We start from the raw sequence: 143,676 nt of genomic DNA on the forward strand, positions 1-143,676 counted from the left end.
CTAAATGATGTTGGGGGGAAACTCACACATAAAATTGTCTTTCATAATAGTAATGATGACTATCTTTTTCCTGAACACACACAATATGTCAAGTAGGGTACTAGATACTTTGCTTGCAAGAATGCTAGGATTCATATTATTAGTTATTAATATCCCTACACGTTAAATAAAGCTATCTCAGAGAGATCGAGCTAACCCAAATGTGTCAGTTTTCTACTGCTGCTGTAACAAACCCAAACGTATTATTTCAGTTTGGGAAGTCAGAATTCCCAAAATGGACCTCACTGGGAGAAAATCAAGGTGGGCAGGGCTGACTTCCTTCCTGAGGGCTCTTAGAGAGAGTGTTTCTCTGCCCCTCCCTTCTTTATAAACCACCAGCATTTTCTGGTTCCACCCCCCCACCTGCAAAGCTAGCCATGGCTTTGACCTTTCTCCCATGATCACTCCTCACTCTCTGACTCTGATCTTCTGCTTCCCTCTTCCAGTTTTAAGGCCCCGTGTGATTATATTGCCCTCCCCCTGAATCCTCCCAGATAATCTCCCAATTTGCTGTTCAGCAAAATTAATTCTATCTGCAATCTCAGTTCCCCTCTGCTATGTAATGTAACATATTCCAATGTTCCAAGGATTAGGACGTGGATTTTTTTTTGTGGGGGGGCATAATTCTATCTACCTCTAGGTTGCATAGCTAGCAAGGGTGCATAGCTAGCTGGATTCAAATATGAGTCTGCCTATAACACTCCCATTCATAACAGCCACATTCTTCAACCCCTCATCTTATTGGTATGCTGTTCTTCCTGCTGCTTGCGTGACTTCTGGAGGTACTTCAAGACCCTTCTCCAAAGAAGACATCCAGATGACCAACAGACACATGAAACGCCGCTCAACATCACTCATCATCAGGGAAATACAAATAAAAATCACAATGAGATACCCCCTCACACCCATCAGAATGGCTAACATTAACAACTCAGGAAACAACAGATGTTGGCGAGGATGTAGAGAAAGGGGAACACTCTTACACTGTTGGTGGGAATGCAGACTGGTGCAGCCACTCTGGAAAACAGTATAGAAATCCCTCGAAAAATTAAAAATAAAACTATCCTACACCCCAGCAATTGCACTACTGGGTATTTATCCAAAGGATACAAAAATGCTGATTCGAAGGGGACACATGCACCCCAATGTTTATAGTAGTGCTATCAACAATAGCAAAACTATGGAAAGAGCCCAAATGTTCATCGACTGACGAATGGATAAAAAAGATATGATATGTGTGTGTGTGTGTGTGTGTGTGTGTGTGTGTGTAGATAGATAGATAGATATACATAGATAGGCAGATAAATAGATAGAGATAAATACACACACACACACACACACACACACACACACACTGGAATACTACTTGGTGATGAAAAAGAATGAAATCTGGCCATTTGCAACAACATGGATCAAACAAGAGGGTATTATGCTAAGCAAGATAAGTCATAGAAAGACAAATATCATATGATTTCACTCATATGTGGAATTTAAGAAACACAACAGGTGAACATAGAGGAAGGGAAGGAAAGAATAAGATGAAGAGAGAAAGGGAGGCAAACTATAAAAGACTCTTAAATACAGAGAAAAAACTGAAGGTTTGTGGAGGGAGGTGGAGGGGGGATGGACTACATGGGTGACAGGCATTGAGGAGGGCACTTGTTGGGATGAGCACTGGGTGTTGTATGTGAGTGATGAATCACTGGGTTCTACTCCTGAAATCAATACTACACTGTATATTAGTTTACTTGAATTTAAATAAACTAATTTTAAAAAGAAAACCTAAATTCGAAGCCTCCTCATTACTCAAAGCTGAGCATGACTTCAATCTCTGCCAAGAAACATTTCCCAAGTAAACTCTCCTAGTGAGCAACAAAATCATAGGGTCAAACCCCATCTTCAGTCTTTCCTTCTGTGGGTTTGTAGAATCTGGAATAAAAAACCAATCCCAACTCTATGTAGCCCACCTCATTTTATACCATCTAGCCATTTGGTTTTAAGTCTTAAAGTGAAAAAGAACAAGAATAATTTTTCTCGGAGAAAGATTTTCACATATACACAGGAAATGACTAATGATGACCTCTTTACCTCCACATCTTCTGTTGACCGCATGGAAGAGATCTGGTTCCTTCAACCACCCTCCCAGACCAGGGACCCGCTCCACCCCCACACTCAGGGCACACTCTCCTGCCATACTACTGTTCAATGATGGGCCCCTTCCAGAGTGGCAATTCCTTGAGAGCGGCCTAATCAGATCCTCACCTAGATACCGCGCTTCTATAAACTCTCTGAGATCAAACTCCCTGTTCTCTGGTATGCCACAGCATCTCTTCAGCTTTAACTGATATTAAGGTCATTAAGGTATTTGTATCATGCTACTACTAAATACTATCACTTTATTGTATGTTGGAAAGTAGTTTATTTGTGGGATTCGGGTGAGCAGACCCAAACAAAAGTGCCTTCCAGCCAATCAAAGTGGATTTCATAGATCCAGGCCCTTCTTCCATCAGGTCTCACCTCCCAGGTTCACACCACCTATAAATGTGAAAATGACTTCGGCATGTCTGTCCATGGCACTGATAAAAAAAATGCTCAGCAGTGTAGAACTGGGGACGGAGTTCTGCAACACAAAGACCAAAAATCTTTGGGTTACTGAGTCAACATTTCCTTTGGACACCATTAGCCACTTAGTAATTCACCTCATTATGCCAGGCTCCACCCCATAATTCTCCAACATGTCCACAAGCAGATCGTAAAAGGCACATCAAATGGCTTGATGAGGAACAGATTATGCACTAAGTCAACCACATTTCCCAGCTAAACTCCCGTGAAAGCAGGAAATGATGTCTGTGGGTCATGGCAGCTATCATCAGAGTACTTATGTTCCCCAGACCCTCCACTGAGCGAAACTCAGTGATAAGAATGGGTTCAAACAAGTCACCTTACCAAAAATTGCAATCATCATTCTTACTTTTGTGAAAATACATAAAATCAAAAAGCAGGGTCATATAACCAGGTGTGACTTCTACACCTTCGCACGTACCCCCGAGTGTCCTCGGTGTCCTGTCAGTGAAACGAACACAGTATCTGTTCTTCCTGTCTCTCTGGGTTGTGATGACTATCAATTTAGCTGAGATCATGAACATGTGCTTCAAAAACCACGGACATGTCCTCCATCACTGTGCCCTTGAGACAATCTTGACATCTGAGCACACCTTTCCTGGCTGCATCTCAATGTCCTCAACCAGCTAAGGAATGCCATACATCTGGGTGCAACCCTCGGGGAAGTTCTAGCTGCAGAATTTCCTTAAAAATGCACCGACTACATACAGTTTGGAGGTTCGGAACAATTGATATAGCCGAAAACATTCATAGTACTAATCCCAGAAGAAAGTTAATCACACTTTGTTTTAACAGAACAAGTTTCACACTTGATGACCCGACTTGTATTTTGGGAAATGGCTCTGGTGCCCTTGGGATGGATCATCCAAAGAAAGGAGTGAGCCAATCTCACTGAAGGGATCCCTCTCCTTCATGTACTACATGACTTCATGTGACCACACCTGCTACTTGGTGCCATGCAATCACCAAAGAAATGGTCAACTCAGACACACACAGCAGCTGGTTGGAGGTGTGTGAAATGTGGTAAAACAAGGACCCCAGGGAAAAGCCAGCACCCTCATCAAGTGTGTGATCTTGACCTGGCCACCCCACATCTCAGAGTTCAGTTGCCTAATCTGTAAGATAGGCTTATGGTCCCTTCTCTCCCTTCATACCTTCTTCATCGTACCTTCTCCTCCATTGTACCTTCTATAGAAAACTATCGTGAAGGGTGAGTGAAATAATTAACATACGTGAAATTGCCAACACCAAAGCCAAGCTAGAGCATAGATCTTCCATGACTCACACAGAAGCAAATGTTTTCTTTGACATAAATCAAGGCTAATTCATACAAGACCAATGTCCACAGATGACTTAGCATTGCCTTTGATCTCAAGCTTAACATTTGTCAGTATGTCAGAGTTTTCCATCATTATATCATGAGCCCCAACAGATCTCCTTGTAGGTATAAGAAAACCTTATATAATGTGTAAGCGCTTCAGAATAAACTTGACAAGTGTTCACAATAACAAAATTATCAAACTTAAGATGAAAAGTAATTTAAAAGTAGAGAGCAGTGGAAGCACTCACGCTGAGTTAAGATAAAATTGCAGAAATGCAAAGTAGCTTCCGGCTTTAATGGTAGTATTTGTAACACCTTTAGACAATGAGGAAAAAATCATGTTCTGTCATAACAAAAGGAGGTATTCACAGAAGATTTAAAATAAAAAACTATATTGAACTACGTAGTTTACAAAGAACATTCCATGTACGTTAGCTCAGTGAACCCCTTTTGCAGTGATGAAACTAAAGCTTAGAGACGCTAAGGGGCTTCCTCGGTGCCAAGGTCCTACCCTACTGTCCACACCCCAGAGCCCGTGTGCCTTCCCTCTAACCCTAGACTCTGAAGTACAGCTATTCGCTTCCGATCTCTACCCACACAGGCTGTAGAGTCAGGGAAGAAGAATCAGACATGGCTAGAGAAAGCCAGGAAGACTCATGCCCTGTGTCCAAATTGAGGCATATCCCAGCAGATGAGGTTATCCAAGGAAAAGCCGTCAGGTGGATTCACAAAGTGGATCAGTTTGCATCCCGAATGGGGGAAGCGGTGCTCCTCGGCCCCCGTAATCCACAGACAGGGGCTGGAGCAGAGGAGTCAATATTCTGTGGTAGTGGAAGGAGCAGTCATCAAGCAGGAATCCAGGCCTCAGCCAGGAGACTGGCGTGACTTCATCTTTGCCAGTTTTGATAGGGGCACTTGTACCCCAATGTTCATAGCAGCACTTTCAACGATAGCCAAATTATGGAAAGAGCCTAAATGTCCATCAACTGACGAATGGATCAAGAAGTTGTGGTTTATATACACAATGGAATAGTACTTGGCAATGAGAAAGAATGAAATATGGCCTTTTGTGGCAACGTGGATGGAACTGGACAGTGTTATGCTAAGTGACATAAGTCATACAGAGAAAGACAGATACCATATGTTTTCACTCATATATGGATCCTGAGAAACTTAACAGAAGACTATGGGGGAGGGGAAGGGGGAAAAAAAAGTTACAGAGAGGGAAGGAGGAAAACCATAAGAGACCCTTAAATACTGGGAATAAACTGAGGGTTGATGGGGGGTGGGAGGGAGGGGAAAGTGGGTGGTGGCATGGAGGAGGGCACCTATGGGGATGAGCACTGGGTGTTGTATGGAAACCAATTTGACAATAAATTTCATATTAAAAAAAAAAGTCCTGGCATTCAAAAAAAAAAAAGGAGACTGGGATAAGAACTGAGCTCTGGACTCAGGGTCAATGACGGCATCCAGCAGGGACTAGGGAGGGGCTCAGTCATACCACTCAGAACATGCTGGGGAAGCGGGAATTGGATCCCAGATAGAAGAATAATTCTGGACCCTGCCAGGTGATGAGCCAAGGATGCTGACGTATCTCCTGCCCTCGTCAGAACTGGCCCAGGAAGGAGGAGAACTGATTCTTCCAAGGGAGGAGGTCTTGCTGAGCAAAGCTAGAAAAGGTCAATTTCAAAAAAGGGGGGGGGGGCAGCTCATTCCACCCAGATCACCCTCTTCATCTCTGCCTTTTGAACACTGTGCTTTATTATTATTAAATTACATGCTCATTTATTGGCAAAGATTCACTGAGTTCCTACAGTGGCCAGGCACTGTGCCAGGTGGTGTTTATTCGATGGTATGTGAAACAGACCTGGACTCTGCCCCCAAGGACAGACACAGGCTGTGACAGCACCCTGGCGCTGAGCAGAGGGAGGGTGGGACCCCAGGGGAGGCGGGTGAGCCACTCACCTTGGTTACAAGATTGAAGGGGGCCCCAAACACCTCAGCAATCCAGTAAATGGCATTTTAATGCAAAATTTTAAAAAATCAAAATAAACCCAACACAACCCATGATGAATAACATATGAAACTATCCAAATAAAAGAGAATCTGATGACAGAAACCTACAGAGAAGAAGCAAAAATCACCCACGCTGCCATCATCGCTTGGGGTACTCCTGTGATGAGTCCTTCCTGCCTGCTTTTAAATGTATAGATTTGAGTGTGGAAGGGGGGAGCACCCGGTTCAGTCGAGTAAGTGAACGACTCTTTGATGTCGGCTCAGGTCGTGATCTCATGGTTCGTGAGTTTGAGCCCGAGTCAGGCTCTTCGCTGATGATGCGGAGCTTGATTGGGATTCTCTGTCTTCCTCTCCCTCTGCCCCTCCTCCGCTCTCTCTTGTGCTGGCTCTCGCTCTCTTTTAAATAAACTTTAAAAAACTTTAATAAAAATATATACACATGCACACATCTCAGTGTACAGTGGGAGTGATGCCCTCCCCTTAGTTTCATCCTTCAGACTTGCATTTCAATCCTTTATGACTCAGAGGTGTTCTCAGGTTCGCATTTTCCTGGTTGGGGTTAAGTGGCAGTTGATGCTTCCAACACAGCATGCCTACTGCGACCCCCACTGTATTTCTTGCGTGTCCTGAGGTCCACCCAGGGAGCCCTACTTGCCCTAGATCTCAGGATCTGGGCCAAAGGAGGCCCCCACACTGTTACTTCCTGGGAGTGTGGGCCATCATGCCATCTTCAAACTTCTATCCCAATGCGGGGTGTGTAAGTTCCACTCACATTATCATTGGCCAAAGCAAGTCACGTGGCCCCACCTACCCTACAGGGGGTGGGGGGGCAGCTCTGTCATGGTCACGACATGATCATCTGCCTCTGTGACTATCACGGCCATCCCTTGACAAAACCAGGTCAGGGAGGCATTCTTGCTCCTTTGGCTACTGTGGAGAGAGATGGTCACTGGACCTGCCATCCCAACAGCAAAGAGAGAAGCTGTTTGGAACAGCGGACAATGCTGAGTAGCCAAAAAATGGCATTTGTCCAGGGAGCAAACCTCATCAGCTACCCAAGGTCCAAATGCCTTTTACTTGGGCGTCTTGAAAGAACACACCTCCCCCCCCCCCCGATTAATCTTTTCCCATTTGTCGTGGGGGGTTTTGGTATTTGCTTTTCTTTCTTTTTTTTTTTTTTTTTTTTTTTTTTGGCATCAGTAGGCTTTCTTTTTTTTTTTTCTAGCACTTTTAGGTTGTGGAAATACCAAGCAGAAAGTACTGAATAGCGTTCCCTTACACCCCCTTTTGAGACACACAGAGCTTCCCTATTCTTAACATCTTGCGTTAATGTGGTACATTTGTGATCATTGGTGAATGGAGTTGGCTGAGGCTCTTAGCCAGGGAGGAGCCTTATCCGCTGTGGCAAGGAGTCTGAGCTCTTGGTGGTCCTGCCTCTGTGGAATGGTGATGATTTTTCCTTAATCACAGTGTGCCTGGTGGTCCAGGGAGGCACAGCAAGGGACCCTGGGGCCTTCATCTGTATTCCCCTCCACCCACTTTGAGCGAATAATTCCTTCACCCTTGAGGAGCCGGATCAATCATGCAGGCACTATAATCCACTCCTTTGCTGGTTAGCTCCGTAGCATGAGGAGCCCTGAATGGCCAAGTAGCAGCATTATTTCCCGCTGAGTGGATGGAAGAAGCTATCCTTTCTAGAGTACTAAAATCTCTGACGCAGAAGATGCCAGCAACATGGCCACCGAAGAGAAAAATGTGATCAGTTTATCAGGGATACTTGTGGAAAATGACACGCTCCTTTCCATCTCATTGTTCTTAGATCCGTATGTGTTAGTTATGAAAGAAGCAGCACTGTATATGGGTCTCAAGCATAGCCTGTAGAACAACATCATAACATCACAAGGCGTTCTTCCCTGGCTGGCTCCCATCTGCATTTTCAGCACACCGTTTATATCAATCGTTAGGATGATCGCATATATTCTGGTTCTCCTCTCCTTCCATCAACCTAGTAGTAAAGTCCTTCTTCCTTCCCTGGAACTTAAGTTTGCCTTGTGCCTCAACGTGACCAATGACATAGGAGTGGCAGTGCTAACTCCCGGCAAGGAATGCGTTGCCTTATCTTTTTTTTTTTCTTACCTTGGTAACTGTGGAAACATTTGTCAGGATGAAGCCTCCACCAGCCAGAGTTCAGGCGGGGCTGGGCCTGAAATGTGAGTAAGAAACAACCCATGGTTGTGTTGGGGTTTGTTTCTTTCTTCACCATAACCAACCTACCCTCACCAACTCACCCTTTCTTCTATAAGCTCACTTGCTTCTGGGCCATGGGGTACATGATAAAACCAATGAAATTCATTCGTTGTAAAGTGATTCCCTTTAGAGACAAGGCAGTGAATAAGGTGTTCAGTAAGTCTGTGGATGGTGGTACTGGTGGAGCACAGGAGAAGCAAAGCCAATTTCGGAGTCAAGGTCTGTCCCAAGGAGGACCCATCACTGTTCCCTCATGGTGCCATGGGCCAATGTTATCAACCTGCCATATGGAGTTGTTGGTTGGCCCCTCACGACGCCATATAGGGAGATAAAGTTTGCATAATTTGCCGGCAAATAAACCACACAACAGCAGCAATGGCCAGGCCAACCCTAATAAAACAGAGTCTCTATCATGGATCCCAATCATAGGCTTTAGCATAAACTCTAGGGCCACGTGGGTGTTTTTAGCCATTGATCATTGGAAGAAAGAAGCTAAAAAAGCTCCCCGATGTGAGTCATCCCATCTGCCTGATGACTGAGAGCACCCCCTACAGTGGGGATCTTTGGGTGGCCTTTCAGGTAAGATGACTATTCTCAGCTTCTGGGCTCGTTTCAAAAGGCCCAGCCTTTTACCCCAAATCTCTTTGCCTCTAATCCTCCAGTCCTGCTCAGTTGGGGCCCTGACTACCGTGTCATGCTCCATTAATCAGTATGGCTCCTCATCGCCCGCCACTTCTTCACCCCTGGTTGCCACGGATGGAGTCGGTGTTGAGGACATGACACCATTTGTTGTGATTTTCCTCCCCGTTAAGGTTACTTCACACCAAGTAGACAAGATGATTGCTCAGAGTTCTGCCTTTAGAAGCTTCTTCCCTTCTGCTTTCCTTCTTCAGGGTACACTGAATAACAAATAGCTTCACACAGCATCAGTCCACTGTCACAAGGCACTGACACAATTTGCAGTTATCTATGTACCTATAGAGATAGATAGATAGATCATGCTCCATTTTTCTTCTCCTCCGTAATAGTCACAGATGTGGGCTAAAGAAGGGGCCACATTGTGAGAGAAGTAAGAGTGTCGCCTACTAGCTCGTGCCAAGTTCCTGTGTCTACAGACTCTGCTTGTACCAGCCCAGATCTTCCACTGATGGATGGAGCCAAAGGTGGACTCACCCGAGTCCGTGGCAGGTTGGCGGGGCAACACCTGGCCCATGACTGGCAACCTACGCGGGATGGCCACCTCGTGTCCCTGGCATGACAGAAGCCATCTCCAAAAGAAGAGCCCTTATGTGCTCAAGGGGATGTAGATGGGTTCCAAAATCCACAGGAACTCCGCTGTGACTCTGTCCAGTCGAGGCTTGTCACTGGCCCCTCACGGAGTCTCAGAGGGGCTTTCTGTGGTGGATCAAAGCAATAGTAGGGGCCTCGCAGCTGGTCCCCGTGTGCTGTTCCAAATGTCTGTCTTATGATAAACTAAAAAGTCTCTAAAGAAAATAAGCTAATAGCAGTAAAAATAAATGTTGAAAGACACAAATCCTGAAGTTTACAAAATTAATTTTCAAAGCAATGAAAAAATAAACAACTGAAAAAGCTTTTAAATTCGGAAAGGCAGAATGAAATAGCATACGCTGAGGGTATGAACAAGGAAGATGCCATTAAAAAGGATTCAGAGATTATAAAAGATAACGTCTTACCATGATTCGAGAGGAATAAAATGAAAATAATTTGAGGATGATGGAAGCGAGATACAAATAATGGAGAGACAGTAACGCGATAACTCAGCAATTCTAATTAAAGGGCTTTTCTAGACAAATATGAGAAGAATCATCCTAATGGTATACACAACCCCTCTAACCCGCAGCTTGGTGAGGAGACCAGGCCATGTTCTCAAGATGGCATTGAATCACATACTTGGCTTCCTGCCATACCCAAGCAAGGAGGTGGAAGCTGGCAACTTTCATAGCTGAGATAAATTCACCATCTGCAGGACTTTGGCACACAACCCCAAACGTCCCCAGAGGTGTCCCACATCCTTCGTTACCTATAGCCAACACGCACACGTGCACCCGTCATTCTGTGCACACACATTAAGCAAGAGGCTCTCAAGAGGCTTCGAGAGACATACGCGCACACTAATCCAAACCCTTGCTCCCAAAGTCTCATGCAGTAAAAAAAGAATAAAAGTCACATGTGAAAATTAATGAAGCTGATGGCTATTTGCACCCCACTGGCCTCCAGTCTTGATGTCCTCCCATGTGCATGGTGTGACTTTACTTTGGTTTCAGGCCAACTTTGAACTAATCAACTTCATGGTGTCCCTTTTTTATGGTTTTACCCAAAATGTATGGGCTCATAGGAGGCAATGCCTTGCACATAGAGCATTTCACTGGAAAAGTGCCCTCCAAACACCTGGTCACCAGATCTCTCTCCTGGCAGCCAGCCACAGGTGCTTCCTTACTGCCACAGGTGAGGCTCACGGAACCAGCATCTGAGTTGGAGAGCTGCATGCAGGAAGCCACTGGAACGTGCTTTGGGGAGCAACACTGTCATCTCCAGGGATGGTCAGAGTTTTGGGGGTGGGGGAGGCTTCAGTGAGGGGAGTGAGAAGACGTGGGCAGATGACGGCAATCAAATGGAATGGAGTGGTTTTCATGAGGTTGTGGGGGGCAGCTCTGGGAGATGGTGATGGGGAGCAGAGAAGGCAAACCCATCCTACTGGCCCTGGTATGGCTGGGATTCAAAGAAAAACCCTTGAAAGAACGGAGGCAGAGAGCATTCCCCTTAGCAGAAAACCAGTTTTAGGGTAAGGCAAGTAAGAGAAAAAAAAAAAAAAAGATTCTGAAAACTTTTTGAGAATACAAGGGGAGTTTGCCATGATACAGGTGATCCAATAGGCACAGTGGAAAGATCTAGAAAAGAGGGAAGAAATAGGGGTTGGAGGCTAATTAGGAGGCGCAGAGAGCGTGTGGGAGGAGTCTCCAGCAGTGATGAATGACCAAACCTCCCACTAACCGAGCTGTCAGCCTCCCACCAAGCAGCCCAGGGCCTCTGCCGCATGGCTCCTGGGCTCTGGTAGAACTTGTAAGCAGCCAAACTCAATACTCCCAGCCTTTGCATGTTTCAGCCAAATAAGGGACTCTTCCAGACCCTGACAAAAGGCGAAGAAATAAACCCTGGGATGTTGTCAAGAAACACAAGACGGAAGTGGTACCAGTGGCCGTTTCTCCCATGCCCCACACCGAGGACAGGAAGAAAGGCACCTGGTCTGGGCATCCTGCCGGGAGCAAGGGCGGGCTGGGCACAGGTGCGGTGTTGCGTCATGGCGCTCCTGTGCTGGGTCCCCTCTTTCTCCACTAGCAGTCATGTAGAGCCACAGTCGGCCCATTGGCTCTGGGGCCCAAGGATGCCCTGAGATGCTAAGAAACCCGAGGCCCCCAATTGGTTGGGGTTTCCCTGGCAACAGAACCTTGGTGAGCTGCCTCTCAATTTCGGTTTGCTATACGCACGGTGATCTCAGGCCACAGCCTGAGATCTAGGAGTCAACCACTCTTAAACGCTTGCCTGCCGGATGTGACAATTGAAACTCACCTTGCTTCTACGATTAACAACGGACCCCAGGGAGTCTGCCCTTTGCCGGGGTTCCTTGAGTAGGACATGGCTTCTGACACCAGGATGTGGGGCTATGGGGCAAGCTGCCAGAGAAAAGCCAGGGGCCTGGGCAGATGCCCAGACAGCATTTGCTACACGGTGTTCTAACCTAGAGACAGAGATGACGTTTATATGCATGGCAACAGGGATGAGGTTTGCAAGGGGGAAAAAAAAACAGTAGGTATGAGCTCATAAAAATTTAAAGCCATGAAAATATCAGGAAAAGGGTGAACACTTTGAAAACGTGCAATATTTGTCAAAGTCCTTCAATGAGTGAAAAAAAAAAATCTTTAAAATAGAACAATAAGCCAAAAGAAAAATAGCACAGATAGCAAAGCAGACTTTCAGACTGTGTTGAATTCAAAAGTCAGGTTGTCCGTTTAGCGGCTATGTGACTCAGGGCAATTACAAAACCTCTCTGAGCCTCCGTCGCCCTGCCTACAAAATGAAAAAGTTGCATTTTTTTTAAATTGTGTTTAATGTTTTTATTTTATTTTTGAGAGACAGAGTGCGAGGGGGGGAGGCGCAGAGAGAGAGGGAGACACAGGAAGCAGGCTCCAGGCTCTGAGCTGACAGCTCAGAGCCTGACGCAGGGCTCGAACCCACGAACCGTGAAGTCATGACCTGAGCTGAAGTCAAACGCTTAACCACCTGAGTCACCCAGGCGCCCCTGAAAAACTTGCATTTTTACTGGAAGAATGCAATGCAATGGGCTCCAGACATGGAGCACAGTCTCTGGCCTGCAAAAGCCATTGTGTCCGTTACTGTTAGACTTTTTGCAACTGTTTAGACTGCATTCTAAATGTTTAAAATTTTTAATTCTCTAATAATTTTAAAATTAAAATTATGCAACATAAATTCTCATATATCGAATGGGCAAAGAGTTCATAAAATCAACATAGCCCTAACGGACAGATGGGACATTTCAAAGCCCATAAGTAGGAGTACAAATTGGTATCACTTTTCTCGTGGGCAATTTGGGGATGCATGCCAAACAACAAGACGGAGAATGGCCCTCTGACCGTATGTTCCATTTCTTACCATATATTCTGCAGGAACAAAAAGAGAGCTGGGTTAAGATCCATGCACAAGGTTACTTGCCACCATGTTATTTATTAACATGAAAAAGTAGAAACAATGTGGGTGTTTCGAAAAGCGAGCTGGTGGGGGCTCCCGTGTGGTTCAGTCCACTGCTTCCGACTGGATTTCAGCCCAGGTCACGATCTCATGGTTCGTGAGATCGAGCCTCACTTTGCTTGGGATCCTCTCTCCCTGCCTCTCCCCCACTCATGCTCGCTCTCTCTCTCTTTCTCTTTCTCTCTCTCAGAATAAATGAACATAAAAAAGGAAAAGCGAGCTGGTATCCTTGTGGGTCATGCACAGGTGTGAAAGATCACAGGTGCGTCAAAAGGAGGCTCCAGGGTCCTGATCGGTAACCAGAAACACCATCGTGATCTGTTTAGTAGGTGACAACTAAATATTCTCTCCCCTTGAGATTCTCTCGTCCGTCACCCTTCGTTTGCAGAATCCACTCCCCTGACTCCTGCTTCCCATCCCCCATTCCCGGTGAACCCTTCCGAAGATTCCACCTCTGGGCCCAGGTCTCTCCTTACCCACCCAGTTCCCCAGCGCCTGGCGCCTGCCTTGCTTCCCTTTGCTCGATCCACAGTCTCTCTGGGCAGCAGCATCTGTGTCCCAGGTTTCCACGGCACAGGGATTCTCCTGAATCTGTCGTCCAACTGACGTCCCTCCTCTGCTTCTCTTGTGTGGCCGATGCTTGCTTAGCGGCTTTCGCACCATAAGAGCCTCAAGACCACGAGTCGTCATTCTCCCGACCGTTCCATAACCCATCATGTGTTCCCCGTCTCGAGGAATGGCTCCACCTCGCATCCCGTTCTGTAACCCGGGCCTGGAAACCACCATCGGCCCCCCGCTGTCCTCACCAGCCCCATCGAAGCAGCCACCCGGCCCTCTCGTTCCGGCCCCGCGTCTCCTCCATCCACCACTCCTTCCTCCCAGGCACGCGGCCCTTATCAGGGTCTTCCAGGCCCTTATCAGGGTCATTTCCAGCCAGACCGTTCATAGCCTCCTTTCCTGCCTCCCTCGACGGAAACCAAACAGTTCATGACGACAGCCGGTGGGGAGTAGACTGTCCTGCTACAATGAAATGTAATCGTGCCGTTTGCCCGCTTAAATTTTTAGTCGATGTCCCTTCACCTGCTCCGTATTAAACACTCTTTTGCGTGACAGGCCGGGCCCTTCAAGACCTACCCTGAGACTCTCAGTCCCGGCTTATCTCCACCGTCTCGAGAAGGTCAGCGATAACAAAGCTCATGTCCCCCTGAACACCGTCCTCCCTCCAAAGCCAAGCATTGCTGGGCGCTCAGGTGCCCACGCTGCGTCCTTTGTGGCCTTGTGGAGCCACCAGCCCTGCTGTCACCTGCCCCTGGGGCCCGGGGCAGACTCAGACGCGCTTCTCCTTAGCTCCTCTCTTCTTCATTGTCACCTCGACTAGAGCAAACCCCACCTGTGTTCACTTGCCGGTGTGTCTACCTCTGAAGGCTACGTGGGGGCAAGAGCCGAGACTTCCCGTTTTCTTATCCCGGCTGCCTTTCACGGCTCACAGGGGCTCTGCAGACAGAACTGCGACTGCCGTGTGCATTATCTGCCGCCCCGACTAGACCGGACACAGAAGGCTCTGTCGTGTCCAAGGCTGTCAACGCCGAGTCCAGCAGAACGACACACGTACGGCACACGGCACGGAGCACAGACACCAGCCGCAACAGGGGCGGGGCAGTGAAACTCACACCTCCCCCCCGCCCCACCCCCCAGCGTGCTCTAGCAGGACTGTCCTAGATCCGAATGGATTTTATAGCTGCCAGCTGTGACCGAAGGAGACCAAACCCAAGGCCAGGTTGAGAAGGGGGACCTGGTCTGTAGCTTTGTTTCCAGAAACTTCTTCCTCCGGGAATTTCATTTATGAAAATGTCTCCGGCATTTGGCTCCCATAGCGGGCGTTTTCTTCTCTCTCCTCAGGGCCCCGAACCCCAGCACATCCAGGACGAGCAGGGGATTCCCTCAGGTACCCTGCTGCGCCTATACGAAAGCAGCGTTGCCGAATGTAATGAATTCTCAGACAACTTTGGCAACCGTCCTAGTCGGGCACAGGGTGAACCCCTCCAGGCCCTGCCATGTGTTCTGTACCTCTGTTGGGGTCACATGCGGTGACCCTAAGGTCGAGGGGACTCCATTTCCAGGCCACGGCTGCAAAATGTTGCACAGTCCGTATACGACAGACCGGACGCAGCAAAACTGAATTTTAACTTAGTGTCTCTGAACCAGAGATTGAAAACTGGTGGCCCAAGGGCCACTCTTGACTAGAGGACATTTATTCAGCAATCGTGTATTAAAGTCATCAAACCTGCGTGCCTGTGAGAGAGACGAGTCCCCCATCTGCCTGTCCTCTGACCTTAGTCATCTGTGACCCTGGTCGGGGTCTGTGACCACGCCTAAACCTGGCACACCCCGTGAGCTCCAGACTCAGGGGCGGAGCCTGAGGGTGGTCTCTGAGATGCGGTCACGGCGGCTGCTGTGGCCTGGTCTTTTCTGCCCACTTGGAAACCCCGTAGTGAGGAAGGGGAGGAATTTGGGGGCCCAGACGCCAAGGAGGCATGACCCCCCTCACTGCCAGGGCACTTACAGACCCGACCGACCTGAGGGGCTCCATGCTGGGGGGGGGCCCCTCTCTGAAAAACAAAAATCAATTTGGGGTGGGGCTTGAGTAACAGCTTCCGCCAAACGAGGGAATTAGGGGCCCAACGAGACCCAGGAGACAGTTCCTATATTTTCGCAGTAGATATAAATGGGCTGCGGCCGCAAAGCCTAGTGAACTACCCCGGGCTATTTTTAGCCCCTCCTCTCTGCCACGCTGGCAGATGTTCTCCTGCTAAAAGGCAGGCGATGGGTTCCATGTGTGCAAACGGGAACGGAGCGGCTGAAATGCTTCCAGACGCTGAGTCCGTTTCCTTAAAAGGCCTGAGAAAGTCACATCGGGTGGCCACAGGGACAGGAGCACGGACCCCGCGCAGAGGACGGATTTCCATCCGAGAGGGCTCTTTGGGCCCAGCAAGGGAGCCCGGGCACGAGCATCCTTCACGTGAAAGTAGGTTTCTATTTTGAAACTCAGATACGGAGGAACAGTTGAGCCGACAGCTACGTTGCATTCTGACAGTCTGAGGAAAGACAATCCTCGTGTGATTCATTTGTGGCAGACACTTTAGAGTCACTCACATAAATCCCCTTCAGACATTTACTTTACAAATCAAAGCTGTTCACCCAGCCAGTTGGTTAGAGCTTGATGCTAAACAGACCCAGTCCTCAGCTCACGCCTTTCCCAGGGCAAAGTCACAGAAGGAAATAGTTTTCAGAATATGTTCCAAGACGAATAGAATAGAATAGAATAGAATAGAATAGAATAGAATAGAATAGACAGAATAGAATTAGGATTAGAATATTTCTTTCTTCTTAAATTTTTATTGATTTATTTTGAGAGAGAGAAAGAGAGAGAGGCAGAGAGAGAGAGAGAGAGAATGCCCCAGGCACACTGCACACTGTCGGGGCGGAGCCTGATGCAGGGCTTGAATTCACCAACCATGAGATCACGATCGGACCCAAGAAACTCTGAAATCGAGAGTCAGGCGTTTAGCCGACTGAGCCACCCAGGCGTCCGAGGATTAGAGTATTTCTAACTTTTTTACCTTATTTCTGAATACAGTGAAATCTGCCTAAGTTTGTGTTTCTGGAAGTGGTTAATCTTTGTTTTTGGTATCCTGAAGTTGTGTCTTATCGTGAGTAGTATTCACTCCCTTGGTGAGGTCGGAAATCCAACAAACCGTTTATTGTGCGTAAGGCCAAGCCCTCTGTTGCCCCACTAGATATAGAAAAACATAGATGGGGAAATGTTTGAAGCCGTTTGTACAGCCCTAGACTCCTGTTCAACCACCATACTGTTTGCCAAAACCTAGCTGTAGGTCACAAGCATTAAACCTGGCCCAGGAGTTAGTGAAGGCTGCCAGGAAACTGAGAGGGTGGGGAGTTAGGTGTGGACTGGAGTGCTGGGCAGGGACCCCCGACATCCGAATCAAGACCTGCAGTGAAAGGTGCCTCGTGGAGGCAGTGGAGCTGACAGTCCCGAGTTCTCCTGGGCCACCGTGATGGAACCACAATAAACTAAATGTCAGTAAGTCCCATTAGCTCAAGTGCTCCTCCTTAACAAAAGCTATAAAGCTTTGTTTCTGCTATTCTGCTCTTCCTTTGGAAAACGTCAAGAGAGTTCATCGAGAAGAATCTACCTTGTACGGTGAAACCTTGGGATTGCAAGTAGCTTATTGTGCAAGTGTTCCGCAGGACAAGCAAACATTTCTAATGCATTTTCACTTGATAAACGAGCGACGTCTTTTGCAATCGAGTAGTATGTGACATCGAACACCACATGATCACAACTGAGCCAATGGTTCTTCTCTCTCTCTCTCTCTCTGTCTCTCTCTCCAAGACTGTAGGTGATCACCTCCCGTGCTCAGATGCTTGGTCTCAGGCCACGGTGTTTGGTGGAAATCAGTGATTTTTCAGAACGTTGGAAGGTGCCCATAACTGGCACGAGTGTATTTTTTGTCATTTCAAAGCATCTATGGACACTCCTTTGCTTTTCCACATGAGAGTAAGTTCAGCGAGGCTTTGCTTCATTCTAGGTCAGGCTTCCGGCAGACACGGACCCTTTTCTCTCCCGCTTTATTTCCAATTACATTAAATACAGTAGGACACGAGTTTATTAATACGGTTCGGTAGTCAACATCAGTTAGTGATAGTGAAAGTCGTCCTACACAACAACCCTCTTCTCTCTTGCCTCCTTCGTGCCAGCCACAAAGGTTTTCAAAGTGTGAGTTAATTTGTGTCTTTCTCTATATTTTGTATTTTCTTTTTTACTTCAGATTATATGACAGTATTGTAATCATTTCTATACGACTATGTTTGGATTGCAAAACAAAGCATCTGAGTCTCTATCATTTCTTATGGGAAAATTCGCTTTGATGTACGAGTGCTTTGGATTACAAGCATGTTGCCAGAACAAATTATGCTCGCAAACCAAGGTTTTACCATACTAGTGGATGAACTATACGAGGTTTCTTAAACGGCACATACCGTCATGAGCCGTGGATGCATACACGCAGACCCGCACCGTGATGGATAGATACAGTAGTGGACACAGTCGACCCACATCCTCCTGAACGCCATCCCACCTATCTTTAGGCTCCTGGGCCTGAAGGGTGAGGGGCTTCTTTGCCAGTCGTCCCGCCAATGACTGGGGATGTCTGCTGGGGGCTGTGGGGAGACCCTCCCTCGCTCCTGAGAAAGCCACAGAAGCGCGGGTCCTGATCTTCCCTGCAATGGTGCCGTGTCCAAATGAGAGCATCTTGGTACCAGGCGGAGGGTGAGCCCAAACTGAAAACAGCACGCAACGAGGACGGAACCTGGACCCTCAGAGGCATCATCCAGCCACCTGACTGGCCAGTCGCGCAGTCCAGGCTCCAGATTTTCTATGCAGCGGAGGCAAAGGCTGTTCCTAGGGCCCAAGCCAATTCGAGACAGGGCTCCAGTTCCCGGCGGCTGAGAACATGTACTGCACACGTCAGCATCCGCACGGGTCTTCTCCAGACCTCCCCGGCCCGGTCTCAGCAGGACTCAGTGCAACAAAAGTCTCCGTGTCCTTGAAACGGTTTGTGTTCGTGCTTCCCATGACCCCCGTGCCTCCTGGGCTTGGCCTGTTTCCTCTGCTCGGCCCGAACTGTCAACGAGCCGAGAGGCCTCTCCTGACTCCCTTTCCCTTCCTTACCTACTTGCAGACCAGGCCATTTATCGGGACTCATGGCTCAAAGGACTTTATGTTCCCAAGCTGCCACATTTATACCCCTCGCCCCAAACGCTCCCTGGAGCTCCATCTGTTTTCCTGACACCACTTCGAAGATCGGTGGGCTTCCTGAATTAAAATGCACATGAGGGGGGTGCCTGGGGGGGGCTCAGTTGGTTGAACGTCCAACTCCTGACTACGGCTCAGGTCATGATCTTGCGGCTCTATGGGACGGAGCTCGGAGTCAGGCTCTGCACTAAGAGTGTGGAGCCTGCTTGGGATTCCCTCTCTCCTTCTTCCTCTCTCTGCCCCTCGCTCACCCTTTATGTGCTCTCTCTCTCTCTCTCTCTCTCAAAATATAAATAAACATTTAAAGGAAGGAATGAAAATAAAATAAAATGAACCTGAGACAATTCTTGAGTCCCCAACCGCACTCCTGAAGATAACCAACACTGATGCTCCCCCTCCCCCTCCGTTTTTCCTCATCTCAGTAAAAGGCATCACCAACCATTTAGCTTCTTTTCCGACCCATGTGTCTAAGTCGTAAGCATGTCGTGTGGATTCTATCCCCCAAATAAGTCCGAACCCGTCCTCTCTTCTCCACTGCCATGGCCAACGCCTGGTTCAAGCCTCCGTTTTCTCTAAACCGGGGCCACGGCTCCTGAGACCCCCGCTCCCGTGTTTGCCTCAGCCAAGCAGCCTCCCTGCCGTTTCTCCCAAGTACCAGAGTCCATGCACCAGACTCAGGAGAGACTTTGGCCCGGCCCTCCTCTCCACCTAGAGTGTTCTTCCAGGTCTTCCCATGGCTGGCTCCCTTTTTGCCTTTTGGGCTTGAGCTGATAAACCAACAGCTAGGAAGGCTTGCCCTAACCCCCCCGGTACCTGCCCAGACCCTCTGGGCCCCCCGTGATGCATCCTTACTTCCACACAGTCTGACTGCTGCAGAGGCAGGGAGCGTGTACCGTCCGTCCTGCGTCTGGAGGCCTCGTGCAGCACCTGGCACATGGTAGCTACTCCACAAAAGTCTGTCCCACTTCAGCTTCTAGGCTGCAAGTGCCAGAAACTCACTCTGGTGAACACACACAGGAAACTGCTTTCTTAGAAGGATATCGAGTAGCTAGCAGCGACAACGGGAAGACTTAGAAAACCAGTTCGTTTCCCCAAACGGACGGGAGCCCCAACAGCCGGAGCCACAGCCAGAATGCAGACCACAAGCGCCATGGCTCTCTCTAGAGCTCCTGCACCGAGGGACACCGGATGGGCCTTCGCCAAGACGTTTGCCGCCTCCAGCCCGGTGGAGTGCCGGGCCCATGTGGGTCCATGGGGAGGGCTCAGAGTATCCACTCAGTCACTGCTCCCACTAGAGTAGCCAGGAATAGAGCATCCCCTCCGTCCTCCCTGACAATCCTCTCTCATCGGCTCGATTTTCTGTCTCCACTGAGCTCCCGTGGGTTCGTGTCCAACCAGGCTGCTAGCCGTTGCTGTTTATGTCACACTCTCCAGCCCACCTGTGAGCTCCCCCGCAGCCACGGTGGACGGGTCCAGGTGTGCCAACAGCGCTCCACCCCACGGGCCCACGTCTCCCTGCTTCTTGGCCTGAGGACTTTCCGTGGCAACAGTGCGGGCCTAGGCAACCCGGAAGTGCTGGGACTTAACGCCCCCACCGTAGCCCCAACCACGAGAGATGAGAGTCGAGACACAGGCGCCCATCTCCCCTCCCTCATCGCACTTCTCCCCGGCTCCTGGCGGCTCCCCAGCAGGATGAAGCCCCAGGTGTCTACGGCCACCCCACCCAGAGGGGGAGCCTGCCCAAAATTAACGCACCTTCTGTTGACTTTTCTCTGTACTTCCTTTCAATTCGCTCAACTGCGCTTCCCACATACTTTCCCGAACCAACTACCTGCAACCCAGCAGTCAGGGTCTGCTCTTAGAGGCACCTGAACAAAGACTGGTGCACAAATGACCACGAGCTTCTTCAACCAGAATTGCTCCCATCAAACACAACTGCTCTAACTGGGGTCTTTCCAAGTAGAAGTATTCTTCCTCCAGTGCATCGACTTCACCGTTTTCTGTTTTTGTTTTTTGTATCGTGCTATTTCTGTTTCTAACATCTCCCGGAAAATTAGCGCCGATCCTGGAACTTCAGCATTCCTGTCGAATTCAAACGTGCTTGGCGAGTTCCATCTACAGATGCCCAAGCCCCTTCCACAAGATGACATTTTGCAACAGCGTGGCCTGAGGGTTTTCACAGACACCTGTGACTTAAGGCAGGAAAAGAGTATCTACTTTCCAGGTTGAGTATTACTTGAAGGTGTTGCCCTTATGCACAGACTGGCCCTTTCTCCCCTGGCTGTTCCCCCGTTACCCGCCCCCCCAAACGTCTCTGGGCTATAACAACTGAACTTTAAAATACCCCTTCTTTGGGGTGCCTGGGTGGCTCAGTCGCTTGAGCGTCCAACTTCGGCTTAGGTCATGATCTCACGGTCTGTGAGTTCGAGCCCCGTGTCGGGCTCTGTGCTGACAGCTCAGAGCCTGGAGCCTGCTTCGGATTCTGTGTCTCGCTCTTTCTGTGCCCCTTCCTAGCTTCCTCTCTCTCTCTCTCTCTCTCTCAAAAATAAATAAAATATTTAATAAATAAATAAATAAATAAAATACCCCTTCTTCGGTATTTCGCTCTCTGGCCTGCCCACGTAGGCCTCCAAGATCAGGAACAATGCAGAAAGACATCTGTGAACTGGCTCCACACTGGGTCTCCGAACCTCTGAAGGACTGTCCAGCTCTAGCGTCGTGATTCCAAACAAGCAGAAAGACACCCCCACCCCCTGAGAACCCAGTGGCGCTAAGAACAGCCCATCAGGTCAGCTCGGGGGAAGGTGGGAGGCCCAGACAGCATTAAAGCTCAGACCGGCAAACTGAAGTTGGAGAAGGAACAGGCCACTGGGCAGCCTGGACCGTGGCCCGGTGGCACCACTCCACCAACAGCCCCCAGCTTCTCTGGAAGCCGCTCCCAGATGGGTGGGCCCGGACGACCTGGCTCCTGAGGAGCAGCCAGGTCCAGCTGGAAGTTCGACAACAAGGAATTGGCAGGGAAATCTGAACTGTTCCCTAAAAATGAATCACCATGGGGGACGAAATTTAAGATTCCTCTTCCGAGTTCATGATAACTGGCTTCCTACAAAAAGACCAGCTTCCATTCACGCTTGTTGTGATTTTTTTTTTTTTAAGTTACATAGAAAGTTGTTGGAGAAGGGTAGTTGAAGGCACTTATATTCACAAATCCAGCCAAGATGACGACACACGGACTGAAACGTGCTAATAGCTGGGTCCAAACAGTTGTCCCAGTGACCTGGCCGCAGAGGCTTGAGCAGGCCATCCTCCCTACTCAGGCCCTAAACTTGAGCTGAACGTCTAGCTTCTCTGAGTCCTTCCCTGAGCAGAGAAGCTCTGGATAATGAGAAAGACATGAGAACAATTATAACACAAAGAAGAGGGCAGGACAGAGAGAGAACCTGTGTCCACGGAAAGTGACAACAGGTCTTGAGTAGGGTGCTGGGTAGGGCTTGCTTTGTGCTGGGAGAAGACAGAGCCACAGCCGAAATCCAACCCCCAGGGAAGCAGTCCAAAGCCCCTGGAGAAGACGGCAAGGGTCCTGCAGGAACCAATAGGTCCTCAGAAACTCTGGAGCGCATCTGGGTCACGACGTCTGGTTCAGATACGGCCTCCACTAGATCGTTAGCTGGGTGAGCTGGACCACTGGGACCCCCCTGCTGCATCATCTATGAAAACCGGAGTGACGACCACACCCAGACAGCACTGCCCGAGGGAGTGTGTGTGAGTCAGTGTGTGCGAAACACCTCGTGCGTTGCCTGACACACAACTGCTCCTGGATGGAGACGTATTGTTATTAATGTCACACGAGCTGCTAGGACGGCCCCAAACCTCAGTGCGTTACCTGTAGAAGTTTAGTCCTTGCTCACAGAATCCGAAACTTGTGTGGCAAGCCACCTCCAGACGGCCGATCTGGCAGTTCTCTGGCGCTACCCCAGAAAGAACCATGTGGACATTCGGATCTGGGGCCCACCAGGGCTCGAGGAAGGACACAGCGTCTGTGACATGGGCTGGCAAAAGGACGGGTCTTGGAAAGAAGTCCACAGCTGTCAGGGGTCAGGGCTCGTGCGGCTCAGACCACACTTTGCTGAACGCAAGCTCAGGACAGATGATCTAACGCAGGAATTTATTTTAGCTCCTTGGTGGGAATAAATGTGAAAAACTGGAACACAGAAATTACATCCATTCTTGCATATTTCATATCAAAAGGTACCCAGAGCCCACACTTCGCCTCCTCGACTGTTTCTCAGTCTTGGCCACTGTTGCCTCTCACTGTCACCTGAGTTTCTGCCATAGCGTCGTCACTGCTGCCACCGTCTCGCTGCTCGGATGTCTCGTCCATGCAAGGCAGCCAGGGGACCCTTTAAAATTCATAGCAGAGCACGCAGGCCCCTTGATGGGGCTGCTGAGTGGCACCTCCTGTGGCACAGAGTATAGGCCAGCGGGCTTATGGGGCCACCGGCGTGCCTTCCAGCCCTCCCCTGCCTTGCCGCAGCCCTGCCACGGTCTTCCCCAGTGGTCCTCCTTCTGCTTGAGAGGAGGACTCTGTGCTCTACGGTCCCCTCTTCCCAGAACCCTCCTCAGTTAGCCACCTGGCCGCCTCCCTCAACATCCCCAAGTGTTCCGTCACAGCGGACTCCCCAGCCAGGCCCCCAGGTCTCCCTGCCGGAATTGGGTGGCCCCCCCCGCCCCAGCAGGGCCAGCTCCCATAGCAGCCTGGCTGGCATTCGCTTCTTGTCCCACTTTCCACTCTTGTCTGTCTCCCGCCATGAGAACGTGAACCCCCAGGGACACACACGATGTGCTCAGTGTCTGTAAGATGAATGAACGTAACCAAGTGTTGGTTGAACAAAACAGAATCATCTAGAAAGGAGATATTTGTGCTAAAATGGGAAATCTGGTGTGGCTGAGCCCATTGAGGACTGCTCGGCTCTATCTTGTAATTCATATGGGGGTGAGAAACAGCTAGAAGATTAGGGTCTGGATGTGAGGGAAGGGACAGCGCAGTAGCTGGCCAGGAAAATTTTGCCGCATTTGCTTATTTAATATATTTTCCCTTTGTTAGAAAGAAACATATATTTGTGTGTGTGCATGTGTATGTGTGTGTGTGTGTGCTATTATTGCATTAAATATACAGATTTGTATCATTTTTTAATATTCTATCATAAATTGCAACTGATTAGCGGCCTGGGCCACTTACCAACATTATGACCTATTTAATGGTTACTTTTCCTTTTCTGTTGTCAGCAAAGCATGATGAATTTCAGCATCCCCCTCTCGTTATGCATTTTGATGGCCTCAAATTCATTTTTGTCATCGCAAATAATGCTGCATGGAATACCCTTGGACAAAATTTGTGTGCACCTGATTGCTTCCTTGGGATAAATTTCCACATGGAAATTTACTGGGAGAAAAGTTGCACACAGGGAAATGTTACACATCGTGAGTATGGGTGGGATGCCATGGGAACATCTGTCAAAACTCAGCAAACAATATGCATAAATGGATGCGTTTTCTTGTATGCAAAGTTGATTTTTTTTTATTTTTTGAAACCTTATTTGTTTTTGAGAGAGAGAGAGAGACAGAGCGCCAGCGGGGGAAAATAGAGAGAGAGGGAGACACAGAATCCGAAGCAGGGCCCAGGCTTTGAGCTGTCAGCACAGAGCCCGACGCGGGACTCGAACTCATGAACCACAAGATCATGGCCTGAGCTGAAGTTGGATGCTTAACCGACTGAGCCACCCAGATGCCCCATAAAGTTGATTTTTTTTTTTTTTTTTTTTTTGGTGGGGGCTAAATAGACGTCCTGGGAACAGCGCAGGAAGCACAATGTCCACCATTCCCCATCTCTTGGGGTTTTGCTTTCCCAGACGAAGTGCCCATGCCGGGGGGGGGGGGGGGGGGCCAGCACCACTGTGGGCACAAAGGGCTATAAGCATCTGGGTGAGGGAAGAGGAGGCGGAGACGTGAGGCAGCTGCTGGAGGTGGGCAGAGGCAGCTTGTTAAAGGGCACTTGTATGGCGTAAGCCATGGAATGTGTGAGAAGCTTCTCTCCAGTGTCTTGGGTTCAAGTCTTCTTTCTAGATGCCCCTAAGGCCGAGAAGGGGGGAGTGCAGTATTCAGCCCGTCGCGAAGGGGGCCAGGGCCCAGAATTCTCTGCTCATTGCGTTCCCACAAGACGGGTATTACCTACCTGCTAGATCCTGCTCTCTCAGACTTGGTCAAGGGCCCAGCTCAAAGCACACTGCCCCCGAGTCACTGCTGAGATAGAACAAGATAGATGGGACAAGGTCATGGTGGCCCTGAGAGGGCAAAGCAGTGCTTGCTTCTTTCACCTTCCACGGGGAAGGGAAGGGACTCACTTCCTAGGGTGGCAGGAAGCCACGCTGCCCAAAGTAGGCCCCCAGTTTCCTCCAGAGAACCAATATGTGCCTCAAGAAGCCAGACTGGGGACCCTGACTCAGAGGGAAGCCGGGGCAGGGCAGGGCAGGGTGGGTTAGCAGGGCAGCAGCAGGGAGCCAGGGCCAGCCTCGCCCCGGGAGCCAGGAGGGCGCTGCAGCACAGAACCCCACAGGCCTGGCTACAAAGACGAATGGGGGAAGAGAATAAGCCACAGGCTTCTCCACCCTGACTCCACGCAGGGCGGTGAATCCAGCCTGTGCGGGGTTCACAGCGAAAGGCTGTGAAGTGTATATTTAAGTCTTGGAGCGCCTCGGGTGGCTCAGTCGGTTAAGCCTCTGACTTCGGCTCAGGTAATTATCTCATGGTTCATGGGTTCGAGCCTCGAGTAGGGCTCTGTGCTGACAGCTTGGAGCCTGGAGCCTGCTTCGGATTCTGTGTCTGCCCCTCCCCACTCATATTCTTTAAGTTTTAAAAAGGATGGGACCCAGCCTTAAGATCCAGTAGCGGTGGTTTCCATAACCAAAAGCGACTAGAAAGTGATAGGATTCAGGGGTGCCTGGGTGGCTCAGTCGGTTGAGCATCCAACTTCAGCTCGGGTCATGATCTCACGGTTCAGTTCGTGAGTTCAAGCCCCGCATCGGGCTCTGTGCTGGCAGCTCAGAGTCTGGAGCCTGCTTCAGATTCTGTGTCTCCCTCTCCCTCTGCTCCTCTCCCCTCTCATGCTCTGTCTCTCTGTCTCTCAAAAATAAATAAAACATTTAAAAAAATGTGTTTTTAAAGGAAGTGATCGGATTCAGCGGAAAGCCCTCACTGGAGGGCTAGATATATCCTGGAGCAAGCAGGTTGGGAACAGGTACAGGAAAGGCTGGTGCTGTGTTATGGGTTCAGTCGTGCACTCTCTACTCCCTTCCCCCCAAAAGATATGCCAGGACTCCAACCCCCAGTGCCTCAGGATATTTGGAAATAGGGTCACGGCAGCCATAATAAGTTAAGGTGAGTCATACCATGGTAGGGTGGGCCCCTAATCCCATCTGACCGGTGTCCTTAGGAGAAGACGGCCTGTGCAGACAGAGGCAGAGACCAGAGCAACACAGCTGCAAGCCAGGAGGTCACCAGAAAGTAGGAAGAAGAAAGGATTTCCTACAGATTTCAGGGGTAGCGTGGCCCTGCCATCTCCTTGATTTGGGACATCCAGCCTCCAGGGCTGTGAGAGAATAAATCTCTGTTGTGTCAGCCGCCCAGTGTGCGGGGGCCCCAGCGAGCGATCACAGACCGTTTCATGGCTTATGTTCCATCCGCTGCACTTGCGATGCCCCCTCTCCCTGGCCCCACTGCAACTATTTCTTTGCTCCGATGGCACGAACTTGACGAATACACGCAGCCCGAGGGGAGGCACATGGGCCTATTTATAGGGAAGGGGGGGGCTCTTCCTCTAAGGTTGGGGACTTTGGGGGCAGCTGTTCCCGAGAAAGTCACAGAATGCACATTTCCCACCCGGGTTGAATATCCATGTGAAGGGAGCTCCTTCGAAGTCCCCTGGGATGGCCTTGTCCTAAAAAGGGGTCCTTAAAGATGGCAGGGGGAGTCAGCATGACCTAGAGGGCAGAGAGGGCCCGTGGGGGGGAGGGTTGGTGTGGTGCATTGCTCGCATGCGAGGAACCCCACGGGGCTTCTGCACAGGACGCGAGTAGAGGTGTCGGGGGATGCCCCGACTCTGAGAGTGTCTGAGGGCTTCCCAAAGCTTCTTGGTTCCCTTGAAGCTGCCCTGGTGTCCATCCGGGCCCTCTCAGTCCCAAAGAAGGCAGGTAAACTCACAGCCCGGATGTCCTGTGAAGTCTTGAGTCCTCCCTCAAATTCCTGCAAATTCCCAACAGAGGTCTCCTCTGCCCACCCCCTTCCTTCTGCTTCTACGTGTCCACCACCCCGATACGGGCACACAGCTCACTTCTTCCACCAGTTTCTAGGCAGATGGGGCCACTCGGAGCATATTTTGAGAATTTAAAGATGTCACCCAAAGACCCGGGTGGAAGTCACAGGGAGTGGCTCGCAGGGAACTTTGCACACTCTCTGACCTCCCGTTCCTCTCCGTGGATTAAGTGACAGGGTCATTCCTGGTCTCACACAAAGCAGCTCGGCCCATGCCCACGGCCCCTGCCATCTGTCAGGAGCACTTGTCAGAGCAGATGTGTTTTGGCAAAGGAATCCAGTGTCTCTCCTAAGTGGGTTTCAGGTGCCCCCGAAATATGTATTTATTTGGGTCTTGTGTCCTTTCTGAAGACGGGAGAAAAAGGTCTTTAAGGGAAAAAAAGCTTAGGTTTTGTCTTTGAGACCAGAAATGAGTCGTCCTGACCAACTGTGTCCCATCTCTCAGTCATTGTGGGGTGAGAGCAAACTGAGACTCCAGAAACAGTCACTTTAAAGAGGTGGCAGGAGGGCACCTGTGTGGCTCAGTCAATTAAGCATCCAACTCTTGGTTTCGGCTCAGGTCATGGTCTCACGGTTTGTGAGTTCTAGCCCCGCATCGGGCTCCATGCTGGCAGTGTGGAGCCTGCTTGGGATGCTCTCTCTCTCTCTCTCTCTCTCTGCCCCTGCCCGCTCACTCTCTCTGCCTCTCTCAGAAACAAATACATAAGTAAACAAACAAACTTAAAATTAAAAAATAAATAAATAAAAAGAACAGGCAGGGAAGGAGGCCATGGCTCTGGGTCTCGCCAGAAGTCAGAACAGAGGATAAATGTCAGCCTGGCTGCAAAAGATCACAGACTCCAGAAAGGGGACCTAAGCAGGGAAGGTGATCCACCGGGTCCCAGAGCACTGCAGTGCCAGTGGGCTGAGCCCCCGGTGTCCCCACACTTGGTGACAGGGCAGTCTTGATGCCCCACTGCAAACACAGGGTGGTGCCCAGGACCACGGGCCTGGGCTGGGCCCCCTTTCCCCGGCCCGGGGTCACTGTGACAGTAAGTGCTACAGAAAACCAGACGGCCAATGACACCAAGCCCACAACACTTTCAATATACTTTATTAAAAAGTTTCTTTGTATAAATTTCCTAAAATCTTTAAAATTAAAATTAAACCCCCTCCCCACCCCCCCACCCTGCATAAAAAAAAAAAAAAAAAACCACACAACATTAGAGGAATGCCAAAAATATTCTCTATTATGACTTTCTTCATTCTTTAATGAAGGCATTGGTCCCACAACAGTGCACCAAGATTCAGGGAATTTGCTTCCTTCTAACTAGGTCGTTTGTTAGAGGCTTTAGGAAAAGAAAATTAGCTTGACATCTAATCTAGGAAATTGGGGGGGAGATTAGAAAGTTGGAATCGTATTTCTTCACCGTACACAGGCTTTCCATCTAAAGTCATGCTCTTTAAGCATGCTCATTAAGTCATGCTCATGAAGCAAGAGGGAAGAAATGAACCAAGCGGAAGTATATAGAGTAGCAGTGAAATCTGGAGTTCCGTTCTAGATCTTACACTTGCCCGACACAGGCACAGCGTGAAACTCCAGCGGGGATCTGAGCTTACAGACATGTCCACATAAACACCAGCAGTGGATAACTATTACACAAGGTTCAAAGTATACGATATAACTGCCTGGAGACAGAGAGCGTTGGGTCCACAGACACATTTAGCACCATATTGATAGGTCATGCGGCAGAACGGTTCGTCCCAAGTTCGAACGTACATCAAAGCGGGAAATGGAACAGTGCAAGGATGTCTACACCCAGAGCTTCTACAGAGACGACTCGGAAATGGCTGCCTCCTTCTTCAAGAGGTATGTGGTGCTGGTCGGCCACGCTTAGGTCCCCATGGCAGCCATGACTCCGGGGTTGACGAGCGCTGAGCATTGATGGAGGGGGCGGGCCGGTGAGGGTGGGAGAGAAGAGGAGGGAAAAAAGCCACATCACTGACCCAAAAGGACACAAAAATGATCCCACGGCTTCTAGTTTTCCTCCCCAGTCTTTCTTCCCCGCTCAGTGCCTTTAACGGCGCCCCTGGCACTCCCTGGCCTGGGATCTGGGTCTGCGTGTGGAATCTGAGCCCATCAGCTGCCTTGCATCACCAGCCAGGCCCCTGGGCACCCTGTACTTTCCCATTCTGGCACCAGCCGGGCACCCGGAGAAGCTGTTTTTTCTGTGTTAGCAGTTGAGTTGCCCAACGTAACGGAGATACTGGGTGGCCCCAGTGTCCACATCAGTATAAAGACGAAGCAAAATTATTTAAAGATGAACAGGAAAGAATAGTCTGGTCTTGTGTTTCTTCGTGGGCAAAAACCCAAGTACACAAGAATGTTTTTAGGAAATAGCAATAATTCAGAAAATTAATTTCACGTGTTCTATTTGAGCATCTTCCGTATCTAAAGATACAACGTACCCCCTTTGTCCTATCCACCATAATCACTGTAATTCTTATATCTTAAAAAAGGTGAATCCTCGGCCCGGACCTCTTGTCTGATTTGCAAAAGCCACAAACGCAAAAAGAACAAGCAATCACTTACCGGGAGCGCAAACCTTTTCACATTCTTTCTGTGAATTAAATCTGTTCTCGTTGCCACCGCAACCTCCGTACCAGAATCTCGCACAGCTTTTGGTGTCCGCGTCGTAGTACCATTTTAGTATGAATTTCCTGCAAGTCCCTTCTTCTTTGGGTAGCTTACATATATCTTTAATAACGGGATGAGAACAGAGCATCATTTAGGACACGCTAAGGACTCTGCTCCCAGCGTGAGGGGCTGAAGGTCTTACCACAAGGCTGGCCAGGCAAACAGGAGAGTTTTGAGAAGGGAAACCTGTCACCCTCCCCACGCCTCCACCTTCTGGCTGTCGGACGCACATGAATCTCACCCACAGCAATAATGCAGTCGCCTCGATGAAAGGACCTCGCCAATTTTACTCGGACCCCAAATGCAAGCCATCGTTACTGGATAATTTCAGATGGAATGAACTGTTTCCCCTTTTCCAATCACGGGCCCATTTACTGTCCAATTCCTTCAATACTAAAGCCCCAGCTAAGAAACTACATCTTAAAACTATGGCACTTTCTACTCCTCGGCCAAATGGCAAGTAAGTTTGGTCAGATTCTAGTTCAAACAGAAGGCTGTATATCTCGCTACGAGACGAGTGGAGGGGAAATAAAAGTCAACGTGGAAAAGAAACATCTTTCTGAGTGTATGTGCACGTATGCCCGTGCGTGCGTGCGTGTGTGTGTGTGTATGTGTGTGTGTGTGTGTGTGTAGCTGGCAGCCTTCGAGAGCAGCCAAATTAAACAAGCAAAGCAAAGTGCGACCACTGCTGTAAAATGCACGATGGCAAAAATGTCACATCGCAAAGCTGTTTTGAAGACACGGAGGCATTCTTTGTCCCGTTAAGGAAGTTTATGTTTTCAATGCCTACTTCTGGTGTGGCCCAGATGCAAAGTAATGGCGACGTCAGAGCCATTGCACAACGCCTGCAAAGAAAAGTTTACAGCCCTTCCACAGGAAAACATCTGTTTACAGAGTCTTCTGGCAAACTCCAGGTCATGCTGGGAAAGAGGAGCATTAATGTCAACCATCTTCTGTAAGTTTGAAAAACGTAATCCTTCCTTCTATAAAACTCCCTGGAGGGGACAGTGCTACATGTTTACGGGAGTAGCCAACACGCCTGAGTCACCGGGCCCTCCCCACGCAGGGCTGACGTCCCCACCCCCGTGGGTTGCTCACAGCGGCAGAGCCGGTGAGCACGTGCAGGTCTGATTGCACCAAGAAGTGAAAGGAAAACCTAAATCTTCAGGTAAAGAACCAAAGCTTGGGTCAACCGTTATGGACCAGACTCAGGTACACAGGATTTAGGCTCAGAACTGGCCCAAAACATTCCCTGGGGACATGGAGGAGGCCATCACCTAGGCACAGACTGGTGGCTCCACAGTCTCTCCTAGTTGCAGACCCTCTCAAGGGCCCAGAAAGCCAGTGGCCCTACCAAGAGCCTTGGAAGACCCAACGAAGCCAGAAGAAAATGACGACAATTACAAAAACAACTTTCTTCCTCCCAAATGTGCCTACCACCAAAGGAAAATGCCTGGCTTTCAAGAAATGTCTTGCGGGGAAGTGAGCAAAGCAAGAGTATTTCAACCACCAAAATTTATCCCTCATTTGCCAGTGGGTTCCCCTTTGAGTGTGAGGCTTGGGCCAAATGGTTGACCCGTCCCCCTTCCTTCTTCCCCTGAGCATCCCCCACACGGCTCACGTCTGTTCCATCTAATTTGTTCCACGTGCCATCAGTCCTGGCCACCTCTGTTTAGCTATTCTGTTCCCGTTCCCCCGTGCTCTTCTGAAGCAGACACGGGAAGTCTCCCCAGACCTGAAGCCACACAGCCCAGGGGCCGCCCTGCAGAAGGACACTCTGTTCCCTGACTGGTTGGCTTCTCCAGCCTCCTAGGGTTTTCATCGGAATGGTTCATCACCAAACTATCACTCCTGCAATTCCACAACCTTTACACCAGTGACAGTCGCTGCTAAGACCCTGTAGCTTTACCAGCATGACATAGGGGCGCTGGCACCGTGGGCACACAGATATTTGGTAGACCAAGAGAAATACATTAATGAGGGCCCTGCCCTGTTGGAAGACAAAAACGTGGGATTCTTCCCTCTTAAAGCATGGAAATGAAAGGTTTTGTCCTAAGAAGCCTTGTAGTTTTCATTCTCATCATCCTGACTTCTGAGACATGCCATGTAGACGGGACTCAGCTGTGTCCGTGCTAAAACAACCATTTTAAAGACACAAAACTAAAAATGTCTTATTGTCCAAAGAGGTGTCGCTTAGATGGACCTCACTGAGCTTTTCCCCAGAACAAGTGTTTGGACACAACAGTTGTCCAGGTTTTCACTCCAAAATGAGTGTGCCCTTTGGGCACAAGCCTGGAAGGAGCCCGGAGTCCCCTCTGATGTGACAGGAAGGTCAGGCTGCATACTCACTAATTTTCTCCTCCTTATGTTGAGAACCCAACAGGAGCCTGAAGGCCAATAGGGAGCGACACTTTCAATAACCTTTCCTGATTCACTTTTGCCGAGAATAACCACGTAATAGGTTCCATCTGAAAAGGCAGACCTGAAGGGTTGTGGATTCAGATCACTCTCTGGTGACACTTGCCGGTGAAATATGAACTGGTCAATGGGCACCAGTGACCATACAAATACAAGAGGAAACTGAGGCAAGGGCATCTGGAAAACCCTGCCAGGGAATCCCACCTGTTCACAGAAGCCACGGGAGCCAACCTAGGAGTCTTAGAACACCAACCACGGGGTGGAAGGTGCCCTAAGAAACATGAAAGACGTGTGCATGTGTACATGTGTGTGTGTGCACATGTGTGCGTGCATGCCCACGCGTTCTATTCATTTGAAAAATTAGGAGGGCTATGCATGGGGTCATTAACAGCGGTCATCAATGCTTCACCTATGGGAGTCGTATTTTCTTAGGTTTTTTTTGTAAGTTCTGGATTCTCCACAATGAATATCTATGATTTTATAATTAGAAAGAGATATTACTCTTTGAAAAACATAAAGGGTTCAACTGAAAATCTTGCCTTTTTTATAGTTTGAGATTTCTAAAATTTTTTTTAATGTTTTATTTATTTTTGAGACAGAGAGAGAGACAGAGCATGAGCAGGGGAGGGGCAGACAGAGAGGGAGACACAGAATCCGAAGCAGGCTCCGGGCTCCGAGCTGTCAGCACAGAGCCCGACGCGGGGCTCAAACCCACGAACCGCGAGATCATGACCTGAGCCGGAGTCAGACACTTAACCGACTGAGCCACCCAGGCGCCCCCAATTTGAGATTTCTATAGTGTCTATGAGTAGCATTTAAAAGTTATCAGCTTTGGGGCACCTGGGTGGCTCAGTCGGTTAAGCATCCAACTCTTGGTTCCAGCTCAGGTCATGATCTCACGGTTCATGAGTTCCAACACTGGTCACCATGTGTTCTAAATCCAAAGTGCTACGCTGTAACAAAATACAGTTCCTTGTAACAAACCCCAGTGAATCTTTTATTCATGGAGGTTAAAAAAAAAAGGCAAGGAAAAGTATCTAACCTTTAATACGAAGAAAGGGGCACATCTTTGTAAATACAAACCGTGTTTCTAATTAACTGGTACTGCGAAAAATAAGAGAAATTAAACTGTACTCACAACTACCTATAAAAACCAGTTTTTTAAACTTAACTTTGCCTCCACTGCCTAGAAAAAAACATCTTTGGAGAGATAATTTATAGTATGCATAGTAATTGATATTTAGATGCAGCTACTGAGTAAGAATACAGTGAATATATTTTTAAAAGTTACTTAATAAAGCGATTCACTGTCTCTCTTTTTTTACCTGCAAAAATATGAGTATCATAAAAATGTTTTACCCCCCCTAGGAAAAATTCCTAAGATGACTTAACTATGGCAGGGGACAGGGGAGGGAGGAGGTTGGGAGACAGGGGAAGCTTTTGTCTCCTGATTCTTCTTTCCCATTTGGAGGTTTAAACATTTTAAAGTAAGTATCTGATCGATTTCCTTCAAAAGAGTTCTCAAAGACTCACAGGCACCACCAAAATCCCTTTTCTCTGCCACATGGTGAAAGGAGACCTAAGTGTTAAAGGTCTAGATTAGGGCACCTGGGTGGCTCAGTCATTTGAGTGTCTGACTTCAGCTCAGGTCATGATCTCTCAGTCTGTGAGTTCGAGCCCCATGTCGGGCTTTGTGCTGACAGCTCAGAGCCCGGAGCCTGGAGCCTGCTTCGGATTCTGTGTCTCCCTCTCTCACTTCCCCTCCCCTGCTCATGCTCTGTCTCTCTCTGTCTCAAAAATAAATAAACATTAAAAAAAAATTAAAGATCTGGATTAAAAGGACTTTCCTAACTCTGAACCCATGACTCAGTCTTAAGCAACAAACACAACAACCCAGTCAGATTCTTGTTTAACGATTATGTTGTTTATATCAACTAAATATTGTTTATATATTCCTGTCCCTTCTGGGCCACACAAAAAAAGAACCAAAAATATCCCCAAGTCTTGCCATGGAATTTACTCTCAGTCATTTTCTCTCAATGAAGCACCGAATTTGTAGGAATTTTACAATCTCTACTCTCTATGAGGGGTAAAGTTACCAGTGACCAGGAAATAACAGACAGATTTCAATTACTTTGAAGTCAGAATTTCATCTTCCCTGACCCAAATCTTTGGGGAAATCCTAGTGAGTTCTTTGCCGCTTCTCTCTGAGCTCGAGCGCCATGCTGGGAACCAAGTCACCATGGAGGTGACCCAGGAAGGGGGCAGAAGGGGGACAGGAGCTGAAAGAACCCCCGTGCAAGGGACAAAGGCTCAACCACGGTGTCTTCATGCAAGACTCAGGAGACGCCTTATGTGCAGAAATCAAAGAGGCAAAGACAGATGTCTTCTCCACATACTTCTCCTTTTGTTAGTTTGAGTTGAAAATTACAACCTTAAAAGCTTTTATAAAATCCTTTTATACAATCTCGAACAAGTTCAAGTTTAATTACCCTATCTACCCTGAATTCCTGAATTCTTTCTATACCTCTTTTCTACATCTCTTTCTCTTCGATATCTCTTTCTAGATCTCTTTTCCCATAAATTTTTATCAAGAGGAGAGAACGTCTTATTTTTCAGCCAACCTTTCCAGTGGGAAGGCTGCAAGAGTTTGAAAAATGCATGGCTGCCTCTAACATAGACCAATTCCTAAACTTGCTTCCAAAAGCAGATTTTTTTAAACCTTTTCCAGTTCTGTATGTAATTCATTTCTTTGCAGTAATTACACACCTATGTGTATGATAGTTTCACAATTCCTGCATTGACTTAGTCACTTTATTTCTAGTGAACTCCCAATGCCACCTGTCAATAGGGGTTGTGGCTGTACTAATGGAGGACAGAAAGAGAGATAGATAGATGGATATAGACATAATACAGTATAGATACAGATATAGATACAGATACAGATATATAAAGGTACAGATATAGATCACTGATATATGTGTGCACAGATACACGGCTACAGGGCAAGTCCACTGATGGCATAAAATATTCTAGCAATAGAGAAGATTCTCTCTAGAAACAACTAAGAGAATCAAGAGGCCTCTCCTCCCGAGGGGCCACAAAGAGATGGGGGTGTGGAGACAGAAATCATCCAATATTATTTACACACAGATGGGATGGGATGCAGTCTCTACAGAAAGGTGGAGACTGGAGGTGAAGAAACAGACATCATCTTCAAAACTTGCAGAGCAAAGAGTAAAATGACAGGATCCTCATGGTGCCCGGGTGGCTCCATCAGTTAAGCGGCCAACACGCGATGTCAAGATCTGACAGTTCACGGTTCATGAGATCGAGCCCCGTGTCGGCCTCCGCCCTGGACACGGAGCCTCCTTAAGACTCTCTCCCTGTTCCTCTGCCCCTCTCCCCAGCTTGTGCACTTTCTTTCTCTCTCTCTCTCAGAAGAAGAAAGAAAGAAAGAAAGAAAGAAAGAAAGAAAGAAAGAAAGAAAGAAAGAAAAAAAGAAAGAAAGAAAGAAAGGAAGAAAAGAAGGAAGGAAGGAAGGAAGGAAGGAAGGAAGGAAGAAAGAAAGGAAAAGAAGAAAGAATCCTCACTAATGGCTCAGAAAGCAATGTGTCGCTGCTTCTGACAATGCCATGAGTATTGAGAAAGCACAGAGCTTTTAAATCCAGAACAAAGGCAGCGTGCCTTGGCAAATGCCTTCTATCAGAGTCCACTGCAGAAATAAACATTGTAAAGAGGAATGCCTTCCTTCTCCGGATGGCGGCCAGCATATCAAAGAATAAGGACTTGTCTTCACAGCGAGGGGGGTCTATAAAACAATACCATAGGTAAATGCCCATGGAATGTTGACTTCGGAGACCGGTGCCAACATCTTCTGAAGAACACTTATATATACGCAAAGCACACCAACTATATCAATAATCAGTTTCTTAAGGGAGAACAGTCTAAGCTCAGGGTCCACTGGACAAGGGCGAAGGTCTGGAAGGATCACGGAATCCCACTGCCCAGGAACAAAAGTACATATCAGCTGATGGTTCCAGAAACAGGTCGAACTCATCACTCACGTAAGGGTACACACACTCGGGCTCAGGCACACGGACAGTGGGATGATAGGTAAGCCAGGGTGTGTGCTTAGGGAATGAGGACCAGAACATCCCTCCCATGGTTCGCTTCCAAACGCATGCCTTTCACGGGTTCTAATCTTGGTTGTTTTGTGTTCTTTTAAGCAGCTGTCATTAGATTAAGTCACTGAGTGGACAAATACCTATGCTTCCAGCTTCATGAACCATAAATCAACTCTAGTCCCAACAGGAGGCTCAGGGGAATCTGATGAACAGACACATGAACTCCTGGCTATAGCCCCAAAGCAACGGCCATCTGGCTTTCTTTTAAGAGTCTGGTGACAGGAAAGGAAAGTCACTATTTACAACTTGGACTACGCAGAATCACACCACATTGGGCCACAAAGAGCCGAGGTGGAACATTCCCATAGAAGCCAGACTTGCCTGAGAATCAGAATCCCAGTGGATGACCCAGAGTCGAGGCTTCGAAGGCTTTGAAATGTCTGGTAGAGGGGCGCCCGGTTGGCTCAGTTGGTTAAGCATCTGACTCTTGGTTTTGGCTCAGGTCATATCTCATGGTTTGTGGGATCAAGCTCCAAGTCTGGCTCTGCACTGACAGTGTGGAGGCTGCTTGGGATTCTCTCTCCCACTCTCTGCCCCTCCCTGGCTCACGCACGTGTTCTCCATCTCTCTCTCTCCCCCTCTCCCTCTCTCTCTCTCAAAATAAATAAACAAAATTTGTTTCAATGTCTGGTAGAATGCTTTCTTAGTGTTGTTAATGGACCCAATACTTGACAACTCACCTGCTTCACCACCAGCCAATGGCTCTGTGCTCACCATCAGATTGATGGTTGAACTAGAAGCTGACCTTGCTTGTGGTGGAGACGGAGGCTGAGCTTTCTCTAGAAAAGAGAAAATACACGCGACTGGTAAGAAACACAGACACGGAAGGGCTTAGGAATTCTCAGCAACTGAGGCAGGCTGCCTTTCTGGGTTACCATCTCATGCAAGGGCGAGCCACCGACACACAGAGACCGGCCAAGTCTCTACAGACACTCCCGAGGTCCACTCATCTCATTGGGCAAATGGAGGGAATCTCTGAACTCTGAACAAATCCTCCCATTTCCCATGTAACCTCTTCCATCCATATGGTTCCGTCCATGAAAATGGAGCCCCAGCATGGAAGGCGTTTTGCACCCACATCTTCACAGATTACATGGTGACTGATGGGAATTCCCTTTCTTCAGGCATAATTCCTTGACCTGAATTACGCTAGCCCAAATAGAAAGGCATGGGGGTGGGGGAGTCCGGGAGAAGGTTCAAAGGGGAGGGGGATGGTGGGATTGTAGCTAACAGAGCCTGGAAACACATGCAAGGGCAGGTCGAGGGCCTCGGTGCCGAGGCCGAGCCAGGGAGACAAGAGGCCACGGAGGGCAGAGCCACAGCCTGGTGCACCGGGGATGGAATGTGATGCCCTCTGCGCCTGGCTGTGCGTGTCCCCTGGTCTTAGGGTGGTAAGAAGCATGGACTCCTAGGTTCCTCTCTGAGAAGCCAGTGACTCTGGGGGGTGTTTTCTGTTCACTGAACTTGCAAACAAACTTTAGAAACATGGTCGTGGTGGGCAGTCAAGGCCCCAGTCCGGGTCCACGAATGTATTTCTTTCTCCCAGAGAAGGGGCTTCACCTTAGGCCAAACGGATCTGGCTTCCCCCATAAAGTATCCCAGGACTCCCACGGCAGGACAACAGTTCACAAGGAACCCATCTTCCGCGGGATTAATTTACGAAACGGGGCACAACCAAAACACCCAGGACAACCTCATCATTTCAGATGCAGTGAATAAGAACCATCCCCTTTATGTCCTGTTTGACAGTCCATGCGGAAATCAGGTACTGGCTGCTCAGGGTGGCTCACGTACTCACTTGTAGTGAAACTTCCTTGGTAGGCGGCTCTGACCTGAGACTTCAAGTAGCAAAGCACCACCACGTGGTACGTGTGCCCAGCGAGCAGGCCCCCGATGGCACGCTCCGTGACCGACAGGTTCTGCCTCAGCACCAGGGACTGATCGTGGGCCGAGGTGACAGTGAGGTCATAAAAGTAAGGACTGGGGGGCTCGGGCCTCTCCCAGTGGATTCTGGCGCTGTTCTCTGTGACGTCCGACACCTGGACCTCCCGGGACGCCTTAACTGGAAAACAGATGGAAGCAGAATGTGGGGATAAAACTTAAAACCCCACGTGACTGTAGCACACAGGCAGCAGAAGAACAGAAGCGATGTATCAGCAGGAAACTGGGTGGGAATTCGGGTGAGCAAGGAGCTAATTTCTTGTTTGAGCTCCTGAGAACTGTTAGTCTCGTAAGCTACCGACATACACGAAACGTGGAATTCATAATCTCATTATTCATCAGCAAGGTGCATCACTATTTCTTTTCTATGGAGAATCTGTGATGTTAAGGAGAAACTTTGAAAACACACAGTCCAGGGGCACCTGGGGGGGGGTTCAGTCGGTTGAGCATCCGACTCTGGCTCAGGGCACGATCTCGAGGTTTGTGACTTCGAGCCCCGCGTCGGGCTCTGTGCTGACAGCTCAGGGCCTGGAGCCTGCTTCGGATTCTGTGTCTCCCTCTCTCTGTCCTTCCTCTGCTCCCACTCACTCTCTCTCTCTCAAAAATAAATGAACATAAAAAAAAAAGAAAAAGAAAACACACAGTCCAGTGTGCTAATCTGAAATGAGACATCCAAAACAGAATGAGCTCCGTAATTTAGAATGTGTTAAATTTAAACTCCAGGGCGTGACAGGAAATTCTTTTAAAGGAATCCCTGCTTTCTCTCTGTTCATCAAATGAAGACAATTTCTACCTTTTCGCAGACACACTCATTCCGCCTTCACCTTTCTATATGGTTTGTGACTCTCTAGTATCTTCTAGCATCAGAGGAAAAAATAAAACAAATTCTGGGTCTCATGAAGCCCACCCACCCTCCTATCTCATTCCATCTGGAAGGTGTCTTCCCCATGGACAGCATTTGTGGGGCAGGGGGGTTGATCATCCAGGCTGGCAACCATCCCAATATTGCCAACATCCCAATATTGGCAATATTCACCAAACATCCCAATATTGCCACAGCGTGCATCTTGGGGCCTCCTTCCCGCGGGAAAACCCGAGATGGGGTTCGGGGCCCGGGGTGGGCAGTGGGGGAAGGAGGCAGCAGAGGGCGGGAGACCCATTTCACCTGCTTTTTGTGAGGAGCTCCCCAGCCTCACAGAGCTAAGAGACAGGCCGCTTCCTAACAGAAGAAAAGCAACGCTTTGACAATCACACGCTCTGACCGGCACCTTCTAAAACGCATCATCGTCTAGATGCATAAATCCCAGCTCAGTGACGGCATTTCAACTGCTTTATAGACAGGCTTCGAAGGACGTGCCCTGAGCACAGGGAATAAGGATGTCACAGCTGGGCAGCCCTCACGGTGCTTTCTTACCCACGGGCTTAGCAGCGTCTGTCTTGCTGGTGGCCAGTTTGGCGGCCTGGGGCTTGGCGGCCTCGGGCTTGGCGGCCGCTGGTTTGGCTGCGGCAGGGGGTCTCACAGCTGCTGGCTTCGCGGCCGCCGGCTTCGCGGCCACCGGCTTCGCGGCCACCGCGGGTTTGACCGTGGCCGTCTTGGTGGCCTCGGGCTTGGCGGCCACGGGTCTCCCAGACGCCGGTCTCGAGGCCGCCGGTTTGGGCGCAGCTGGCTTTGCTGCGACCGGCTTAGAGGCCGGCAGGTTTACTACTGTGACTGGTTTCGTCGTGGTGGTCACCGCTTCCGTGGAGGCCACCGGCTTCGCTGTGGTCACTAGTTTGGATGCGGGACTCGAAGTCACGTTATTTGGAATATTTCTGTTAAGACAAATTAAGTACTGTTTAATATTATTTAATATTATTTGTTAAATATTTTTATAATTATTATTTAATTATAATTTTAACTTTAATATTATTGTTTTAATATTTAATATTTTAATATTATTTAATATTTTAATATTATTTAATATTTTAATATTTAATATTAATATTTTTGTTTAATATTTAATTATTTAATTTATAATGTAATATAAATATATTTATATATTTATATAAATTAGTATAATATTATATAATATATAATTTTATATATTATATTTATATTTATATTTATATATAAATATATATAATATAAATATATTTATATTATATATATTTATATATAATATATATATTATAAATATTATAAATATTATATACTATATATAATATATATTATAAATATTATAAATATTATATACTATATATATACTATAAATATTATAAATATTATAAACATATTATATTATATTTATAAATATATTTTTATTTCTATAATATAAATATATATATTTATATATTATATTTATATTTTTTATATATATAATTTTATATATTATATAATATTACATATTATATGTATGTGTACATATACATAATACATATGTAAATATGTATTATATTATATATTATGTATAACATATAAACATATTATATATAAATGTAATATTATAGAATATATAATATAATAAAATATTGTTTAATATTTAACTATTGTTAAACATTGCATGTCTTTGCCAGCTATCTATGGTTTACAAAAACACAATCCCACGAGCTATGTGAAATTTGCTGCTTTATCAAAATGCACGCAGTAGTTCTGATATTACACATCAGTATTGCTTATATTAAATTCTTTCCTTTTAGAATCGTGCCACAGAAAAGATACTGAAAAGCATATAAAGTAATAGAATCATTAAAAATGAAGCCCACAGGGGTGCCCGGGTGGCTGAGTCAGTTAAGCATCTTGACTCTTGGTTTCAGCTCAGATCGTAATGTCACGGTTGGTGAGTTCAAGCCCCGAGCTGGGCTCTGTGCTGACAGTGGGGAGCCTGCTTGGGATTCTCTCTATTCCTCTCTCTCTCTGCCCCTCCTCTCCCTGCTCTCTCTCTCTCTCTCTCTCTCTCTCTCAAAATAAATTATTCCTTTAAAAAGTGAAGCCTATATTGTACTATACGTACATCTGTCATCTTAATTGTAATTTATACAATAAGGGCAGGAGAACGTAAAGAGACAATAATAAATACTTTAATTATTATTCTTGTTAGCAAAAATACGGTAATAATACTCGAACAACGTCCGAAATGTAAAAATTGACCAACTGAAACTTATACGCCATGAATTAAAAAAAAAAAAAAGTTAACAGCTACTCTCATGATAAGAAAATATCCATTCAACCAAATGCTGTGCTGAGCTCAAAATTTTAAGGTCGGTGTATACTTTCACTCCCAGACCTTATTGCGTGTGTTTGTTTGCATTAATTTTCGCGTGTGTGGTTGTTTTTTTTTTCACCATGTCTTGATCTATTATGAACCTCTAGAAAGAACGGCAATATAAGGAGACACGGATCCACCAACAGCCACACGGATCCACCCTGTGTCTACTTCCGGCCCCGAGATGGGCACTCGTGAATTCCTAGAGCTGTCACGCTCCATGTGTTCGGCAGTATATTTTCCAGTTGGTGTCATAAAACCTCAAATACTATGCTATATTGCCCATTCTGTCTTCCTAAAGATCAGGTTAAGAATGTTTGAGAGGAACCCCAAAGATAATTAAGGTGAGGGAAAGAGAGCCCCTGAACCTGGACAGAGCAGGACACACATCACGACACCAGAAAGGGTCACAGCGCCCTCAGCGGTGATTTTCAGCCCGAGAACGGAGTACCTTTCTCCAGGGACAAGGGCGAGAGATGAAGGACAGAAGGGCTGGTAAAGGGAGGCGGTTCTCTGTCCCCACCCTGGAGGTCGGCCGGGAGTAAGCCACATACTCATTTTTCAAGGATTAAGTCGGGTCTGCATCTCCTCTGGGGGCTACAGGCAGAACCCTCTGCTCCCCGACAAAGCGTGACAGTCTGCGGCATGCCCTCTAGGGGCACAACTTGCTGGCACATCGGCCGGGCTCAGTTCCTGCCACCACGTGGCCATCGCCTAGCCCTCTGTCACACGGCCACCCGGCCCTCCTCTCCACTCCTGGAGTGGGCAACAAAGACGGAGCTGAGCCAGCATCCCTGTGGGTACGAGCCCCCAGCCCCCACCCTCTCATCTGCCTTCCTGGAGGAACACGCACGTCACCTCCCGACGTCACCATCACCTATGTTATCATGACACTAATCGTTTTAGGTCTCGGAGCCCATTTCTTGGTTAATGTATCCAGTCCTTCCATACGAGATCATTTCACACCAGGTGCCGTAGACTGTTTAAACACATGGCCCCAACTCCCCACCCTCTCTGTTCCCATGCCCTTCACAGTGTGATGTGACAGGGCCTCCCATGGAGTGCAGTCCCCCGCTGTTGACTCTAGACCGGCTGGCCCACCGGACGTGCCTTGGCCAACAGACTGCGGCAGAAGTAACCGTTCGCTGGCTCCAGTCTCGGCCCCAAGAGGCCTCACGGCCTCTGCCTTCTCTCACGGAACCCTTCCCATCCACCTGGGAGCCAACTCCCAACACTGCCTCCTGGAGAAGGAGAGGCCGTGTGGAGCCGAGGCGAGCCAACTGGCCGAGACCATCCTGACCGCCGTCCACAGCCGACAGCTGACATGACCACAAACACGTGAGCGAGCCCAGCTGAGCCCAAGCAGAAACTGCTAACCCACAGAACCGCGCGTTAAATAAACAGTGGTTTTAAGCCACTACGTTTCGGGCAGTCTGCTCCGCAGCAAAAGCGAAGGGATACAACAGATTCTCTGCAGGGCGTGCGCCACGTGTCCCTCGGGAAGTCCCAGTCTCTGGATTTCAATGTCCCCGTCATGAAGTTAGACACCGTCTGGAGGACCTCCGCCCTCTGTCTAGCACTGTAGTTTTTAAGACAATCGTGACGATACTTACAACTGTTTGTGACCAAACTTCACAGGATTCTTTGTCAGTTGGTCCCCTTGGAACCAATCGCACTGTTTCCTGATATCCGGGGACAAGTAAAAAGCATTTTCACCTGCAGAGAAAGAGAGGGAAAAAAATATCTTGCAAGTGCGTGTAGATCACATGCAAATTAAAATTCATCTGCTAACGAGTTCAGTGGAGCCCACGGCAGGCAGTCCGTGTGTACTTGTTGAATCCATTCATCCCCCCAGACAAGCTAAGTCCAGTCAATTCAAACAGTAAGCCTACCGGTCCTCGATCCATAAAACATCTCAAGCCACAATCTTTTGTTTGGCAATAGTTGGGTGATGAGGTTGAAGAAAAGATTCACTCAGTGTGAAGGGAAGACAGGACTCAAAGAAAAATCACAGACTTTAACAAGTTGGTCCAAGCTCCTGAACATCAAATTGTCACTGAATTACTTGTAATATTTTCTCAATGCTGCGTTTAATAAAACTTTTGTTCTCAATCTTTGGAAGGCAGTGACAGCGTTCCCAGTGTGAACCTGCTGGCCTACCTTTGCTTCATGTTTTTCCTCTAAGACTCTGGAGGGACAGGCCTTCACAAACCGGAACGCTGTTTTCACAGAGCTCACCTTTCCCTTGAATAATAAACTCTCCACACATGCGTGTTTGTTCCTACTTCTTACAGCTCCCTCACTTATGAGACACTCTCCTCTGCTGACCTGGGGCCATGAACTGCGCTGACCTGGGGCCATGAGCCGCGGCCGGGCCCTGGGGCATCAGGAGAACGATACCCTCCCTCAGGGACCATGCATTCTACTGGGACCACAGATCACACAAATGAATAACCAGCAGGCCTTGGGATAGATACGGTAATTAGCATCCAGACTAACAATGAGAAAGCCTTGGGAGTGGGGAGCATTCGCGGTGAGTAGGGGCAACTAGAGATATGCTTTGAGGATGATTGTGGGTTTGCCGCTAAAGCAGAGGTGGAGAGAGATCCCGGGGAGGAGAGTCCCATCAGCAAAGGCCCAGAAGTTTCCAAGTATGGGGCTAGCGGCTAAGCCCAGATCAATGCAACTCCTTCTAGGAGCTTCCCCATTTATTATGTCATGCATAATAAGTGGGCACTTGATCCGCGGTATACTCGCAGGGTCTATGGCTGGGAGGCGCCCAGGCAAATTTGGTTGAATACAGGAGTCAGCAAGGACAGGATGTCCAGCTGTGGGTTCACTGTCAACCTTGGCTCCTAAAGTGCGTCTGAGACACGACAGGTGTCATACGTATGTGTGTTGAATGAACGAACAAGTCGGCATCAGCGCGCTAGACGTCTCTTCCGCGCCCGCAGCCCCACGTCCCTGATGGCCCGAGGGTATGGGCTGGCAGGAAGACCCTGACCCGGGCCCACGCTGTCCCCTGAAGGACTTACTGCTGACGAAGGACGGCAACAACCTCCCAAAGCGCATCAGCGGCTCCTCGTTGAGCTCGGTCGACTTATCCAACAGTTTGAAGAAGACGTCGCTTGGCTCACTGGCGAAGTTGTACAGCTCCTTGACGTTCACCTTCCTGCCGATGCCCAGAATCACGAAGAAGTAACCCTTGCACTTGGCCTGCAAGATGACCCCCTGGGCCTCTTCCAGCTGCTGCTTGTCGACCTCTCCCGTCAGCATCAGAACCACGACTTTCATGTCCCGTGGGTTGGGTGCGCTTTCGAAGACGTTCTCTATGGTGTACTGGATGGCGCGGCCCAAGTCCCTGGTGCCCTGCAGCTGTGTCATTCTGCTGCTGAGAAAGTCCACCAGCTTCTCCTTGGAGCCGTAGTCCGTCAGGGAGAACTCCACCTTCACGGGGGGCACGCTGGCGTTCCCTGCGGACTCATAGGGCGCGTGCTGCACAACCGCCACCCTGGCAAAGTGCTGGGCGGCCTTGGGGTCTGGGCTCAGGTCCAGCTGTCTGACCAGGTACCCTATGTACTTCCTCATCTCATTGAACTGGAACAGGCTGGTGGCCTCGGAGCTATCTAAGATGAAAGCCATGTCGATGTCCACGTCGCTGCCCGCCGCTCTCCTGTCCCGGAAGGAAGGCCTCCAGCTGCCAAAGCCACAGGACGGGTCAATGTTGCAGATGTCTAGAAAGAAGACAGGCAGCCCGTTTATTCTGTGCCTCCCACTGCAAGACTGTACATTAATCTGTTGGGAGTCTGGGGTAATGAAATCGTCACATAATACAGAAGCCTATTCATAGCTTGTTGCCTTTTTGTGGCCAGATTTCAGTTTTCATCACCTAACACTAAATCAAACAGATCAGTAAGCTAAAATCCTTATTCTGATACTATGGTATTGGCGTTAGAAGGAGGAAGAGGAGGGAGAGGAGGGGGAGGGAGAGGGAGGAGAGGAGATGCTGGAGGGAGAGGGAAACGGGGAAGGGAAAAAAGGGTGGAGGAGGGAGAGGGAGGGGGAAGGGAAGGAAGCGGGGGAGAGGGAAGGGGAAGAAGGATGGGGAGGAGGGGGAGAGGAAGGGAGAAAGAAGAATTAGGGGGGAGGGGAGGGGAGGGGAGGGAAGAAAACTACTTCTTTGCCGCGCTAAAGAAATGTGTTCTAGAAAGGCACAAAGCCAGATCATTGAAATCTGGACTCCAAGGTCAAAATGTAAGCAGAGCCTACTTTCTCCTTTATTTCCTGTCTATCAAAGAGAAGCTCGGTCTGAGGGGTTTCCACTTTAAATATGGAAACTACTTATGTAGGAATTACACTGGCAAACGCAAGGCGTGATGAATCTTCATGCAACTCAGGCCCTTTACATGGATGACAAATATTCGTTCAAACGTCGCCCCGTGGATAGTACAGTACGTCTTATAACACACTGTCCTGCTCGAGAAGCCCTTACCCAGGCAAACGTGACACGTCAGGACGGTCTTCAAGAAGTCGGTGAGGTCTCTCCTAGGGGGCAGGACAAGCGCGTGTCCCACTGCGGTGTTATTGATCTGGTTCAAACAAAAGGAAATGCTTGGTAGGAGTGTCCGTGATAAGTAACCACTTGAAAATGGAGCAGCGGAGTCGAGTCGTGTCCGTAAAATAAGCTTCCCAACAGATCACCCCCTCTTCTCGGGGGTGGTGTTGGTGGGGTTTGGGAGGAGGTGCTGAGCTTAATAGGAAAACACAGGCTTTCTTCTGTGGAGCTGAGCTGAAGTTCAGATCCCTCTCCTGCACTTTCCACTGGGCCCGAAGGAAAATTATTTAACCTCTCCGAGGTCCAATTTCCTGAGCTGAAAATGGGGGTAATATTAAATTCCCCATGTCCAATTACATGATGCGTGGGAAATGGCTGCTATAGCTCTAGGAAATAGTGGGCACTTGAATGGCACAGTTATTCTCGGCCACAATAACAGCCACCGACACACGTTAGCTCCAAACTCTCCCAGAAGGGGATTTAACCACAAGGCAGGTAGTGAAATCGCTTCTAGAAGGTTCAAGAAGCCCTGATCATCACGGTGCCTTGGGACCCCATCACTAAGTATTTATTGCGTGTAAAAGTAAAGTTAACTAATGAATGAATAATTGACTTTTCAAACTTGCTGGGACACTGCTGTTAAGAAACACAAGTGGTTCTGGGTCACTCAGCCCACACGAGGGAAAATGTACATAAATGAGCCCCTTATGAGGGCAGACAGCTGAAAGCCCAAGCTGGATTCCCAGGCCCAGCGTTGTGTGCTCAAACTGGCCTGTGGTTTGGCAGAATAAACCCTGAGGGACGGCACCAATGACCAGACCGTCTTTCGCTGACGTGGGCAGGGGTAAAACCATAGAATACCCAGTCTTGGAGGGAAGACGGCAGGGACCATCCCTCCCCCACTTTGCCTTTCACAGGCGAGAAACCTAAAACACAGAGAGGTTAAGTGACATGACCATATTACTTCGGTGACTTAAAGCTAGAAAGTGGGCAGGCTGGAACAAGGGCTCTTTCCCATCATGCCCACTGCCCACTCGGCCTGAGCAATGTTGCCATCGTTGGCACTGAGTAAATATTAAGTGATGAATTAGCCAATTATGATATACATCATTGTCACAATTAAACCAGCTATTTAAGCAAACGACAAGGGAGCACTTTGCGGCTTCACAGCGAAGGCTGACCATCCTGGCTGAAGAAAGGTTGGAACAGGGGTGCATGGACGTCTGGGGGACCTCCCTAGGGCACTGGCAGCCTCAGGGTCAGCCCTGGGAGACTCTCCTCCAGCAGGTGAGGAAGGACCCAGTGGGAATAAATCACAGGCATGTGGATGTCGCTCTAGAGTCAGAGCCACTCGGCTGTCCCGGAAATATCGCTCAAGTAGCTGCCAATCACAACAGCCTCATCCAGGAGCTTTTGGAAACTATGGTGCATGAATCCATCAAGCAGGCACCAGGTGCCCGAGAACATTCTCAGAGCCCAAGAAGAGCCGAAGGAGATGTCAACCGTGCCCACAGGGTACAGACCTGCAACGCGCTGATAAGCTGCCGGTCCTCCTGGCTCGTGAGGAACAAGGGGGTGATCCCCGCATCCGAAAGCTTTAGCACAGCCTCCCTGAGCTGTGGGGATGCCCTCGTGGGCTTATTGCTGAAGAAAACAGCCACTTTCCTCATCAGGAATCCGTTCCTCACACGCTTAAACGTGTTTCTGGCCACGAAGGACATGGCCGTTTCCAGACTCTGTTGCTTGGACGTCAGAGCCACCTGAAGGTTCTTGATCTTGTCCAAGAGGACCGACTTCTTCTTGGAGTCGGCAAACCGGATCTCCGTGGTCACCTCGTTGTTGTAGGTGACCACGGCCACGCGTGCCCCCCGAGGGCAGTTGCTCTCAGCAATGGTCAGGTCGCCCACGATCCTCAGGAGCACATCCCTCATCCGGCTAAACGTGTCTTGGGTCACCCCCTCCGAGGTGTCTAAGGCAAAGGCCAGTTCCGTCGGGAAGACGGGGCATTCCAGGGGCCCTGTGGGAAGTGGCGGGTTTTCAAAGACAAACTTTACTTACCGGGAAAGGGGTCTTCTTCCCGCAGGAGAAAGTCAAACGGCTGAAGTCAACTTACCATAGCAGCAAGCTAGAAAAGAAACAGAGAGAGGAGTGAAACACAGGTACTACATGAGCATCTCAAACATGAGAGCAGACGTGCGTCACAGACAGCAAAGATCATGTACTTACGACATTTATCTTTGATGCTTTGGACAAGGGCACATTGCTTTAAAAAGAAAGGAAAGAAGCGTGAGGGGGGCGGACAAGAGGCTTACAGCTCAACGACTGGTGATACACACATGCAACTTACATCCATGGAGTCACCTCTGTTGCCCTTGGGACCCTGTGGGACGAGAAGGAGAGGGTGAGAAGCACCACAGATGCGCGGGACCAGCAACGCGACAGAAACACGGCTGAGGGAGCAAAGGTGGGTCTGGGCTGCCCCTGACCATTTTCAGGCTCTCCCTGTAAATCTGACTTTACTGCTCAAGGAACAAAAGAGAGGGGAAACTTTGAGGACAGAAGTGTTTCCCCTGCAAAATAAAAAGCTCCACACCCTGAAAACCTGGAAGGTTGTGACAAATCAAAGGGATCACACATTTGGGCTCGAGTCTAAACATGACTTCTCCTGAGAGTAGAGCTTTCTTTCCACCTGCGATCCTAGTATCTCCTGTTCACAGAAGGGACAGCGACGTGTCACTTAGCTAAGCCTCAGCTCCAGATCTGAAGTGCACTGGCTGCATACCACCCCAGAGGAGGCCCAAGGACAGACCCATGGCTGCTCTCAGGGTCTTATCACAATACACAGCCGCCCTGACGGCCAAGCAATTGTCTCCTGGGCCAGTCAGGTGCGTTTCCACAAGACTGCAGACTGCCTTACGCTAAATGCTTCACTTTCTTAAAGGCAGAAATCACCTGACTTAGCCTTTACCCAAGTCTGACCAGTCTAATCCCTCCACCTTTCCTTATACGAGTGATTGTCCATCATTCTCTGAACCTCATGAAATTTAACGTAGGGAGACAATATAGGGAGAAATTCAAGTAAGGAAACGAAGATATTCATAATGAAGAAATGCAAGGGGCTGCAGAAGGTCGCCCTCTTGGCCCCAGGTGGCCTAGCACTCGTGGGTTTTAAACCATAAATCAGAAGCTGTCTTGTGGATTTTACAGACCACAGGAAATAGTTCGCAAACCGACGTCTGACGTAAATTATACTATTTCTACAAGATGCAACCAAGAGGTATTAGAACTTGCCCTCTCTCTCTCTCTCTCTTTTTTTTTTTTTTTTTTTGTCCTGTACACAAACCTCAAACCTACCCCAGGAAATTATAAAGGCAAATTACAATATACCCTAGACCACAAGGTTCCACAAGAAACTTCTTTGGAACGTTTCTGGTTAGTCTCAAATTCAAAAGCTCTTTTCTCCATTGTGACATCAAAAGAAAAGTGGTTTATAAAAAAAAAAAAAATCAATGACAACAAAAAAGGAGCACGTCTTTTCTGGGAGGGAAGGAGGTTGTAAGAAGTTTACAAAGGGACACATGTAAAGCTTCCAGCCCATGGCTGGACTGGAACTGGGTGGGTGGGTACTTACAGATGGTCCTGGGTAGCCAGGGTCCCCCTTCTGCCCAATTGCCCCTGGAGGTCCTGAATTTCCCTAGAAAAGGCAGAACAAACAGTGAGATGCTTGCCCAAGAACCATTAAGAAGACTATCCATGGAGGGACGCCCGGCGGGCTCAGTCTGAGCCCTCAGTCTGAGACTTCGGCTCAGGTCACGATCTTACAGTTCGTCAGTTCGAGCCCCGCATCGGGCTCTGTGCTGACAGCTCAGAGCCCGGAGCCCGCTTCGGATTCTGTCTCCCTCCTTCTCTGCCCCTCCCCCCCTTCTCTTTCTCTCTCTCTTTCAAAAATAAAATAAACGTCAAAAAATTTTTAAATAAAAATTAAAAAAAAAAGATCCACAGATGTGCAAGAATGCAATAAACGGCAATCAGTGAGACCAGCGCTCGGTGCAGATAACCAATCCAATGTGGTAAAACCACCTGGAAAAGTAAATGATGCAGTTTGTCTCCACTGAGCAAATTAACAGGATCATATGACGATTTTAACTATATTTCAAGCTAAAAATAACCGTTTCCCACATCGAGACCGCGACATGCTAATTCAGGACTCGGTGCAATCTTAAGAGGATGAGTAAACATCCACTGTAGACAGTCATTTGGAGCCAAAAGCAGCTTCAGGAAGAGGACCGTTATGCCTTGGAGGCGGGGAGCGCGGGGTCTGGTGATCCTTGAGATGTGTTAGCAGAAGGGCTTCTGGGGCCTCCCCGTAAGGGCAGCACGGCTGAAGAAGGCAGCGCAGACAACCACAAGGGGTCCTGAGGACACTGGCCTGGGGCCTAGGACTCCTTTTCTTGTACCCCACATGCCACCAGCCAGGTTGCCGGTGAAGAAGGAGAATGTTCACCACACGTGTTCTCATCCCCCACCTGCAGCCAGGTGCGGGCAGACTCACCCTTCGGCCCCTGATGCCTTTGGGTCCTGGTCCTCCATCCGTCCCGGGCTCACCAGGGGCACCCTGCAAAGAGAGCCAGGAAGAGGCACATTAAGTTCTGAAACGGAGGGTCCAGCGGAGGGCCCCCGGGCATCTGGACCACACTCCCCAGGGCAGCCAAATGGCTAACTCTGGTTTACATTCCACTGGGTTACTAGTACGTCCGTGTCCTCCACAGATGCAGCCTTAGTTTACCGCCCCCATGATGACGACGTCATACAGATCAGAGCACGTCAAGTTTACAAAGTGTGTGATTGCCATGTCATTTGATCCAACCCTCGCAAGGCCCAAGGCAAGAACGCTGTCCACTGTCACCTCCAGTTACCGGGTGAGGGAGTATCTCAGAGAGGGCGGGGCCTTCGTAAGCGGCTGACCCCACACTAACACCACGATATTCCGATTTTCAGCCCATGAACATGCCAGACGCAGCCCCCCAAAACGGTGACGTTTCACCACCAGGGGAATATTTATTTACCTTTGGACCAGGGTACCCAGGGAATCCTCTTTCTCCCTGTAAGAGACAAATAAATAACTCAGTTTTGGGTCCTAATTTACATGCATCTAAAAGAAATTATTCTTGAGCAGAAACAAATACATCCACGGAGTCACCAAGACCAAAAAAAAAAAAAAAAAAAAACGCATGATATTCCAACAAAATTTTGAGAAATACTTCTCTAAAGACACAAGACGCCAGAAGCTCAGGAATCCTCAGCAGATACGCACTTTTCTGCCTTTGCGTCCTTCACCGCCAACCCCATCTCTGCCATCATCGCCCTGGGGGTGGAAAGGGAGCATTACTGCAGGCCGCCACGCTGGGCACCCCACAACCACTCTGTCTAGAGCCCGGAGCACAGGGTCGTCGGGTCCCTGAAGGGTTCCCAGATCGAGGAAGTGTTCCTGCTCCCACCCCATCCTCCAGGTGCAAACAAGACAGCCGTCTGCAAGTAAGTGGGCTTAATGGACTCCTTTGGGAAAATGGTGCTGGTGTGCCACCGATAAAAAGAACATCTGACAGCCACCGGGAAAGACAGCACTTGGGTGTGGAGTCAAAGGCCCGCGGAATGTCTGAGACTCTTAGAGCAGAAAGGACTCCCAAAAGTCTCCTTGCCAAAGCGCATCCTTGACTCTTTGATTCTAGCAGGAACGCAGGACTCAGTCTCTCACGCCCTCCTGAGTCTCTTGCGCTCAGACCTTCTCTCCTCTCCCCACTGTGGCTTCCCCCACTCCTTCCAGGTCGTGCCACTGGACTGCCTTCTTTCCAAACACCCCCCTCCCTATGCCCTTCAATCTGTCCCATCACACCCTCGCGGGAGACTTTCAGAACTGCACTCCATTGACTATTTCAAAAGAATGAGAACAATATGTGTGAAATATATACACCGGTAACTCTAAAACAGACGCAGAGCATGCTATTTAGTTAATTTAAAGTTTTAAGCAAACATCAACAGCTAAAGAGCCATTGCCCCCAAATTTATGGACACACCATCAAGAGATTTCCTTCTGGTCTGAACAGATTTTAAAGCCTGATTTTTTCCCCCCTCTGCTTCTGAAACTAAAAGTAACAGAAACGGATCCTTCAAACTTCAGTTTTCTGTAGAGAGGTTACATACACACACAAAAAAATATTTTAAAGTTTGGGATTATAAATCAGATCGACCGGGTTCTCAAAACTTTCTTAAAACATTCTATAGATTTCTTTGCCCTGTACAGAAGTGTGTATTAAAAAAGTATCGTTCGTGAGCAGTCAGATTGTCTTTAGATAATATTTTAAAAAATGAGTTATCAAGGTAATAACTTCTATTCCTAGGATGTCTCATCCAAAGGAAACAGTTTCAATCTGGACTGAGACCTGATCAGATATGATTCCATTTTAACCAAAGGACATTTATTTCTCTGCAGAAAAACTCCATCTAGTCATGGTCACAAACCATTTACAGGACGATAATGAAGGTGGTTCAAGCTTCAGTGAGTCCCCACATTCACTTCCCAGGAAAAACGCAAGAAAAAAATGTCTTTCCCCACTCTTCCCCGATGTAATGAAACTTATTTTGACATTGATTTGCTGTTTATAAGCAGTCAGTCTCACTGCATTCGGTCATATCCCCAAGGACACAAGGGGACAACTATCCAGTTACCTGTTTAGGACCAACCCAATTTGCAACGAGAAAGGCTAGCCCAGAGAAAGGCCCCATCTCCCCTGCCTCGCACCTTCCAGCAAAGGATTGGCCACAGCACATCCTGATCTTACCGTCTCCCCTCGGGGGCCCCGGCTCCCGACTCCTCCCTTTGGTCCCGGCTCTCCAGGCTCGCCCTACACACGAGAAACAAGGCTGAGACAGCTGTGGGGCTGAGACCATTTAAAACATGATTCCAAGCAATTTCTGTTCTACGTGATGCCGGCAGTAAGGTAAAGTCAGTGGGTGTTGACTACAGCAGGGAAACCCCCCACCACCACCAACAGACCGAGAGACAACCGTGGATTCACACGAACACGTTTCCTTTACTGAGAAAAGGCTGCCCTTTGAGGCCAGTTCTGATAAATTGTGTTTTTTCTTAAGGCTTATGGAAAGTCGGTTCTCAGACAGTCTTCGTATGACAAGCTGCTGTTATCCAAAAGAGTCGGGGAGCTGGGCCTCTTGGATTAGCTAAATATGGCCAGCAGAGCTCTGTGCGTGCGGTGCCAGTGTTTAAAGAATGTGTGTTCAATGCAACACTGGGGCTGTGCTAAGTGCCTCCCATCTGCTCTGATGACTCCAAGGAGGCCAAACTCCCGTCACATACACAGGCACGAACAGATCAGGGAATCCACCAGCTGCTGGCAGGTTCCGGCCACAAGAAAGCCCACCCGCTGAGTCCAGCCCGTGAGTTCCCTTCAGGTGGGACAGGACAGGGATCCCACTGGCCAAGCCGGGCTGGCAGCTGGGGGGGCTGGATGCAGACTAAGCAGGTGAGCACACGGACAGATGAGGGGAAGGCCACAGAGGGTATGGCTGGGCCCTGACCTCAGGAAATGAGCTCTACTTTGGTTAAGACAAACCTTTCTTCCCAGGGGACCGACTCTGCCACGTTCTCCAGGAGCACCCGCAGTCCCTCCGCTTCCCTGGAGCAGGGAGAGGAGCATGTCAATGAAATATTCACCCTCCAGCCAGAGGCCCTGCACTCGGCCCCCACCCCGCAGCACTCAGTGCCAAGTGCGGTGCCGGGGACCCAAATGCACATGGACGTGGCTTGTGCAAATCTAACACATCCGTGTGACCGCTCGGGACCAGCTTCCACAAACCAACCCGTGTTGCAGTTAATATCCCGAGTCCCTGACTAGAAGAGAAGAACCCAGATTTTGTGGGACTTTGTTTCCTCTCCCTTTTCACACCTCCACAGTGACACCTGATTATACAGGTGCAGAATCCTGTACACGTATCCCCTGAGGGAGTAAGTAAATAATGAAGAAACATAGCTCTTAAAACGGGGTGCAGCCTCCAGAGCCCAGAAATGACCCACACGAACATGCGAAAACCAGGTGGTAGGAGCTCTTTGTCATTGGTGACTATTAGAAGAGTTTCACCTCACCCCCACTCCACCTTAAACTCTTGACTAATGAGAGCTTAAATAATGTTGAATAAAACCCACAAAAGCTTTGAAAATAGGTATTTATCAGACGGCGAACCAGGAAAGGAATGTCTAAGCCAACAAGGGATCTCACAAAGTTCCTACTTGGTTGCAACACCTTTTTGTCCATTTCTGTAGCAACAAGCCAGCTCTTTGCCCCTTTTCGGTTATTACTGTTTTCTGTAACATATGACAGGGTGGCTCCCTGAACAGCATGTCAGACAGGACGGACACCAAGTGTGCAGTGCTGGGGACCCGGGCCCCACACAGCTAACTCATTTCTGCTCATGGTCACCGAGCCCCGAGATGCATGTCCATGCCTGTGGTCGTTCAAGTTTAAGGAGCAGCTTCAGTGTTGAACCTGAGGGTGGGGAATGCCTTACACCGAATACCGAACCACAAGGCAAACTCCCGGGGCCACATATGAAACAATTTGGCATAAGCCGAGAATTGGGGCAGATTTAGAGTTTACAAAGGTCCAGCCTCAGGCTTTGGAAGTGCAGGATGGCCTCACCACCCAGCCGGCCAGTGTTTGGAAGGAGCAGCACCGGGATTCAGAAGCCCCTGGAGCACCAAGACCAAGGGTCTCTTACTTCCTCAGGCAAACTGGCCAGTCGCCGTGAGGACTGAGGTTGACCCGGGGTCTGTGCTGGCAGGGGGGAGGCGAAGGGAGAAGTCTGTCTACGGTAACACCATCCGCAGGACCTCAGCCTGTGCGGGCCGTGCTCCCGCTTAGCTAAAGACAGGGGTGGGATCAAGCAGACTTACCCGAGGCCCAGAAATGCCTTGTTCACCGATCAGGCCTGGGGGACCCGTGGGACCAGGTGGACCCTGAAGAAGTAAAAGGCCAACGTAAGTGCTGCGTTGAGGTGGCGTTCCATGAGGAACGTCAGGGTGACACCTGCACTTTGCACAGAGCCCAGAGCCTCGCTCCCGCCGGCCAAAAAGACCTCTAGAGACCATGCCTCTGTCTCAGCTGTTAACAGCAGCTCCAACCCGGGACACTAAGGGGGAGGTTAGCTTAAGAAAAATACAAGGAGCCCGGAGGGCTCAGTCGGTTAAGCGTCTGACTCTTGAGTTTAGCTCAGGTCATGCTCTCAGGATTTGTGAGTTTGAGCCCCACATCAGGCCAGAGACAGAAAGGACATCAGTGGTTTCCAGGAGCTGCAGGAGAGGATACGGGAATGACTGCCTAAGGGCTCGGGGGCTCCTCGGGGGATGATGAAAATGTTTTCAAACTATATAGAGCTAATGGTTGTACCACACTGTGAATGTGTTATGTGCCACTGAACTCTTCGGTAGTTAATTCTGGGTTCGATTATATAAAACTGGCTGTCACCTCATTCAAATTGAAAACCATCTGGGGACTCCTGGGGAGCTCGGTCGGTTGAGCATCTGACTCTTGATTTCAGCGCAGGCCACGATCTCACGCTTCGTGAGTTCAAGCCCCGGGTCAGGCTCCGTGCTGACAGCGTGGAGTCTGTTTGGGATTCTGTCTCTCGCCCGCTCCCTCTGCCCCTCCCCTGCTTGTGCTGTCTCTGTCTCTCTCAAAACAAATAAACATTTAAAATTAAACACATGGAACAATTTAAAAACACATACTGGAGCACCTGGGCAAACATCACAAGGCGCACGGCCGCGCTGGGAGTACTGACCTGTCCACCTCGGGTGCCCTGCTCTCCCACGGAGCCCGGCTGGCCCGGGCCGCCCTTGTTGCCCTTGGAAACAAAAGAAGATGAAGGGGGGGGGGGTCAGAGTGGTTGAGGCCAGTGTCAGCTGTGTATTTGACAGTCACGTCTGGACAAGGGGGTAGGGGAACAGCCCCACAGGGGAGTGGAGGCCACCAGGGCAGTGGCCCCAGGATGAGACATTCAGCACGTACAGCCAGTGCCATTCTGCACGCTTATGATGGTTCCCCACACCTGCCTCACCTCTGCTCAGGATGGTTGTGAAATCAGGATTTTTGAATCCAAACCTGCCTTGCACAGCTGGGCAGACGGACACAGTAAGACGCGGAGACCGGCCGACGAGCAGGTCAGTGGGCGCGTCAGGGACGAGGGATGCCCGGACGCCCCCTGCTCCATTCCTCCCCTCAGTCTCTGCCCCTGGTCCCCACAGCCACGCGGTTTCACAAGTCGTTTGGAAGAGGCTAAATGCACGGAGTCGGTACAGAAGGTGGTGGCTGGTGTTTGAGCCCCACGCCTTGAAGGCAGAGGGACAAAGCTTTTGGCTCCCAGGCTGATTGCATTCTTGCCCTTTGAGAGCACGTGGTGAGTCATGGTGTGATGGCAGAAGAAAGGCACCAAATTAGAGACTTACCTTAGCTCCCGCTGGTCCCCTTCGGCCAAAGCCGCCCTGTGGAGGAGTCACACAAACTGAGAGGGAGCCTGGGGACGGAGCCCGGGGCTTTCTGTGACGTGAGTCGCCACGAGCCAGACAATGTGCCTGGCCGGCCCTGAGCAGACTCAAGAGAGACACCCTTCCTCCTGCCCTCCTCTCCGCCAAGTTTTGCTTCCACGCTGCCCTGTTAGCCACCCAAATGGGAGTTTTCAGAGTTACTTCCAACCTGCCAAGCAAAATAATGACTCCTTCTGGCTGCACGATCCCAGCCAATTTCAAAAAAGGATGTAAAAATGGTAATGTCAACCTGTCTGTTTTTCAACCATTTTCCTAACTGCAGGCAGAAGTAATGAAATACGTCAATTATAATGGAAGGGAGTCCCAAACTCTCCAAACGCTCCTGGCCAAATATAACACACACTCAGCTAAGTAAAGCATCGGGAGTGCACATACGTGAACCTAAAAAGCCCAACCGTACTTAGTCTGGGCTCATGACTTGGCAACATCTTCCTCGATGTTCCAGAGGTGACCCTTCGTTCAAATAAATGTGGGCCCATCGCATAAGCAATGCTTTCATTCCGATTCTGTGATGGCTTCCTCTCCATCGGAAAGGTTTGGGACGGGAACGCATGAAGGTCCTGGGTGTATCTTTGTGAGGTGAAGGGTCAGTGTTCTGGACACTGTAAGTCACCAGCTCTGTTATGGGGCTTGGCCCATCTGTGGCGTCAACCAAAGAAAGACATTCTCCACTCCCAACGGGCCAGCCCAGAGACCTTCTGGGGTGACTGTTTTAACATTATTCACGGTGGTGGAAACTTCTTTAATGGAAGGCCTTGGCCTCCTTCTACAAATGACACGTGGACAAGTGGAGAAGGAGACGCGCCAGGCGGCTCCTTCAGAGTAACAATCTGCCTGGCCTCCCCCAAAGGGCACAACTAGGAGGACGACCAGAGGCTAAGTGCTCAGTGATGCAGTGCTCAGGCCAGAGGCAGCCCGCAGAAGCCCCAGTGTGGCTGTGTGAGACGTGAGGTGGCCCGGTGGGAAGGACACGTTTCACCTTGGCCTGAGCCGGGCACAGCGAGGTCCTAAGGGAAGGAACCGGAGGCCCCCGGGCCAGGCCTCACCCTAGCACAAGGGAAGAAGCGGGTGGACAAGAGCCCTTGACTCCATCAAGGGTGAACCGAGGTCTCCACCTCGCGCGCAGAAATAAAACAAACTGCAGGCAGGACCCTATTTTAAGTCACTTCGTGAAAACAAGTTTTGGTTCCATCACACGCTGAGCGGGTGGCTCGTTAGAACAGCGGGGTCTTTCCTCATTGGTCAGTTTGCAGTTCACTCGCAGTAACACTCAGAACTTCTAAGATGGTGTTTTCAAATTTTGTTTTTCTTCTGAATTCTAAAGGCACAATTTTAAAACTTACGCCCCTAGCATATCATGTAATCACGGGTGAGAGTCATCCCTTCCAAAAGCCCCCATCTCAGGGCACAGCCCCCTGAGGGTCCAGCCACTGATGGATCCCTCACCGCGTGGCTGGTGCTGGGGAAACGGCAGAGGTACCATTTTTGGCCGCCCAGACCCAGCCTGCTGCCGCTCTGCTCTCTCAGCTTGTGAGCAGAGCCATCTTGACTGCCCCTGATGCCTTACAAACTTCCAGGCCACTCCTCCCCCGTGCAGGGACCCTCTTCCCCCTCTGGAGCCACGCTCTGTGTTCCCCGGGGCCCTGGGAGCTGCCAAGGGTTTCCCAAGGGTCGTGTACATAGCTTTGGTCTTAGCAGCTCTTCGAGGGGACTCAGAGATTAGGGACGCAACGAGCTCTCCTGCAAAAGACATTCGCGAAATGTCTCGAAAAGGCAACCGCCTGATGCAATTCACTAGAAAACACAATCTGGTGTCGTCGCTTGAATTACAGCCGCACCAACAAACAATGACTAAACCCACAAGCATACAACCCATCAGACTTCTTGCCCCTCACTCCCTCCTGAGTTTGTGCTTCTGTTTGGATTTTTTAAATATTTAGCGGGACAGAGCCTAGCCACATGTTTGAAATCCCCCTCAAAGCCCCCAAGTAAAAAGTTGCTGAGTAACGCTGCCCCAGATCGTGTTGGTGATTCAGGAGGCACTTGCTAGGACTCCCCACAAAGCCCCCTGAGCCCCAAGAGGCACTCACGTCCTTCCCGGTTTCTCCAGGACTTCCAGATACCCCGTCTCTCCCAGGGAGACCCTGACATGGAGAAAAAAATCAGCATAAGACTCTCATCCAACTCTGGCATATTGTGCCAGAGACCACGGGAAAGGGGGTTGCTTGTACACATGGCAGGGGGCGGGGGGATGCTTGGTGGGACCCCTTAGACGGGGGTCATGCCGTCTGCACGAGCCTGAGAAGCGCTTTCCGTAAATACCTAAGGGGCATAAATTCTGCAGAAAAGGAGCCCCTCTGGGTAGCAGCTGGAGACTGCCTTCCCAGGAACACAGTCCACACCCGACCTCGTGTGCCCATAGCCGTGAAGACCACTTCTGTGGCCCCTGTGGCTGGGGGTGAGCCCTCGGCAAAGGGGGTCCGGGGATGCAGAGCACCGTACCATGGGGCCGATGTCTCCGGTTTCTCCTTTGGGCCCTCTCTGCTGACTGTCCCGTCCTGAGTCACCCTGCAGACAACACAGGTCAGGGACATGAGCCACGTGTGCAAGAAAAAGGCACTTCAAATTCACCTTAGGTAAACAGAAGAGTTTGCCACCCTTCTCAACCTATGGCTCTACAAAACCTATAGGCCAACCCCCTCCCGAGCCAGCCTCCCTCCTCCTGGGCCAGCTTCCCTCCTCCCGGGCCAGCCTCCCTCCTCCTGGGCCAGCCTCCCTCCTCCTGGGCCAGCTTCCCTCCTCCCCACCACCCCCCTTCCCCCACCCCTGCCCTGCCAGCCTCCCTTCCTCCTCCCAGGCCAGCCTCCCTCCTCCTGGGCCAGCCTCCCTCTTCCTGGGCCAGCTTCCCTCCTCCCCACCACCCCCCTTCCCCCACCCCTGCCCTGCCAGCCTCCCTTCCTCCTCCCAGGCCAGCCTCCCTCCTCCTGGGCCAGCCTCCCTCCTCCTGGGCCAGCTTCCCTCCTCCCCACCGGGCCAGCTTCCCTCCTCCTGGGCCAGCTTCCCTCCTCCCTACCAGGCCAGCTTCCCTCCTCCCCACCCGGCCAGCCTCCCTCCTCCGGGCCAGAACAAGGCAAGAGAGACGGTGAGGCACTATTCTCCCTGTTGAGGAAGGACCGCTGCCCACTGCCCAGGGCTGAGAGTGGTTTGGGACCCCACGATCAGGCTGTCAGAGTGAGATGGGTGGGCTATGGGGGATGTGGCCAAGGCGTGGCCCCTCAGGGTCCTACATTTTTGTCACCTCTGATACTTTTCTGAGCACCCGACCCCGCTAGATTAAAGCACCTTGAGACCACCTTTGAGGGAAATTCCTGAGGCCTTCGTATGACAGGCCTTGCAAACACTATCTTTGCAGCTAGAGAGCAAACGTGTCTCCAAAACTGTAAGAGGAGGACAAGCCCTGTACATTATCAACACATTCTAAAGCAATTTCAAAACTCTGGTTAAAACCTCTTCCTCCCAACTCACTTCCCAACGACCCCCCCTCCCCAGACTTGGGTCCCAAACTGTCCGTGAGAAAGCTCCCTTACCGGGTCACCTCGAATTCCAACGTCTCCCCTCTCCCCTTTGTCCCCTTTGGGTCCTTTGTCACCCTAAATAAAAAATACCAGCAGAGACAAAAATTAGATAAGGTTTCAAATTTGTATCTCCCGCTTAAAAATCACATTCTTCAGTTTATAAATCTTAAAAAGAAGAGTATCTCCCGTTTACGCGTTTACATGAAGGTAAATTTACTTCCAAATATTTCCAATTTGTTCAGGTAATCCCAAATCTTTACTAGGACCTACTCTGGACCAGGCACCAGGGATTTATTTAAACAGAACACAGTCAGTCCCTGCCCTAGGAGATATACTCTTCAGACTAAAAGATACGATGTAATTGTCACAACGGACAGAGGACACAGGAGACACCACGGAAGCACCCCCAGAGGACATCAGGGAAGGCTGCCTGGAGGAAGCAGTCTTTACATACAAGAATAAAAAAAAATTTTCTTAGGTGAAAAGTTTTTAGTTTTTCCATAGTGGAAACACTATGGAAACATACTTACCCTTCTGCCGGGACTCCCTTTCTCTCCAGGAGAACCGGGCAATCCTTTGTCCCCCTGTCAAAGACAACAAGAAAACGTCACTCCTGGCACAATTTCCACCGTAGACTGAAGCGTGAGTCACAGGGATGCTCGGGACCGGACGCGGTTGGGACTTAAGAGTATGAAATTGCTTACATCTTCGCCATTGAGACCATCCAGTCCGATTTCTCCTAATTCACCCTGCACGGGAACAAGACACATGGTGAGGGGAGAAAGCCATCTGGTAAAGGAAAAATGATCAAAACGGGGAACGCTTTGAATTTCAAAAACGAGGGGCGCCCGGGTGGCTCAGTCGGTTGAGTGTCCGACTTCGGCTCAGGTCATGATCTCACGGTTCGTGGGTTCAAGCCCCGCATCAGGCTCTGTGCTGACAGCTCAGAGCCTGGAGCTTGCTTCGGGTTCTGTGTCTCCCTCTCTCTCTGCTCCTAACCCCTTCGCTCTTGCTTTCTCTCAAAATTAAATAAACATCCCCCCAAAAATTTGAAGATAAATAAATAAATTTCAAAAACGAAAACCAGCGTAGGTACCTTCTCTCCTGGGAATCCGCGAGAGCCCTGGAAGGGAGAGGAAAGGGGAAACATTAGCTCCTCCCTGAAGGCCAAAGAGAAGAGGCTAGAACAGCAGGGGGTGGAGGGGGGGGGCCCACCCCACCTGAACGCCCTGAGTCTGAAATTCAGTGCTGGGGATTCATCTGTCTGCCTTGTGCCCTCTCCATCCCGTGGGGGATCCTGAGGCTAATTTCCCTGGCCCTGAGCAGGTGGCCTTCTTGGCTCCTTGGTCAGGAGGGGTGGGTCCTGAAAGCCAGGGACCTGGCTACAAGACCCCTTTATGACTTTGCCACATGCTGGCCCTTTCCCTTCAGCACCTGCTTTCAAACCTCAGCAAACAGAGGAGAAAGCACATTCAAGTATTCCACACAAGGAATTTTCCAGCACGAGCCACCCTCTTGCTTCCTTCCACCCCGCCTGGACACCACCCTGGCTCCTCTGGGGGGCCCCAGGGGCTGGAGCTGCTGCCCCCCGCCCCCGGCCCGTGTTCTCTGTCCTTGTGACTCCTTCCTGGCTGCTCAAAAGGCCGTAGAAAATGCCTCCTTTATGGGGGGCGGGAGGGAGGGGAGGGTGGGTGATGGGCATCGAGGAGGGCACCTGCCGGGAGGAGCACTGGGTGTTGTATGGAAACCAACTTGACAATAAATTTCATATTTAAAATAATACAAAAAAAAAAATACAAAGAACTATAAAGTAAAAAAGAAAAAGAAAAAGAAAAAAAGAAAACGCTTCCTTCATTCCCAGGCTCCCTTCCCAGCGCAGCCAGTGCCGCTGACCCGCCAGACTGCGCCCTCTCGCCACGATGCGAGGCCACTGGCTGCTGCACACGGACGACACAGAGGCCCCGGGGGCCTTCCTCCCCAAGGAGGCATTTGGGGAAACTGTCTCACTTCTGCACGTGCCACTGAAAGCCTCTGCCTGCGGGGCCCTGGTGCTGCGGTCCCCAGGCTCACGCAGGGCTCAGCACACGGTACCTTTATTCCTCTCTGCCCGGGGCAGCCCTGGAAACCTTGAGTGCCGTTCACGCCGGGAGGACCCCGTTCACCCTGCGGGAGAAACGAAGGCGGTTACGAGGCGGAGCTCCGGGCCACCACGCCTCCTCTGAGTGCGCAGCCCCGGGAGGGTGTGGCTTAGAAAGTGGATTTCGCTGGGCTGGCGGGGATGCTGTTCCATCCCGGTGGGGCCTCCAGCATTCCTGCACCCCCCGGCCCTGGGCCTGGCCTTGAACCTGCAGTTCCTGCCCCTGGAGGGACCAGGGAGGGTCTGCAGCTCAAAAGGGTACCAGGGTGAGCAGGTCACTGGGTCCTGGGTGCGCATGAGTGTCGGGTGCCCACAGAATCCCGGGCCTGACAGTTCCTCTGCATGGTCCCTTGTTCCCGGCTCTCCAGTGGGTCCTGGGGCCAGCCTGACACCCAGCACTGCCAGCTGGGACCCTGTGACTTCACCACTCCCCATGGACCCTGTATCCCCGTCCCAGGGCTGGGCTTCTTTCTAGTGTCTCAAAGCCTCTCGGACCCAGGCACTGCTTCTCAAACCCCCAACCGGACCCTCTGGCTACTGATGACCCAAGTCAGTAAACCTCCCTTAAAGGGCGTGACCCCGACGACCACCCTGGTTGGGTTTCCCGGGCGCCGCTGCCCCGGCTCACTCCCCTCTCTGCTTGGATGTCTGGGTCTGCTGGGTATGCCCCACTCGGTGGCCCCCAGTCTCAGAAGCCATTAAGTCTCTCCCTCTGAAATAAGACCAGCAAAGTGCCTGCACTTCATGTCCACATCTGTCCTGTTGGGGACGTCACACTCTTCTCCCCAGTGTAGAAATCTGAGTGGAGCTGCTAAGGAGGTTAGAAACTGATGTTATCCCAGTAGGAAAGTCATTGGAAATGGAACAGACTATGAGCCCCACAATTCAACCCCAATGAGCGAGGAACAAGGAGGCAATAAAAGCTTAAAGAACAAGCCATCTTGTACTTACGGGTCCGCCCTCGTCACCAGGATAACCTCGGTAGCCATCTTCCCCGGGAATACCCTAGAACAGAGGAAGTTCGTGCTTCAGTTAAACCTCGTAGTTTTCTTTGTTCTCCAAGTATCGCCCTGCCCCCCTTTCTTGGTAGAGCAATGCCACCATGTAACACGGCTTTAGGTGTCCCCTTGAACTGGGGTTTCTTCTTACTGTTACGGCATAATCTATCAGAATCTTTAAGGCTCGTCTCCACCAAGAAATCCTGCCAGTTTCCTGTAACTTAGACACCTACTAAGAATCCTTGCTGACCATCCACAATGAGGATGCCAGTCAGCGATGCCCGCTAATTTTAACATTATTTTTTTAAGTTTACTTACATTTATCTTAAAAGAGAGAGAGAGAGAGAGAGCAGAGGAGGGGCAGAGAGAGAGGGAGATAGAGAATTCCAAGCAGGCTCCACCCTGTCAGTACAGAGCCCGATGCAGGGCTCGATCTCAAGAATCGTGAGATCAGGGGCGCCTGGGTGGCGCAGTCGGTTAAGCGTCCGACTTCAGCCAGGTCACGATCTCGCGGTCCGTGAGTTCGAGCCCCGCGTCAGGCTCTGGGCTGATGGCTCGGAGCCTGGAGCCTGTTTCCGATTCTGTGTCTCCCTCTCTCTCTGACCCTCCCCCGTTCATGCTCTGTCTCTCTCTGTCCCAAAAATAAATAAAAAACGTTGAAAAAAAAAAAAAAAAAAAAAGAATCGTGAGATCAAGAGTCGGACAATTAATCAACCGACTGAGCCAGCCAGGGGCCCCTGATTTTAGCATTATTTTATAAAATGATAAACAGACCCCCTCACCCCAAGGAAAGAGAGAAGGCAGCAGGCATTCAGCACCCCTCAGGCCTCATGTTGCACCCCTTTGGACTCTCCTGAAATCTAGTCCCAGACGTCAGAGAAGGGCAAAGCCACCCTACCTTTGGCCCGATGCTGCCAATGGGCCCGCGGTCTCCCCTTTGCCCGGAGCATTTGCAGGGAACCCCACAGCAAGCTTTCTCAGCAATGTTGTCCTACCAAAAGGAAAAGAAAGTTCAAGTCTGAACAAATACCTAGGAAAAAAAAAAAAAGCATAAATATGCCGTGAAGGTCAAAATCGATGTACGTGGATTTCACGGTGAGAGATGATCTTCTTCCCGCATAGCATTTCCTCCAAGACTGCTCAGCAGTCAGGGTGGCAGAGGGAAGTCACCAACGTAGGAGCATGGACAGCCACCAAAGTAACACAGATCATACTCACGGTGTCACCGCAGGCTCGGCCTTATTTCTAAAAGTTTCCAACATACATATCCAAATTTCAAATGTTAAGCATAACTTACATATTTTTAAAACCCCGAAGAGCAAGACCTAACAAATAAATTGCATACGGCCGGGACAGAATGCGGTTCCACAACGGAGATCCGTACACCCTTCCTCAGGACCATGGTCAGAGCACAGACTGTGGCTCCAGCTGGGAGGAGACCTTGGGAACAGCCGCGGTGTGGGGCCGACACACAAGTGGTCCCCGCCTCTTGGCCACCAGCACCGCCACTCTGGGCCACCCGTGCGGCCACACTCATCAGACACCCTCGACGTTCCCTTCGCATCCTAACCCCTGACCTTATTGGGAAAGCGCATGCCCAACAAACATTTCCATCTGCTAAACTCGTGGTGCTCCAACACTTTTCTCACGGCGAGCTTCCTGGAGTTTTCATTTCCTCCATGGCCCGGATGCGTCAACTAACGCAACCTCCTTCCACCCAATAAAAAAATAAAATCCCAATTCCAGCCCTAGGAAGAATGCAGGAGGGAAGAAGGAACAGTCAGTTTATCCTCCAGCTCACTGCCGCCACCAGAAAGCAATCTCCGAGTTGACCACTCAGCCCCACGTCCCCCAAAAAGCCCACCCACTCCCGGCCCCAGGGCTAGCACCTCCGGCTGAGAGAGGCTGAACCCCAGCATTAGGATGCCTCATGAGGACACCTTTATTTCCTCCAAAGGAAATTAGGAGAGAAGACAAGGGAGGTGCCCCTCTGCCCAGAAACGGTCTTTCTTTTCCTGCATCGTCTTATTTTCACATGTAACGTTTGGATGCTGAGGACAGTTTCCTGTTTGGGGACAGTCACTCTGATGTCTTGCCTTCCCAGCCATCTTATGAACGGAAAGGTTCTCACGAAAGGGAGCAGAGAGGAACCTGTCAGGTAACACCACCAGCATGCCTCGAGACCCATTTTCCAGCTCGCTGCTTTCCCAGCTCTTGGACACCTCCGTGTTCTGGACTCACGCCTGGGATGGCCGCAAGGCAGGTCCCAAGTGAATTAAATAAACCGAATTACCCACCCGAAGGGCCCCTCTGCCATTCACCTCGCAAACAAACAAACAAACAAACAGAAATGCCTTCGTGATCTTAAATGACAGAAGAAATGGGTGTCTTGACCGCTTTGTGTGTAAGAGACACAAAAACTCACGAGCTGCTCTGCCAGTTCATAATCGAGGTCCAGCAGGTTAAGCCTCAGGGGCCTGTTGTACATGAAACCTCGCCCGAACTCCAACTGCATCAGCTGCTCCAAGTTGGCTACACGTTCAAGGCCCACCAGGATCAGAGCTTGGACGCCTGCAGGGGGAGGCACATTCAGCGCGGCTCAGCTGGGCATTCCAGAACCACCATGGCTTTTCCCTCCTAACTTTTTTTTTAAAAGAAAAAACTTCAGGGGTGCCTGGGTGGCTCAGTCGGTGAAGCGTCCAGCTTCGGCTCAGGTCATGATCTCACGGTTCGTGAGTTCAAGCCCCGCGTCGGGCTCTGTGCTGACAACTCAGAGCCTGGAACCTGCTTCGGATTCTGTGTCTCCCTCTCTCTGCCACTCCCCTGCTCATGCTCACTCGCACTCTCGCGCTCTCTCGCTCTCTCTCAAAGGTAAACATTAAAAAACTGCTTTAAAGAAAACTTCAGTATAAAATGTGACCTTTACCTAAAACATGTTGAATCAAACCAGTTAGCTTCTCTGAAGAGTTAAAATACTGGAACTTTGGAATTCTCTAGCAATTGTTCAAGGAATGTCAGTAACTAAACTGATCAGCAGAATACAGGAAGTGACACCATGAAACGCATTCATACGTAGATTCTCCAACTCTGACAAAACTCAGGTGTGCTTGGGGAGAGTTGCCACACCACACCCCCAACACCAGATAGTAGCAATCTCGTCCTCTTGGCTCAGGAAAAGCCAGCTAATAGAGAACACTCTTAGGATAAGTTATGCTTTTTGTGAGCCTCTGGTGTTGGCATTCACTTTGTGATAATCAGTGCGACCAGATTCCAAACCAAATAAACAGATATTACATCTGATAATGGGCATCCTTGTCTGTCTAGTTACCTTAAATCTGGAAGATGTGGTTTCATTGTTTATTTTAGAGCAAAGTGCATTTTCTGCTTTAAGTTCTAATGTTTTCAAGCGGTAATCACAAAGTCATGTTCTTTTGCAAAAGCATCATGCTTTCAAGACGTTCTACCACCCGAATGAGTCTGAGAGCCTGAGGATCCTGGGTCAGGATTTGGTGAGGAAGCCGACTGTGGCACGAGGGGAACCGCCATAGCCCCAGGGAGGTGACAGAGGGCCAGGCTGCGAGGAGGAGTCCCCCGGGTCCCCCAGAGGACTCCAGCAGGGTGGTGTCCCTGCCTCATCCAGGCCAACTTCTCCTGTTTGGAAAGCCCACGACCTACCTTCTTGTCGGAGATCCTCAGACGCCCTTTGTAAATCAGCCAGATCTCCGTCCACCCCATCGGTAAAATGAATGACCACCTAAAAGTAAAAGAGGTGTCAAACCCCAGCCAAAATTACAAAGAAATGACCTCCCGGGGGTCAGAGAGATAGGCCCATTCAAACCCTCCATCCACAGTTGAGGAGACTGGGGCCAACGTTGAGAAACAATCATCCCCACTCATGGTTCTTTAATACCATGCACTAAAGGAGGGATAAACGAAGTGGGTATACGGTGGTGTTTGATTTACCAAAAAAAAAAAAATTACAATAAAAATAAAAACAGTATTCATCTCATTTTCCTATGTATGCGATGTAGCTTCTAGAAATGTGTGTGTGTGTGTGTGTGTGTGTGTGTGTGTGTACGCGCGCGCTACGGGCTGAACCATGTCCCTCCAAAAGTCATATGTCAAAGCCCTAAACTTCAGTCCCTCAGAATATGACTGTATTTGGTGATAGAGCTTTTAAAGCGTCATTAAATTCAGTGAGGCCACTGGGACCATGTGGTCTCTAATCCGATGTGACTGGTCTCCTTCTAAGAGAGACTGGGACACAGACACACACAGAGGGAAGCTCGAATGGAGACAGAAGGAGAAGGTGGCCATCCGCAAGCCAAGGAGAGAGGCCTCCAAAGAAACCAACCCAGCAGAGACTGATCTCAGACTTCCAGCCTCCAGGACTGGGAGAATACATTTCTGTTGTTTAAGCCACCCATTCTGTAGTAATAGGTCTTGTCAGCTCTAGAAGACTACTGCTGTGTGTGTGTGTGTGTGTGTGTGTGTGTGTGTGTGTGCGTATTCACACTATATATGTATGTATCTGTATGTAGGTACACATACACGCAGAGAGAATGAGAGAAGAGACCGTGATGTACTCAACGGGTAGGACAATAATCAAACAGGAATTAATCATAAATTCAGCTCAATCAAGCTTAATTACTGATTTCCAGGATTTTTTTTAGAGCATAAGTAAAACTATTGAAACGGGACAGATATCACATTTTGGACTTTTATGACCAGTTGACGATAAAGCACTTTTACGTTCAGGCACCACTAACCCCATCAAGCATGAAAAGCGCTTCTAGAAGAACACTTGGGGGTAAGGGGCTTCTGGACACGGAGGTGCTCCTCCTGACCAGTACAAGTCCAGAAACTGCACGGGAACCTGGACCAAGGGGGGAGCCCATGCTCACCTTTACGTTGTCTGCTGAGGACTGTCTGAACTTGTTCTGATAGACCTTCAGCGTGTCCGCAGTGAGGACGTAGGGGTGCTGGCTGCGCATGTTCTGGAACTTCTCAAACAGCTCCGGCTGGTACTCGGCAAAGTCAAAGGCCTCCACGGGGCCCGAGGGCGTGTTGGCCACCACCGACACGCGCACAGTGGGCATCTGGCCGCCGGTGCAGCTGATTCTTTGCATCTGGCTGATTCTATTCAAGATGGTGTCCACCTTGGACTCAAGGCCCTTCTGGGTCACAAATACGTTCTGATCTCTTGACCCATCAAACCCCAGAATCACATCCAGATTACAGACTGCAAAAAGGAAAGGAGGCAGTGAGCTCTAAGTCGAGGTGGCCGAGATGGGTCCAATACACAGGCACAGCCCCGGGACGTGGACCGGGCATCACACTCGAGGGCAAAATGAGATCTTCTATGTACGAGCTTTGAGAAGCAATTCAGTCTGCCTCTCTCTCAGGGAACACCAGTGCTGACTCTTAGGAACTGAAAGCACAGGCCATTTTAACGTGTTTGCTTTTCTGGAGTGTTCATCACTTTTGGTCTGCTCTACAGCAGGTGTTTACAACCATCTCAAGATTGTGCTTTAAATGAAATGCACTTGAGAACTCAAATACTCTGAACTCAAATAGTTGATCTAAGGAGCCTATAAACAGAAACAGGGATCAGTAAGTCTGAATAATTTGGGGAATTCAAGAATAGAGGGGGAAAATACATCTTATAAGATCAAGAAAATACAGACTTCCACGCTTACCCTGAAAGATAAGATATCCTTATCGATAACAGGGGCTAAGTGGTTACCAGGATCCAACCCACACAGTTGGATAAGCAGAATGCCTGAAGCAGCCAAAGGCTCAAGGAATCCATAGGCCAGCAGCGGGCATCTAAATATCTAAACTAGGTCCAGGGGCGCCTGGGTGGCTCAGTCGGCTAAGTGTCCGACTTAAGCTCAGGTCATGATGCCGTAGTTCGTGGGTTCAAGCCCCACACTGGTATCCATGCTTATAGTGCAGAGCCTGCTTGGGATTCTCTCTCTCCCTCTCAACAGATGCTCCACATTGGCATGACAGGATGAAAATGTACCTAAAGGGGATTGGTTACCTTTGGAAACATCGGTCACACCCGGACATAAGGTTTCATGCATCGCATCGTGCAGAGTTTCCAAAACTTGCTCGCTCAGCTCAGACAGCTCCTGGACGTTCCCCACACGGAACGCCGTGGCGCTGTTGGACGCAATCTTCCCAATCTCCTCTGAGTCGATGTTCTTCACGCCCACGGCAAACACTTTGACACCTCTCTGGGTGAGAGCCAGGCTGGCTTCCTGGGCATCCTCCACCGACTTCCCGCCCGTGATCACAAATGCTATCTGAGGGACCCTCTGATCCAGGCGGCTGCCCGCCTCCGGCACGAAATGATTCAGCCGCAGGTGCTGGAGGCCCACCTTGGTGTTTGCGTGTCTCCCCCCTTTGTAGACCACTTTGTTGATAGCGTCGATAATCTGCTGCTTGGTGGTAAAGTCCCTCAGGAAGAACTCATCGGTGGGGTCAGAGTTGTACTGGACCAGCCCCACTTGGATGGAGTCGCCCCCCTCATACAGCGTGTCCACAATTTCAGACACGAAACGGAGCACTTCCTGGAAACTGTCCCTCCTGAAATTGATGGAGCCGTCCAACAGGAACACAACGTCTGCTTTCTTTTTCTCTAAAAGCGGTTAAAATGGAAAGGAGAAATTTGGTTTCCATATCCAGAACAAATACACAAAGCGTAAAATAACTGGAAAAAGGCATTCTTATGACTCGTTCACAGCAGACACCTTTGCTTTATTCCATGCCTCTACAGGGCCCAAATTCACAGCCACCATCATGCTAAAAACAAGAAGATAAATGATAAATTATCTGAACAAAAAGCTAGGAGGCAGGAGGACTCAGGGAAACCGAGAACTGAGTCCTGGTTATCCCATGCAAAATGGCATTACGGCAGATTCAACGGTCCATGAACTCAGATGTTTTAGGAAATGCCGCTAAACACGATCCTTCTGGTCAGAAATAAACAATGGTGTCCGACGGGTATTGGGAGAGATATGCTAGGGGCAGAACGAAAAAGGGCTGGGAGAAATAGACTGGAAATAGGAAGTAGACCCTATACACCTTTGGAGGGCTGCCTGCCAGCATGCTAAGAGCTCCATAGAAGCCCGCCAAAAATGAAAGGCATTTGATGGTAATTTCCTAATTATAATCAAACGATGAAGACTGGAGTAAAAGAGGGGTATGGATTGGCCAACCTCAAAGATGCTGTCCTATTCTGAGAGCCAGTGAATCTGTGGTTAGTCCTCAATGCACCTTCATAGAACCTTTCAGCGGGGCCACAACTAGCCTCATAGAAGGCTCACGGAAGAATTAATGACCCTATGCTTTCCGGGTTATGTTTCCTTCTACAGTTTCAACTAAGTCATTTTTCCAGGATTTAGTTTCTAATATTATATGCAGCAACGACCATAACAGAAGAAAACTATTAAAATACATGCTAATTGCATTTTTTTTCAATTAAAAAATAACAGATGTCACACTCTGTAGTTATGTGTCCCAGAGGTCATACCTGGCCGTGAGGGAGACGGTATGTCCACTCCTGGAGGTGCAGGTGTGATCCCGGAAGGTCCAAAAGAGTTCATGATTCTGTCTTCTATGTTGGGGAGGTCTCTGAATTCTCGCACCGTGAAGACCAGTCTGGGGTCATTGGTGATGGTCTGCAGCTCTGTTCTGTCAACATTTCGGTCTCCTACCCCTAAACTCACAATCCCTGAGGAGCTAATCACCTGTGAAAACCTGGAAATATCATCCTGGGATTTTCCACCCAGAAACAGAACCAGGTGTTGGGGTACGCCATCTTCTATCCGGCTCCCAGCAGACTTGACAAAGAGATTTCTTGCCACAAATTCCAGAGCTTTGCCGGTATTCAGCGGGGACCCCCCTTTGAACCTCAGGCGACGTATTGCGTCAAGCACAGGGGCCTGGGATCTGTGGGTCTTCAGGTAGAATTCTGGGAAGACCTCATTGCTGAACTGTACAACCCCGATCCTCACTTTGTTGGGGCCAATGTTGAGTCTGCGAACAATTCTGCTAACAAAGTCCCGAATATGCGCGATGCCATCTGGCCTGACGTTGTCAGAGCTATCAATTAGGAAGACAATGTCTGCAGCATCACTCTCAACATCTGTGGATAGAAAGAAAGGAAGAGGAAAACTCAGTATGTGGCTGGTGTTTCTTTGGCTTTGTTTCTGTTTTTGTTTCTGAACTCGCAACTATCTTACACTATCTTGCACAGTGTTAACTAGCATTAAAATTACAAGCTAATGCACATGTGTTTATCTCTTGAGCTTTTTAAAATTAATCATTAAGGGGCACCTGGGTGGCTCAGTCAGTTACGCATCCGACTTCACCTCGGGTCATGATCTCACGGTTCAGTTCATGAGTTCAAGCCCCACATCGGGCTCTGTGCTGACAGTTTGGAACCCGGAAACTGCTTTGGTTTCTGTGTCTCCCTCTCTCTCTGCCCCTCCCCTGCTTGCTCTCTCTCTCTCTCTCTCTCTCTCAAAAATAAACATTAAATTTTTTTAACTCCTCATTAAAAATTGGGCTTTTTTCACCAAAACAGTGTCCACTTCTTAAAATCTTCGAAGTTCTCCAAAAGTTTCTAAGTTTACTCTATTTTAATTATGGCTTTGAAGTCTGGGTTACAACCAGTTTTAAAAATGTAAACAGTTGGGGCGCCTGGGTGGCGCAGTCGGTTAAGCGTCCGACTTCAGCTCAGGTCACGATCTCGCGGTCCGCGAGTTCGAGCCCCGCGTCGGGCTCTGGGCTGATGGCTCAGAGCCTGGAGCCTGCTTGCGATTCTGTATCTCCCTCTCTCTCTGCCCCTCCCCCGTTCATGCTGTGTCCCTCTCTGTCTCAAAAATAAATAAATGTTAAAAAAAATTTAAAAAAAAATGTAAACAGCATTTAGCAACTGGATTATCAGAATCTACAAAAGCATGAGCTGTTACTACCAGAAGGGATCAAGATCTCCCAGAACATCATTGGTGTGCAAGAAGAGGGAGCCAGCTAAGGTCAAAAGTCCTCTCTGTCCAAGGCCACCACTTAGGTAGTGACACCCAGAGAATGCCAACTGTCTCCCAGTGTGCCACAACAGCTCCCCAGGTGTTTGACTCATGGTATTTCTTCTTGCCCACATATCCCTAGCATTTATACAATTTTTTTGTTTTCACCGTTATTTCCCCTATTTTCTTTATGTGAGTCTATTTTTGGCTACAAAACTAATCCAAAAGTCCTGGGAAAGATGAGCCATGTTTTCCTTTTAGTTAGAATTCTAGGTACTTCTTGGAGGCTATTTTATTAATTAGTCCTATGTTGCCACTCAACAAGTTCAGCCTGTCTTTTGCTTCATAAATCGTAGGGCTACTTGTAATGGAAACACAGCACAGCAAAAGCTGAGCAAGTCATAGAACTCAGCCATTTACATTGAGAAAGAGAAAAGCTGGCCCAGCACACAGAGCCAGGCCTTGGGTTCTCCTGCAGAACACAAAAGATTTCACAGAACGTCAGAATCATAGGTCCACACTGACAAAAAGAAGACGAAAATAACCAAACACCTGCCCTCCCTGCTAATAGGAACGACTACTGCTTCTTCACCACTTACAGCTGTAGCCATAAGATGAAGAAAGATACCAAATCATAGAATTACTTCCACTTCTTGACAGTATCAATCCAGGCCAAATCGTATTTCCTTAAGCCTCCCACAAAATTGCCTACCACAGGCTCTGATCCTATCCTAAGACCTAACACCCTCTACTGAGATGCTCCGTGGTTCACCATCATGTGCATCCTCCCTCCTTGCAACAAGCCACTGACATAACTGGCTCAATATTAGGTGTCCCTTTATTTTAATTTAACTTATCATGAGTACTACGAATCTTTGAACCTGTTATTTTTTTATATCAAAAATACTCAGAGAGCAACAATAAATACCCCATCTTACCTGGAGAAGGATAGCGAGTGCTGGCTAGGATCCGCTGTATCTGCTCTGAGGTTAGGGTTGTGATGGGGGTCAGCAGTTTCTGCTCCAGGCTTGGCAGCTCCCGGAAGGTGCTCACCGAGAACACGTACTCGGGGCTCAGGGAGATCTTAACCAACTGTTCCTGGTCTGCATTCCTTGCGACCGCAAATGGCGCCACACCAAACTGCTTGAGCTCTGCCGCGGAATCGTCTACCTCGTCATCAGACTTCCCAGAAGAAATGAGGACCAGGAACTGAGGGACACCCTCTTCAATCCGGCTTCCCAGTGGCCTCTTGAAGATATTCCTTGACACGTACTCCAGGGCACCCCCAATGTTGATCTGCCTCCCGCCTTTGGGCCTCAGCCGCCTCACTGCATTCTGTACCTCATCCTTACTGGAATGGGCATTCAGCAGAAATTCCACTCTGGGGTCCTCGCTGAACTGGATGACTGCCACCCGAGTCGTATCGAAGCCCACGTCCAGGTAGTCAACCAGCCTCTCGATGAGGGTGCGGATGTACTGGAATTCAGGGCCAGCATTTTGGGACCCATCGATGAGAAAGACCACATCCTTCTTATTTCCGATACCTGCAAATCACATGTTGCCACGGGTTTCACATTTGTTGGCACCAAATTCTTAGTGTTCATGAACCACCTCCCAGTCTGTCATGGAATCACTACCTGACGGGAGAAGTATCTTAATTCTGGCTATTATAGCTAAAATACCAGTCCCGGGAGTTAGTCCTGGCATTGCAGTGATTACAAGCCAGGGAGAAGAGGAAGAATCAGAAAAGGATAAAGAAGAGAAACTCTGAGGGAGGCAGAGACTAGATACACAAGAGCCATGTCTGGACCAAATAGGGATGGTGTTTCAGGAAGGAGGTGATCTTTTTTTTTTTTTTTATTTTTTTATTTTTTTATTTTTGGGACAGAGAGACAGAGCATGAATGGGGGAGGGGCAGAGAGAGAGGGAGACACAGAATCGGAAACAGGCTCCAGGCTCCGAGCCATCAGCCCAGAGCCTGACGCGGGGCTCGAACTCACGGACCGCGAGATCGTGACCTGGCTGAAGTCGGACGCTTAACCGACTGCGCCACCCAGGCGCCCCAGGAAGGAGGTGATCTTAACTGTGACATCCATCAGTCTCTCTTAGATCAAGCAGAAGGGCATCTGAGAATTGACCATTGGGTTTTTCCAGATGTAAAGACTTTGACAAGAGCGCTTTCTGTGGAGTGGCTACAGCGAATGACAGATGGGGGTGGGTTAAGAGAGGAATTGTAAAGATTGAGAGAATTCTTTTAAAAGATTCAGGCACTATTGGAGAGGGGAGCAGGCGTCAAGAGAGAGTTTCTAAGAAAGAAAAAAAGTTATATGTTTATATTGTAAAGGGAATCATCCTTCCCACCCTCGTTGGAGAGCCAGTGAGGCAGGACAGAGAATGGTGAATGGCGCCCCTGGGTTGCTCAGAGGGGAACGTGCCCTGGAGGCAGAGACAGCTCACCTGGAAACAGGTCAGGGCTGAGATATGGATAGCAGTTCTGGTAAGAAGAAGAGTGTAGAAGATGTGGGAAAGGAAGAAGGTGAAGGTAGAAAATACTCATTTTGAAGTGTGGGAGAGCAGCTATGCTATAGACATATATGCTTGTGTTTAAAATAAAGAAGTTGCATATGCACTATGACAAGATTTCCAAAGTGCATTCTTGGGAACACTGGTACCTCAGGAGGCATCATAGATAAAAGGACCCTGCAGCCAAATAAGTTTTGGAAATGTGTCATTCTTGTATTGGAGATATGCAAAACACATCAATTAGAGGGGGGGATCCTCTCTCTCTGGTTCCCAAACTTATTTGATCACAAACCATTTAGAACATTCCATGGAGGCCTGTGGGGCCTGCCGCACTCTGTCCTGGACACCAGCGAGGAAACGCCGGCCCTTTTTAACAACACTAAGTCAGTCACCCTCACCTCCTTCATTCACCCAAAGGGCACCGTATCTGGCATCTGACTCTTCTCTCACTTGCTTCTTCTACTCTTGGCTTCCTTCTGTTCCCCCTTGCCTTTCCCTTTTCCCCCTCTCCATGCCATGAGGCTTCAGATGGCACTCTGTAGGATGTAAGCCACAGGGAACAAGGATACTGCTGGCTTTCCACCACTGTGAGCCTTCCCACCTGAGTACCCTGGGGAGGCAGGCCCTCAGTGGGTATTTTGAGGGGGTTGGACACATCTTAGTGCCCCTTCAGTGGCCAGGCTCCCACTGTTTTCTAGTTTACTGTAACCAGGCCTAGAAAAGGGGCACAGGAACAATGAAACAGAATAAATCTTGCAGTCATAAGAGGAAGATGGGATTCTGCCAGTTAAGCCATTTACTTCTTAGCACCAGGCAAGCCAAAAGCAATCATCACTCTTGGGCTCTAGAAACACCAATATTTCAGAGACTGTGCCCCCAGCTGGGTGGACCCTATGGTCAAGCTCCCTCCCTGATCACAGAAGGCTGCCGACTGGACCTGCCAGGGGCAGCATAGAACTGACATTGACCTGGGGCCACCAGCTAGATGGCCCCGTCCCTTCTGATATCTGTGCAGAAGCCTCTACACAGACGTGGGGGGTCTGCACTAAAGCATGCACCTGCCCCTCTTTGAAACTTTAATTTGGCCCCAAACATGAATCTCATCATGTCCCCAGGGCTGTACCACTTCCGGCCACTGAGACCAAAGGCACACGGTTCCTAATTCTTCATGAAAAGCCAGTCCCCGCCGCCCCCCCCCACAAGGCAGAGGAAACCAACAGAGAACACTCAGAGCCCATGGGCCAAACGTGTAGCCCCGGATGTTTCTAGAAACAATGACCCAAGGAATCCCCTCCTTACCTGGGCTCGTTGGGGGGAGCAAAACTGGCTGCAGCCTGCTCAGCTCTTCCCGGCTGAGCTGAATCACTCTGTCGGAGATCACCTGCTGGACGGTCCCTAGCTGCCGGAAGGTGGGAATGGCCACGGCAAAGTCGGGGATAAAGGAGATGGTCTGCATCTCTGTGATGTCGGCGTTCCCGATGCCGATGCCGATGGGCACTGCCCCTCCCCTCTTCAGCACCACGGAGGGGCCCCTCACGTCATCCCCAGACCTGTCAGCCGTGAGGACGATCAGGAGCTGGGGGACACCTTCTGCTATCCTGCTTCCGGCTGAGCTGATCAGGATATTCCTCAGGACAAAGTCCAGGGCGGCCCCGGTGTTGGGGGCCGGGCCTCCCAGGAGGGCCAGCTTGCGTACGGCACTGACCACACTCTGCTGGTCCATGTATGAATTCAGGTAGAACTCAGGTCTGGTCCGGTCGCTGTACTGTACCACGGCCACACGAACCCGGTCTGGGCCCACATCCAGGGTCTCCACCACTCTCTGGACAAACTCTTTCAACAGAGGGAAGCCGCTCCTGACACCCTCAGAGCCATCTATCAGAAACACCACATCCTTTTCACCTGAAACTGGGAGAGAGACAGCATCCATGACACACAGGACCCGAGAGGGACCATCTCCTACAGATCATGGAGGGCTGAAGAATGGCCCCACAAAGGTAGCCGATCGAGAATCCCCAGAACTGGTGAAGGGGACTTTGCAGGTATGACTGAATTAAGTGCTTGGGGAATGAGAAAATTATCCTGAACTATCCAGGCAGACCCAGTGTAATCAATCCCGTGTCCTTCTAAGAGGGAGAGGAGACGATGAGAGTTCAAGGAAGAACTTTACGGTAGAAGCAGAGATCAGAGAAGAGAGAAGAGGGTTCGCTGCTGCTTTGAAGATGCAGGAAGGGTCCACAAGCCAAGGAGCGAAGGCCGCACGAGGCAAGGAAACGGATGACCCACCAGAGCCTCCCAAAGGAGTGCAATCTGGCTGACACCTTGCTTTTAGTCCAGTGAAACTGGTTTCGGATTGCTGACCTCGAAAACGGAAGACGATGCATTCATTTTGTTTTAAGCCACTAAATTTATGGTAATTTGGCACAGCGGAAATCAAAAATGAATACAGCAATACAGACAGGTAGGTAGATAGAAGGACAGGCCTTTAATTTAGAACCTTCGGTGCCTGTGCAGCATTGTCAACTTTCCAAGGTGTCCTCAAGAAACGGTGTTGGGCAGGGGAGAAACAGGACGGTACATCCGGCCTGCCCATTAGCATGTTGCACAGATGGGGGTTTCAAATGATTTGTTGTTAAGTCACAGCGGGGCAACAGGGAAACGTACAGACCAGATGTCTGGGTTACCATCCAAAGCCAACAGCGTGTGGGCCCCATAGTCAATGTAGAAGTTCGAAATTCTCGGGGTTTTTCCCAAAGGGTTATAGGTGCAATTAACGACTTTCTTCACCGCATTTTTACCAATAAACGGAAAGCGGTTTAAACACCAAGTCATGGTAACGTGGAGCAGCAGCTGGAAATTTTAGGTCAGCAGTTAGGGTGCGGATCTATCCCCCTCTCATCACACCTTGTATTCTTGGTAAGTGGACTGTGGATGAATTACAGCACGGTGAGACCCGCTTAAAATAAGACATTGGTAGATCATACGGAGGAAGACTGTTTTAGCTATAATGTATCCACGGGTATGGCTTTTATTGTGCTTATAGTAGAAATAGTGTTTTTAAATGGATTTTTAACTACTGATATGTCTAAATCTTTATCATGTACCTAATTATGAGAAATTCTTTTTTTAACTTATTGTTTTAATTTTTTTGAAGTTTTATCTTGAGATACGGGGGTGGGGGGTGGGGGGTGGAGAGAGCACTCAAGGAGGGGAGGGGCAGAGACAGAGGGAGAGAGAATCCCAAGCAGGCTCCGCACTGTCAGCACAGAGCCCCACGCACAGCTCAAACTCATGAACCGTGAGATCGTGCCCTGAGCCAAAGTCAGAGGCTTAACCGACTGAGCCACCCAGGTGCCCCTAATTATTCTCATGTCACCCGGATTCTCCTGTTTTGCCCTGAGGACCGTTAGACAATTCAAGTGGGGAAAGAGCCAGCGGCCTACCGTCACTCATACCCTCCAGTACCGGGCCGCAGAAGCAACCAGAATTCCCATGCCATACCTGGCGTCGGCGCCCCATCCTGCACGGATTTTAAGAGATTGACGATCTGTGGTTGAAGGTCTCCGATCTTGGGGAGTGACTCCGCGGCCAGGATGAAGACGGGGGACGGCACCATCAGCTCCAGCTCGGCGGGATCTGCGTTCTTGGCCTGCAGTATGAAGGTCACCACCTGGCTCTGCTTCAGGTTGAGTGCCGGTGTGTCCAAACGATCCGAGGACCTTCCTGCAACTAGCAGCACCAGGAACTGAACCACTCCGTCCTCGATCCGGCTTCCGGCGGACTTCACAAAAATGTATCTCTGTGCGTACTCCAGCGCGTAGCCCAGGTTGAGGGCTTTGCCCGTCTTGATCTTCATTCTCTTCACGAGATTCAGGATCTCGGGCTTGTTCTGGTGCTCATCAAAACGGGACTCCACCCTGACATCATCGCTGTACTGAGCCACCGCAACCCGGGTCCCATCAGGCTTCACGTCAAGCTCGTCGATAACCTTGTAGAGAAAGTCGCGGACAGCAGGGAACTGGCCCACGAGATTGGCTGAGCCGTCAAAGAGGAACAGAATGTCTCGCTTGCTTTCTACAACAGAAGTAGGTTAGGACACAGTGAGGGATGAGAACCTAACGGGCACCAGAGTGACTTCAGCCCAGCGCCACTAGGATTTGGTAACGGGGGGGTCACACAATTCATCTGATGATCACTGTACCAGCAAGAGGGGAGAAAACCCGTTGTCGAAGCCTGAAGCACCAGCTGTCATTAAGACACCCCATTTCAGAGCAGTTCATATCTGCAAAGGCCTAGAACCGGAGGGGTCTACCCGATCCCGCATCATGCTTCTTCCACAAAGCAAGACAACATAAGCCCCAGAGGGTCCTATTCTTGGTGGCAATCACTGTAAGAAAACAGTGTTTTCAAGCCGTTATAAATCAAGCTACGGAAAATGTGGTCCTTACTGTCCTTTGTCTTAAAAACTGACCAGTCTTTAGCGCCAAAGGCTGATGTGGGTTAGCCACCCATAGATAAGTGAGTTGACACATATCTGCTCTAACTGGATTTTCTTTTCACTAAATTTGCAGCTATGGGCCAGGACCCCAAATAGCACCCATCGTTGCTCTGTGGGTCAGGCTGTCTGTCAGTGCATCCCAATCTGCTATACTAAGCCAACAGAAAACAGGGCTGAAGGCCCACAGGGGGCCACAACATGTAGCATGTAACGGGAACATAATTTTCAGGTCAAACGGTTCTTGGAGGTATTTGATTAGGTTTCAAACTGGCTCGGTCTTGCTCCCCATCTGTGTGGTGTCCACAAGCTGGCAGGTCCCACGCATCCGGGCCTCAGCACCGTATTAATCTGCAAGAACAGTAATATTCCCGACTTCCTTTGGAAATCATTTTATCATCACATAAAGATGCAGCCCTTGTTGGGTTTGTAAAAAATAACTTTTGTGTATACAGCAGATTTTGAACATGAAAGAATCATATAAATAAAATAACGTCAGTGTCTTTTTTTGTTGTTGTTTTCTCTTCCTATACTTAAGTTAGTTAATATTTCTAACCGGCCCCAACGCGCTCTCCGGTACGAGAGGGGGTCAATCCCTCGCGCTCTCCCTTCCGTCTGGATGTGTGTTCCAGAAACTTCACGGGCACTGGGGCAAAAAAAGGTGGCGGGGGGAGCCGGGATAAGATGGGAGGGACATAAGCTGCATTTCCCAGACCTTTCTTTCATTAATGAACCTTAGACAGAGAACCTCAACTTGCTGGTACAGTGTCTCAAGCCCCCAGATTACTTCAAGCACAGAAATCCGGTCTTCCTTCTACAGTTCACCGCACGCTGGAGTTCAGGCTGGGCCACCTGCCACCGGGGAGGTGTTGGGGGAAGGGAGCCCCGCGCAGCTGGGGAGCTTTACCTGGCTGGGCGAATGGAACTTCCTCCACACCTCCACTAACATATGTGGTTAGGGGCTGAATCAGCTGCTGAGGCAAGGCTGGCAGGGAGCTGAAATCGTCCATGAGATACACCAGGCTCGGGTTAAAAGCGATCTGCTCAAGCTCTGCCTTATTCGCCTGGCTAGCTCCCACACAAAAGGTCAGGATGCCTGCGCGCGCCAGGGCGTTGGCAGCTTGCCCATAGGAGTCCTCGGACTGCCCGGTTGTGACCAGGAGCAAGAGCTGTGGCACGTGTTCGCGGATCCTGCTGCCGCCAGCTTCGGTGAAGTGGTTGGCATGGACATAGCTCAGGGCCGCGCCGGTGTTCAGGCCCGACCCCCCCTTGGGCTGCAGCTGCCTCAGATGAGCAAGCAAATCTGACTTTGTCTGGTATGTGTTTAGGGAGAACTCTGTTACTGGCGTGTCGCTAAATTGCACTAAACCGACACGGATATTGTCGCTGCCGACATCAAGGCTGTTAACTACGTTCATTACAAAGTCCCGCACATAAGGGAAATCGGTCTTGCCAACGTTGAACGATCCATCCAAAAGAAAGATGATATCCCTTTTGTTTACGTGAACTGCAGTGGAGCACAGAAAACAAAGTGAGACACAGACAACCACGGAGGGCATGCCACGTGTGCCTGCGACACGGGGCACACACGCCAACATTCAGAACACACAGACAGTCGGTGAGGCAAAGCACGTCCATCTCATAAAATATGGCAGAGGGCTGCATATTTTCCACCGGTGGCGGCTGGTGTTTGTGAGGCATATCGATAGCCAAGTTGACGAAACCAAGTTGGCTCGCGGAAAGATACAGTGCCAAAGTTAGGACGTTTGCAACGAACAAAAATGATCAGAATCCTCCAAGTGGAACATTCCTTCCCTAGAAGTGAACGCTACCAGGGACCTGTGCCTTTCTGCCTCAGTCCTATCTATGACCACGGTCACAGTCAGGTTTACGTGTGTGAGACGGGGGTCCCCGGGATCCACCTCTACACATTTGCAGAGAGATTTCCACTTACAGATAGATTACGAGTGTTAGCCCGAGTCCACCTGAGAACATGAGATCCTGAAGGTTTACAAAAATAATAATAAAATTGGAATGTTCTCATCCTGAAGTATTCCTAGGACCAGCCCTTTGTCATTCCCTACCGGTACCCTTCTTCTGTGGGGAGTCACAGCATTGTCGGGCAATAATCCAATGGAGAGCCCGTAGGAATTCCTCCAAGGTGAGATAATAGCATCGTGGAAACACATTAAAGTACAAAAAGACTAGCTGCCACGTCTGGCTGAGGTTATACACACGATGAATCACAAGTAGAGTGCTCAAATTAGAGGACACGTAGCAACACATTTAGTACAACATGCCTTTAGGAAAATTATCTCCCCTCTCTTCCCTGGCGTCTCCCTAAAATTTAAACCTAACAACTAATTTCATCCTACGGTCTATCCATCAACTTTGGCCATGAAAGTGTGGACCGGAAGTGTGCAGGAGGTAAGGAGAAGAGAAGGAGGCTTTCGGAAGAGCAGAGAGCCTGGGGAGAAAGCATGCATCATGCAACGTGAGTCATGCATCCAACAGTCCTCCAGTGGTGCACTTGTGTGGCGGAAAAGCTGGTTGCCGTGATATTCATCTTCATTAAGGACGGCGAATTGTACTCATCCACTTGTAAGCTCATAGACCGCTATCGTGTCTTTCAAAATAACTTTTCCCTGACAATCATATTAAATGAAAGATTTTAGAAACCACTGGGCTTTTTGTCTCCATGCCCATTCACTGACTGAAGGAAAGGCCCTTAGGAAAAGGAGAGAGGGTTAATGTTCTGCACCGGTCGGGGCTGGGCCACTGAGAGGGGACTGTCAGCTCAGGAAAGCAAGAGCCAGGCCACATCTTGGTGGTGGCAGAAGGAGGCTGGACAGGAGTCACCGGGAGACACACAGCCTTGGCATCTGACAAGAGGTAACAACTGAGAAGTGACCTCCTAGGCCAGAAGCAGTAAGGACGAGTGGTCCTGGTCCTATAGCTTCCGTCATAAGATTTCTACTTGATGACTTGGAAAGTTCATACAATTCTTATCATATGGCATTTTAAAACATACATCTGTATCATATGGCATTTAAGTCACACAATCCCCAACTAAAGGAAGCCCGAAATAAATTCTGTTTATCACTCTCGTTTCCATCATTTAAGAGCCGTCTCTCATCTAAGCTCAAAGGCTCTGCCTGGAGACCACCCCGCTGTGGGTCTGACTTGCTCCGCACCATACCTTCAGTGGTTCCGGTGAGGGTCCTGAGAGGCGCCAGTAAGCCGGGCAACACGCCTTGCAAAGGGGCGGCTCGGAACTCGGCGGGGATGAACACCAGGGAGGAATCGAAAGCAATCTCTTCCAGCTCAGCCTGGTCGGCAACCTTGTTCCCAATGGCAAAGGACATGATGCTGCTTCTCTTCAGCTCCTGGGCAGGCTGGCTGATTTCATCTAGGGACTTACCGCCTGTAACCAGCACCAGAAGCTTTGGGACCCCCTCGGCGGCCCGGTAGCCAGCCGAGCTAGTGAACAGGTTATTCCGAACAAAGTCCAGAGCAGAGCCCGTGTACAGGGCCGAGCCTTCCATGGGCTTCATTCTCCGCACGGCGGCAATGACTTCCCTTTTACTGGGGTAGCTATTGAAATAGAACTCTGGCCTCACAGTGTCTGCGTACTGAGCCACTGCCACTTGGATAAGATCCTGTCCGATTTCCAGCCTCTGGATGACTTTGGCAATGAAGTCTCGGATTGCATTGAAGTTGGCCAGTCCCAGTGCGGATGAGCCATCCACCAGGAAAACTATGTCTCTCTTGTTGACTTCAATGACTGTAGGTAGCAACGTTATAAGGTGAGTACAATGGCCTTACCTGTCACATTCAACTATGACCGTCTCTACAGCTAACGCTACTCAAGGGGCACTCCCGTCTGCTCTGGCCAGTGTGAGGTCAGCGGGAGTCCCCGAAGAACCAGTCGTAACACACATCAGTGACAGCTGCATCCTCCCTATGGGGTGGCAGGTAGGGCTCCTGACCCACCCACCCCCACCCCCTTAGTACCTTTGACAAAATAGTTGCACAAAAACAAAATGAGCTTTAGCAACCACCTGTGCAGCATGTTGTCAGTAAAAAAGCCAGGAAGCCCTTTTCTGCCAAAAGTCTGTAGGTTAGATTCTAGGGTCCAGAATGAAGCTAGATCTTAAATGCTTAAAGGAGCAATCAGTGTCTACACAGAGGGCACTTCATCTCACAACTGTGACTTCATAAACACCCACTGCCAAGTACAAAAGTATAGGGCAGGCACACCCCCGTTGTCTTCCGTTCTCTTCTCCGTGCCTGGGTTTTTCAGGCAATGAAAAAAAAAACAATTCCTTGACATCATAAAACTTATAAAAAGGAAATCGATGTCAAAACCAGCAAGAGGCACAGAAGGATTTTCATTTAAGAGACCTGCACCATGAAGGTGCAACTTACGTATCAGGACTGTGATAAACTACAAAGCAAAGACAGCTGGGCAAGGTCACTAGCTTGTGACTCTAAGCCTGTGTCCACCTGCCGTACGCCCACCTGAGCTGTGGGCACAAAGTACCGTGTCAGGCATGACACTCAATCCAAAAACCTGCTAGGACTTCCAACACTCACAAGGATATAGAGGGAGGAGTGCTTACAGTTTATTAAGTATCTGGACGTGAGGAGGCCTCCAATACTCCACACTGTCGGATGGATTATATACCTTGACGTTTGACTATACGGACATCACTAGTGCAAACTCTCCTCTTTAAGAGAAAACACGTAGGGGCACCTCAGTGGCTCAGTTGGTTCAGCATCCAACTTCAGCTCAGGTCATGATCTCAAAGCTCATGAGTTCGAGCCCCGCGTCGGGCTCTGTGCTGACAGCTCAGAGGCTGGAGCCTGCTTCAGATTCTGTGTCTCCTTCTCTCTCTGCCCCTCCCCCACTCGCGCTCAGTCTCTCTCTCTCTCTCTTTCTCTCTCTCTCTCTCTCTCAAAAATAAATAAAACATCAAAAGAATTTTTACGAAAAGAGAAAACACGTAAATGCACACATAGATGCAAAGCACACAAGGACAGGCACATGGAGACCACTGCTTTGGCATCAACTTGTGGTACAAAGAATGAATTCCAAGTCCTTAAGTTCTCCGTAGAGACGTGCATACACGCGGGATTCTCCCTCTATGTATGTGCGAAAGACACGGAATGCCACACGGCCCTGCCCTCTCCTTCCCTCAACATGTACGTAAAAGACATACATATATGCACACATATGCATGTATGCACAGTTAACCACATGTGTGGCATTTCATGCACACATGGATAGTGAACCTGCCTGGAGGCACACACACACACATAGCCCTCCTACACCATTGATGTAGAAGTGCTACTGAGATTCCGGCATCCCATGCCTGTATAGACATATATGTATGCAATATACACGGGAGATGAATAAAAAGACAGGTCAGCTCTCACCCCGACCAGTAGGCTGACTCACTCAGCTGTTGAGTGGCAGCCCCCCCCCCCACCTCCAGTAAGCGACGTCCCCCTTCCTGGCATGTGATGCCAACCCAAACAGAGCTGTCTTCTGCTCGGACTGGGTTTGAAACACCCTTGTTGGGAGGTGAAACGGAAGGTCCTGCCAGTCAGTGGGCTGCTGGCCTCACCTGCACCACTACCCCCTGCGGGGTGCGTCCTCTGCCCTCACCCGCTTCTCCCGCCCCTCCTCTTCATGCGCCCCCAGCACTGCAGTGACACTGATCTGCCAGGGCCTCCAGTGACCTGCACGTGTGGACACACGCAGTGGGGCTCCTGGTCTCGTTCTCCTCAGCTTCTTAGCAGCTCGGGGCCCTGGCAACCTCTCCAGCCCTTGAGACACGCCGTCGGCACTAGGCTTCACGCTCACCCCCTAAACTGGTTGCTTCTCCAGCCTCCATGTATCAAACGAGTTCCAGCCCCGCGGCCTGCTGAAAGTTCTGGAAAGCAGCCAGGCTCCTTGGTGCCCCAGAGCCACGGCACCTGGAACACCGTCCCTTTGTTCTTCACCTGCTGCCCCCTTTCTATCTTGCGGCTTCTCCAACTGGCCTTCCCCGGCCACCCTGTCCAAAGCTCTCTCCCCCTGTTCTTCTGTGTACAGCCCCACACAACTTCTGACCCTCGGAATATTTGCGTCTGGACACTGGCCCCCATTTCCACCACCTCCCCATTATCCCGCAACAGGCCGGCGGCCACGTCTCTCTCGTCCACCAGCAAGCACTGTGTATCCAGCTCAGACCAGATCGCCAGGGACATTTGTTAACTATTGCAAATCGGTCACAAGGATTAAAGATGCTGTCTGCACATGAGGAGGTAATATTCGAGTTAGCTAGGGAAAACTGAAATTTGAGCAACGTGTTGCTACAAATAAAAAGAAGAAAGAATTTGAAACTTCTCCTGGAACAGAAATCTCTTCATCCGGGGGAACTCCTCTCTCGTACATTCAAGAAATCAGAGCCCAGGGTGGTTGCGCAGCCTGCCCAGGATCACACAGCTGGTTAACGTAAGAGCGGGGACCGAAGGCCAGGTCTCCCGGCTACAGCCCTGCTGCTCCCTCATCGTTTACAAAAGCTACGGAAACCATCCGTGTGTGTCCACACGCACACGAGCCTGGAGCAACCTTGGTAAGTTGTAGTCCGATGAGAGGGAGGTCTAGAAATATCAAGCGAATTTTCAGGATGTAATTCTGCATCAATTCTGATTTTCCCTACCCGGTGATAATGCAGAAGGCCATTGGTAATTACCTCTGGCAGACAGGGGAGATCACCAACTAATGTAAGTTGGCACAACCGGATCTGCCTTGAGGCTCAGCTGCCTCAGCGCCAGGCAAAACCGTATTCTTATTTCCATTTTGAAAAACACATTCTCCTCCCACACTTGTTAAGTGCGTATTTGTTACGTGATGCGATTCGTTTGATGTTTATAAACGAGTCCCGTTGGGCTATTTTGCCAAAGGCCCTCAGTTTGAATGGGTGTACGTCATGACCTCGCGACTCAACGCAACTACTCCGAAACTTGAGCAGCACAGGAAAATGGTTTCTCGTAAATATCCCGCCAAGTGAGCATTGTGTGGTTTCTTACCTTCAGAAGCGCAGCTCTCAATACCCAGCACAGAAAGGGCCCCACGGGGCAGCCCTCACCTACCTGCAAGGGCGCTTGTAACACGCGGGCTTAGAGGCCGTGCCATCGTCCTGGACTAATTTTCTCAGAATTGTAATGAGCCCCTGAGATCCATTTTTCAGATGACTGGATCACAAGTGAATAATACAATGATGTTGAATAGTCTCCAAGTACCAGCTTTCTTGAATTTGCCTCAAAAGCACACTTCCTCGACAACGCACGTGGTAACGAGAGCTTTCCACTCACCCACGGATCTTTTGTGTTGCACCCCCGAGAGCTAGCCTATCTCAGAAGGACCCCGCCGTGGGTACTTACAGGTTCTCCTGAGGCGCAGCGTTCTGGAGGTGCCTGCCTTGTTTCTACAAAAACCAACACACAGAACACCCCACTCCCACACAGATGGCGAGGAGAGCATACGTACCTTCTGTGACAATGGTTGGCGGTTGTAAGACAATGCGCCTTTGGGCCACGCCAACAATGTACAGCAGTAATTGCTCCTGGAGGTCCCCAAAGCTACGGAATTCCGGGACAGTAAACACCAAGTTGTCACTGGTAGCTATGTGCTGAAGCTCTGCCCTGGAGGCGGCCTGGGTTCCGAGGCCAAACGAGAACACGCTAGCCTGTTTCAGTGCTATGACCCCGTCGCGGATCTCGTCACTAGAAGGCCCGGCGCTTATGAGGACCAGCACCTGGGGAACCCCTTCCTCCACTCGGCTGCCCCCTGCCTGGGTGAAGTGGTTCTCCACCACGAAATCCAGGGCCAGGCCGATATTGGCCAGCTCCCCACCAGTGAACGCAAGGGCTTTCACTGCATCCAGAACCTGCACCTTGGTGGAGTAGGTGTCCAAGGAGAACATGGTTCTGGGCTCATCGCTATACTGGACCACCCCCACTCGGATCTGCTGAGTTCCAACCGAGAGTCTCTCAAGGAGATTTACAAGGAAGTCGCGAATGACTGCAAAATGGACACTTCCGGTGTTGTTTGATCCATCAATAAGGAAAATAATGTCAGCAGAGTCTTGTGCTTTAAAAGAAAGAAATGCAAAAAATGTGAAAGCGTTAGAACAAGTGACCACATGCATTGTTCAGTGTTCTGACATGTTTCTTTGGAAACCAATAAGAAACACGAAATACAGACAAACAAAACACATGTTGATTAAGGAATGTGAAATTCTCTTTTAGTTCTGCATTCTGAATGGATAAGAGGCAACTCCTCGGGAACGATGGCGTAAAATAGGAACATTTATATCAAATGTTCATTTGTACCATCTTTTTAGTTACAATTCAAAACATCATATTCACTTTTCTGGGGGAAGAATCATGAGTACGTATTCCAGAAATTTCTACTAAATTTGGAGGGAAACGTTGTTACGTGGAATTGTGCGTTACCATACCTACAGGAGGTCCAAACATGATTTCTAATTTTTGGATGTTTCTCTCATAATCCTCAAGTGCTTATAGGAATTTTCTTTGCCCAAATCCACAGCTACGAAACAGAAGCTCAGAGTCAGGGTTTGGTGACTTATCATCCCAGCATGTTGAACACCTGATTCCTGGAATGACTACTGTTTCTTCTCTTTAAAAACCAAGATGGCGGCCTGCACGCAACTTTGTGAATTTGAAAGGAAGAACTCAAGCTACACTTCAAGTTTTAATCTTAAAAATATCTGATAAATGTTTGATCTTCTCTTCTCATACGATATTGAGTTGCGTGGAACTCACATGCAGGTCTGGGATTAGGCTAGATGTTTTGTTCACGTACTTTTGCTATTGCCTCTGTATTCAATCACATAATGCAGAACAATGTTAAGCAGAGTGATATGAAACCAGTCATGACATAATTATCCAACCTTATTTTTATGACGTCCTAAACTGACTGCCTAGCGAGACCATGAGCCTCTAATAAACCCTGGATCAGAATTAGTTCTGGGGTCGTACAGATGGACAAAAAAACGGGGACCTTGGCCTCTTTCCTCCTTACAATGGCAAACTAGAAACTTCCATCCCACTATGGAAAATGGGGACTTCACAGAAGCATTGGGTAAGGAGTAGCAATTAATAATCTATAAACCTGAGTGAAATATTTCAAAGGCTCCACTAGAAAATTTAAATTGGACTGATTTAAAACTAGAGGAAAAGAAAAATTATTCTGGTGAATGTTTTTTAATAACTTAAGTGTGTGTTAGGAACAGGAAAAGACTGTATGTGAGCATATGTGATATTTATATTCTGAGATTTTTAGGAAGCTATATTTGGGATATAATCACAACATTGTATGTAAGACCATGAGTTCTGATCTTTCTCATGACAGTGAACATTTTATGTTTAAAATTAATTTTTCCTTGTGCCAGAAAAAGTTGCTCCCATTTTCACTGTGGAAACAGGATACAAATCTTATCTCATAAAATTAAAGAATTCCGCTACAGTGAAACTATGTTCTTACTCAAGTTCCCTCATATGAAAGCTGAGCCAGAGGTTGCCTGAATCAGAAGAACTCTTCCTCCCCTCACACACAATCCCTGACAACGTTCTTGCAGGTGAATCCCTTGCACAGGGAAAGATAATAACTTGGAAACATGAGGGTTAATGAGAAGGATAAAATTTGGATAATAAGATCTTGTGTTTTTAACAAGTGTCACACAAAAGTATGAAATAAGAGTGGGCCTTTGCTAAGAATCCCAACGCATCTGCTTTTTCTTTAGCCAAAACATAAGATTCCTGAAGGACTTTGGGAGGGCGCAGTGCCATAGAAATGGCCCGCATCATCATATGAGCCGTAGGCTCTGTCCATCACACCACTGTATCCCTCAACCTCTCCCAGGCGTGAACCAATGACCCTGAGAGACCGTAAAAGATGTGCATACCAATAAAAGAAGGATTAGCTAGGAGCCTAGGGTCCTCAGGAAGAGAGAAACGATAACCTAATACATAGGATGACACATTCCTTATTCGTTTATTAATTTTTACTTAATTTATTACATTATCTTTTTTGGCTGCAATTTATAATAGTGTACAAATTAAGAGAAACCCTGTGGGAAAACCCTTGACCCTTTCTCCTCCTAAAGGCTGAACTGCTGCAGGTCATAGAAAAATGTTGGATAATTTGTCATCACTGAAAAAACAACATTGTCCTCTTACGCACACAATGATGGGACACACATTGGCATGCTGTGTTATCCAGGTGAGCTGAAGCCTCAAACAGACACAAGAGCTGTGGGTTCTTGTGTACAGCAAGGCGTACCGATGACCAGCTTTAAGTCTAAGGATAATCAGCTCTAACTAAAATTTACAACGTGAAGTTGCCTGGTTTTCCGCTTTCGTGGCTCACGTATCACACACACCCTTCTGGGGCATTTTCCATAGAAAACTTTCACCGTGTCCATGGAAAAGTCAGGCTCCTTCAACACTGTTGGAAACATTCTTTTCTGGAGCACACTGATGTGGGCACAATGCCTTCCTCAGCTCGTGGGATGCTTCCTTTTTTTTTTTTTTTTTTTTTAAGAAAAATTAAAGAGATCATATGTGTGTTTCCTCTGCAAACACAAAACTGTAGATCGATTCCGTGAGTGCTTTAAATGTTCATCTTTTGCAAAGAAGAGAAGGCTCACACTGAAATCCTCACCGAATACAGACCACTTTGGGCTTTCACTTCAGAGCACAGCTCTTGCATTTTAGTGATGTGCATTTGTAAAAGGATGACAAAGAGATTTTTAAAGAACACCACCTTCAGAGACTGATTATGTGAGTAGAGTTCATTTAGAACAGGGGGGACCATTAACGTTTTATACACACCATAGATTACGGTCAAGAACACTCTATGGGGAAGAGTTACCCAGTGGACAGGTAATGGGAAGAAATGGCCCTAACTCACTAGCAATCTCTAGAATGCCCTCTGGAAGCAGAGGATTATTATTATTTTACGTTTATGCTGCGGAACATGCAATGGTAGGTGATACTGGAGGAATTGCAGAGTGAAGTTAATCAGAAAAGACAACATAAACGGATTAATTTTCCACCACGGAGCTGCTAGTGGCTTGGACACTAGAAGACAGAGATGCTTTCTTGGCATAAAAACAAAGGTTTTTTTTCATCTGTGTGGAAACGTACCATGTTGAAAGGCTCATTTAGCATTCATGGAAGAATACGATTGTTCATTTAAACATAAAAGCAAACTCGTCCGCTCTTTTCCCTCACTTGGCCAAAACAGCAATAAAGAAAAGATGTCCTGTGTCTCCACGGACCCCTTCACCCTTCTGACATGGATCACTTATCATCCCTATATTCAGAAATGTGATGATCGGTGAAAAGTCAGTATAGGCAGCCTCACAGCATCCCCTTGTTCCCCGGAGATTTTGGTTTGGGATGCTCGGGGGGGGGGGGGGGTCCCACCTTCTTCTCCTATAATCTGGCAGGATCAACACATGTATCATGAAACACGGGTGAGGCATGTCACTTGTAGCACAGAACGCTTTTTGGGGTTAAACGGGCAGAATCCAGACTGTCACCCGCTCCTCTGTCAGAAGCAGAGCCTCTGGCAGGACATTAGCATTCCCACCGCTGTCAGAGTTGAAATCATGGGCAACCACTGGGCGGACCATGTTATGAACAGCCTCCCGACACGCCTTGTGGGTGGTTAGTTCTGAAACCCTTCTCCCATCCAAGCTCTGCCTGCCCAGGACGACTGGTTCCTTCTCCTGACCTCTAGTCATATTGTTCCCTAACCCCTGCTTTCTGAATCTGTTACAAAAACCTGACGTCCATACCGTTTACCTACAATTCCCCCGTTATCCTGACTGCAGTCCAGAAAGCCCTCCCTTTCTCCAGACTCCACGTGCCCCTTCTGTCTTTCCACAAGCCCCTCCCGTGTGGCCCTTTAGATTGACCAATTTAGGGGCGCCTGGGGGGCTCAGTCGGTTAAGCGTCCCACTTCAGCACAGGTCATGATCGCGTGGTCCGTGGGTTCAAACCCCACGTCGGGCTCTGTGCTGACAGCTCGGAGCCCGGAGCCCACTTCGGGTTCCGTGTCTCCCTCTCTCTCCGCCCCTCCCCAGCTCGTGCTCTCTGTCTCTCAAAAATAAATAGACACTAAAAAGTTAGATTGGCCAATTTATGTCTCAAAATCCCCAGTCTTGCTTCTCCCTGCCCCATCCAACATGTCACCCTGCCTCCCGCCTCCTGTTTTTGAGCCCTCTGGGGGGCAACCACTTTTGAAAGCGTAGGAGAAAAGCGGGCTGTGAATCCTGCTCCTGTGATCACCTCCTGGGGCCGGTGCGGAGGCTGCCTGTCCCCTCCACCCCCTTGCATTCAGACAATCACCCGCCTCCCCAGCTAAGCGCACAGAAGGGACCTGCAACCTTCCTTGGGTTTCCCTTATATCCCGCTCAGCCTGCAGCCACACAGCACACCTGTGCTCCTCTCCAGAGACTTTAACGTCTATGTGGCTAACCTTCCTGAGCACCGGCCTCCCAGGTCCCCAGCGGCCCCCTGTCCACCGTGCCCTACGCACGTGAGGGCCACCCCGTGAGCATCTCGCAAAACTACTGCACCCCCACGATGTGCCCTTGGTCTCCCTCCATACGCTGTGGTGGCAGCGTCTCCCAGGTCCCATGACCAGCGGTCTCTAGGACTCCTCCCCCTCCCGGCCCCCGTGGGCTCGTCCCCCTCCTCCCCACTGGGCAGGACCCCCTCGTGGGCTGCTGCAGGAACTCACTTGCCACCATTCTGGATTTCCTTCCCAAGAAGATCCTCCTGCCCCTCCATCACTCTCTCTTTGCAAGCCCTGCCGTGCGTTCACAACACGGTGCTCTCTCTCCAGGACACGGGTTCTCTGTCTCAATAACAGATGCGAGGGATCTTTGTGAGCTGCCCGCCTGGCCACGCTGAGGCTTCCTTGGCTAAGGATCATAGAAGTCCCTCCCGTGGGGTCATAATATGAGAATGGGGTTTTTTAGAGTTAAAATCTAACTGTTTCCGGGTGCCTGGGTGGCTCAGTCAATTAAGCGTCCGACTCTTGGTTTCGACTCAGGTCATGATCTCACAGTCGTTGAGTTCAAGCCCCACGTCGGACTCTGGGCGGACAGTGCAGAGCCTGCTTGGGATTTTCTCTCTCCCTCTCTCTCTCTCTCTCTCTGCCCTTCCCCTGCTCGATTTGTCTCTCTCTCTCTCTCAAAACAAGTCAACTTTAAAAAAAAGCACTTTTTTAAATAAAATAAAATTTAATTGTTTCAGAAAACACCCTCCTGGAGGCAGGTGAAAGTGCTACCTTAGAAGAAGGCGACACAGCGTGGTCAAACCTTTGTTTTTACACCTGTGAACAGCCATCTCTTCCCGGTCCCGCCCCACCCACCCCCCCATCTTTTAGCCACAGTGTCGCTTTAATGCCAGCAGTTGCCAAGCTTATCTCCAAAGAACAGCGAGGCAGGCAGCAGCTTGGCAATGGTGCCATTACCTGTGATGTCTTTAAGGGTCTCTGTGCCTCCAGCCCCTTCTGGAGCCACGGATGACTGCACACAGGACACTAAGCTTCCTACTATGTCGTGAAGTGAGGTAAAATTCTCTAGGTTGAACACATGCATATTGAGCGGTTCGCTCGCTATTTCTCTTAACGCTCCTTCATCTGAATCCTCAACTCCAATTGCAAACACGTTAACATCAGCAGACTTAAGTTCCGCTGAAGGCAGAGCAAGGCCGTCGTCCGAGTGTCCACTGGTCAACACTACAATAACCTGAGGGACTCCGTCACTGGCCCGGCTTCCAGCAGCCTCAGTGAGGTGATTCTGCATTACGTATTCTAATCCTTTTCCAGTCTGATTGCTTCCCCCAATATAAGACATGTTGGAAATGTGGGAGAGGACTTCTTGATTAGTACGGTACGTATTTAACAGGAACTCGGTATGTGGGTTGCCGTTGAACTGGACCAGAGCAAAATGGAAATCATTTTCTCCCACAGCTAAAGATTTTATAACATCATATAGAAACTCTCGAACAAGTTGGAAATGTTCCTTTCCAATGCTCCAAGAGGAATCCACTAGAAATATTATATCGGCAGCGGCACCATTTTTGACATCTTTAAAAAAAGACATTGGTTTAGATTTTTCTCCTGTTCGGCAATTACTTCCTATCGGCGCAAAGCCTTCCTAACCTAACTCGGCTTACGCTGTGCTGTTAGCTGAGTGGCCCGCACCTCGCTTGCACTACGGGCAGGCGGGAGGACTTTACCTGAGGGGCAGGGACCTGGGCACAGGGACAGCTGTTGGTCAGCAACCCTTGGCCCAACTTCCATATGCAATGAACCCCATCCATGAACCAGTAGAAGGCTCCAGAATGGGGGAGAAAACATTCCCTGGCGTGTCTTTTAACTCAAGCGTGATTCTCTGTGACAGTTTGAGCCCCGACACCCACCTGATGAGACCAGGCTACTCCATCAGAGATAACCAACCGCCATTTTAAAAATTCCTTCTTCATATTTGGCTCTGAAACGGGGCCTCGAGAAGAAGGAACAGTGAAAATGGCCGCTTTACGTTAACTAGCGTCCGATGCTTGGCGTACTTTGCCAGAAAAATACACATGGCAAGTATGTCTTCCTTACGTGAAGACTTCAATAACTGGAGAGAAAGGAAAGGTCTCATTGTTCCCAGACTTTTTGGCATGAAGAAAGGCACCCTAACTAGTCACTATATATTTTTCAGGGCCAGAAGAGTCTTTGCAGATGTGGGATATTATTTATCTTTCTCAAAGACAGTGGGAGCAGGAAGCTCAGGGCGCCAGGCAGGGGGTGCCCGAGGAGGGCCCTTCTGCGGCTGTGGGCCAGGCTGGCTGCACACAGCCAGCTCCCAGACTCTACTTACCTCAGGCTGCCCTGATGCCCCAAGCAATGCTCCCCTTTCCTTGAGGTGGCATTCACCTCCCACCATCTAAGGACCACCACGTCCAGTGGGAGAATCCCTGCCCAAGACCCAACTCTCCAGGCAAAGGAGAGAGAGACTCAAGGCCATCCCTCCAAACTCATAGTGCGTGAAGCATTTCTAAGTTTTCCAAAACTCTGCAAGCAAATTCTTAAGAGGGTTCATTTGGATCCTTTTTTTTTTTTTCATCATTTGGGGAAATGTTTTTTTTCCAGACTTGATTCTAGATGAAAACTGTCTTTTTGTATCCAGAATTACACAAAGAGGGTGATCTGGGTGTTTTGTTTTCAAGGAAAATAATGCTTACTCTCAATAATTGTCTCGTCCTGGTTTTAGGTGCCGTGAGATCAAACCAGGGCCAGGAGTGCGGAAAAGCCCTTCATTTTGGTGAAATGCCTGTGACACAAATGTTCGCTCATACCCAGTGTGAAAACAAACCACTTGCGAACCAACTCCAAGATATCAACCCAAGGGTTAGTAAAAGTAGGCCATCTCTCACTGGATACAGAGCATCTGGAGAAGTCTGTGCGTTGAACGAACATCCTGAGACAAAGGGCCCCACCATCCCCTACGTCACATCTAAGTTCTGGCTCAAGCTCACGAGGTCTAAGATCAAAACATCAGAGAGCACCTTCCTCTGAATAAAAGTAAGAAGTGTTTCTGGATCTTACCTGCTTGCTGCTGTTGGGCACGGGTAAGAGAAAAGCCTGAGAGAAAGAGGCAAAAGGTGGCCACCAAGGGCAAATGTCGATGTTTCCTCATTTTGAACGTGTCTAAGCACCAAGTGGGAACCTAAACAAGAAAAGAGGGTGGAGGCAAAATGATCAGTTCTGGTGCTCAGATTACAAACCAACGCACCAAGGATTTAGCCCTTCTACGAAAAGGAGTGCTGACTACACAGTCAGTGAAAATCTTTGAATCCCGTGATTGTACTCCTTTGGTCATACCTAAAACAAAACCAAACAAAATGGGTAATTAAACCTTCGTTCCTCTCAGACTGAGGCAGGCCACAACAGCATGTCACCCAGAAAATGGCAGAGAAAGAGAGAGGGAGAGAGAGAGAGTCAAGGGTAAAGGTATTTGTGGCCGCAGAAAGTGGTGGGTCTGCGACACCCAGCTTAACTGTAGATCGTGTCTGAAAGAATCCCCCAGGAAATCTTCAGTTCATGGAGAGAATGGGCTTTGCCCAAATCAGAGCGTGTGCCAGCACGGCCATGGCCTCTGGGACCACTGCAAATCTTGCCCTCGTTCCTGTTGCTTTTTTTTTAATTTTTTTTAATGTTTTTATTTATTTTTGAGACAGAGACAGAGCACGTGCTGAGCTGTCAGCACAGAGCCCGACGCGGGGCTCGAACTCATGGACTGTGAGATCATGACCTGAGCTGAAGTCGACGCTTAACCGACTGAGCCACCCAGGCGCCCCGCCCTTGTTCCCGTTTAGCACTTTTTTCCCAGCAAAATCCTGCTGTGTGCCAACCACCAATCTCAGAATGAAAGAAGCCCAGGGCCATTGAATTAACAAGCCTGTGAAGCCAGACCTGAGGGCGGACCGCCTGGTGGCATGGTCTCCCGTCCCCACGCACCAGCTGGTGGCCGCAAGCATGACTTCCAACCAGCCACGCTCATGTTCAGATGGGCAGATCTTTGCCCCGCAAACAAAACCCTCTCCTCACCCCACACCAGAAGGCACCCTCCTCTGTCAAAATTCCAATGGCCTTTTTTGTAGAAATCCGGGGGGAAACATCCTAAAATCATTTGGAAGTTCAAAAGAGCCAGAGAGCCACAGTGATCTTGAGAAACTAAGAAAGAAAAATATAGCTGGAGGTGTCACGTTTCCTGATTTCAAAACATATTACAAAGCTACGGTAATCACGACAGTATGGTAATAGAATAAAGACAGGCATGTAGGCCGATAGAATAAAACAGAGATGCCAGAAGTGTCCCTCACCTCACTTATATGGCCAAATGATCCTTCATAAGGGTGTTCAGGTGACACAGTAAGAGAGAATAGTCTCTTCAACAAATGGTGCTGCGAAAAGTGCATCTCCACATGCAAAAGAACAAAATTAGACGCTTCCCTTATAATACTCACAAAAGGGAACTCAAAATGGGGTCAGAGATCGAAATGTAAGACCTGAAACTATAAAACTCCTAGAAGAAAATAGAAAAGTCCGCATGATGGTGGATTTGGCAATGATTTCTTGGTTTTGACACCAACAGCACAGGCTACAAAAGCAAGAACAGACAAATGGGATTGGAGCAAATGTATAAAACTTCTGTGCGGCAGAGGAAACCACCAACAGAGTGAAAGGGGCAACCTGCAGAATGGGAGAAAATATTCACAAACCATGTATCTGATGAGGGTTCAAATCCAGAATATATAAAGAACTCCCACAACTCAACAACAACAAAATAATCTGACTTAAAAATGGGAGGAGGGCCAGGGGCGCCTCGGTGGCTCTGCAGGTTGAGCGTCTTGACTCTTGATTTCGGCTAAGGCCACAATCCCAGGGTCGTGGGATCCAGCCCCGCGTCAGGATCTGCACTGAGTATGGAACCTGCTTAAGAATCCGTCTCTCCCTCTGCCCCTCCCCCACTCTCTCTCTCAAAAGAATAAATAAAAATAAATAAATAAAATAAAAATAAATAAAAATGGGAAAAGGGCTTGAACAGACATTTCTCCAAAGAAGATACACAAATGGCCGTTAAGCATGTGAAAAGATACTCAACATCATTAATCATCAGAGAAATGCAAATAAATCAAAACCACAATGAGCTATCACCTCACACCCATTAGAATGACGGCTATGAAAAAAAAATAGTAAACAATAATTATCGATGAGGAGGCAGAAAAATTGGAACCTTTGTGCCCTGTTGGTGGGAATGTAAAACAATGCAGCCACTAGAGAAAAATACATGGAGGTTCCTCAAAAAATCAAAAACAGAATTACTGTATAACCTAGCAATCTCACTTCTGGGCATATAGCCAAAATAAATGAAACAGGATTGCAAAGAAATACATCAACACCCCAATTCACTGCAGCACGAGTCACAATAGCCAAGCGGTGGAAACAACATGAATGCCCATCGATGGGTGAATGGATACGGATAAAGACGATGTACGCATACAGTGAAATCTCATGCAGCCTTTAAAAAGAAGGGAATCCTATCATATCCCGACAACGTGGATGAACCCTGAGGACGCTAGGATAAATGAAATGAGCCAGTTCCAAAAAGACACATACCGCGAGACTCCACTTACGGGACACAGCCAACTATTAGAAACAGGTAACAGGGGCTCCTGGCTGGCTCATTCGGTTAAGCATCTGACTCCTGTTTCGGCCCAGGGCATGATCTCACAGTTCGTGGGATTGAGCCCCACATCCGGCTCTGTGCTAAGCATGGAGCCTGCTTGGCATTCTCTCTCTCCCTCTACTCCTCTCCCCAGCTTACACTCTGTCTCTCTCTAAACTTAAAAAAAAAAAAATCTGATGTAACACTGAGACCTGGTGCGAAAATCATCTCTGCCCTAAGTCCCAGCTGAGCTATGAAATCAGCTCCACCTAAGCCCTAAGCTTTGGCACCTGCTTGACCTTTCTAGCGTGACCTTCCTCTTGCCCCTAGGCACTCCATGGGCCCAGAGATTCTCTTCACAGCTGTCCCCTGTGCAAGGCAGGAGCTCCGCCTTCCCCACATTGCTAATGAAGCCAACGTTAAGGACGGTCTGGTATTGTCAATGCTGTCGTACAGAACAACACAACTCACGATACCAGAGGGAAGTCTGACTGATTAGTGACGTGGCCTTGGCAGAGGACCAATGTCCGGCTGAACTGCTCAGCGAGACAGCATCGAGGGCCAAGGAGAACAAAGAGACAGCCCCTTATGCAGTCTGCCACCTAAGCACATGGGTGCAGGGGGCACAAAGAAAACCAGAGCTCAGGCCCACGGCCGTGCCTGCCAGGGGTCAGGCCCAGAGGGAGAAGCTGGAGTCCAAATCTTGTGGCCCAGCTGGGAGGAACAAACAGCAAGACACAGAGCGTGGGCCCTAGGCCAGCCTGCCAAAAGTTGGAGGACTCGAGAAAGATAAAACCATAAACAAGAGAGGAGATTCCAAGATCCTCTGTGCCTTTGCATTTCCAAGGAAAGTCCACAAAAAGTATCACCTGTGACGAGACCACCCTGTGATTCCAATTCTGAGAGCCTGAAGACATTCTCGGCAGCTAAAATAGAACCACCTGTCGATCCAGCTTTCTCTTGGAAAGGTATCAACGCTGCCAAGGACATGTTCTAACGATGATCGGAAAGCCAGTCATCAAGAGGACATCTTTCTCTCTTACAAGAAGGTGACAGCGAGTGGTGAGAATGGCAACATTTCAAAGGCACAGCCCAACCACCTTGGCTTGAAACGGTGAACACACGTTAGACACGGATCGATACAACCGAGAAGGGCAGTCCCCAGTGCCCCGTGCTTTGGTTCCACGATGTCCCCAAGTCCTAGTTGAGTCCTGGCTGGTGCTCAGGACAGTCCCCACAGGCACTGCTTGGCTGGTCGGTCTGTTTTCTCTACTGAGGATGACCCTCTAACACAGCCCCAGCATCACCGCCTCTGCACTCTAGAGATCCCTCAAGCCCATGCTCCACCCTGGGAATCTTCCAGATCTTTCCATCCAGCCATACTTTCCCTCCCCCACACTCTGCTGGGCCTATTCCTGAGTTTTGGGGGCAGGGGGAGGAAGTAAACGCAATGTCTGTCATTTGTGTATGTGTGTTCTCAATAAATTGAGAATACACGCTTTAGAACAATGTAAAAGTACATTGTACACATGCTATTCGTGAGTCCTCTGATTACAGCAAACACCGGATTTTCCTATAGGCAGTAAGCATCCTACTAGAAAACTGTTTTGTAGGAAAATTGTCCACACTATTTAAATTTTACTGGATTCTTTCCAAAAATATCAAGTCCTTTCAAAAAAAAAAAAAAACCTGTAATATTACAATTGGTCGAGAACTTTTTTTTAAATATGGGATCCACGGGTCTGTCAACCTCCCACAAATGTGTACAAAACCCTATCTGTGTACATGTAGGATCCACATTCGCATGTGGCTCTAAAAGCATCCATTCTACCTCCCCCCTAAAGTGTAAGCAGTACCGTTTCCACAAAAAATTTTGATGCAAATCTTCTGGGGAGTCCAGCTCAATGGTTTGAAAGATTTGATCCATGCACAAGATGCAACATTCTAAGGAGTACTTCTGTTCAAGAATTAGAGCGAGAGAATATCACAGGGCCTCGTTGGAAAGCACTAGACTGTGTAATGGATGCCGAGAAAAACAGGACGTGAGACAAAGATCTGCCCACCCACTGCTGGGTGCTGGACGGGTGAGCCACAGGCCCCTGCAGGCAACCTGGACCCATGGGATGTGTTGTGTGGTCAGCAGTTTGCTAATGGCGTTTTAACCATCTCTGTATCTCACAGGGCCTCACATCTGACTTCTTGGAATCCACCAGTCCTCTCATATGGTAAACACTGAGTGGGCCCTCTACTGAGAAATTCTAAAATATAATTTTCTCATCTTTGATAAAGCTCGTAACATATAAATGGAAATGAGATGAAATCTGTAATATCTTCCGGAATCATTACTTACTTCACCCGTTCTCTAAGGAAAAGGAATTTTAAGTTGGTTGAAAGTGACATGTAAAAATGTTTATTTCCAAGATATTAATCTTTAAGGGTAAGAAGCCCCCTAAACAAAGGGCTACCCAATTGAGACACAAAGTACAGAGCATAGGAGTTCTCTTTTCCAAAATGTGCCCAGTTACGGAACGGAACGGAACGGAAGGGAAGGGAAGGGAAGGGAAGGGAAGGGAAGGGAAGGGTGGGGAGAGGAGGGCAGCAAGGGCAGAAGGGAAAAGCTCTTCCCACTCTGGAGACGATGCTTGTGCCACGATAAGGAGTTATCCAAGCTCCGCTCGTGACCGATGAACTCACGTGGCTTGGCTGAGCTGAATTCCCAGGTGGGAAAACTTTTTCTTGCCATCACGCTTGGGAGCCAGTCTCGTGGCTCAAGTGTTCCTGGCCCAGCTGTTGAATATTCGTTAATATTTTCGTTTGCAATTAAATCTATTCTATTTAACATGCCACGGAGTCCCAATTTTTAAAACTGAAGTTCTTGAAAGACATCAAACGTCGTCTCCCCCGGTGATCACCGAGCTTGCTCATTTCAACGAGGGGGAAGGAGGCAGCCACGCCCTCATTACCCACCCTCCTCTGCGCCAGCCTCTCCCCACCCCCCCAGGAAATGGAGACAAGAGAGCACAAGTAAGGTTTACTGTGCGTCTGTCTCACGGTAGGATTTCACGCCCTCCTCCCAATGGCCCAGTGGCTGCTTCCCCCCTACCCTGACCCCATTTTATAGCTGGGAAACTAAAACCAGGCGAGGCAAAGCGATGTGCCCAAGTAGCCACATGGATACGACAAGACAGACCCAGAATCCTAACCAAAGTCCACATTCGCAAAGCCCACGGAAAGGACCCCAGGAAACCCGGAGAGACTGAGCCAGGCCCGGCCCAGATCTCAAGGAAACTCCCCATCCCTTTGGGGTCAAAAACAGACTTCTCTGGTGACAGATTCTGTGTCGACAGAATCCATTTGACTGTCGCCATTCTTTTAAATATGAAAAAAAGTCCCAACCGGCTGCTTGAGCCCCTTGGGTTGGGTGGAGTGAGGTGCTCCTTTGGGTCACAGAGTCTGTGTCCAAAGGGCAACAGATTCAATAACAGAATTTCATTAAGTTTTCACTCTCATCTTTCCATTGGGCATTAGTAATTCCTTTTTTCACTCCGCCTCATTCTGAAAAGGATTCCAGGTGCCTTTTTCCTTTGTGTAGCTGCCCGTTTGAAACTTAAAAAGATAGCTCTTATTACAAAGATTGCTTTCCCCGGCCCTCCAACTTGCAGTCGTATTCGGTCATACTCCAAAGACTCTCCCGAGCTATTTAGCAACCCCATGAAATTAGTTTTCATTAAGTCTACTCAAAAGCTGTTTCATTTTCCATGTCTGGAAAGCTTTTTTAAGAAAGAGACACACACATGCACACAAGGAAATCATTTTGAAACAAAGGCTTAAATACTTCCAGAGTTCCAGAGGCTCCATTTTGAGGGCATTTATCCCGTCCTCTCCGACTACCGCTTTTTAAAATCAGGCTGGTGCTCCTACCGAGTCCTAGGACTTCTGTTAACTCCTGGTGTCCCGTTTCACAGGGGAGCTACAGCAGTGTAGGACACGGGGGCGGGAGTGCGTCCTATCTGCTGTGACTCACACTTCAGGAAACCCCAGGGACCTTGAGCTGGCTGCCACCCTGGTTCTCTCTCTTTCCCTTACTCCCCTTCCCTTCTTGCCTGAATCCTGGGAAAGGAGTCCCCATCCTTTGTCCCCAGGGAGAAAACTGAAAGGATTCATTAGGTTCCCAGAGAAGGAAGAGGATAGAATTTACTATATGCCTGCCATTTGAAAGAGCTTTGGGGGTTCCTCAAGCGATTTGGAGAACGCTAAGAAGGCCCCTCTAACTCAGGAGGTGGTTTTTTTTCCCTGTTTATTTTACAACCTCTTGAACCTCTTCTTTCCATTCTATGAAAATGCACCAGAGAAGAGAATTATCAGCCACGCATCCACGTCTGCAAACAATTATCTGGTTGACCCAGGCTCTGAACATGTTTCCTGTGATAGCAAAATTTTAACTCTTCTGATTATGTGTTTTGGCCTGGCCTCACTGCCACCCACGGTGTCCTTGCCAGACGCTGAAGAGCCAACCCAAGATCTTTGATGTTTGGCCCCTCCTGGCAAAATCAAGTAAAACGACACCCGTTCCGCAGCTCCTGTGTTTAAACAGAGCAAGACAGGGGCGCCTGGGTGGCTCAGTCGGTTAAGCGTCCAACTTCAGTGTGGGTCATGATCTCGTGGTTCGTGAGTTCGAGCCCCGCGTCGGGCTCTGTGCTGACAGCTCGGAGCCTGGAGCCTGCTTCAGACTCTGTGTCTCCCTCTCTCTCTGCCCCTCCCCCACTCGTTCTCTGTCTCTCAAAAATAAACTTGAAAAAATATTTAAAGAATTCTAAACAGAGCAAGAAAGGAAGCGGGAGGGGGTTTGGACATCCCCTTGCAAGCAGCCTCCTCCCTCATGGAGGTCACGTGCAAGCATGTGCTGAGCGCCGTCAGGGTTCGCGCCCTTCCCCCCATAAAGGCAGCTTGAAGATCCTTCAGATTAAGTGCCAGATACTTGGAAATGTATTTGAAGACATATTCCTAGGGTCCAAGGCAATAACCGTGAAGCAGAAGGTTCTACATCTGCTGTAGATGGGAGAGCTAGGCACCACCGTGCAAACATAGAAGGCAGCCAGACGAGACTTCTCCACTTACACTGCTAATTATAAACGCTGAGCAGAGACTAGGTTGGATTTAACATTAAGGAAGAGAATGCCTTAGAAATTGCTTCAGAAGAAATTGCACAAACACCCATCTCATTCCAGCCCCGTGAAGCGTGGTGCCGGGTTCCATCCGCCTCTTCCTTTCTTGGCCACGGACTTTTGGGGCTCCTGGCCTCTCCAAACCCATGGCGTTCCGTTGCTGGGTTATTCGAAGTGGCTAAAGCGCTCTCAGATTGAAAGGAAAAGTTCAACATTGTTTGTTTTCTACTCCGACTCACGATCAAGTCTAGAAGAGAAAGTCACTTAAAATAGACTTTTTAAAACCTTAAGCTGAGACGTCTGATAGGACATCCTCAACACCAGATTTAGTGTAAGAGCCTGGAAAACTCCTACTTCCTTTCCTCTCTATCAGTAATGATCAGCTGATCTCTCCAGGCTCACTTATCTTAGGCGTAAAATAAGGCTAACTGCCGATGCTCTGACAGACAAGGTTCGGAGACTATTTCCTCTCCTCTGTTTCCCTGGGCGGGACCAGTGATGGGGATCCTGCTGCCCCCACGAGAAACACAGAGTCCCCCAGGGACACATTGGGCAATCTGTGGGCCTCAGCTGAGCTGGCGCTTGCTCTGGCGGCTGGCCCCGGGCTGCTGAATCAACTGATGAAGATTCCAGAAGAGAAAAACCAGTTTCCTGGAATGGCTTCCCTTGAGACCTGAGTCATCTCCAGCTGTTGTTCGATTTTTAATTTTCAAATTAAACTCACCCGGGGGGCTCTTCCGTCCAGCGGCCAACTCTCGATGCTCTGGGTCCGTGAAAACTAAATGTACAGCACACACTGGGGCAATGTTACCGAACCATTTCCTACTGTGCTTTCCCCTGGCCGCTGTTAACCCGCAAATGTTTCCCGGTTATTTCCTGAGTCTTCGAATTCAGGAGGACGGCAGGGATTATGCTATGCTAGACGCAGCCAGACCCCTCCAAAAGATTAATAATTTGCCTTTGGGAAAGGGTTTGGCAGGACTTTACATGTTTGTCTTACTTTTCTCCTCTCCTTTTTCTTTCCAGATTTTTTTTAAAGTAACAATTACCCCTCTGCCAACTAAACTTGTGATAATATGCTACTCCACGGAAGACGGGTCAATGGGAGGAAGTGCCTTTCTTCACATGACGCTCTAGAATATTCTCTAACGACTTTTACTCCCTGGATATTCCTGGTCCCGGACACCTGCTGACGGGCGTGCATCTCCGTGGGCAGGGGCGCCCAGAAATTCTGATTTCGCTCGACTATTAGCACTGTGACCTCAGACCAGTAATTCACCTCTCTGTGCCCCATTCCTTCATCTGAAATATCAAGGGTGTGGAGAAAGTATCCACCAGGGTGGTAATTTTTTGATATTTATTTATTTTTTAATTTTTTTATGTTTTTATTTTCGAGAGAGACACAGTGCGAGCGGGGGAGGGACAGAGAGAGAAGGAGACACAGACTCTGAAGCAGGCTCCAGGCTCCAAGCTGTAGGCACAGAGCCCTACGCGGGGCTCGAACTCACGGACTATGCGATCATGACCCGAGCCGAAGTCGGGTGCTTAACCTACTGAGCCACCCAGATGCCCAATTTTTTGATATTTAAAATAGCCCAATGGCAATCACATATTTGCCAACCAGAGGGCAGGGTCTATGTCTCACTCACCCTTGTGCCCTCCCTCAACCCCAAAGCTCCATGCCATGAGCACAGCAAGGCTTATCCAGCTTGAATGAATAGGAGAACAGATGGACAGAGTACAAGGTTAGGTTCCTCCTCTCGGAGCTGGGATCCTGTCCTTCGGGATCCTAACAGTGGATAGCTCGGCAAACGAGAAGTCTGAGAGTCAGTAATATATGGTTTTTTTTATTAACCAAGATTTAAAATGGGACGTTCATAATTATCGTAGTCTGTGTGCATTTTTTAAAATATGTTCAACCAAGTCACCCTTTGGGGGGAAACAGCAAAGGGCGGATAATGAGAAGTCTGAGAGTTACTGGATCAGTTTACTACCTTAACGTTATTACTGCCTGTTTTACGTTCAAAAATTCTATGTGGACACGTTAAGGCATGAACATGCAAATTCACTTGGGTTCTGAAACAACTTACTGTTAATTTAAACTTTTCTTAGGAGATGTGGGTAAAATATTTCCTTTGTAAGTTCTTACATGGTTAGTGCCCTTGTAATGAAATTATTTTAGAGTACAGAATGCCTCGTTTCAACGCATAATCTCACTTCAATACCTGAGCACAGAAAAATAAAATAAAATAAAATTCTAAATTTATATCTACTTCAGATATTACGGGCACATTTAAAAATATACGTGTTTAAACAGTGTAAAGTTACCCATGAACCCTGTTGAGATGTCTATCAACCCTTGCAAACCCAGAAACCCCACCCTGAAGGACTCCCACCCCTTGCGAGATTTTTCTGGGGCTCGGAAAGATACACCGCCCTCTAGAGGAAAGAAAACCACACTGCATTTTCAGGAAAGGCTACACCCGGGTGAATGTGCTAAGCCAGAATTTCGTCTTCCTCCCAGAACAGACCCAGGAGACCAGAAGGTGTTAAAAACTGTGCTTCCAAAGATTAACATCATGAAGAGATCCCCCCCCCTTCGTCAATCAGGACACAGTGTGTGCTGAGTGTAAGGTGTCAGGGGCCATTGCCCATGCTGCAGAGAGAGCCAAGAGCATCTTTTCTTTAAAGCATAGAACCTTCCAGAATTTTCACACTGGAAAGACAGAAGCCATGTCTGGAAGTGTGGGGAATGAAGAGAACCGTCCTTGTCTTGCTCAAAGCTGTCTGAATGTACAGGAACTTTTTGATGCTTCCCTGCTTTAAAATTTGAATTATGTCAGGCTTTCGTTTCCTCGGCTAGAGCTACTAATAGGATTTTTTTTTTTTTTTTAATGTCAGGTCACGCCTCCGGCAGTGGATGTTTATGCAGCCGTGGCACATAAACCCTAAGGGACCGCCTCACCGTGTCCCACTCAGATGGGGAAACAGCCTGGGATTCTTCTCCAAAAGATAACAGATCCTCAGGTTGTTCCAAAGAGAACAGTGACAAAACCAATGGTCAAACACAAATGTGGGTTGAGGCCATCAGCATGCCTTGCGAGACGGTCTCACGGGGCAGAATCTGTGGCTGGTCGGTGACTTTTAAACCCTAAATGTGGAATTTCACATAACAGTGGCGGGTGGTACAGGCTACTGGGAGGGACCATACTTCATCCGGTTGTCCAAACACGCTGAGCAAGTTCCCAGGGCGGGAACCCTCTCCGACTCTCAAAACGGACAGAAGACTGGTTTCAAGCTGGCATACAGCGGTGGCCTCTGTGGCCTCCTAACCCCAAACTACGGTCAGAGGGGGAGCCTCGTAGGAATCAATCACTGATCATCGATTAGAGATGTTTCCTCCTGCTTTATCACCAGTGACGTGTTAGGTTCTAAGCAACAAAAAAAGGACAAAAGGGGCTCCTGAGGACAGAGTCAGATGTATGAATGCTAAACACTTTGTTATAAAGGGAGGTGCAGAAAGAAAAGACCTTTCTGTTCAGAAAGATTTGGTATCAAACAGGTCCTTACGACCCCTCGTTTGGACATTTGCCATACAGGCCATCAGTGGACAGCCACGGCATGGTGGAGAGGGGCACACTTCCTCCCAGGAAATGGAAGAGCCTGGGCCACAGGCTAACCGTCTAGAGGTTTCCCCGGCCACACCCTCCAATTCCCCCCTAAGAAAAAAGCAGGACGACCACACCTCCCCACCTTGCTGTGTGCCATTCCCTCCCAGGTCTTGTTCTCCACCCAGTGTCTTCTTAATGGCTGTCTCCCTGCTGGAGTAGGAAAAGAGAAAACTCAGCCTCACGGCAATACAATCCCTTGCCTCCACAAAGACGGTCAAGATCACACGGCCATTCCTATACAGAGTTCCTACAAAAGCCCCTCACCTCCCCATCCCTGTGCCTTCACCCTCAGCAACGAGCCCACATTAAGAACCAAGTAAAATACAGTTCCCACCCCTCTGGGCCCCAGCCCCAGAGGTGACCTGAATGAAGGAGGCCTCCTCAGGCTCTCAGGTCGTAGGGCCAACGTCCCTGCCAGCTCCTAGCACCTCCTTCTCCCTCCGCTGGGCTGGGAGAGCCTTAGGGGGCCTAAACCCATTGTCCCATTACTTAGAACAGAACAGGACAGAAGGACACTCTCCTCTGGGGAAAACAAATCAAAGAGCCCGTTCCAGTTCAGATGTTAAGTGAGTCTGGGATCCTCCATTGCCCGGACATCGGCTTTCCTGAAATGGTGATGCTTTTGCCCACCATCTCAACCACGTACTGGCTCTGTGGCCTCTGCAAGCAATAATTTGGCACCTCAGGGCCCCCGCCCCTGCTTCTGCATCTTTAAAACCAGCGGGCCACACCTCAGTGGCTTCCAACCAAGAATCTCTGCCATTACCTTTCGCCCAGCAGAGAACTCAGAAGTTCTGGTACACTGTCCAACAGCCAACTGCTTTCCAATAGAACGCTGGTCAGGAACAAAGAATGTTTGGTTTTTGAAGCCATTTCTGTTCAGGCTTCGCAACTGTTAAGAATGGATGCCCTGGGAGGTTGGGGGATCCCAGGCAGGGGAAAAATCTGCCCACATGAGCTCCGAGCACCTTTGCGGCTCTCGGATCCTACAGCTCTCGTGTGGGGATAGCTGTGTGCAGGGCAAGGAGGGGCGGGCACGGGTCAGCACCCCTGTGCTCCCTCTGGGTGCAGGACACAGCCCTACACTCAGGCCAGTCTGGGTGTCCGGACCAGCCTCTAAGTTTGCTCCTGGGGCTAGGCTGTGAGCTGCTGATTTTTGTTCTACACTCCCCTCACCCCAGACCCAGTATTCCCCTGGGCCTGCCCAGGGACCCCACCCATGCTTCAACCCCGGCCCACTTTCTAACACACCAGGCTCTTGAAACAGGTCCCCAAAGCTGGCTGGCAGCTCTCAGGAGACACTTTCCATCGTGGGCGAGCGAGGACCCACGTCCCGCCCTCCCGGCCAGGGAACAGGCCTCTGGGCGTCCCAGTCTGGCCCCCGCAGCACATGTGGGCACCACGGGCCGGGCCCACAGCCCCCGGAGGCCTGCCTTATCCAGTGGGCACGCAGCCCAGACACCAAACGCTTTCTCCTCCTCCGACCTCGACCTCGGCAGCTCCTCTCTGCAACCCCCCAGGGTAAAGACTGCAATAGTGACCTCAGGTTCCTCAAAAGAGGTCGGCCCGGCGGCACCGGCTGGAGAACTCTTGACTCGCCCCGAGCCTGGGCACCAACGTCACCCCTGAAGGCCACAGATGTGCTCCACCAGCCCCCGCCCACGCCAGGCCCCGGGCAGAAAGCCCCCCCCCCCCGCCCCCGACACCCCCAGCTGGGAGAATTCAGAGAGAATCTCCCCAGAGAGCTGCTCAACAGGTAGCTCTTGAATCCTCTAGCCGAGACACTTCTGCTCACAGAGCACTGGGTGCTGTATGGAAACCAATCTGACGATAAATTCCATGCTAAAGATAAATAATTAATTAATTAAATAAAGAAGGAAAAAAACAGAGCAGGTCCCCACCGAGTGCCGTCAAAAACAGACGGCAGCAAGCCCGGCACCACCACAGTCGGGGCTGGCGAGGGACAGGCAGAGAAAGCCCGAGGCGCCACCCGACGGCAGCCCACGAGCTCGCGGGCAAGCGGCGGCCCTACCCAAGCTGGAGAAACCCAGGGGCCACCAAGCCAGAAAGGCAACTCAGCAGAATCTTCCAGAGACGGAGAAGGCGTCCAGAAAACGGACTCAAGCGAACGGGAGAGCCTCCTGGAGACGATCCCTGGGTTTAAAGCATTTCCTTCTTGCCCGCAGACTCGGGAAAGCAGAGGGGCAATGGCACTCACCCTGAGCGAACCTGAAGACGTGTGTGTCCCTGGGCTCCCGCGTTCACTTATGGTCGAATCTGACGCATGTTTCTCCCGCTCACTGCGTCTGCTCTCCTTTCTGCCGGAGAGGGGCTCCGGGCGGAGGAGGAAAAAGCCCTCCGGGTCCTCGCTGGAGGCTGGAGTGTGGGAGAACTCGGCGGCCCTCAGTGGAAGACTGAGCTCCAAACTGGACCCGATCCAGGGATACAGTCAGGGCTCTCTCCAGCTCCTCCTCCTCCCCCTCCTCCTCCCCTCCCCTCCCCTCCTCCCGACCCCTCCTCTCCCCCTCCCCACCGCGGGCCTGACCCAACTGTAAATGAAAACCAGACTCTCTGAGCTCTGTTGCTTCTGGCCCCTGCTGCAGGCTGATGTTGTCCTCCCAACGCTGTCTTCACCCTACAAGCCTCTAGCTGGACTCCCGCAAACGCCGACTCTTGAAAAGAAATCCACCTCTTGCACTCGTCACCTTTAGGGCTGGGCCCCTGGTGGCAAAGAGAATGAGTTTTGGAATTTTTTTTTTTTTTTCCGTGGGTATCCATGGTTTTCCTCCAGTGTTTTCCAACACCATCTGGAAGGCAAACAGGAAATGCAGTCTCCCCCCTCCACCCTCACCACGCCCTCCCGTTTCTCCTTGAAGTTTCTGAATCGGGACTTCTCCTAATAACTTCCCTTTCAAATAGAAAACCCAGCAATCAACACCCCCCCCCCCCACCCCGGCCTTCTGCTGAGCAAAGCTCTGTTCGCCAGTGAAAAGGCAAGAAAATGGGACGACTTCTTTTTTAAAAGTTCTCCACATAATGGTTCTGACTCTGCGGCCGATGGTGCCACTCTAGGACACATCCAAGGGGACACAGAGCGCTTTCCTTGCTCAGAGCTGCAAGAAAATTCTTGAGAAACAACTTGCCAGGCTTTGCACGTTTCACTACACTTTGATACACATTATCTGGGTTACCCCAACATCACCACCCTCCACCCAGCCGCCCCTTGCACATTTCACTACACTTTAATACACATTACCTCCCTTATCTCAAACATCACCACCACCCCCCACCTTTAAATAGATATTTGTTATTTTTTCTTGTTGTCAGGCGAGATTAGGGCCTCCTTTTATAGGTGAGAAAACCCTGGGGGCCAGAGCAGGGCTCAGCCCAAACCCTGGCCTCCAACACCCCCCAAGCCTCCCCTGCTCTGCATCATGGGGCTCTTTGTGAGATTAACGGGAAAGATGAAGAAACGTCTAACAGATACTTATGACTTTGAGATCTTCGTCCAGCCAAGTGTAAAGATATCATTAACTCCTCTCCACAGATTATCCCCTTTAAATGTAGGGAAGAGGGGGAGACAGTTGGAAACCAAGCCTGTCCCCTCTTAGAGTAGGCAGCTTAGACAGGAGCTGGGAGGCCTGGGCTGTGATACCCGGGGCGACACTTTACAAGCCTGAGGGTACAACATCTTGCCTTTGTGGCTTTCAACATCGTGGCCTTGAGGCTTGTAACACCCCAGGGGGCTGGCAGACCAGGAGCCACAGACCAAAACTCCACAGACCAGGAGTTTTGACCAGGTGCAAAACCTGTGCTCACCTCTTGAACTTCTGCCCCAGGGTGACCCCCGAGGTTCATTATAATGCATTTGTATTTCAGTCTGCCTCCTCCGTGGGGGAAGGCTGCCGGGAGGGAGGCAGTGCAAACCTTGTAGGGTCCAAAACTCTCCCTCATGATTGGCAGGAGCCCCCAGTAGACATCACTCCATCCTGTGGCCCAAGGCCCCCACCTCCATAAAAAGAAAAGACCCCTGTAGCCTCAGGACAGTGGCCACTTCTGGACCTGCCCTCTCTCCCACCTTGAGAGTGTACTGTCCTTCCTAAACAGCTGTGCAATTGCTACTTTCCTTCTGGCTGCCTGTATTCGAGCCCAGATCCTCATGGAAATCTTCCGCAGGGCATCCAAGAACAGAGACCTCCATGCACACAGCCAGCCTCTCTCCTCCGCAGCTTAAGGTTCAGCGGGCAGAATGTCAGCCTAGGGGACAGAGATGGGGGCCTGGGTTGTGGCAATTCCCTGCCCGGCGCCTGTAGATGAAGAAGAAATGAGCAGAGGCTCAGCGTGGCCACCGCATTACCCGTGGGACGCCGGTGCTCCCACCTGCAACCCCACCGCACAGGGCAGCCGCGGACCGGGCCCCATGATGCAGGGACATTGGCTGCACTTCATTGGTTGGTGTCCGCAAGTTCAGCACTGGGGGGAACCCTGGGTCCAAGGCCATCACCTGCTGCAAATAAGGCAACCTCAGATTAAGACTTCCTGTCCCAAGCAGTGTGGCCCCGCAGAGGTTAACCGGACAAGCCTGTCCTAGATGTTCCCTTTCAGCACTCTCTCTTTGCAATTAAGAATGCAACTACTTCCGGAGCGCCTGGGGGGGACTCAGTAGGGTAAGCGTCCCACTGCAGCTCATCTCATGATCTCGCTGTTCGTGAGTTCGAACCCCGCGTGGGGCTCTGTGCCGGCAGCTCGGAGCCCGGAGCCTGCTTCGGATTCTATGTCTCCCTCTCTCTCTGCCCCTCCCCTGCTCGTGCTCTCTCTCTGTCTCAAAAATAAATAAAAACATTAAAAAAATTTTTTGAAAGAATACAACCATTTCCTTTCAAATATTGCTTGGCCTTAGGAATTAGTGGGTTTTTTTTTTTTGTTTTTGTTTTTGTTTATTGAGGCATAGTTGACACGCAAGGTTACATTACTTTCAGGTGATCTAGACCCTTTCCAACACCGCTTGTGACTAGAGAAACTTCTAGAAGCTGGTGGCAGGTGGTGGCAACTCAACCCAGGCTCCTATGGGTTCTTTTTTTCTCCCTTAATCACTGGGATTTATGATTGTCACTGAAATGTCTAAGTTGCTCTCCCCCACCTGGTCCCAGGAGGAAACCATCTCAAATGTCAGCACTGACCCAAACATCGGGGGTCTTGGGCCCCGGCCACCTGAGGGACCTCATAAGCCACAGAAGCTCTCAGTTCAGTTTCCCACCGAAGGTCGCATTGGACTGACCTCGGCACCTCTCCCCATACCTTTCGGCACAAGTTAGAGAGCTGCACATCCCATTCCCAGGTTTGCTAGTTTTTAGGGCTCTGGGTGGGAGCTAGGCTTCCCCATGTGGATGTTCTGGTGTGACGTGGGAAAAATGGAGGGATGCACACCGGAGACTTTCTGCTGGCAAGCAGAGTGTGCGGGTGCTAGGGAGCCTCCTCCAGACCCTTCATGGCCTGGGGCCCCCACCTCAGCCAAAGCGGGTGTCAGCCGTTAATGGCTCACACCTGCACCCATTTTGGAGGCTTGTCCTTGGCTGCTGGGAGCTGTCTCCTCTGGAAATGTCAGAGTAGAGGGTAGACAGAATTCTAAAGGAAACTCCAGCTTCCCAGGTGCCAAGGGGTGGTGGGGGTGCAGGGGCAGCTGGGCTGGGCATCACAGAGTCCACATTCCAGCCTCCAGGCAATAGCCAAGGATGTGTCCACGTCCCTCCCCAACCCCTGTCCATTCCTACCCCAGGTGGTGGCCACACAGGCTCTCCAGGGAAGCCCCTGTGTCCCCACCTTCCAGAAAGGGCCAGGGGAGAGACTAGGGAGTCCTGGGAATCATTCCCGGAGGCCCAACCCCAAGCCTACTCCACTGACCCTCCCAAATTTCCCCACAATGGAACCCTTTCTGCCCATAACAGCTAGAAGTGCTCCTTTTCCCTGTACAGACCCCCGACCAGTACAGGCCTAGTACATCAGCTCTGAAGTTTCTTTCAGTTCCAACAGCTGTGTTTATGTGTATCGTGTGACAGACACAGAGAAGAAATACTGCTGGACCCACACGGGACTGAAGATGCCATATTGTGTTTAATTAGTCTCCAGCTCAGTCACACACAGGACTCCTGGTCCTGGTTGCCTCTCGGGCTTTGAGCCTCTTCTCTTGAAAAGACGGCCTCTCTTACTGTTCTTTTGGTACCTCTCCCGTGGCATTTCTTCTGATCGGTTCCATCTGCCGTTTGCAGTCCCCATCAAACCAGCAAACACGTAAAATCTGCCCAGAGGTCCAGACTATTATAATGAATCGCACCATCGCATCTATGCGATAATATAATGTGGAAGAATGCCCTTAAGTAGAATCGTAATTCTTTTCTTTTTTTAATGTGAAATGATTTCCCCTCAAAAACCATTTTAATTCAACGTAGTAAGTCCATGCCGATGGAGAAGAAAGTGTAAATAACACAACGGACATGACCCTGAGGTGGTAAATGCCGTATCTCAGTTGACATGGAGACCCATTTAGTTTGTGGGAATGTTCAGAAACGTGATGGGCTGGGGTGCCTGGGGGACTCAGTCCGTTAAGCGTCCAACTTCAACTCAGGTCATGATCTCACGGTTTGTGGGTTGGAGCCCCACGTCGGGCTCTGTGCTGACCGCTCAGAGCCGGGAAGCTGCTTCGGGTTCTGTGTCTCCCTCTCTCTCTCTGCCCCTCCCAGGCTCACACACTCTCTCTCTCTCTCTCTCTCTGTCAAAAATAAATAAACTTAAAAAAAATTTTTTTAAAGAAACGGGTTGGGCTAACACCTGGGGAATTGAGAGACGCCCATCACCGTGACCTTTGTCCCCGGTTGAGAGATGAGCTCCTGATCCCCTGGCAAGTCACAAGCTGCCTCATGCCTTCCACACTTGCAAAGGCCTTTTCTGGGTCACAGCCCACGCCCTCAACTCCTCAGCCCCAAGGATATTGCTTGAGACCAAAAGGATCTTCCCAAGAAGCATCAATAGATTCAGCGAACAACAAGCAGACAGGAAGACTACAGCATTATAGGCGGAGTCCCACTTGGGCATAATTTGCCCTGATCTTAAGATCACGAGATCCCTAAAATGAAAGGATGATCACGTTGTCATCGGCTCCACATGCACCTCCGCAAAGACATCAACTAGAGGGGCAAATAGTTGCATCTTCCTTGGTGGGGGGTCAGGGCACACAGTCGACGAGCATTTCCGGTCAAAACTCTCCTGGGAGCACCTCTTCCCCGGCCAGAGAAGTGAACATTCCTGAGGACAGACAGTCCTGCGCATTAAATGCTGCTCTTGCCAATGCTTAGAAAGCACTGAAAAAGGACAAAAAGGAAAGTTAACAGGCATTTCTGCCTTTAAGATAAAAATCAGGGGGCTCCTGGGTGGCTCAGTCGGTTGAGCGTCCGGCTTTGGCTCAGGTCACGATCATGCAGTTCGTGGGTTCGAGCCCCACGTCAGGATCTGTGCTGACAGCTCAGAGCCTGGAGCTGCTTCGGATTCTGTGTCTTCTCGCTCTCTGCCCCTCCCCCCACTCACACTCTTTCTCTTTCAAAAGGATAAATAAACATTTAAAAAAAATTTTTTTTAAAAAGATAAAAATCAGATTCCTAGAAGGGACTCAGGGTGGATGGAGGGAGAGTGTCCAGGCTTCCCGGCTTGCTTGCACAGCTTGCACTTTCGAAGCTCAGGGCAAGCGCCTGTAGTTAGATGCTCAGATTTGCCCACGGGGCTGGAGTTGACTTTCTCGGACAGGGGGTGCGTGAGGTTCCAGAGGCAGCTTAACGTCAAATGCTCCAGAGACGCAGCTGTATTCTTTCAAGAGAAGAAGGATGGTGAGACCAACTAAAGACGAGGATTTGAGGTTTCCACTGACCCCACAGCCGGACGGTAGCTGGGCTTCCTCTGTCCACCCCGAGCCGGTCGCAAGCCTCCTCGAGCGGCATAGCGGGAAGTGAGAATGACGCCCTAGTGCCTTCTGTGCCGCTAACGCCCCACGGGTCTGGACCAGTCAGCTCAGCTTTCTGCTGCCCAGTTTCCTCGCCTACGGACCGCGCGGCAGTTGTGCAGGGCGACATCGGGACAGGTCTAGCGCCGACCCTCCAGGAACCAGGGCTCTCTCAACCACAGTCGCCTCTACCTGATTTCTAGCCTCCACTTCTGTCCCTGCCCCAGGCCATAAACGTCTGATGCTCCACATTCAGCCCCACCCAACCCCAAGCTCAAGGGCAATGATAGAAAAGATCTGCTGGGCTGGCTACCCCCTGCCGCGCTCCCGATGCACCTGACTCCTGCCTATTGACGCGACCCTCCCGCTGCTCCAACCCACTGCTGAAATGATGCTGTTGCAACACTTTTTGAGGGTCTAAAGAGAAAAGACATCTCACCTGCAATTACTAGAGCGCACCAGGCTGTGAGGCTAGGAAGGAAAACCCTGTGTTCTCCATCATGTGCTCTCCTCATGCGCCCTCTCATCACGTGCTTCAAAAGAGAGCTGTCGTTTTCCTGCAGAACTTTCCAGCACCACCTCCACTGGCTGATCCAGGGATGGGCTATAGGACACGGGAGGTCGAAACCGAGCTCTTCTCAGGGGTTTCCAGCTTGTGCCCAGAGCCAGCCAGTCTCAGGCTTTCTCTGCTATGAGCCCAGGAGCCATCGTATTTGCAGCCATTGGAGGAAGCCAGCCCGAGAGAGCAAAGCAGAGGGGAGAGATAGAGAGGGAGGGTGCCATCAGCTTCCCGGTTCCAGATGTCCTAAAACCAAGTCTACCCCACAGTTTGGTCCCACCCCATCCGTCTCAACTTTCCCTTTGATGATGTGAGCCAAAAGTTATTCATTTTTTACACTAATTTGAGTCAGGTTTCCCACACTTGTAATCAAAGGAGTCCTGCCTGATGCAGAAATAAAAACGGTTCACAGGGCGACTTTCTTTTTTTTTTTTTTTAACGTTTATTTATTTTTCGAGAGACAGAGACAGAGCATGAGCAGGGAAGGAGCAGAGAGAGAGAGAGAGAGAGAGACAGAATCCGAGCTGCCAGCACAGAGCCCAACGCAGGACTCGAACCCATGAACCATGAGATCATTACCCTGAGCCGAAATCTGATGCTCAACCTACTGAGCCACCCAGATGCCCCCACGGGGTGACTTTGTAATGTGAGTCCTGGGCTAGCTGATCAGTCTGGCCCACTGCATCTTCACCAAGGTCGTTCCACGATGACTTCTGCTAATAGTCAAAATGTGCCCCATCCTGATTTCCCGTGATTTTTCCTAAAACCGTTTTTGAACCAAACAGAGAGGAAGTGAAGTCTTTGTCGCCCATGGCACATGGACCCAAAAGCCAAAAATAGAAATTAGACATTCACTAAAGCATCTGCCCAGCGAGACATGAGGCAGATCGTTGAGCCCTCCAGCAAGTCTTTGACTTCCAGTGCCCAGGAAATACCTTGAAACAATGTGCATTCTTGCGAAGAAACACCCTCCAGAAAGAGTTTTTTATTTAGCTTGAACAGGTAACTATGGGGGAGCATGTTAGACCCCTCCGTCTGGGGGGAATGAAAAGATCGCCAGCACTGAGCTGGCTCTAGGAAAATCTGTGTAAAATTGCCCAGTGAAAAATATAGCATTCTTCCCAGAATTTTGTGAGCTATAAACCATGCTCAGCCGATTAATTTTAAGGATGTCAAACCCAAACGTGAGACGAGCCAAGAAACTTTCGCAGTTGATTGGAATTCAAAACTCTGAGCAAGGAGATGTTTGGTTTTACAATTATCAGACTACACCAAAGTTCCAATCTTGACTCATTTTTTTAAACTTTGAAATATAAATTTCCATTTAGAAAGGATGGGTGGATTGGTTCTTTTTTTTTTTTTTTTTTTTTTTTTTTTTTTAGCAATCTCAATTCCTTCATTTATTCCACACATGTGTGCTGAGGGGCTCTTTTGTGAAAATGTTGGGCCAGGAAGTAGAGGTGATGCCCAGATGCATCAGACATGGACACGTCCCTCCAGGACCTCCCTGCATAAACCCCAAGTGAGATGGAAACCAAAGGAAGAGGTCTGGGAGAATGCATGGAGTAGACACTGGGGGAGGGGAGCAGAAGAGGGCACCCTCAATTCTGTGGGGGAGACCTGGGGGGGGGTCCCAGAAGCCTGGCGGATTCCCTTCCGCTGAGGAACTTGAGGACAGGACGTTTGATATGTGGTTGTGGGTCGCTCAGGAACAGGAGATTCCAGATACTTTTCAGGAGTGAGCTGAGGCTGAAAACACAAGGATTAGCTGGGAGTCTGAGTGCGAAGGACGCAGGTGCCTAGACGGCAGCCCCGTGAGGATCACCCCTTCCTCACTCCAGAGGAACCAGGAGCCTACGTCCAAGAGCCACGGAAGCAAAGAAACTGCAGGCCCTGGGGACACGGGGCGCAGAATCGGGCGAAACGGACTACTACTTGGCAATGGGAAAGAATGAAATCCTGCCATTTGCGGCAACGTGGATGGAACTGGAGGGTATCGTGCTAAGTGAAATAAGGCAGTCAGAGAGAGACAGAGATCATATGTTTTCACTCATCTGTGGATCTTGAGAAACTTCACGGAAGACCATGGGGGAGGGGAAGGGGAAAAATAGCTTCAAACAGAGAGGGAGGCAAACCATAAGAGAGTCTTAACTACAGAGAACAAACCGAGGGCGGGCAAGGGAAAGGGGAAAGTGGGTGATGGGCATTGAGGAGGGCACTTGTTGGGATGGGCCCTGGGTGTTGTATGGACGCGATGAATCACGGGAATCTACCCCTGAAATCGAGGGCATCCTGTATACACTGTATGTTAGCTAACTTGATGATAAATTATTAAAAAAAAAAAAAAAGAAAAAGAATAGGGCAAGGTGAGACCCTACAGTGACAACGGAAGGGACGAGGGCCACTGAGTATGATCTTCACTGTCCTGAGGACGTGTCCCTTCCGAGCCGCTGGCCCCTCAGCCTCCGCAGCAAGCAGCGGTCAGTCGTCCGTACTCTCTGGAACTGTGTCCTGGGACTACCGTCACAAGGAGCCACAGACAGCAGGCCCCAAACACCAGAAGTTTAACGTCTCTCAGTCTTAGAGGCTGGAAGTTCAAAATCAAGGTGTCCACATGGCCACGCTCCCTCTCGAGCCTCCAGGAGGGGATCCTGCCTTTCTTCTCCCAGGTTCCAGAGACGGCAAGTGTTCCTCAGTCTCTGTCTCTGTTGTCACATGGCCTGTCCCTGTACATGTCTATCTTACAAGGACACCAGTCACTTTGGACTAGCGGCCCACCCTGTCCAGTGTGCCCTCCTCCTAACCTATCATACCTGCAGCAACCCCACTTCCAAAGATCACGTTCTGAGTGCTGGGGACTAGGACTTGACCATGCCTTTTTTTGGGAGACACATTTCAACCCATAACACTGTCCCAGCAGATACCAGAAAGTGACTCCACTGAGAAACTCAGGGACCCAAAGGAAACATGTTCAGATACTAATATATAGAGTCCCGCAGGAAATAGGTTAAGTCCTCAGTCTCCCGTGAAGCTCATTATTCGACAAGCCCCACCTGTGAACATAGAGCTTCCAACTAGATTGTCACCGCACATTCTTAAAATTGGGCAACCAGTCAAGGCCTCTATGGAAACTCAGGAGTAAGACACAGACACTTTTTTTAAATTTTTATTTTTGAGAGACAGGGGAGGGGAGGGGCAGAGAGAGAGGGCAACAGGATCCCAAGAAGGCTCCGTGCTGTCAGCGCAGAGCCCGACGAGGGGCTGAACCCCACAAACCGTGAGATCCTGACCTGAGCCGAAATCAAGGGTTGGACGCCTCACCGACTGAGCCATTCAGGCACCCCAGAAGCAGAAACTTAAATAATAAACAGAAATTAATTAGTTAGTTATTTAATTAAGGGACTTAGAGGAAACAGATAATGCAGGGAGCGGAGAAAACTTTTCACGGGGTAATAATAAATACTCACAGAAAGCAAAAAAATATATATGTTGCATCCATAGAACAAGAAAAGGTGTTTTGTTTTGAAATGAGAATATTTACTGAACAAGAAATCTTTCAGAAGTTATAAACACCACAACAAATCTCACTTCTCTGTGAATTCTAAAAAGGCCAGACTCAGAAAAGCAGAGAATAAAACAATGGCAACCAGAGGCTGAAGGGGTTGGAGAAGTGGGGAGATGTTGGTCAAAGGGCACAGACTTGGTTTTAAGATAAGTCCCGGGGATTCGATTCGATGTATGGCATGGTGACGATAGCCACTAACACTGTCTAGTACTCTTGAAATTTGCTAGAGAGTTGGTCTTAAGTATTGTCACCACACACACACACGCACACGCACACACACACACGCCGTGGTAACTACGTCCGGTGATGGATGTGTTAGTTAGTCTGACTGTGGTCATCGTTTCAAATGTATACATCATGTTGTACACCATGAATATATACAATTTTTATTTGCCAAAAATCTGGGAAAAACGTCATAGCAAAACTAAAAGAAATCAAAGGGCGCCTGGGTGGCTCAGTCAGTTAAGCATCCGACGCTTGATCCAACTCTTGGATCAGGTCATGATCTCGAAGTTCATGAGTTTGAGCCCTGCATCCTGGAAGTGCTTAGGATTCTCTCTGCCTCCCTCTCTCTCTGCCACTGCCCTGCTCGTGTGCAGGAGTGCTTTCTCTCTCTCTCTCTCTCTCTCTCTCTCTCTCTCTCTCTCTCAAAATAAACTTCAAAAACAATCAATATAAGATGTTGGCACGTTAACTAGAGGAAATCCCTCAGAAAGTATAACCAAAAATCAAAGAGAAGGAAAATAAAACAGGAAAGACAAGAAAACTACAGGCCCATCCAGGAGGTCCAACATCTGAGGAACAGAATCACAACATGAAAGAACAGAAAACCAAAGGGAGGAAATTATCAGATTAGTAATTTAAAAAAAAAAAAAAATCCCTGAATCAGAGGGACTGAACAATGAATTGGTGAATGAAGAAGGACCCTCGTCAAGGCACCTTACGGTGACATCTCACAAACACTGATGAAGAGAAAAGATCCTAAAAGCTTACTGAGAGCTAAAACGAACAAAAGGGGGGAGTTTTATACAAAGCATTAGGGATCGGAAGACTTGTCAACCATGCTCAGAAGCAACGTTGGAAACAAGGTGGTGCCTTCAAACGTCTGCGAGAGTAAATGTCTCCATCCTAGAATGCTACACACGACCAGCTATTAATCGAATACAAGGGCAGAGTAAAGACACCATTAGGCCAGATCTCAAATATTTATTTCCCGGTACCTTTATCAGGAGTCTGCTAAAGGATGTGCTCTACCTTGTGGAGAAAGAAAACCAAGAAAGAGGAAAACCAGGGCTCCGGGAGGCAGGGATCTAACAGAAGATGCAGGAAAAAGGACATTTCCAAGTAGATGATGAAGGACAGCAGCTTGTGCAGCCCATCTGGAAACCAGCGGGCCAGAACCAGAGCAAGAGTGTGGGGGGTCTCCAAAAGGGAGGTCCCAGGAACTTACAAAACACATAGATGAGTGAAGTGTTTGATGGTTATTGAAAGAAGCTTGGGGAGGAAAGACGCATCAGCCCTTAGAGAAGCAAACCAAAGAAGAGGCCATTATAACTCTCATAATAATGGAAGACTTGTTGAACCAAATCACATGACATGATTACCAACCGGGGGAAGGGGATGGCGTGGGTAAGGGAGCTACGCACTTACGTCCACAGCAGGAGGTCAGAACTTGGTCCTGAAAACACTGAGAACAGTACAGGCATCGCACACAGATAGATGGATGAACGAAGAACGAGAGAGAACACGATGAGTTAAAATGGTTTCAGGAAGGGTGGGACAGAGGGTAGCTGAACTTTAATTTATAAAAAAAAAAAAATACATCCTTTTTTTAAAAAATAATAATAAAAGAAACAAAATCAGAAAGAAAATCAAATAACTTAGCTCTGGGTTTAAGATTTAGTTTCCAAATTTTCTGAACCTGGTAAGAGGGCAGAAGCAGGAGGGGGTTCCTAACCACAGCATCGAGTTGATGCGTCCTGAAGCACAATTCTTCAGTTTGGAGAAAGGGATCTTTTGGCTTAGAGTTTAAAACTTCCAGGCAACAGGGGCGTCTGGGAGAGTCAGTCGGTTAAGCGTCCGACTCTTGGTTTCAGCTCAGGTGATGATCTCGCGGTTTCGTGAGTTCAAGCCCCGCATTGGGCTTTGCGCTACCAACACAGAGCCTTGCTTGTGATTCTCTCTCTCCCTCTCTCTATGCCCCGTCCCCCACTCACACTTCCTCTGATTCTCTCAAATATATAAAATTAAAAAACAGGGGCGCCTGGGTGGCGCAGTCGGTTAAGCGTCCGACTTCAGCCAGGTCATGATCTCGCGGTCTGTGGGTTCGTGCCCCGCGTCAGGCTCTGGGCTGATGGCTCGGAGCCTGGAGCCTGTTTCCGATTCTGTGTCTCCCTCTCTCTCTGCCCCTCCCCCGTTCATGCTCTGTCTCTCTCTGTCCCAAAAATAAATAAAAAAAAAAAACAAAAAACAAAAAAACAAACAAACTTCCAGGCATAAATTTATGTAAACATAGTTGTTTTGTTTTCATCATTACAAAAAAGGGGGGGCTCAGTCAGTGAAGCGTCCGACTTCGGCTTGGGTCATGATCTCACGGTTCGTGGGTTGGAGTTCCGCGTCGGGCTCTGTGCTGATGGCTCAGAGCCTGGAGCCTGGAGCCTGGAGCCTGCCTCGGATTCTGTGTCTCCCTCTCTCTGCCCCTCCCCTGCTCATGCTCTGTCTCTGTCTCTGTCTCTCTCTCTCTCTCAAAAATAAATAAACATCAAAAAAAATTTTTACATTAAAAATAAGAAGAGAGGAAGGAAAAGAAGAAGGCTTGACACCCTTTCTTGAAGCCCATAATGCCCTGCAAAACAAAAGCAGGTAATCGTGAGAGACAACCTGAACACAGCCGAGGAATGCTTTACTGTGACCTGATGTCTCAGCCTCGGGGATTTGCCCTCTAGGAGGCTGAAGCAGGGAGAATCTTCATTGAAAAGACTTCCCTCTCCTCCCTTCCTCTGCCACCGAGTCTCTGTCCCGATTCAAACAGACTGTGTTTCGTGAAACAGATTCCAACCTTACCACAAACCGATAAGCGAACTTCAGGCTCGTCTGAAGCAGGTGTGTGGCGTGGCTGCTGGGGACACCGGCGGGGCGCGTGGTGCGCACAGGACAGCGACGCGGTTTGCAAACCCCGCCTGACACTGACATGGACAGAGATGTGTCAGCCATGCCATTAGGCCTTCCAGAAGGGTTTCGATCATCCTTCTGAGACAAAGCGCTTATTTAGGGAAGAGTTCCACTTCTAAACATGGCTAAAAATATCTGGTCTTCATTAATTCCAAACGAACGGCCGTCTCTGCGTTCCAAGAAACTGTTGCTGCTTAGAGAAGAGGACACACTGCATTTGACTTAAGGATTCCAGCTAATGATCCACTCATTCTGCCATATGCAAAGTCAGTCTGAAATTTCCAGTAGTCTCCTCTTTTTCCCTTGTCTACAAGGAAGAGAGGAAAAGTGCTGGGTCTATCAGAGTGTATCGTTTTCCCCGCCGATTTTCATTCTCTTCTCCACGAGAAGAGCGTATATTCCCTCCCATTGCCGTTGACTTATAGCACCTGCTCTCACGCAGATTGTAACCCCCACCCCACTGTCGGGGGTGACGAGCTCGGCATGAGTAGCTAAGGTAGAACGGAAACGCATCGGTGTGTTTTGCAACACCCAAACATTCTCTTCTGCTGCAAAACCGGTGGGTCCAAAATTGCCTTTTCTCCAGGTTAGGCTCGTCCAGACTGCAAAATGCGTGGCTCCGAGCCTCGGCAGGCCACCCACAGCCACCTTTATGCAACATGATAAAGAAATGAGCGTTCAGTGTCGAAAGCCACTGAGATCTGAGGATGGGTTGCTATCATAACACAGCTGCCGAATAGACTAGGTTAGTAGTAATTGCAACAGTTACGTACTGCAAAGACGGCTGAAGACCATTCCCTAAGATAAAAGTGTTCGATCTGCCCGTATGCCCTCTTCTCCTTAAATGTGTCTGGCTTCGTGTTCCTCGAAGTCAAATGCTACCCGTCACATTTTCTCTGCACCTCCTGTTCTGGGTGAGTTCTTTGAAAGCTTCCAATGAAAGAACTTATTTATCGGGGGAGCCTGGGTGGCTCAGTCCGTTAAACATCGGACTCTTGATTCGATCAGGCCACGATCTCATGGTTCGTGTGTTCGAGCCCCGCATGGGGCTCTGCACAGACAGCCTGGAGCCTGCTTGGGATTCTCTCTCTCTCTCTCTCTCTCTCTCTCTCCCCCCCCTCCACCGCTCACTTGCCCTCTATCTCTCAAAACAAGTAATTTTTAAAAAAAGAACTTATTTACTGAAAAATGATTCTCCCTGGGGGCGCCTGGGTGGCTCCGTCAGTTAAGCAACAAACTTCAGCTCAGGTCATGGTCTCGCGGTTTGTGGATTCGAGCCCCGCGTCGGGCTCTGTGCTGACAGCTCGGAGCCTGGAGCCTGCTTCGGATTCTGTGTCTCCCCCCCCCCACCCCGCCCTCTCTCTCTGTCCCTCCCCGGCTCACACTCAGTCTCTCTCTCAAAAATAAATAAACACTAAAAAAAATTTTTAAATGATTCTCCCTGGTTTGTCACATGATATTACCAGTCACTCTATGTCATAGTAACTTTCCAGATCAGCAACTTTTGATTTAATTTGTGTTTTACAATATGTACGTATATCCCATATATATTTAAGAGCCCCGAAGGGAGGACAGGTCAAGGAGTCATCCTGTCATGACCCACCACTCCTCAGACATGGATGCCATCCGTCTGCGAGGGAGTTAGAATGTAGAGCTGCAAACCAACTCAGAGCTCGTCAACGTCCAGTGCCAGTCCTCACGCTTGAGCTTCTGGATCCCAGGGAGGCTGTGCCAACCAGACCCTCCCACGTGCCCTACCACTTGGCTCCAGTGACATCTGTACTTTGGCTCTCGTGGCTTCTGCGACTCAAAGGCACAGTGGTCCTTCCTGGCCATTCTGGGGGGGGGTTAATGCATCCCTTTGACTTGAGCCCCTTTCTTACCTCCTCCCAAAGCAACTTTCCCTCTCAGTGCCAGAAGCTTCTCCTGGGCCCTCAGCACAGCTGGGAGTCTTCTATAAAGACACAGTCCTGACTGTTCTGCTCTGCCCTATTGATGGAGGACGTAAGGCAGGCTGAGTTTCAGGTCTTAGGCCCAGTTTGAAGCTTGGTTTTGATCTTGGTGTTGGTCACCACCCAATGATGCCAACTCTTCGTCTACCATCAGGAGCCTCCCTGAGCCTTCATCTTTTTCTCAGCCTTCTGAGTCTCTGTGGGGGGGGCCTGGTCCCTGGACGGGGGCGCCCAAGGTCAGGAAGCCTCATCTGCCATAGGCTCTCTGAGCACTCTGGTAGAGACGTCTGCCATCACCCTGAAGTGATAATGACCACCATCAAATGGAGGCCCAATGCCAAGGGCATCGCAAGTTTTGCCTCACCTAACCTCACTGCAACTCCAGCAGGTACCCCTGGCACCTCTGGCATCTACAGGTGAGGGAACCAAGGCTTGGAGCAGGTAAGACATTTGCCCAAGCTCACCCTTCTAATAAATGGCAGGGAAGAGGTGTGAACCCAGACAGTTGAGCCCTGAACATCATGGCAAGGCGAGGATATGAAGAAAGACAGCTGGGTCCAGAGTTCAGCCCTAAAGGCACCTGGGACTGGGACAGGCAGACGGTACCAAGAACCCAGCCCTGGCTTTTGCTTTCCTTCTCCATTCATAACTTTCCCGATGCTCCTCACTTCTCCCTTCTCTTCAAACACCACGACGTCTGCCCTGATTGATTCTGTAAGAGACCCGAAGGACGTCTGCTTCCTCAACACCTACCAAGGGAACACACGCTTTGCCAACCAAAACCACTTCTCTCGTGGTTTAATTGGATGTTGTGAGTCAGCAAAGGAGAGAAATGTTAACTCAGCTTGCCCTTCAGTCCAACAGATGCCTCTCGTTCCCCATGAGTCCGTTCCAGCTGCTGGTGCAACAAAAGAAGAGAAAACTCATATTGTGTCAGAATGTGTCAATCCAGAGAAGTAGAGAATTTGAGAATCGAAGGCTCCCTGAGAGAGCATCTAGTACAAACTCTTCACATTACAGATGAGGAAACCAAGGCAGGAAAAGATCATGACTCATCAGGCACAGGACGAGCTGGCACCACAGCCAGCTCCGAACTCAGCCTCCTGGTTCCCCAGCCCTGCAAGTCACAGGGTCTCCCTTAACGCCCTTCTCATTTTTCTGTGGTTCCCCCTAGGGGCTGCTCTATTCTCTCACCCCTAACCACAATCTTCCTGAAAAGAACATCAAGTTTTTCTCTAGTCTGTCTATTTTCAGCCTCAAAATGTAGGCAGTTTTCACTATTTTTGGTCTTTGTCGGAAGATATACTGTAATGAGATTTTTCTTCCACATAACAAATCAACCTTGACTTTTCCTCATGTCACCCACATCACTTAAGTGGCTCTGAGTCACATCTCTGCAAGCCTCATGGGGAAAGAGAGACGTTTCCTTTGCCCATCCTTGCTAGCTTGCCAGCCCTGGATTCATATCCAAGATTAGAACACTTGAAGTTTCCCTACAAATTTTAAGAATGTTCTTTGGGGTCACAAGCCTCCAAGATGATGAGCATGTATGTTATCCAAGTTTGATGTGCAAAATTTGAGGGCAGATTAAGTGCAGGGTTGAGGGAAAAATTCTCTTCTCCAATCAGCCCCAAAATAAGCATAAGTTTGTCCTAAACTGGTGAGAACTTCTAGCAAAGGCTGCTGAACAGCCCTATTGGACTCTGGGGGTTGTCAGAGTCCTTAACCCACTCAACCAAAACAAGCATGACCCCAAGGCCCCAATGGAGTCCATCACCTCCTGCCCTCCCTGCCCATCCCTCGGTCTCCGTAGCACCTGACTTTCTTAACACTTTTCCCGTGCCGGCCTGACCTTAGCCCTTGGGCTCAAGAAGGCCAGGATATTGGAAACCTGGATCTTCATAAAGAAAGGAAAAGCATCAAAGAGGGAATACATGAAGGTAAAACAAAATCTGTTATTGTTCTTACTCTTCATGGATATAATTGATAGTTGCTCAAAATGATAATAGCAACAATGGATGAGATGGTTATGGCCTGTGGATATGAAACACATGACAGCAAACTTGTAAGGTGCAGGAGGGAAGGATTGGAAATAAGATACTTCCACTGTCTGTGAAACAGTTTAGTGTTCATTGAAATTGGGCCAATTATTCGCAAATTTGCATGACAAACTCTAGAACAACCACTAAGTTTGTTTTTAATGTAGTATAATTGATATCTTGAGGGAAGAGAGAAAATTAAGTTATATAAAATGCTCATTTAAAGCCAGAGAAAGCATAAAAGGGAGAGGAAGAGAACAAAGAACAAGTACAATAAATAAAAGACAGTTACAAACGTGGTAGACGTTAATCCATCTTCGTCAATAATCACTTAAAATAGGAATAAGCTAGGAGCACCTGGGTGGCTCGGTAGGTTAAGCATCCAGCTTCGGCCAGGTCAAGGTCTCATGGCTCGTGAGTTCTAGCCTCCTATCAGGCTCTGTGCTGACAGCTTGGAGCCTGGAGCCTGCTTCAGATCCTGTGTCTCCCTCGCTCTCTGCCCCTCCCCTACTCACTCTATACCTCTTTCTCTCAAAAAATGAATAAACATTTAAAAAAATAGAAATAGTCTCCATGTGCCAGGTAAAGACAGCAATTGTCAGAGTGAATTGCAAAATAACCAAACTACATGTTTTCTGTAAGAATCCCAATTTAAATATAGAGATCCAGATAAATTGACAGTAAAAGAATAGAGAAAGATATACCATGCTAACATTTACAAAAAGAAAGTTGGGATACCTATCTTAATTTCAGACAAAGTAGACTTCAACACAAAGAAAATTTTCAGGGATAAAGAGGGACATTGCATGATAAAAGAGCCAGTTCTCCCAGAAGAGATAACAATCCTTAACATGTATGCACCCAACAGCAGTGCATCAAAATACGTTAGGCAAAAACTAATAGAAATGCAAGGAGAAAAACTAAAAATCCCCTATCATAATTAAAGACTACAGCTCCTTTTTCAGTAATTGATAAATCACTTAAACAGATAATCAATAAGATGTAGGTAATAGATAATCAGTGAAGATACAGATGAACATCACTATCAATTAACTTGATCTAACTGATATGTTAAAAATATTCCAGGGGCGCCTGGGTGGCTCAGTCGGTTAAGCGGCCGACTTCGGCTCAGGTCACGATCTCGTGGTCCGTGAGTTCGAGCCCCGCGTCGGGCTCTGTGCTGACAGCTCAGAGCCTGGAGCCTGTTTCAGATTCTGTGTCTCCCTCTCTCTCTGCCCCTCCCCTGTTCATGCTCTGTCTCTCTCTGTCTCAAAAATAAATAAACGTTAAAAAAAAAATATTCCATCAAACAACAGAATAAATATTGTTCTCAAACTCACATGGAATATTCACAAAGATAGACCACATTTATTTGGGCCATAAATATACCATAGCAAATTTAAAAGAATAGAAATCGTACCAAGTATGGAACTAAACTGCAAATCAATAACAGAAAATTTTCTAGAAAACCTTCAAAAATTTAGAGATTAAACATACTTCTTAAAAAACACATGGGTCAAAGAAGCATCAAGAGGAATTAAAAATGTTTTGAACTAAATGAAAGTGAAAATATAATTTATAAAAAATTTGTGCAATGCAGTAAAACACAGTATTTAGAGGGAAATGTGTTCTTCTAAATGCCTATATTAGAAAAGAAGAAAGATGTAAAATGAATCATCTGAGTTTCCACCACAGGAAATTAAATGAATAAGAGCAACTTAATTTTCTTTTTCAGTACAGGAGAAAATAAATACTATAAACTGGGGCAGAAATTGATGAAATTTGAAAAAAAAAAACTCAAGGAAAATCAAAACAAAAGCTGGTTCTTTGAATAATGAATAAAATGTATAAATTTCTAGACAAGATAACCATGAAAAAGAGAGAATACACAAATTACCAATATCAGAAATGAAAGAGGTGCCATCAGGAATGATCTCATGGACATTACAAAAATAATGAAGGGATACTTTGACCATCTCCATGCCCACAGATTTGATAACTTAGGTAAAATGGACCAATTCTTGAAACACACGAACTACTAAAACTTACATAGAAAGAAAAAAATAATCTAACCAGGCCTATATCTATTAAGGAAATGAACTCAATACTTAATATTGTTCCAGAAAAGAACATACTAGTCCCAGATAGTTTTACTGTCGAATTCTACCAAACATTTAAGGAAGAAATGATGCCATTTCTCCACAAATTTGTCCACAAAACAGAAGCAGAGAAAGTACTTTGGAGCTCATTATATTGAGTCAATTTGACCCTAATATCAAAACTAGATAAAGACATTGCAAGAAAACTACAGACCAGTATCTCTCCTGAACATAGATGAAGAATTCCCAACACAATATATAAAAAGAATTATGCGCTATGATAAAACAGGCTTTATTTCAGAAATGCAAACATGTTCAACATTTTGAAAATCCATAGGCTAGTTGGGGCGCCATAGGCTAGTTGGGGCGGTTGGTTAAGCGTCCGACTTCGGCTCAGGTCACGATCTCGCAGTCCGTGAGTTCGAGCCCCGCGTCGGGCTCTGTGCTGACAGCTCAGAGCCTGGAGCCTGTTTCAGATTCTGTGTCTCCCTCTTTCTCTGACCATCCCCCATTCATGCTCTGTCTCTCTCTGTCTCAAAAATAAATAAACGTTAAAAAAAAAAATTTGAAAATCCATAGGCTAGAGAAGAGAATCACATTGTCATACCAATTTATGTAGAGAAAATATTATACAAAACTCAACAGCCTTTGTGATAAAAAAAAAAACCTCTCAACAAACTATAAATAATGTGAAACTACAGAAAATCTACTGTTTACATCATAATCTGTAGTGAGAAACTAGACACTTTGCCGGTAAGATCATGAACAAGGCAAGGAAGTCCTCTCTCACCATTCCTATTCAACATCTCATGAAAGTGATAGCTAGTTCTAATAAGATAAGAAAAGGAAACAAAAGATATACAAATTGCGACCAAAAAAGTAAAACTATCTTTGTTTACAAATGACATGATTACCTAAGTAGAAAACCCTAAAGATAGCGACAAAAATAATAAAATATTTAAAAATAAATGTATCAAAGGGAGTGCAAAACTTACACTCTGAAAACAACAAAACATTGTTGAAATAAATCAAAGAAGAAGTAAATAAATGGAAAGGCATCCCATGTTCATGGATTGGAAGACTTAATATTGTTAAGGAGGCACTACTCCCCAATCTGATCTACAGATTCAGTGCAATCCCTATCAGAATCCTGGATGACTTCTTTGTAGAAGTTGACAAACTGATTCTAAAATTCATAGATATTTGCAAGGGATCTGGAACAGTCAACACAATCTTGAAAAAGTAGTACAAACCTGGAGGACTCACTCTTCCTGATTGTAAAACCAACTACAAAATACCAGTAATCAAATGGTATGGAACTTGCATAAGAATAGACATATCGATTAATAGAACAGAATGGGGTACAGAAATAAACCCATACATTTATGTTCAATTGATTTTCAACAAAGGTACCAAAATAATCTCAAGGGAAAAGAGTCATCTTTTCAATCATTGGTGTTAGGAAACAGGATATCTACATCCAAAATAATTAAATTTGACCCTTACCTCCCATCTTAACACATCATATTACAAAAGTTAACTCAAAATGAACCAAAGACTTAAATGTAAGAGTTAAAACTATAAAACTCTTGGGGTGCATGGGTGGCTCAGTCGGTTAAGCGGCCGACTTCGGCTCAGGTCATGATTTCACGGTCCGTGAGTTCGAGCCCCGCGTCGGGCTCTGTGCTGACAGCTCAGAGCCTGGAGCCTGTTTCAGATTCTGTGTCTCCCTCTCTCTGACCCTCCCCCGTTCATGCTCTCTCTCTGTCTCAAAAAAAAAAAAAAATAAATAAATAAATAAACGTTAAAAAAAATTAAAAAAAAAAACTATAAAACTCTTAGAAAAAAAAACTAGGGATAAATCTTAACAACCTGGATTAGGCAATGGTTTTTAGATATGACGCTAAAAGAATAAGAACAACAACAAAATAAATTGAACTTCATCAAATATAAACGTTATTGTGCCTTGAGGAGCTCCTGGCTGGTTCATTCTGTAAAGTATGTGACTCTTGATCTCAGGGTTGTAAGTCCAAGCCCCATATTCAGTGTAGAGATGACTTAAAAATAAAATCTTTAAAAAAAAAGATTTGAAAACACCTTCATGCTTTGAAAAACAAACACCTTTAAGTGGAAACCCATCCCACAGAATGGGAGAAAATATTTGCAAATCATATATCTAACTAGGATTTGTATCTAGAATATATAATGACCTCTTATGATTCAACAATAAAAAGAAAATTCAATTTTTAAAAAAACGGGCAAAGTATCTGAATAGGCATTTCTCCAAAGAACGCATGCAAATCGCCAATAAGTGTATGAAAAGACCCAACATCATCAGTCATTTTGGAAATGTAAATCAAAACCACAGTGAGATGCTGCTTCACATCCACAAGGATGGCTTAGACAGGAAGTGAGAACGTGGAAAACGTGAAATGTTCATGCGCTTCTGGTGGGAATGAAACATCACCACTTTGCTGAGTGCTTGGGAAGACAGTCTGGCATCCCCTCAAAAGCTTGAACATAGAGTTACCCACCCTATGAGCCAGCAACTCCACTCCTAGCCCTATATCAGAAAGAAATGAAAACATACATCCACACAAAATGGTCACTATTCATAGTATCCAAAAAGCAAAAACAACCCAACCAATGAGTAGATAATAAAATGTGGTCTTCGCATACAATGGAATATTATTCAACATTAAAAAGGAAGGAAGGTGGAGTGCCTGGGTGGCTCAGTCGGTTAAGCAACCGACTCTTGATTTCAGCTCAGGTCACAATCTCACAGGTCGTGGGTTTGAGCCCCGGGTTGGACTCTGCACTGGCAGTGTGGAGTCTGCTTGGGATTCTCTCTCTCCCCCGTCTCTGCTCCTCTCCCACTCTCAAAAATGAATAAATAAAACTTTTTTAAAAAGGAATGAAGGATTGATACAAGCTACCACATGGATGAAGCCTGAAAATATTTTTTGACATTTATTTATTTTTGAGAGACAGAGAGAGATAGGGCACAAGCGGGGGAGGGGCAGAGAGAGAGGGAGACACAGAATCCGAGGCAGGCTCCAGGCTCCGAGCTGTCAGCACAGAGCCCGACGCGGGGCTCCAACCCACGAGTCACAAGATCACGACCTGAGCCAAAGTTGGACATTTAACCGAATGAGCCACCCAGGCGCCCCTGGAGCTTGAAAACATTATGCTAAATGAAAGAAGCCAATCACAAAAGACCATGTATTGTATGATTCCACTTATATGAAAGATTTTTAAAAGATTTAAAAAAAAAAAAAACCAAGATTGTCTCTCTCTCATAAAAAAAGAATAGAATAGAATAGAATAGAATAGAATAGAATAGAATAGAATAGAGGCATCTGGGTGGCACAGTTAGGTAAGCGTCCAACTCTTGATTTTGGCTCAGATCATGATCTCAGGGTTTGTGAGTTCAAGTCCACGTCACGCTCTGCACTGACAGTGTGGAGCCTGCTTGGAATTCTCTCTCTCTTCCCCTCGCCCTCTCAAAATAAATGAATGAATTAAAAAAGATATTCTGTCCTCAAAAAAACCAACTGGAATGGAATGGAATGGAATGGAATGGAATGGAATGGAATGGAACAGGATAGAATAGAATGGAATGGGATGGGATGGGATGGGATGGGATGGGATGGGATGGGATGGGATGGGATGGGATAGGATAGGATAGAACCGGTCCTGTATTGACCAAGCAATCAAGAAGTAAGGGGCCAGCAAGAACCAGAGGACCAGACGAGGGGACTTGGACCGTAGGCACCGGTCTCCACCACTGTGGCTGTGGACTCTGAGGCGGTTACTGTCTCTGAGCTCCAGTTCTCTCTGTGGTAAAATGAGAGTCACTCGCCCATCTTTCCGGTCCCGCAGGGCTGCAGTGGAGGTTGGTTGACAAGAGTCTGTGAGGGAGTTCTCAAGGCTGCAGGACGGTCTAGCAGAAGCGACAGGAAAGCAGCCTTGGCGTTTCAGAGCCTCTCTTACTGCTCTCCCTGCCTGGAAGTGTGTGCCTTTACCTCTCCCTTCTTCTCTGCCCAGAACACCTGCAACTGTCGCCTCCTCTTGGCACCCGACAGGGCGCCCCAGTGGGTTTGTGTTCAACGTTCCCCGGCGTCACCTCTGTGCCCTGGCCAAGGGACCCGGCTCGCTGCTGACGGACAGGCCTGGGAGGGGAGGGTGAGCACCCGGGGGAGAAGGTGCCAGGCACCCTCCGCGGGGAAGGCGGATAGAGGTGGGAGGCGACGGGGAGGAAGGTGACAGGCGGGTGGGGACACTCCCGGAAGATGACGCGGCAGTGAGTAAGGGTGGAAGCAGGCGTGGGGAGCCAGCTCACCTCCAGCCCGGCCACCGCAGCCACAGACCGGGAGGGGCCGGGCACCAAGCCGGGGTGGACGAGGCGTCCCGAGAGGAGCCGGCAGGCTGCCAGCCAGCCATTCATGGCAGCTGGCACCGGCACGCCCTCTTGGGCTGCCACCCCTGCCCTCCTCCGAGGGCTCGGTAATGGGAGACTCACCGAGGACGCCGTCAGCAAGGGCGGCCGCTGATTCATGGTGTGCAAGCAACGGTGAAGTCCTTTTTCCACTGTTTGCAACAGACTAGGTGCTGTGCCCAGTAACGGTGACCGTGCCAGTGGGTCCCCACCGCGCCCTCCCCTCGCCTGACCTCTCCGGGCCCCGAGCGGAGGCTCCTCGCCCCGCTGCCGCAGCCGCATCCTGGAGAAGCACCGGAGACGGAGGTCGACGCTGCCAGCCAAGCAGAGGCAGGGGGTGGGCTGCCTCTTCTGTCCCGTTTCCCGGACAGACGGAGAAGGGGCGGAAATGGAGGCGTCGATGTCCCCAGCAGGACTCCCAGCAGCCGCATGGCCGGGGAGACCGGTGGCAACAGGATGGGGGCATCGCTGCTTCGTTCATTCATTCACTCATCCGCTCATTCACTGCTTCATTCTTTCATTCACTCATCCACTCATTCACTGCTTCATTCGTTCATTCATTCATCTGCCCATTCACTGTTTCATTCATTCATTCATCCATTCATTCACTGCTTCATTCATTCATCCACTCATTCACTGCTTCATTCATTCATTCACTCATCCGGTCATTCACTGCTTCATTCATTCATTCACTCATCCGGTCATTCACTGTTTCATTCATTCACTCATCCGCCCATTCACTGCTTCATTCATTCATTCATCCACTCATTCACTGCTTCATTCATTCATTCATCCACTCATTCACCGCTTCATTCATTCATCCACTCATTCACCGCTTCATTCATTCATTCATTCATCCGCTCATTCACTGCTTCATTCATTCATCCACTCATTCACTGCTTCATTCATTCATTCATCCGCTCATTCACTGCTTCATTCATTCATTCATTCATTCATCCGCTCATTCACTGCTTCATTCATTCATTCGTCTGCTCATCCATTCATCCTTCATACCAGCAAGCCACCCCTGAGGGTTTTTACCTGTCGGGACCTGCCAGGAGTCAGAGAATCAAAACACAGACAAATGTACGTGGCTCTCAGCACCAAGGGAGGCTTACAGATTCTCAGGACACCCCTCTGTCACCTTCTCATTCGCAAGGGAAGGATCCCCTCCAGGTAGCCGGCGATCGGACCTGTCGGTGGCTGCCGCGGTCAAGGTGCTGGAGCCCAGGAAAAATTCCAGAAGCATTCCCAGCGCACAATTGCTTAGATCTATGGGGATGGAGTACATTTCTGCAGAGTGCTTAGGGAAAAGGGCTCTGACAGCCACACCGTCAGGCTTTCCACCCAGCCCCTGGGATCACGGGGGAAGCCCATCACCCAAAAAGCAGCAGCCACAGCTCATAAAGGTTGTCACCTGCAGCATCTCTGAGGGCTTGTCCCCGATGAATGGGAGTCACCTGCCCAGAAATGCTGGCAGCCGTGCCCCCTCCAGAGGGGAGACCCAAAGCCAGAGAGTGATGGAGGCAGGGGTGCAAAGCAGTCCAGAGCAGCCCCTACGTGTGCTCCAGGGCGTCACTGAACCCACATGCAGGGAGCCAGACCCAAAACTCATTCTTTAAAAATGAGCCAGGGTATCTGCAGGAAATCCCAGCTGCAGAGATTTACCTGGGCCAGGTCCTTAACCTCTGCAGACTCCGTTTCCTCCTCTATAAATTAGGGACACAGTTGCTGTGCACATTGTGTGTGTGTGTGTGTGTGTGTGTGTGAACACGGGAAGAGGTTGGGGCAAACCCCACCCTACAGAAAGCACCTTTGAGAGTCAGTTGTTCACTCTGAGACGTGTAGGCGACCTTTCCGGGGCCATGTGTCACACACCCGCTACCCATTCAGTCCTCTCCCTAGAGAACGTCGTGGTCAAACCAGCCGTGTACCTATTTTTCACGTTAGGCACATGCAGTAGGCGTTTTCTTAGCCTGCATCTGAGGCTGAACGTTCATTTCCAGGGAGAAAGCACAAAGCACAGATGAAGCTTACCCCAGAAATAAGTACATAAATCCACACAGCCTTTGCAGGCTGCTCCGAGCAGAGCAGTGATTGGAAACACGGCTGCCAGTCAGAATCGCCTGGGAGCTTATAAAAAACGTTAGCTCCCCTCCAATGCCACCTCTCACCCCTGAATGTCTAACTCAGTCGCTTCTGGGGACCTGCACCCTTGACAAGCAGCCAAGACGGCGGGGCCATAGAAAGCCTTCCCGGAGGAGAAGATACTGCACAGGTGCAGCGAGGAGAGCAAGTTGTCCAAAGGGGGAGGCAGTCAGGGAGAGGGCCTCTCAAGCAGAGAGGACAGCGAGAGGAGTGCGGGGTCTGGAACAGACCTGTAAGCACTCCTGTGTGGCTGGAATGGCAGGGAGGTGGCAGGTCTGGAGCGACTGCAGTGGCTCACGAGGCCCGCGACGGTCATGCTGCTGCACCAGCCGTGATTGGGGGCTCTCACAGCCCCCGCTGGCTGTCCCTGCTGTCTCCCCGCGTCACCCCAGGAGGTAAGCCATGAGGCCCTGCAGTGGGACCAGTCCTCAAGAGGCATCTCTGTCAGGCCACTAGAACTTAACAATGACTCCAGAGACCTGGGAGTGCCTTCCAGAAGCTTCCCTCTCCGCCCTCCTTCATCCCATTATGACCCTCAGGGGCTATCTTTGCCGGGTGAGAAAGTGGGCAAAGGTGGGGCGGCTTCCTCCCAAGATCCCCGGAATCGCATCCCCAGGTGGGCGGCGTCCGGCTGGCCCGATGGAAGCCAGCCTTCCTCCCAAACCCACAGAAGGTGCCAAGGGAAGCGGCGTCCTTCTCCAGCCATGACAGCTGCTGAGTTCACTCACCAAGGGATCCTTGAGGAAAGGGGTTCGCACGGGTGCATCAGAACAACGCAGCATTAACTCTTCAGTGTTCACTGGGCATTTACTGTTTGTCGGCACAGCCTAGGGGCTGATGTCTCGGCACAGCCAACAGCCCCAGCCCCAGCCCTGGGAGAATTTAAAATACAACAGCAGGAAAAGAAAAAGACAAAAAAGCGAGTCTATAATTGGGATTATTTTGATGACACAGCTGCTTTTTAAGTTAGTGGTGTCTAAGACAATTGGAATCGATCCGTGTAATGTATGCTCTGGGCACGTGCTGGTGTTATTTACGAAGAAACACCACAGCAGCCCTTAGTGGGCAAGGAGGGGCCGGACCCGGAACAAGGTCGACAGCAGAGCCTTAACATCGTGTCACTCTGTTGACTCCGAGTTATGGCAGCTACGGTTACACCAACATCCCGATGACACATGTGGGTTTTAAAAGACCACCTCCACTCATCCCAAACCGATAAAAGGAGTCTGCAACGCCGCGATGTGCCCTGTCCTTGGTTCTTCAGGCCGTCCAAGAGCGCAGAATGGCAGAGGCCCCCAGGCGATGCGGCCCATGGCCCGTCGCTCTCACTGGCGGGCAGGGCCCACCTCCTGGGACCCCACTGGCCAGGTCCCCGAAATGCCGTCTTCACCCTGTTTCCAGCATCTTTGGGGCATAGCTACAAAAAGGCGCCACAAAGACCGTGTTCTACAGACTGACACTTCAAGAATTTTGTCTCAGAAGCCAAGTGATCAGTTCCATCTATAACCAATTTTCTTTTTTTTTTTAATGTTCTATTTTATTTTTCAGAGAGAGAGAGAGAGAAAGAGGGAGTGGGGAAGGGCAGAGAGATTGGGGGACAGAGGATTTGAACCCGGCTCTGCGAGGAGAACAGTGAGCCCCGATGCAGGGCTCGAACTCATGAGCCATGAGATCGTGACATGATGCTTAACCGACTGAGCCACCCAGGCGCCCCCAATTTTCAAAAAAATTTTATTTCTCTTGATCTCGATCTTGTAACCCTTTCCCCAGCGGATCTCTCCTTTTCTCGTACTTTAATTATCTTTTATAAAGGGTTGCGTGTGGTCGTAAGGAATCTCAATTGCTTTCTGACAAGTGAGTATATAAATTACAAAATATTATATACAGCATATATAATCACATATAAAATAGAATATTATATAATAAATAGAATATGTGTAAATATATAAACATATAATTTTATTTTATATTTATTATATTACATTATATTCTATTAACCAATTTATCATTTAATTAAATATAGTATGTGGGTTCTCAAAACCAGTTATATACAAACTTCACTGGGATGTTTCCTCAGCAGAGGTACTGATCAAGGTATCCTTAGCCTTCTGGAACCTTAAAGGGTTCAGGCGGAGTCCCAGCTGCTCAGGGCTGGCCATCTCCTTCCTTCCCCAGCCTGGAATTCTGGTCTGGAATGCCACAAGGGTTAAGGAGGTCAGCTTCTGCTCTCCCAACCCCAAGGGGGTCCATACGTCTGAGTCCAGACTCCCAGACTGGCTCCAGTTATACCAGTTAAGCCTGCCAGATGGATGGACAGACACACACACACACACACACACACAGACACACAGAGGTTTGGGGTGGGGGGTTGTATGTGTGCGTGTATATACCTCCCAGAGGCAAGTTCGGGGGTCCTAGACGCTGGCCTCCCTCTCTCGGACTCCACCCCCCCTGAGCCCTCCCCCTCACCCAGTTTGGCATAGTTAATTCGAGGTGGGAGCCACTGAAGAGAACACCCCGCTTCCTCGAAGGGCGTCAGCCCACAGCGGCCAGAATTTTCCAGCATTTCAAGAGAGGCTGCAAACTACACTTTTGGTGGGACCTCGAATTTTCAAATGTGGGAACAAATATCCCTTGGGACCAAACACGTCCCGCGGGCCTCCTGCCTTCAAGTCTGCTTTGCAGAAGGTCCAAATGACAAACGGAGGCTCCTCATGGGGAGGGCCCCCGTCTTTCAGCTCCCTCCCAAAAGCCCAACCTAAACGTTCTAACTACCTCTTGGTGTAATTTATTAGAGCACTAACTGTACTCCCCCGCCCCCCCCCAAAAGCCCAACCTAAACGTTCTAACTACCTCTTGGTGTAATTTATTAGAGCACTAACTGAATTATAAATGCGTCTATTCAAACAGGGGGCCTGGCCAGTGAAATTTTCACCAACTACCAGATTTCCAACTGTTTTCCATTGACCCACATATTAAAATAGTAGAAGCCATTGGTCTCATGAGGTTTCTGGACCAGCCTGGATCCAGCAGGAATGACGCTCCGGTTGTGGAATTTCGCTAGGCAACAGGCCCCAAACAGAAAATGTCAGCACTTCTGAGGAATAATGCAGGGTTTCTGGTGCACTCTCCCCCACCCCTTTCCTTTCTTTACCCAGTTTCTGTCCTTTTATTTTTACCTTTCCTTTTAAGGGTTCATGTGTGTTTTTTTATTACTATGAGGAGTACTTACCTGCCTAAAATGACCCTCTCTGACTCACCAGACATGCCTTAAAATTATCATGCTGGCGCCTTCTCTGGAATAAGATTCGACTCTGTTGAAATGTCCACCTTGAAAGGGCAATGAATGTGTGCTTCATCGCGGGGGTCGGGGTTTAAAGGAGAATTTCAAGAGAGTATCTAGGCATTGCTCGATGGCCAGACAACTAGCCGACCCAGAGGAAGGCAGCTCAGGAGGGAGCAAGGCCAATGTCAAGGTCCAGCCAAGAGTCTTTGAGCCTGGAGAAGGATTCAGGCACCAGCATCATCCAAAGGGGAACCATAGAAAGGCACCCAGGAGAAGCCAGTCTGCCACTGTACCTCTTCTGTGCCACACAGAATGTAAATACCCGTTAAATAAATACAAACTGAGGAGCTCAGTTGGTTAAGCATCCGACTTCGGCTCAGGTCATGATCTCCTGGCTTGTGGGTTCGAGCCCCACGTCGGGCTCTGTGCTGACAGCCCAGAGCCTGGAACCTGCTTTGGATTCCGTGTCTCCCTCTCTCTTTCTGCCCTTCCCCCACTCATGTTCTGTCTCTGTCTCTCTCTCTCTCTCTCAATAAATAAACATTTAACAAATAATAAAAAATAAATACAAATTGAGAGATCCCTCCTTCATACACTTTATTATCTTTCCGTTCAGTGACACAGAGCTGGATGGCTCCCTGCAGACCCAGAGGGGCCTGAATCCTCTCGTCTTTTCCCACAAGTCTCTGCAGAGAACTCACTCTACAGGGATTTCTGTTGGAAAAGGAGATGTGTAGGGAGTTGGGAGAGTATAGTGCGTTGAATGGTGGTACACCCCCCCCCAAAAGGTATGTCCACCTCCTAAGCCCCAGAACCTCGGAATGTGACTCTATTTGGAAACAGATCTTTGCAGATATGACTAAGTTAAGGACTATGACATGAGACCTGGTGGGCGGCGATGAACAGCGCCCTCGCAAAGGATTGAAGACAGAAGACACGGGGAGAGGAGGAGGTGGAAATGGAGGCAGAGAATGGACTGGTGTAACCACGAACCAAGGAATACCCGGAGCCCTGGAAGAAGTGAGAGGCAAGGAAGGACCCCCCCACTGGAGCCTCTGGCCGGAGCCCAGCCCTGTGCACACCATTATCTCAAACTTCTGGCCTCCAGAACCGTGAGAAAATAGGTTTGTGTTGTTTTAAGTCACCAAGTTTGTGCTGACTTGTTACAACAGCCCCAGGAAAGTGTAAGAGAGAGCTGTCCTTGGAAGGGGGCTCCGTCCCCTTGCCCAGCAGGGAGGCCAGGTCATTTGGGGCACAGGACTGTCATCTGCAGAGACTGACAGCGGGGCTCCCTAACGAGCCGACCTCCGGGTCACCCATCACAGAACCTTCCGTCGGCACCCTGAGGCCCCAACTCCAAATATGTGCCTGACACGAAAGTCAAAGACCAAAGGAAATCGACCAATATAGGAAAAAAGGGGAACTCTGAGTTAAAACAAACAAAAAAGAGAGCAGAATAAACCTTCAGAGAGTCTGTATAAAATCTCAGAGAGGAAGAGCGAGAGTCCCAAGCAGGCTCTGCCTATCAGCACGGAGCCCGGCGCGGGGCTCAAACTCACGAACCATGAGATCATGACCTGAGCTGAAGTCAGACGCTTGACCAACTGAACCACCCAGGCGCCCCGATCCTAGAAGTCTTTAAATGGAGAAGGGAAGTGAGGAAAGAAATAACACAGGGAAACATCAGAATTGAAGGACCCAGGTCAACACACTGAGGGGCTGCCTGCAACCATTGACCCCGGGGGTGACTCCTGAACCCCGTTTTGTGAGTGGTGCTACCTACCTGTCTTCCCCCCCCACCCCCACTCCCTGTGAGGCACCATCACTCCCAGCGTATGATTAAACAAAATGATAACATTTACACGTTTTCATGTTGAGTGAATTATCCCGAAATAGAATCTGAAAGTTAAACACACACACACACACACACACACACACGTGCACAGTGCACCACGTAAATACTTTTGACCACACGCTTCTCCCTCTAGAAGGCCAACAATCCCCGTGAGAGGACACTCTGTGCACGGGGCCCTTGCCACACCCCACCACTGTTCCCCACGCCTCTGAGACGCCCCACATCCCTCCTGTTCCCTCCTCTGCCCTCACCTCCTTTCCAGAGGCCTCCTCTCAGGGCCTTTCTGCCACCCTCTTGGGTCCAGAGGCCACCCTGCTGGTTGAGTACCTGCCCTGCCTCCTTGCCTCCTTCTCGACCTCTCCTTCCTCAGGGGTTTGTCCTCCAGTGGCTTCGTGGGGAGGTGGGGGGAAGCAGGACTTAGGTGGAGGAGGGCGCCTTGGTGACTCTGGTCCTTGAGCAGCAGTGGAGAGGAATTCTGGCCTGAAGACGGTTTCCCTCTGAACTTGGAACCTTCCCCCGGGTTCCCAGCGTCCCGGCCGCTGCTCAGAGCCTGCGAGTTCTTTGAGGGGTATCTTTCTGCCCTTCTCCTGCTTCCCTCCATTGACCGCGTTCTCACTTCTTGGCCTCCGGAGGCGGGGAGGACAAACAGAACAAAGCAGAAAATGAGGCCCCAGAGGGCCAGCTGGGGGGGGGGGGGGGGGGTCTGTCCTGTGACCTGTGCTGTGGAGGAGGCCAAGCCAGGAGACCCAGGGGCAGTTCTGGAACATGGCCAACTCGCCCCCCCAGTCCCGGTGGCACCGGGCAGAGCAGGACACGAGAGCCCTGCGGGCAGCTCCCCGCCACCCCGTCAGGAACCTTCCCAAGGAGGGGCTGTCCCCAGCAGCAGTTTCTGCCACTCGTAGTCACATAGGAGACTCCTACGCGGACCCTGGGCCTCTTCCCTCGCAGTGTCTGTCCCTCCATCTTCTCAACTATTTTCCAGGGGATTTCTTTGACTCCTAAGCCTTGTCCTGAGGTTTCTCCTCTAGTTTTGATCCCACAGCCCTTCCTTGCTGTGACTTCTACTCTCGGAGCCCTATTCGTGTTGCACGGATGTGTGATATTTTCTCTAATTCACTGAAGACACTGACGAAACCGCGTTTTGGTCAGAAATGTTTAGATCTCTTTCTTTTTCCTTTTGATCTTGCTGGGTTGAATTTTTTTTTTTTCTTCCTTTATTGTGTCAGCTGGATCATCTGTAAAGCAGACACAAAGAGCAGGGTTAGGAGTGAATGACACCGGTTGGCAGCAAAGCTGATGACGGTTGAAATCCGAGCAGGCGAGCGTTTCCAGCTTGCCTCCAGACTCCAAGCTTGGGCTGGAAAGCCGGGCCTTCCTCCTCCTCCGTCAGCAGGTCAGATCACACTCTCCCCACGCGCGGCCGAGATGCCAGCTGGAGGAGGGGCTCTGGCCCACCTGTGCCAGCCGACGCGGGGTCTGGGCCACCTGCTCCTGAAGGGCCTCTGTGCCCCCCGGCCCTGCCCAGGCTCCATCCCAGAGGTACCATTTCCATGGTAGAATGGACCGCCCCCGGGGAACACACAGCTTTGTCACCTGGTGGGTGGAAACAGACAGGAGGCGAACCACCAGCTCTCTTAAAGCTTCCGTTCTTAAAATCTCCTAAGGCAGGACCCACTGTGCCAACCCATCCACCTTCCAGAAGGTGACGTTGCTTTTGACTCAGTACCTTGGCCGAAGGGGGGGGTAAGGAGGCTTTCAAAGGTTTCCACTTGGTCTCCCCATCACGATTGCTCTTACCCTGCATTCCAAGGGTCCGGCTCAGGATTCACACGACGGCCAAACATATCAATCCGAATGCAGTGTTGAACGCAAGACAGTAAGAGTCAACTATTCAGACTGTCGCCTCAGTCTGGGCCACCGTCTTGTGCCAGGCGCTATCCACAGCCCACGTACCTCTTGGGATGGGATCCCCTTTGCCAACCAGGCTGTGAGCGATCTGGTCCCTAAACCCAATTCTTGGGTTCTCTGCGAAGCAGAAGCATAGACAGACATGCAAGAGGTTTATTGGGCATCACACCTGTGGAAAGTGAAAGGGGGAGGGGACAGGAGGCGGGAACAGCCTTCAGGCGGTGATGCAGGCCTGGCTCCCGTGGGAAGAGAAGGAAAGAAGGACCAGGGAGGAGAGGACCAGGTGAGCCAGGCAGCCTTGAGGACATCTCAGCCTTGAGGACCCATCGGGAGTGTGGGTCATCCTTAGAGGGGTCCCGTGGGGGCCAGAAATGATGAGCCTGGTACGTCCACTGTCGCCCATCACCGGCCTCAGCTTGCAGTCAGGACAGAGCTGACCTCGGCTGTGGAGTTTCTGGAGGGACATCAGAGGGGTCCACCCCCATGGCTGTCGCGTCCCTCTCCGAATGCTCTTTTCTTCTGCGTTTGTGTGTGTGTGACCGTTCCGCTTTGCTGTCTGGGGAAGGGGCTGGCAGCGGGTGGGCCTCACAGAGGGTGATGCTGGGCTGACAGTAAACTGGGACCTCAGGAACGGGGTCCGGGGCAGGAGGCAGGAAAATCAAACTGCCAGGACTTGGCCCTGGGGTGCACGGCAGAGGCCACGCCAGCTTCAGTCCTCCCGGAATAACTCCTTAAACACCTGCAGCGGGAGGCGGGGTGCTCTGGGAGGGGACCCACGTTTAAATGGCAGCTATTCTGGGGATGAGGGGTCAGGTGGTCCACAGCCTCCCCCACGTGGCGCACCCCGAGTCCTGGGCGTCCCCAGGCTCCGCGGGGCTGACGCGCCCTCCTGGAGGCTGTCCCTCTGTGAGCGTCCACATGAGGATCCCCCACCACCCCCCAAAGGTGTTGAAATCTCTCATCCTGCGCAGGATCCCCTCCCGTTCTCTTTCCTTTTGTGACTCTCTAAGGCCATCTCAAACAAGTCACAGAATTTACAGCTGTAAAACTGTAGTGGGGACGCTTGCAAATCGTTCTCTTTGGCTGCTTCCGCCCCTCTCCTCCCGACCCTGCTCTTGGCTTCGCCCTGAGCTCGGCGCCAGAGTCAGTCACCCTCCTTCTGACTCTGAACCGGGATCGGGGGCCTCGCGCACCCCGTCCGCACACAGTCCTACCCAAAGAAATGCTCACCTGCCAAGACGTGAGCAGACGCCACAGAGATGTCCCCTGAGGTGTCTCGGAATTGCTGGGGAGAGAGCAGCCACAGCTCCCAAAAGCTCCCGGAAACAGTCCTGAGCTTGGCCCCCTCCGCAGTTCCAGCCCAGGGGTCTCCTGCCCCACATCCCCTCCTTGCAACCCCCTCAGGGCGCCTCCCTTCCTCCGCCCCCCGCCCCGGGGCTTGCCCCCGGCCTCCACGCCCTACGGCCCACCAGGCAGCCACCCACTAACGTCAAGTGGAGACGAAAGCCAGCATTGCCACACGGGTCCCAGAGACGCAGCTTGGCTGGGGCGCCTCAGCGAGGCCAGACCTGGTGCCACTTGGACCCCTACAGGCCTCCAGCCAGAGGCGGCCAGTGAGGCCCAAACTGACCAGTGTCCGCAGGAGAGGGCTGTCCCAGCGGAAGAGGGGACAGTGTTCAGCAGAAGCCTCCGTGTCCACTGGGAGGCAGGGCCCGGAGGACAGAGCTAAGGGCTGGGACGCTCGGTGCCCTGTCCTTCCCCCACATCCCTCCCCTCGCGGGGCCACAGCCCGCGCAGAGATAAAAGTCACACGCATAAACAGTTAAATGCATTAGACTTTTCGCGCCAGCGTTGAAAGAGGCTGCACCCGCTCCTTTCCGAA

General features: G+C 49.3%; 1 protein-coding gene across 7 annotated transcripts; it reads right to left on the reverse strand.

Annotated features, from left to right (window-relative positions):
* Positions 1-28,455: 28,455 nt before the first annotated feature.
* Positions 28,456-109,583, reverse strand: COL6A3 (collagen type VI alpha 3 chain). 7 transcript variants are annotated; one of them, XM_042950670.1, is made up of 45 exons: positions 109,338-109,583; positions 109,006-109,213; positions 95,329-95,449; positions 93,202-93,819; positions 87,175-87,777; positions 82,834-83,418; positions 80,542-81,141; positions 78,641-79,213; positions 76,439-77,047; positions 73,555-74,160; positions 71,119-71,733; positions 69,625-70,224; positions 68,483-68,820; positions 67,254-67,332; positions 66,004-66,149; positions 64,477-64,569; positions 63,532-63,585; positions 62,535-62,606; positions 61,540-61,566; positions 61,148-61,192; positions 60,974-61,027; positions 60,456-60,518; positions 59,371-59,436; positions 58,959-59,012; positions 56,770-56,805; positions 56,106-56,168; positions 55,219-55,281; positions 53,882-53,944; positions 53,093-53,155; positions 51,568-51,618; positions 51,320-51,355; positions 50,806-50,868; positions 49,885-49,947; positions 48,601-48,633; positions 48,480-48,516; positions 48,367-48,378; positions 47,777-48,270; positions 46,191-46,287; positions 44,734-45,432; positions 43,312-43,414; positions 39,871-40,268; positions 38,314-38,577; positions 37,196-37,294; positions 29,806-29,970; positions 28,456-29,147 (listed from the first exon to the last, which is right to left on the reverse strand). In XM_042950670.1, the coding sequence occupies exons 3-45, from the start codon at positions 95,417-95,419 to the stop codon at positions 29,107-29,109; spliced, it is 9,534 nt and encodes a 3,177-aa protein (XP_042806604.1). In that variant the 5' UTR covers positions 95,420-95,449; positions 109,006-109,213; positions 109,338-109,583; the 3' UTR covers positions 28,456-29,106. The 7 variants fall into 7 exon arrangements, with proteins under 7 accessions (XP_042806604.1, XP_042806606.1, XP_042806605.1 ...); XM_042950672.1 differs by lacking the exons at positions 93,202-93,819; positions 109,338-109,583 and having other exon boundaries at positions 109,006-109,267; XM_042950671.1 differs by lacking the exons at positions 80,542-81,141; positions 109,338-109,583 and having other exon boundaries at positions 109,006-109,267.
* Positions 109,584-143,676: the final 34,093 nt, after the last annotated feature.

The sequence above is a fragment of the Panthera leo genome, chromosome C1 (genome assembly GCF_018350215.1).
Source record: "Panthera leo isolate Ple1 chromosome C1, P.leo_Ple1_pat1.1, whole genome shotgun sequence".
Classification (NCBI taxonomy): Eukaryota; Metazoa; Chordata; class Mammalia; order Carnivora; family Felidae; genus Panthera; species Panthera leo.

Coding starts and splice junctions, on each gene's coding strand:
- COL6A3 (XM_042950670.1), bottom strand. CDS start 95,419: ATGAGGAAACATCGACATTTGCCCTTGGTGGCCACCTTTTGCCTCTTT. Junction 70,225..71,118: donor ACCGTCTCCCTCACGGCCAG/GTATGACCTCTG, acceptor AACCGCTTTTAG/AGAAAAAGAAAGCAGACGTT. Junction 61,028..61,147: donor ATGGTCTCAATGGCGAAGAT/GTAAGCAATTTC, acceptor TGTCTTTGACAG/GGGGACAAAGGATTGCCCGG.